The following is a 107,289-nucleotide window of genomic DNA, read 5'->3' as shown; positions in this document are numbered from 1 at the left end:
GCTTATTTATATTTATAGATAGGTTTAGTTCATTACCAAAGGTGAATAGGTTTGGCTTGATTCTATGTTTCGACGCGGTGACGTTTGATTAACCATGGATTTACCCAATTACAAATGGATTTAGGTCTTTGGATGGTTGGAATTGTTCGCCTACACAATCAATTTTCCATAATGTGTTACGTGACTAAATGGGTCCCACCTTCGCTGGAAAAAATTGATGATACATGGATATACATGCTTTTGTATAAGAGTCTTTGAACTTATCAAAATAAAGATATTTTGGTGTCGTGCATGTCCTGCATAGCTAGCTACATGTGTAGGTAGGAGTCCTTTATGTTTAGGAGTCTTTTGGAATTATCTATAATGGTTTGTGATATGAATAGTTGAGTAATTCTAAGAGTGAATCGTGCGTTACCTATTTGTACTTAAGGGGATTGCAATGAATACAGAGCAGGCAGAAATTTATTCCCAAAAGTGTGTCTTGCACACAATGGAGGACCGACTCTTGCCTCAAAGTCGGTCAAGAGGCTCTTCTTCCCTCTCAGAAGATCAAATATGTTGCAAACCGATTCGAGTTCGTAACAATTGGTATCATAGCGGCACGATCCCGCGGCATTCGGAGGAACAATGGATCATTGGGATCATTGGGAGGAGAATATAAGAGAGATCAAAAGGCTTCTAGTTTCATCAATTGCCAGTTACAATCAAATGGTTTCGGCATTCGTCCTAAAGCTAGAGGAACCTCCATGTCTGAAGAAGCTGAGCAAAGATTTTAATTCGTGCAGTAGGAGTAATGTCGAAAGGGTTAAAAAAGAAAAAGAGAAAAATGCGTAGAAGAAAGGCTTCGATGATTATCAGCGTCGTCGATTTCGACAAGGCTGTCGGCGAAAATTCTATCGTGAATGACTTTTGGAAAGAGTGCAAGATTTGATTTTTCACAAACTAGAAAAAAACATGCAGAAATTTATTCCCAAAAGTGTGTCTTGCGCACCAAGGAGGACCGAGCCTTCCCTTGAAGTGGGTCAAGAGGCTGATCTTCCATCTAATAAGATCAAATCAATTCGCGAACCAATTCGGTTGGTAACATAATGATAGATGATTAACCATGAATTGTCTCAAATGCAAATGACATTTACTATTCTTTAACCATTCTCAGCAGCCCCTTTACACTTTTTTTAGATGAAGAGAGAAAAAATGAATAATGGCGTTCAACAAGCCTACTTTCTCTGACTCGATTCTTCAAATTCCTAATCCAAAGGCTACATCCATTCTATTCTGCCCGCTTTACCTGCTCAGAAAAGTGTGAAAATGGGAAGCTTTGAAGAGCAGGCGAAACGATCGGAAAAAGGAGAATGAGAATCACCCAACTCAAATCCCATGGCTTCAAAATATCAGGCAAAAATCTATTCTCCCGCATCAGTTTTTGTCGAACAAGATATTCTTATTTCTTTTATCCGTTCTTATTCTCATGAGGGCAAAAAATGAAAGAAGTACTAAGGAGAATGATCGTGAACATGCCCTCATTGATCACTTTTGCTTAGGGCATGGGATTTACTAAAGTATACAACTTTCACCGTTAAACAATAATGGTAATGAATAATCAGTCTATTTGTCATTTGGCCTTACCACCCAACATATGCCACCTGATAGGGTCCGGACTCAGCACTGAGGGAATCCGGACTCAGAATCCGGACTCAGCAATCCGGACTCAGCACTGAGGGGTCCGAACTCAGCATCCAATTAGCTTCTGGCACGTGGCCCTCACAAGGACCGTTGGAAAGCCAACACCTGTCTCCACTAGGTGTGACACCTGGACCAATCAGGGACCTCCACCTGCCCTCCTTAGGTATGAAACCTGGTCCATACAGAGGCCACCACCTGGCTCAGAACTACCACCTGTCCTAGACAGGTGGCTCAGAATCACTATAAATAGCCTTCACTTGTGCTAAGGTGAGGGTCCTGAAAAACTGAGAACCAAAACTCTAAGCTTTTTGCTCTGACATTGCTCTACACTCCTGCTCATACTGACTTGAGTGTCGAAGCGCCCGTCCGGAGTATCACTCCGGGTTGGTCCTCTGACCCTTTTCCTTCTTGTCTGTACTCTGTGCAGCGCAGGACTCAACCAGCCATTCAGTCGCGGCTCATTAGCTCGGACCACCCAGCCCTACCATAACCTGTTACCAATTTTAGGCCTAACAGATTTGGCGCCATCCGTGGGACCACGCAACAAAAAGCTGTTCGAAATCTCACCCAGACAAAAATGGTAGGACAGACCGGCAAGCGAGCACCTCCGACTTCTCGGGCTACCCGGGCTACAGCCCCCCGGGAAGGACGAAGTGAGCGGCTGGCCTCGCAGGTGGAGGTCGGGGCGGCCGTGGAGCGGACTTCGCCCCACTCGGACCGTTCAGACCCCACCCCGACCCCAAGGGAGATGCGGGCCCTTTTTCAGGAAATGACTGCTGTAGTTGCGCAGTTCAGGAATGCGGCCCCCGCACTCCAGCAACACCCAGTCGAGGTTTCTCGACCCGTTCAGAGGGGAGAAAGCTCCCGCAGAGAACGCACGTCTCCACCCCGCGACCAAACTCGTCACTCCACAAGAAGAGACCACCGCTCGCGGGACAGGAACGTGCGCCCTGAGCCTCGTCAGCATCACCGGTCACGATCTCCCTCCGTGCAGAAACGGGGCAGCAAGAGAGACCCTATGCACGGAGAGGGATCGCGGCACCGGCGAAGGAGTCCCCTCAGCCAGTCCGGATCCGCAAGGAGCCCATCAGCCGTAAGGAGTAGACCTGCCCGTCTGGCTGAACTGAGGGATGACCCGATGTTACTAAGAATCCAGAAGATCGATAATAGAATCGAGGAGCTGGCTAGAGATCATGGCCGCCCTGCCTCAAGGATCTTCAGTAGCAATCCCCCTTTCACAGACAGGGTACTCGGTGCGGCAGTTCCCTTGGGCTTCACTGATGGCCCTGAGGCAGGAGGACGGTGAGGCCTTAAAAGCGTTCGTTGGCCGGTTCAACAGGGAGGCCCTTCAGGTACCCAACCTGGATCCCTCCGCGGCAACGAATGCTCTTCTGGCCGGAGCCCGGTCCACCGACTTCCGAAGAGCAGTCGCCCGGCGAAATCCGCAGTCCTTGGCAGATCTGATGACCGGGGCGGAGGAGTACATCTCCGTCGAGGAGACTCTCGCTGCCCTGGATTCCGTCAGCAAGAGAAGACCAGAGGAGAAGAACCCCGCCAAGCAGCGTAGGGATGACAGACCCCAGAGGAAGGAGAGCAGCCCGTCCCGGAAGGAAAGGAGCTCCCCCCGGCCTCGAAAGGAGAGGAGCCCCCCGACGAGGGAGCGCTACACGCCCCTCACCGCATCTAGGGCTCAAATTTTGGCAGCCATCCGGAAAGAAGACTTCATCCGGTGGCCAAAGAAGCAGACGCCAGAGGCGGGCACCCAAGATATGTCCAGGTATTGCCGGTTCCATAAGAGCCACGGCCACGACACCAATGCCTGCATTCATCTCAAGGAGGAGATCGAGCAGCTGATAAGCAGAGGGTACCTCGGGAGGTACTTAAAAAATAACGACAACAGAAGGGAGCGCCAGGACAACCCGAGGCCCAGAGACCGAAGTCCTCGAGACGCCCAACCCCTGGGCGACCGCATCTAGGCTCCTGCCCCGGCCGTTCTCCCTCCTCAGGTACCTCAACCTCAACTCCAACCTCATGGTGTTATTGGTACCATTTCAGGAGGGCCGACCGCGGGAGGGACCTCTTCATCGGCCCGCAGGACCTATGCCCGGCAGGTCAACGCCGTCCATACCTGCAGCAAGAGGGCCGAGCCAGAAAATGAGATATCCTTTTCGGAGGCAGATCTTGACGGTCTGATCCTCCCGCACGATGATGCCCTGGTCGTCACAATGCTAGTGGCGAACTGGGAAATGAAGAAGATCCTGGTCGACAACGGGAGCTCCGCCGACATCCTCTACTATCACGCCTTCGAACAGATGATGATCGGAGCTGACCGTCTGAAGCCGGCCAACTCAGATCTGTTCGGGTTCTCAGGAGAAGTTGTCAAGGTCGAAGGGCAGATTGAGCTTCCAGTTCTTATCGGGGAGCCGCCCCGCCAGTCCTTTGCCATGGTGACCTTCCTGGTGGTTAAGGCCAAGTCGGCCTATAATGCCATTCTAGGACGCCCTGGCCAGAACCTCCTCCGAGCCATTCCCTCCGCCTATCATCAGAAGATGAAGTTCATTACGCCAGGAGGCGTAGGTGAAGTCAGAGGGGATCAACCTCAATCAAGACAATGCTATGCGGCGGCGCTGAGAGGGAAGAATGCGTCTGAGTCTCTTCCAATCGAGCTGTACGATCTGAGAGACGAAGCGCAGGTCACAGTCAACGAGCCCGCAGAGGACCTCATCTCTATTCAATTGAACATCGATGACGAACAGAGGGTTGTCCAGATCGGCTCTGCCCTGCCAGAGGCCGCGCAGCAGGATCTCGCTCAGTTTCTCAGGGCCAATGCCTTTGCCTGGACTCCTTCAGACATGCCCGGCATTGACCCGTCGATTAGCACCCACGAGCTCGGTGTCGATCAGACCTGCAAGCCCGTGAAGCAGAAGCGTAGACACTTCGCACCGGAAAGGCGGAGAGCCATCAGAGAAGAGGTGGAGAGGCTTTTGAAGGCCGATTTCATCCGTGAGATCCAGTATCCGGACTGGCTCGCGAATGTAGTGATGGTGAAAAAGTCCAACGGGAAGTGGAGGACCTGTATAGACTTCACAGACCTGAACAAGGCCTGCCCAAAGGACAGCTACCCACTCCCAAAAATAGACCAGCTCATTGACGCTACAGCAGGTCACGAGCTGCTCAGTTTTATGGATGCTTTCTCAGGATACAATCAAATCAGAATGTACGAGTCAGACATCCCGAAGACATCATTCGTTACCGACCAGGGGACTTATTGCTATCGGGTGATGCCTTTCGGACTGAAGAATGCGGGAGCCACTTACCAGCGTCTCGTCAACAAGCTGTTCAGAAATCAGATCGGTCGGAACATGGAGGTCTACGTTGATGATATGCTAGTAAAGAGCAGAAGTGCTTCCAACCACGTCTCCGACCTCGAAGAGGCCTTCCAGGTCTTGAGGGAAAACAACATGAAGCTTAATCCGACCAAATGCACGTTTGGCGTCGGAGCAGGCAAATTCTTGGGCTTCATGGTAAGCCAGAGAGGAATAGAGGCGAATCCGGAGAAGATCAAAGCAGTAATGGAGCTGACTCCTCCCAACACTATCAGAGAAGTACAGCGGCTGACCGGACTGGTGGCAGCTCTGGGGCGGTTTATTTCTAAATCCGCCGAGAGATGCCTCCCGTTCTTCAATGCGATCAAAGGTATAAAAACCGCGCCCTGGACTCCGGAATGTCAAGCAGCGTTCGAGGAGCTGAAGCAGTACTTGTCCTCCCCTCCCTTGTTGTCCACGCCGGAGCCAGGAGAAGAGCTGATTCTGTACCTCTCAGCGGGACCCTTGGCAGTTGCAGCAGTACTGATCAAAGAAGAGTCTAACCAGCAAAAGCCGATCTATTATGTCAGCAAGGTCCTCCACGATGCAGAGACCAGATATCAGCGAGTAGAAAAGCTTGTGTGCGCCCTTATCATGGCGGCCCGGAAGCTAAGGCCGTACTTCCAGGCGCACACAATCAAGGTCTTGACAGGGCAGCCTCTCAGACAGATTCTCCACCGGCCAGACACTTCGGGCCGACTTGTCAAGTGGGCCGTGGAGCTCAGTGAGTTTGATATCAAGTATCTACCCAGGCCGGCGATCAAAGCTCAGATTCTCGCTGACTTCATAGCCGAGTGCACAGTTCCGGACCCAGACCCCGGGCTGGTAGCAGTTCCATCTCCAGAAGCAGAGCTGGCTGTACCGGAGCCTCGAGTCGTTTCCAGAGCATCACCGCCCCCCGGCACTGAGTCCGTCATCGAGCACCCAGTTTTTGATGAAGAGCCACTCTGGGAAGTTTATGTGGACGGGTCATCGAACAAGACAGGGTGTGGTGCAGGACTAGTTCTCACTGGACCACAGGACTTCGTCCTGAACTATGCCCTGCGGTTTGGTTTCCGTGCGTCCAACAACGAAGCAGAATATGAAGCGCTCATAGCCGGGATGAATCTCGCTGTGCAGACCCGTGCGCAGAGGCTAAAGGCGTACTGCGATTCACAGCTGGTCGTCTGTCAGATCCAGGGAGTATATGAAGCCCGTGAAGAGCGGATGATCAAGTACTTGGGAAGGGTTCGCAGTCTGGCCGTTCATTTCAAAAGCTTTGAGGTCGTCAGAATCCCCCGAGCAGAGAATGTAAAGGCAGATGTGTTATCAAAGCTTGCGGCATCGGGTTACACCGCCCTCAGAGAAATTCGCATGGAGTTTCTGAAGAGGTCCAGTATCGATGCCCAGTCCGTTGTGGTGATGCAGATTGACGACGAGCCGTGCTGGATGGATGAGATAATCAGGTATCTGCGCAGCGGAGAGCTCCCGGGAGAGAGGAAGGAGGCCCGTAAGGTCACGCAGAGGGCAGCGAGGTTTTCACTGGATGGCGAGACTCTATACAAGAGGTCGTATACCCTCCCGTATCTGAAGTGTCTTCGCCCCAGTGATGCCTTGTTAGCCCTGCAGGAAACCCATGAAGGAATCTGCGGAGAGCACCTCGGGGGCAAGGCCCTGGCCATTAAAATCCTCCTGAGAGGTCTGTACTGGCCTACACTGAGGAAGGACGCGCTGAGCCTTGTGAAAAAGTGTGAGAAGTGCCAGAAGTTCTCTCCAACCGTCCACCAGCCACCCGTTCCGATGGCCCCGATCATCAGTCCTCTTCCCTTCGCAGTATGGGGAATGGATATTCTGGGCCCCTTTCCGCCGGCCTCGGGAGGCCGTGAGTTCGTCGTTGTCACCATTGATTATTTCACCAAATGGGTAGAAGCAGAGCCTCTGGCCAAGATCACTGAGCAGAATGTACAGAACTTCTTCTGGAAATCAGTGGTGTGCAGGTTCGGAATCCCCCGGGTCCTCATAACGGACAATGGCAAGCAGTTCGACTCGAGGAACTTCCGAAAGTTTTGTTCTGACCTGCACATAGAGCAGAGATTCACATCTGTGGCACATCCTCAGACGAATGGGCAAACAGAGGTGACGAACAGGACCCTCTTGCAGGGGATAAAGAAGAGACTGGATGGCAAGGCCGGGCGTTGGGCAGACGAACTGTATCATGTGCTCTGGGCGTATCGGACTACTCCGCGTACGGCCACAGGCGAGTCACCCTTCAATCTCTCCTTCGGAACAGAAGCAGTGATCCCGGTTGACATCGGCGTCCCCTCCCCAAGGATCGTCCATTTCAGTGAGCAGCTCAACGGGGACGGACTCCGTGCCAACCTTGACTTGCTTGAGGAAGTCCGAGAGGAATCTTAGATCAGGGCGGCGGCCTATAAACAGAAAATATCCAGATATCATGACGTCAAGATCCGACCAAGAGAATTCCGTGCTGGCCACCTAGTCCTGAGGAAAGCCTCCGTTTCCCAGCCAAGAAGCGTGGGCAAGCTCTCTCCGACCTGGGAAGGACCGTACCGAATCAAAGAAGTCATCCGTCCAGGAAGCTATCGGTTAGAGTCCCTCGACGAACAGATGCTACCACACGCCTGGAATTCTAGAAATCTTCGGATCTACTATCAGTAATTTTGTTTGCCTTCATAGGCTTGTAAAGAACTGCTGTAATCATCCAAGTTCTGTAATGAATAAAATAAGTTTCCCGAACAATTGTCCCTCTTTGAGTAACTTATTTAGACATCAGCGTATAGCAGCATTGGTGCACTCCGGCTCATCCTAGTGGCTTGGAGATCAGTTCCAGCCAGGACGCCCGCAGTGGAAACCACCTTCAAATATTTCCTAAGTGTTTGAGTACCAAGCTTCCAGCTCGGTTCTCGCAGACTTAGGACGAGCAGCAGTGGTGCACTCCGGCTCATCCTAGTGGCTTGGAGATCAGTTCCAGCCAGGACGCCCGCAGTGGAAACCACCTTCAAATATTTCCTAAGTGTTTGAGTACCAAGCTTCCAGCTCGGTTCTCGCAGACTTAGGACGAGCAGCAGTGGTGCACTCCGGCTCATCCTAGTGGCTTGGAGATCAGTTCCAGCCAGGACGCCCGCAGTGGAAACCACCTTCAAATATTTCCTAAGTGTTTGAGTACCAAGCTTCCAGCTCGGTTCTCGCAGACTTAGGACGAGCAGCAGTGGTGCACTCCGGCTCATCCTAGTGGCTTGGAGATCAGTTCCAGCCAGGACGCCCGCAGTGGAGACCACCTTCAAATATTTCCTAAGTGTTTGAGTACCAAGCTTCCAGCTCGGTTCTCGCAGACTTAGGACGAGCAGCAGTGGTGCACTCCGGCTCATCCTAGTGGCTTGGAGATCAGTTCCAGCCAGGACGCCCGCAGTGGAGACCACCTTCAAATATTTCCTAAGTGTTTGAGTACCAAGCTTCCAGCTCGGTTCTCGCAGACTTAGGACGAGCAGCAGTGGTGCACTCCGGCTCATCCTAGTGGCTTGGAGATCAGTTCCAGCCAGGACGCCCGCAGTGGAAACCACCTTCAAATATTTCCTAAGTGTTTGAGTACCAAGCTTCCAGCTCGGTTCTCGCAGACTTAGGACGAGCAGCAGTGGTGCACTCCGGCTCATCCTAGTGGCTTGGAGATCAGTTCCAGCCAGGACGCCCGCAGTGGAGACCACCTTCAAATATTTCCTAAGTGTTTGAGTACCAAGCTTCCAGCTCGGTTCTCGCAGACTTAGGACGAGCAGCAGTGGTGCACTCCGGCTCATCCTAGTGGCTTAGAGATCAGTTCCAGCCAAGACGCCCGCAGTGGAAACCACCTTCAAATATTTCCTAAGTGTTTGAGTACCAAGCTTCCAGCTCGGTTCTCGCAGACTTAGGACGAGCAGCAGTGGTGCACTCCGGCTCATCCTAGTGGCTTGGAGATCAGTTCCAGCCAGGACGCCCGCAGTGGAGACCACCTTCAAATATTTCCTAAGTGTTTGAGTACTAAGCTTCCAGCTCGGTTCTCGCAGACTTAGGACGAGCAGCAGTGGTGCACTCCGGCTCATCCTAGTGGCTTGGAGATCAGTTCCAGCCAGGACGCCCGCAGTGGAAACCACCTTCAAATATTTCCTAAGTGTTTGAGTACCAAGCTTCCAGCTCGGTTCTCGCAGACTTAGGACGAGCAGCAGTGGTGCACTCCGGCTCATCCTAGTGGCTTGGAGATCAGTTCCAGCCAGGACGCCCGCAGTGGAAACCACCTTCAAATATTTCCTAAGTGTTTGAGTACCAAGCTTCCAGCTCGGTTCTCGCAGACTTAGGACGAGCAGCAGTGGTGCACTCCGGCTCATCCTAGTGGCTTGGAGATCAGTTCCAGCCAGGACGCCCGCAGTGGGAACCACCTTCAAATATTTCCTAAGTGTTTGAGTACCAAGCTTCCAGCTCGGTTCTCGCAGACTTAGGACGAGCAGTAGTGATGCACTCCGGCTCATCCTAGTGGCTTGGAGATCAGTTCCAGCCAAGACGCCCGCAGTGGAAACCACCTTCAAATATTTCCAGCTCGGTTCTCGATGCAGCACAGAAATAATACGTACAAAAAAAAATAAGAATGTTGTACAGACAGTTGAACAAAAATGTATTTGTATTCAGTATTCGTATTACAAAATTGCTCTCTTCGCCGAGCTGGCTTACAAAGAATAGGCGTTACAAACTGTGCAAACAAAAAACGTATCACCAAAAAAGAAAGAAGGCTGCTGCTCAGGCCTCCTCGTCTGCCACCACCTCGGTGACGACCTCTGCGGGAGTGAGGGCTGCAAGCTCGCCACCCTCCGCCGAGGAGACGGCGGCCACAGTCACCTCCGCATCTACTTCAATAGGCCGGGAGGAGTCCGGTTCGTCTTCCTCCTCATCTTCCTCATCCTCTGGAGGTGCATACGGGACGGTTAGCCCGTCCAAGGAGATGTCGGGGTGAAGCTTCTTCACCTGCTCGGAGCAGAGAAGGAAACCCGCCCTGTAGGCCTGGAGGCCTAAGTCGAAGTGCTGGGCCTCCTTCCTCTCCTCAGTTTCTTTCACGGCCTTCTCCACGGCCGCCTTCTCCTTCCTTCCGGCCCTCTCTGCCGAACTTAGGAGATCCTGCACGGCCTGGTTTTTGACCCTCTGCAGTTCGTCCTGTAAGCTGTTGAGTTCAGCTTCTTTGATCTGGACGGCTTCAGTAAGCTCGCCGTTCTCCTTCTGGAGCTGGGCCTTTTCGGACTCGATCCTTGTGATCGTCTCAGAGAAGAGATATCGCTTCTTGGCCATATCCCTTGAGTAGACCTGGAGTTGATAGAGGGCGGAGCTGATTGCCGCTTCGCAGGTCTCCGGCACCTCCTTTTCGACTTCTAACCGGTCGCGTGGGAGGACGCCCTTGTACATCAACTCTGTGGCCACCCGGGTATCCCCCAGGCCGGTGTCCGTTTTCTGCACGGCCCAGTTCGGGCGGAAGACGTTGTCGCCTCCAACCGACGCAGTAGCCGGCATACCCAGTACTGCCCCGCCGTGCTTTGACCCTGTCGCCGCTCCGGACTTGGAGCTCTGACCCGTGGTGTCTGCCCGGCTCGATAGGGCAAGCTTATGCGTCGCCCGGCTGCTTTTCAGAGGCTTAGCCAGCGCGACCATCGGCGGAGTCGACTCCGGCACCTTCCTCTTCTTGCCCTTTGTTTGGGGCTGCTCCTGCGCTGGGGACGCGCCAGAGGACTGCTTGATTCTGTCCAAGAGGGACATCTGCTTCACCATTTCTGCAAAAGAGAACGGAGCGCAGTCAGAAATATGAAAATTGAAGGACACTTCAGAAAAACAAAATGTTATCCTAAAAGATCTACGTACGTGCCGGCGTCGCACGACTGACCCCGAGTGCGACCAGCTCGGCCTCTTCCTCGAACTCTGAGCAATGTACTGGGCCTCGCTTGAGCTCTTCTTTGATCAGAGCGAAGGTCATATAGTCATAGTCCTCGAGGGCTGGTTTCTTACTAAGGCGGCGAGTGTCTGGCGTTCTCCATTGTAATGAGAACGGCCAGTGCGAGCCCGGCGCGGTGTCCTTTACATAGAAGAACCTGTTCTTCCATGTGTGAATGGAAGAAGGTATCCCAGTGATCATTTTCATTTCAGGTCTCTGGCTAATATAGATCCAGCCGCCGTCCTTATGCCTCTTCAGGTGCGCACACATCCTGAAGACGGGCACGGTGGGGTTCCTACGGAGCCGGACTTCAAGAAGGTACAAGAAGCCGATCAGCGTTCTCCAAGAGTTTGGGACGACCTGTGTAACTGCCAGCCCGTAATAATTCAGTGCATCCGCAAAAAAGGGGTGGAAGGGGAGCCTAAGCCCGGCCCGTAAGGCCTCTTCATATACGCAGAGGTCTGCGCTATCGTTGCTGGCCCGATCCCCTTCGACAGCCGCCCTCAGAATGTACCGGCTAGGAATACAGTATTTGTCCCTGACGATCTGAAGCCTGTTCGGCCACAGATGGTTCACCTCGTATAGGGCCCCGATGTTATACTGCGGGTTGGCTTCCATCTGTGCCTCCGCTATGACCTCGACTGGCATGCGCGACGATTGAGGAACTGCCGCCTCGACGTCCTCATCATCGTCGCTGGTTTCTACCCGGTCCGGTCCGTCCCCACAGGCCGGGATTGTGTCTAAGTCCACACTCATTTCCTCACCGCTCTCCTCGTCTATTATGATCACTAGCTCTTCGCCCTCAACACCGGCCTCCACTATAGGTGAGGCCGGAACCGCCCTCTCCGACGCCCCGGACCCCGATGCGGTACTTGTCGAACCGGACTCCTTTGAACTGGAGTCCGTCTCCGAACTAGTGCTAGACATAAAAAAGGAAGAAAAGAAAAGCTAAAAGCTAAAAAAAAGATTACCGAACTGAAGTGTTGGACGAGGACCTCCGGGCTCACTGATCCGAAGCGGGCAGAAAACTTGAGTAGCCGAACAGAAGAGGAGGAGAGTAAAAGATGAAAAGTAAGAAATGAAGAGTAAACTTCTGTATTTATAGAGAAGCTGGGAAGAGCGGGAAAAATCCCGCCCCTTTCCGCCAGCCGGAGTGCGCCACGTCGCCTTCCGCATTAAATGCGCCGCTCGCATTAAATGCGCCGTCCGCATTAAATACGCCGCCTGCATTAAATACAAGGCACAGGTCCCAAAGCGCTAGAGGACAAAAGACCTGTCCGGCTGTCCGGACAGGATAATTCAGAAGACAAAGACCTGTCCGGCTGTCCGGACAGGATATGGCGCGTTCGCTAGACGACAAAAGCGCTAGACGACAAAAGACCTGTCCGGCTGTCCGGACAGGATATGGCGCATTTAGAGGACAAAAGACCTGTCCGGCTGTCCGGACAGGATAATTCAGAAGACAAAGACCTGTCCGGCTGTCCGGACAGGATATGGCGCGTTCGCTAGACGACAAAAGCGCTAGACGACAAAAGACCTGTCCGGCTGTCCGGACAGGATATGGCGCATTTAGAGGACAAAAGACTTGTCCGGCTGTCCGGACAGGATAATTCAGAAGACAAAGACCTGTCCGGCTGTCCGGACAGGATATGGCGCGTTCGCTAGACGACAAAAGCGCTAGACGACAAAAGACCTGTCCGGCTGTCCGGACAGGATATGGCGCATTTAGAGGACAAAAGACCTGTCCGGCTGTCCGGACAGGATAATTCAGAAGACAAAGACCTGTCCGGCTGTCCGGACAGGATATGGCGCATTTAGAGGACAAAAGACCTGTCCGGCTGTCCGGACAGGATAATTCAAAAGACAAAGACCTGTCCGGCTGTCCGGACAGGATATGGCGCATTTAGAGGACAAAGACCTGTCCGGCTGTCCGGACAGGATATGGCGCGTTCGCTAGACGACAAAAGCGCTAGACGACAAAAGACCTGTCCGGCTGTCCGGACAGGATATGGCGCATTTAGAGGACAAAAGACCTGTCCGGCTGTCCGGACAAGATATGGCGCGTTCGCTAGACGACAAAAGCGCTAGAGGACAAAAGACCTGTCCGGCTGTCCGGACAGGATAATTCAAAAGACAAAGACCTGTCCGGCTGTCCGGACAGGATATGGCGCATTTAGACGACAAAAGACCTGTCCGGCTGTCCGGACAGGATATGGCGCGTTCGCTAGATGACAAAAGCGCTAGACGACAAAAGATCTGTCCGACTGTCCGGACAGGATAATTCAGACGACAAAAGACCTGTCCGGCTGTCCGGACAGGATATGGCGCGTTCGCTAGACGACAAAAGCGCTAGGTGACAAAAGACCTGTCCGGCTGTCCGGACAGGATATGGCGCGTTCGCTAGACGACAAAAGCGCTAAGCGACAAAAAGCTTTACCCGCAAAAAGCTGCCCGGCTGGCCGTCCACAGCCTTAGCCGAACAGGACCACGTAACCTCCTGAACCAAGGACGTCCAGGAAGCCTGGCCGCCCAGACCTCTGGTAAAAAATTTAGCCGTGCTGGATAGCCGAATGCCTTCTGCCCGGCCGTACTCCTGCAGGCCAAACGCCAAGGCCAGGCCAGGGCGCCAGGAGTCTCCTGTCCAGCCACTATTTCTCCTAGCTGAGTCTGAGCCCGGCCTCAGCTGCCTGGAGGTCTTAAGGCCGGCCCGACGCTGTCTTTACCTTCTCTTTGCTTCTTCTAGCCACTTTCATGGCTTGAAGAACCAGGGGGCAACTGATAGGGTCCGGACTCAGCACTGAGGGAATCCGGACTCAGAATCCGGACTCAGCAATCCGGACTCAGCACTGAGGGGTCCGAACTCAGCATCCAATTAGCTTCTGGCACGTGGCCCTCACAAGGACCGTTGGAAAGCCAACACCTGTCTCCACTAGGTGTGACACCTGGACCAATCAGGGACCTCCACCTGCCCTCCTTAGGTATGAAACCTGGTCCATACAGAGGCCACCACCTGGCTCAGAACTACCACCTGTCCTAGACAGGTGGCTCAGAATCACTATAAATAGCCTTCACTTGTGCTAAGGTGAGGGTCCTGAAAAACTGAGAACCAAAACTCTAAGCTTTTTGCTCTGACATTGCTCTACACTCCTGCTCATACTGACTTGAGTGTAGAAGCGCCCGTCCGGAGTATCACTCCGGGTTGGTCCTCTGGCCCTTTTCCTTCTTGTCTGTACTCTGTGCAGCGCAGGACTCAACCAGCCATTCAGTCGCGGCTCGTTAGCTCGGACCACCCAGCCCTACCATAACCTGTTACCAATTTTAGGCCTAACACCACCTATGATAGCATGGTCAAATTCGTGAATTCCAAGACATCCAAAGCAAAAACCACTTTTTTTGGGGGATTTGCCAGGGACCATCGCAAAAGGCATTTCTCGGATGCATGAGAGAGCAGCCACATCATGAATAAAGACAAAACCTGTTGAAAAGTGAGCCCAAGTGGCTGGTCTCTCATGCAACAGACCATCTGCAAAATGCCCTATGCGATGGTCCCCAGCAAATTCCTTTTTTTTGGGTAATTTTTTGCTTCGATTTTGCTGGGAGGAGAGATAACACATCAAGTAGGAGATAACAAGGAGACATTCCAGGAAATCTCTTGGGATTTCAATGTTATATTGTCAACCAAACAAGTGATTTTACTAGATGTGGCACCAAAAAGCCAAGCAAAACCCCTAAGCCATCCCGGCTTTTGTGCAGCCAAACATAGCCTTAAATGGTGGTAGTATGTTAATGCCAATCAAATACTTTGCACTTGGATGCGCACCTGCACTAGCACCTCCATCGTAACACTCAAATTGGTATTGCCACCCTCAATTTTTTTTTATTATGCTTCTCTGCCGTACTCAGCACCTACCTCTTCTGCTTTAGGAAACTTCATTAATTCGTACATTTCTTTGCAAGAAAGTAAGAACCAATGATAGAAATCCCACACAAAACGGAATGAATGGCATTGACAAAAACAATAGGTTACACACATCCGTTAGACCTTAGCTTAATAAGATAATAATTGTACAATTCAAACCATTGTATCAAAGACTTTTACGTACTGTATATGGAGCAAAATTGATATGGTTAGGATTCTCCATGTGATCTTATGCAATGCCCAACTACAAGTTTGATTGACATATTTCCATGGAATCCCAGGGGAAACCCACCTTATTTTCCATCAAAGGGCATTCAATGGGCACTTTGTTGTATTCTGAGTGCCAGCATGGAATCTTCACCATTTGTTTCCAACTTTTGAAAAATCCAGCTTCCATCGATATTCCTTCCTCCACGAGTGGATTTTGGCGAAAAAACATTACAGAAACTACGATCTCTCTCTCTCTCTCTCCACTGCCCCTCTACCGCTCCAACTGCCCCTCTGCTGTTCTTCCTTTTTTCAAGAAAACATAACGTATTTTTCTTTTTTGTCGATTTTTTTTCTATTTTTCTATTTTTTTTTTGCCATGTCAGTTCCTTGAGTTTTCTGATCCGCGGAACACAGCCAGATTGGGTTTTGTAAATTCCACTGGATAGAGAAAAACAATATTGGATCAATGAATGAAAATTTTCAATAATGCACAATCTAATTGATCTAGACCGTCCATTTGATAGTCCCACGTTGATCTTCAATGACCTAAGACTCGTTCAAATTGGACAATCCTAACATCTAATATTTGTAACTTTTTTGTTCCATTGGATGTAGACTGGTTCGCTATACTTTGTTTTTGTCAGTCCACATTCAAGAAACTAAAATAAATTTAATTGAATGCTAGGATTGTCAACTCGGTGTGATTTTTGGGCCACTAGAGATCGAACACAAGTCGACTTAGATGGAGTGTCTAGATCCATAGGTTAGACCCTTGCAATGGTGAACAGTTACTATTGGGATTAATGCTGACATGCAATTTTTGGGTCCCACAAAAGGACATGTATGTTGAATCGAGACCGTTGATCTTGTAGAACATTATGCTGAACAAATGCACAAAACCAAGAAAAATATTTTTAAAAGGGGAGGAATGCTAAACTCCCAGGCACCCTTGCAAAAAAGGGGCAAGATGGCGCCACGGACAATACCCATTTATGACAATTATGATCATAATTGTCATAAATGTGTTCCCGGATTACATCGAATCAATCAAATATTAGAAAAAAAACAAAAGAGAAAGAAAAGAAAATACAAGAGCAACATCTTGTATGTAAGATAAAAGGACCACAAAATATTTACGGAACAGAAAGCGAGACTTGATGGAACAAGGGTCTCAACAGCTTTTAGTTTGATATGTGGTCTCTAGCTTAATCAATGTATCTCGTCTTAACGACACAAGACACGAGCTTTTTAGCAACTTTCTAATGAGAAGGACTAGGCTTTACAATAATGTCGAAAATCAATGGTGGCAAACAATCCTAGGGTCCACACGGAGGCATATATGTGCAATCAAGACCATTGATATAGTAAAATATTATGATGCGACCCACTTGGTCTTAGTCCATGCCAATGCACACCCATTTCAAATATAAAAACATAGAGAAATCAATGATGTTGCTTTCGTTGGCCAAATCCTAAAAAAGGCTTGATGGATCAAGGACCTATAATAATTCGAACAAGATTTTCTCAACATGATTTGCCCGAAATTGTAGTTGCCACGCCAAACTAAAAGGTGTGAGTTTGTAACTAGGGGTGCAACTTGGGTCGATCTTTGAGAATTTTAATTGAGCATTTACAATAAAATCAGGTCATGTTCGGGGGTGCGGGGGGATTCCAATTTATTTTTTGGGAAAAGCTCAAATTGTATCCCTACTTGTAAGCGAGTTGAGGTGCATTAGCTCAACTTGACCCTACCCAAGTCCGATACAATTTTTACCTTAACATCGGGTCTGTTTGAGTTGATTCTGATACATTTTTTAGCAAAAGCTCAACTCAAACCTATGCAAGTTGCATCCCCACTAGGTGGGGTCCCGAGTCTTCTTTTCTAGCATAAACTATTAAACCTAACCCTAGTTTGCTTAAAAAAATGGAGTGGACTAATATCCCCACGACCATGTTTTGATAATGAGACAAACTTAGGTTTTCCAATTTTTAGCTGGGACTGGCAATTAAACTGCAAAAAATGGGGATCCATCCCACGACGCCCTGCGCAGGGTGGGGACTCCTCGATTCGCAGAAGGCATTTCACGGTTGGTCTGTCGCATGTCAGACTAGCCACCTCGTGATTGGAGGCAATAACTTGTCTCCAATCACGAGGTGGCTGTGATTGTCTCCATTTACGAGGTGGCTGGTCTGACATGCGATAGACCAACCGTGAAATGCCTTTTGTGAATCGACGCTAGCAATTCCCATCAAAGAATTATGACATAAAGTAAGTCGTCCCATTATCAAAACATGGTTTCACAATTATAGATGTGACGAGATCTTATGTAGCTGATAAGTCCGGTATTTTCAAAAGGTACCATAGGCCCACTTCATAGTTTCACTTATTGGTGGCATGATGTAAATAGGGTGTACCTTGCAAATCATCTACGTAGGATCATCTTAATCGTTAGATATTTTTGTATCCTGAAAAATTATTTCGATAGGATGATCCTAACCCTCCGATCTAGAGAGTTATAGAAACCTCTATTGATCCGAGGGTTAAGATCGTCATGTGGAGACAATTTATTGGGTACAACCTATCTACTTTTTGCCCCCAACAAATGAACGGTTTGGATCATCCTATGAAGTAGGCCCCGCCATATAAGAGATACTAGGAAGCGGCCTAACTACACAATTTTCTTATCATTTTCCGTTCCCTCCAAAAATTTCACTTTCCCCCCAACATTTTCCCCACCCCTCCTTTTCTTTTCCACGGAAACATCGCCCTAACGGCGCCGTCTCTTTTCATGCAAACGCCGTCACATCTCTATGGCGGCAAACGAAACGGTAACCGTCCCGCTCCTCCACGTTTCCGTGCATCCGGACTCCAAGTCCGATATTCCAATCCAATTTTACGAAACATTTGGCGTCCGTCACTCAAAAGGTAAAGCACCTTAGCTTTTGCTTTTTGTATCCCCTCTCTCACAGTTGCTTTCACTTGGCGGTTTTGGCCTTTGGTTTCGAACATTCGCTCTGAGATCTCGCTGACATCACGAGGTGAGATTTCTTCAAATCTTCTTCTTTTTCTTCATTTTTGCTTCAATTTTTTTCTTCTTATTTCGTTTTTCTTAAATTTCTGTACTGAATCTAAGACAAATCTGCTTCATTTTCTTTATGTTTTTACCATTTTTGTTCTTATTTCATTTTTAGCAATTTTCTCTACTTATTTTAAGACAAATCCTGTTCATTTTCTCCTTTTTTTTTTAAACCTTTTGTTGTTCTTCTTCTTCTTTTTTTTTCTACAAATTTTTCTACTTAATCCAAGACAAATCTCTTCATTTTCTTGATTTTTATCCATTTTTGTTCTTATTTCGTCTTTCTCAAATTTCTCTACTGAATCTAAAACAAATCTGCGTCATTTTCTCTATTTTTTTTTTTTACCATTTTTGTTCTTATTTTGTTTTTTTGCAAATTTCTGTACTTGATCTAAGCATTCTAGAGTTTTCTGCTTAGCTTGTTTTAGTTTTCTTAATCGATCAAGCTTCTCATTATGTGCATGTGATCCTTGAGCTCTCGTCCTTTGCAAGATCGGTGTTTTCTCTTCCGATTGATGATTGTTATTCGGATATTTTCTCATTTTTGGTATTTAATTTTTTTTGATTTTTAATTTTTTTTTTAAATTGATCTTCTTGTTTCTCTTTCTCAGATCAGCTTGATTGATCAATGCTGGATTTTCTCTTTTGTGTTGGAGTGTAGAATGAGACTGATTGCGGTTTATTGTTTCCAGTGTTTCCAGTGAATCACATCACTAAACTGCGGTTTATTTTCTCTTGTAACCATGGTTTAAAGTACCGTGAATATGATACATCCCAAGTTCCGATGCATATCATGCAGTTTAGTGATGTGATGACACAATCTTATTCATTATATTCAGTTGTTTTATAGGGGACACATGTTTTTTCTTTTATGTAGGGTTTTCTTTGAATTTTGTGACATTTATTAAGCCAAGAGATGTCCACATCAGCCTATTACCCACTAATATCCATTACCCATGGCCCATTTACCTAAGCCCAAGTACATCACTAATTCAAAATAGGTATTTAATGTTTATAGTGAGTATGAACTTACTATTTTTAGTGAGTATGTAGTATGAACCTTGGCAAAAGACCCCTCAGCCTCTAAATAAAATCTAAAGGAGGAAGCCCTACGAGTTTGATTAATTAGTGCCTAGTATATTGGCCAACAGATCTCCAAATTTGACTAGTTTATGACTTCGTAGATTGACAAACACCCAATCCTTGGGTTGATTACCCTTCCGATCAAGGATCAAAATAGACGCTTCTGCAGCTGTATCTTCCAAAGCAAGAACTGTCGAAAATGTTTATTTTTTGGCAGAATTTGTTTTATAAATATCTAATTTTTTATAATTTTAATGTGAATCATAATGTTTCTACTGTGCTGGCGAGCCTATTAGGCTTGCCCTTCTAATTGTTTGTTAATTTTTTTTTATTGTCCACTTGAACTAAAGTAGAAACAAGTGAAAATAAAAGAAGTGAACAATATAAGTATGCAATACACTAAGCAGATACATAAGTTGAGCAGCACAACGATGGAAAAGTCAAAAACTAAAAAAACGGAAATTGAGAAAACATGATAAATATTGCATATTTTATCCTACAATTAGTTAACCCCTAACAAAAAAGGGAAAAGTTGGATTGTTTACTTAAACAGTATAAAGCCTCACATTTGTGGACCACATTTGGCTCTTTGATTAACTCTTCACTTTGCATGTTTTAGGCTTGATTCAAGCAAATTTGTGTGGGATTGCTCATATGATGCTTAATCCCAGAGTAAATGGTGAAAAATAATCAATTACTCGTCTATCAAAAAAATGAGTTAGTTCGGCTAATCCTCTTATGCCCTTAGTTAAAGATGTTGCATAAAAAAGGTCTATGTGACAACGATTATATGACCAATTGTAGATCACATTTATTATTTGGTCCAAGAAAATTCTCTTAGGGCCCATTTTAACAAATGAATTGATTAATTCCAAATTCTGAAAAGATGAATACAAAAAAAAATTGTGATTAGAAATGGGTTCTGGTTGCATTTTTGTAAACCAAGAGATTTAAAAATAATAATCATGCCTTATCTTTAGTATGTGACCTTATGAGGCTGTTACACCCCAGACACTCCAAGACACCTCCGACCTTTCACACGTACCGAATACGGGGTTTAAATCATATCCGACCTTTCAAAATTAATATGTATCAGTTGATATAGTATGTATGCCTTCATTATCCATGGCGTGTTCACTTGTCAAATGATGAAAGGTGCTTCCTATTTGTTGGATCAGAGTCAGTTTCTAATGGTTTTTTAATTTGGTGGAGAAGCATGGGAGACAGAGTGAGGCAATTCCCTTCATTAACTAGGTCAAATGATGAAAGGTGCTTCCTATTTGTAGGATCAGTCAGTTTCTAATGGTTTTGAATTTTGTGGATGAGCATGGGTGACAGAGTGAGGCAATTCCCTTCATTAAGTAGAGCACTTATCTCATTTTGAACCATATGCATATCGAAGACCAATTAACAGAAATCACTTCAAAGAAAACATTTTATTGGGTTAATATCCAGTTAGAAGACTAAAATAATTTATCTACCCTTGTCATTCCCTATTATACATCCTACAGTTAATTCCCATGTAGGTGCGACATACATGGAACCAATTAAATTGTACATCTTACACTTGCTCTCACCTTTGTGTCTTTTCTATCAACAAGTCTTGTGAAAATTAACTCTTGCAGATATCTCGCAATGGCCAAAAGTTTGATCTGTGCCATTATCTTCCTTATCCAATGTGTCTGTCTTGGACATGAAACATGACCATTAGCAGGGCAACCATAGAATACTTGAACTTTTGATGAGTGACACATCGATGTAGTTACGTGAACATGATCTAAATGAGTTGATCCATATGAGTTGTAATAGATCAAAATCATATCTCTATCACATAGTTGATCGCTGGACCTCAATATTGAAGGAAACAAATATTTACTCCGTCTACATAGTTGTTGGCAAGTGTTTGTCATGCTTGTGAGGTGCAGAAATGCGTTCTGCAGGGCTTAAAATTGGATTCTTCTTTCTAGATAGGCTCGAAAATTTAAACAGTTCATGAATTGTTTGCCCATATTGTAATCATCTGTTTCTTGAATTTTGATGTTCTTTGGTAGTAACAATTAGTATTCTACGGAGGACTTATTATATTTACCATTCCAAAAAACTCGAGGACTAATTATACAATTTGTTTTTCTTTGGTGCTGGGCACTATCGATTGTCTTAATATTATGCTACGGTAAATTATCTGATTGTTTTATTTCATGCTTGTCTAAAATCCTTGTAGGCATGTAATACCCAAGGATTGCAATGTAGGCTGAATGTTTGAGATCTCAGATTTGCTTTTGTTCCCTCTGTCTCTGTTTTTTTTTTTTTTTGGCAAATGTTGTGGAGCAGATGACATTCTCTTTACTTGGTGGTTCATTTTGTAGTCATTAATGTGAATTGCATTTTCCATATCGTATGGAAATGTTGGAAAATGGGAAATACAATTCTAGGGCGATGATAGGTGCATCAGAAGACAATTGCACCATTCCAAGTGAGGGACTGGATCAATTGACATATAAACTTGTCCGGGTATGGAAATTTCCCTAAAGTTCATTTGGATTGCCTCAAACTCTTGCTAGAACCTTTCCATTATTTATTCTACGTGGTTTTGTGTAATGAGTTTTTCCTTTAGATGTTTAGTATGACTATTTGCAAGTCACATTTTCTTTTCTTGATGAATTATTTTAATTTTGTCAAAATATTTGTTCTTGATTTTTTGCTTATGCATTGTGGAAGTCATATTTATTATATAAGTCACAAGACTCATAACATTGTGCCTGTCATTATTTACGACCATAAAACATTTTCAAGCAATGTAACATTGCAAGAGGTTTTGCTAGTCTTTTGAGATTCTTACTATGGCCTTTGTGTGATGCTACTCTTACTAATACATCATTACATGCTTGTTTTATTGGTGAGTTCATACCCAATTCATTCCTATACAACACCAATGCAAGAGGGGCACAAGGTTTTAAATTTCGGTTTCGGTTTTAATCGGCATGGAAACAAGAAACATTTCAGTTTCGGTGGAAATCTTGTAAAATCACGAAAACACATGTAAACCTTTGTAATTGATGAAATTGTAAGATGAAACTATGGGAAATGCTAGAATAAGCACAAATACATACTTAAAAACCATCCATAATGGCTTAATCACATCGAACACGTAGTGATATGCATTTTTGCGCAATTCAATAAAGAAGTACAATATAATGAGCTACAAGAAAGTACAATGACCAGTCTCCCCTCTAATGACCCCAACTCTATGTACCACAACGTTACAAGGTATTGTTGGTTCCATGCCGATCTGACGTCCCGTACATAAGATACAGTTACTTTGTTGTGTAGTGCAATGATGTTGCTTACCAAATACCATTCTCTAAATTAATGAAATTAAAGGCAAATCCTAACATCTTTCCATTTTTTGTCATTTCGAGGATTTCAGTCGAATTTCAGGGATTTTGGTCAAATTTTGAGAATTTTGGTTAGAAATAATGACGTGGAAGGAATTCATTGAGATATCGTTTCGGTGGGGATGGAAACACAAACATTTCGGTTGTTTCCGGAAAATTTCGGGGAAATTTAAAACTATGGAGGGACATACGAAACCAGTAAGTGTGTTTGAGGCTTTGGTCAAAGGTGGTGTTCTAGGCATCCACCTTGCTATTGGCGTAGAGTTCCTTTCCTTTGAAGCTTGCATGGTCTAACATGGTTTGGTCCGATGAAAGACTGTGAAGTAGCCTCTCCCTTAAATATGAGGTTGTACTTATTTAATTGTGGGCTGTGTACCCATCGTTTTTAATTTCGATTTAGGTTTCAGTTGCGTTGAAAATGGAAACGTTCAGTTTTGGTTGGAAATTCTGTAAAATCACGAAAACATAAGCAAATGATATAATTTTAGATGACACTTCGGGAAATGCTAGAATAAGCACAAATACACACTCAGAAACCATCACATAAGCAAGACAACCATCCATAAATGTTTAAAAATGTCGAACACCTATGACGCTTCTGATAAATCAGTACATACCACATTTCACATGTAATTCATATCAATTTCTATACGCAATACATGCATCACAACCAAGGTTTTAAATTTTGGTTTCGGCTATAATTTCGGTCCTCAACTAAACCGAAATTTCAGCCGAAATCCCGAAATTTCGGTAGTAGATATCGAAATCCCATATTTTTCTCCCGAAATTTTGGCCAATTTCGGTTGAAATTCTGTAAAGGAATAAAAAATTAATATTTTGTCAAATATTTCGCCGAAATCGAAATTTCGGCAATTTCGGTTTCGAAACGTTTCGATTTCGGTCCTCACCGAAATCTGAAATTTCGGATTTCGGCTGAAATTTAAAACCTTGATCACAACCATTCAAAAGGAAAAAAAAAACATATATCATATTTCACGTACAGTTCATATAAATGTAATTATGCAGTACACACTGATTAGCTGACCTTAATGTGCACAATTTTGGTCTCGGTATGCGTTTTAGTTTCGTTATGTGTTTTGATGGGATGGAAATGAAAATATTTTGTTTGTTTCGTTTTGGTTTCAGTGGAAATTTAAAACCATGTTCCATAAACTATATTGAAATGCCTGCATCTTACATGTAAAACTGACACGAAACGGATGAAGTATTTTCCTGTGTACCATAAATGAGCACAACTTTATGCCTTTGAAGTCTTTATCTACCCACAAGCACTTGCATGTCTGGGGAGAAACTTGTACTCATCAAAATTAAGCTTTATAAAGGACAGCCAAAGGGAGTAATCAACTTATAAACAACTTAATTACACAAGTCGAGGATTGATCTCTATCGGGAAAACCTCACTAATTGAGGCTTTCATTTTCACTGTGGAGAAAACCCCAATGAGCTGTCCCACCCTAAAATGGGGTGGGGATACCCTATGTCATCAACGCAACTCAACTCAACTCATCTCGACTCAACAAAGCCTTTGTCCCAAACTAGTTGGGGTCGGCTGGATACCCTTTTTTTTTTTTGGATACCCTATGTCAACAAAAAAAAAAAAAAACCCAATAAGCTGTTCTATTTCTCTTTCTTCTTTCCTCCCTACTGTTCCAAAATCCCAGTGTCTTTCTTGTTTTGTCGTACAATCTTTGGAATTCTGCGGGTCGCCCGGGTCACCATTTTTGGTGATCGCGGGTCGGAGGGTGGGAGGGCGATCCTGGTAACTTTGTTTAGGCCTTCTCGGGCCCAATTGTTGATACGGATGCCTGCAAGGTAGAGGTTATGATACTTCTTAGTGGGATTTTTAGGCTTTCTCTGGCCCAATTGTTGATATGGATGCTTGCACAAGGTAGAGGTTATGATACATTTTGGTTGGGTTAGATACATTTCTAGGGATCAGATTCAGCACTTGAACATTGAGGACGACTCCCTCAAAGTGGTCAAATATGTTAGATGTGATTGGCTTTTGATGCAAACATAGCTCTGCTATCAAATTGGAATCTGGGGATCACAGATATGGTCGATAAGTACCAGTTTGGGCACTGGTCTATGTGATGCGTAGCTTGGATTTTAAAAAATTGAAATTTTTGTACTATATGTTTGTGCATTATGGTTAAGTTTGCTAGAGCTTTCTTTAGTACACTGTAACATGTACTTTCATATGTGGATTATCGTGAGTTTATCACATTATTCTTCTTAATGATGCTGCTCAGCTATTGTTGTGCATCATATTTACACTATTGTATCTGTATTTGTGCTCTTATTGCTCTCTTGCCTTGTAATATACTTTTTTCTCTTATGTGTTTGCAATATTGTTTTTTTCAATTCTGTTGCACATCTATTGTATTTCCACTTTGCTGATGCTAATTATGTTATTAGTAACACTAAATGCTTCTAGTAGAAATATTATTGCTATGTCTATACTGTAATTAAGTTGGCCATGACTTCCATGTTCTTTTTCTGTGCTTTGTTTCTGGCTAGGTTGAAGGTGATGGATCTTTTATTCCTGCCTCAGAAGATGATGTAATGGAGGTTGAACACTTGTTAGAACCAAAACATGAAGTTTTAGAGGACAAGTGCTTAGCAATTGAAGATTTCCCGTGCCCTGATGATTACAGTCAAATAAAAACTGATAATGGTAGCAGCTTTGTGAATATTCATCTTTATTCATTAATATATCAATCTTTTCATGCATTCATGATCTTTGATTTGCTGCCCGTTTCTTTCCACAACTTGTTTGATTTTTATTTATTTATTGGACGACTGTTTGATTTTTATTATGAAAGCATATCCTTCTGATCTGTATCCATTATGCCTCCTTGCTAACTTATGTTGAATGATATGTGTTCATTGGGTTGGTTCTTCTATCAGTTTCTATATGCTTCTAAGATTTGCAGTATGAGTGTTATTAAACTCATTGTTTGGAACTGACCATTCTTTCATGCAAGGGATGATTAATACATTACTGCATTGTTTGGAAAGTTGACACACTTGGGGATCGCTTTATTTCATTTGAACGTTGCCCTCTCTCTCTGCTGGTCTGAGATGCTGGTCTGAGACGCCGATACCTACCACAATTTCATAAGAAATGGAGTTTCTTTAATGACAATACGATTATTAGTTGGGATTGAGCCTCCAGCTCAATGGTCAAGGCATTGTTCTTCAACCTCGAGGTCGGACGTTCAATCCCAGCTTACCTACAAAAAAGGAAAAAAAAAGATTATTAGTCACTGTACCTACCATTGAAAAAAAATATTAGTCACTGTACCCATGGTACTTTTCTTGTGATCACCTTTCAGACGTATAATCCTGTCGTCAATTAACATCTTGGATTTTGTCTTTAAGAACAAAACAATTGGGCAAATTGTGGCTGAACAATCGATGGTATTTGTAGTACTTTGGTTGATTGATATTTTCAATGCCTTTTAGGATGCCTTTTAGGCTCTTTAGTTGGGGCAATTTTATCAAACCCTTTTCCAACAATGTACCAAACAAATCTTCTACTCGATCATTTGAAGAAGAATATATCTTCTCATCTTTCCTTGATAGAGTTAGGTCTTGGCCTACCTTTGTATTTTTCTTTTCCTACTTTCCTTTCTCTAGTGTTTTCTTTTCCTTTTATTTTCCAATCCCATCTGAGATCCACAAAGGCCACTTGTTAATTTTAGAAGTAGAAGTTTCATTCTTTTTCTTCTTGGGTAAAAGGGACTGTTTTGCATGCTTTCGCTTGACGGAAGCCTTTAGAGTATCGGCTCTTGTGCTAAATTCTCCAAAACTCTTGATTTCAACAGTGAATAAAGAATGCAAGATAGCAAAGTACATCACTTTCTGGCACAATTGAATGAGTTCATATTCCTTTAAATTGTTAGAGCTTCAGATTCCTTTAAGATTATCAGTATTTTACCTTTTCGTTTTTTGTCAAGGAGCTGGAATTGGTGGGGAGGCTTTTGCAAACATTGGAAAGGTGCTATATCAAGTTGGACGGGGTCGACAGAAGAATTTGGGTCTGGAACTCTAGTGGGACCTGGTCAGTTAAATCTTTCTACCATCATCTGCCAGCTTGCCCAGCCTCTGACAAAGTAGCCAGTGTGGGACATTCAAGCACTGCCCAGGGTTTGTCTTTCTGGATGGACGACAGCTCTACAAAGGATTCAAACTATTGACTTCCTTAGACATAAATATGTGAATCATTGATCATTGTGCCCTATGTCTGGGCTCTGAAGGCCGGTGAAACTGCGGATCATCTCCTCATTCATTGCAAGCTTGCCAATGGTGTATGGGGAAGACTCTTGTGTAGATTTGGCATCTCATGGGTATTTCCTACTAAAATCGTGGAAGTCTTGGAGGGTTGGGCGTTGCAATGAGAAGGTAAAATACTGTGGCATGTCTCCTTCCTAGCTACGATGTGGGTGCTTTGGAAAGAGCGAAACGCTAGAACTTTCAAGGGCTCTTCTAAAGGAATTCACTTCATCTTTATTAACGTGATTGCTTTGACTATTTCTTGGGTGAAATTATTACCAGACTTTAAACTTGTATTGGCTTATGACTTATGGCACGGATGGAGAAAATATGTATCATAGCTAGTAATCAGCCGAAAGTAACTGAAGCTTGAAATATGTATTAGAGCTAGTAATCAGCCTAAAGTAACTCAAGCTTGGTCGCCTCCTGCTCAAGGATTTCTAAAATTGAATTTTGATGGTTCTAGCTTGGGTAATAATGGGCCCTCTGGCATTGGTGGTCTCCTAAGGAATGATGAAGGGAAAGTCATTTGGGCTTTTAGTGGGCCGATAGGGGTGGCAGATGCTAACGAGGCTGAAGTTAGAGCCGTTCATTATGGTGTTAGAGCCATTCATTATGGTATTAAGTTGCTTATGAATGTGGACTTAAACAAGGTGATGGTGGAAGGGGACTCTCAATGTTTGTAGATGGCTTAGAGGGTCAAAAGCGGTTCCATGGGGGTTCGCCTCCTATTTTGATGAGATCCTGGACAGAATTGGCGAGGCTTCCATATCTTTTAGCCATGTTAGGTGTTCGGCTAATAGCGAGGCAAATAGGTTAGCTAGAGAGGGGGTTTCCACCGAGCGTTGGGCTCTTTGACTTCCTCCATCCCTAGCATTTATCATATGTACTCATTTAGACACCAATTCCATCGAATTCATCAAATTTTAGATATATCCTTGGGTAAAAGAGATATCATCCATATATTTGGTATATGGCTTTGGGTAATTATAAAAATGGTATATGTCTAGTTATATCAGGAAAGTGGCTAGAGAGGTACTAGGAGAATCTAGAAGAAGTGGGCCACCGTCTGAAGATACGTGGTGGTGCTGGAATGAGGAGGTCCAAAAGGCGATTAGGTCTAAAACGGAGTCTAATGTTTGCATAAGTGTAGAAATGAGAACATTGAGAAGTATAAATTGGCTAAAAATGAAGCTAGGAAAGCACTAAGGGAAGCTAGTGGGCAAGGCCTATGAGGATTTGTACCACATGTTAGGGATGAAAGAGGGTGAAAAAGATGTTTACAAGCTTGCTAAGATGAGAAAAAGGAAGAGCGAGGACTTGAATCTCAAGGATTGTTAGTAAAAGAAAATGAGGTTAAAGAGATGTGGAGAAGTTACTTCGGTAAGTTGTTTAATGGAGAACCCGTAGCGAATTTGGGATAACTTGATAACGCTTTTGATGATACAAGCTGGAGGAGGTTTGTCCGAATCCAAACATCAGAGGTAAGAGTAGCTATGAAAATATGAAATTAGGTAAGGCTATGGGCCTGATGGTATTTTTATTAAGACTTGGGGATGCTTGGGTGATGCGGGTTTGGTTTGGTTAAGTAAATTATTTAACAATATTTTGAAGACTAAGCAGATTCCTGATGAGTGGAAGAAGAGTACATTAGTACCTGTTTATAAGAATAAGGGGGGTATTCAGAGTTGCACCAATTACCGGGGAATTAAGCTAATGGGTCACACCATGAAGCTTTGGGAGATGGTAATTAAGCATAGACTAAGAAAAGAGACTAAGGTGTCAGAGAATCAGTTTGGCTTCATGCCCGGACGATCGACTATGAAAGCTATTTTCTTGATTAGGTGGTTAATGGAGAGATTTAGAGAAAATAAGAAGGACCTTCATATGGTTTTCATTGATTTGGATGAAGTGTATGATAGAGATCCCAAGAGTATTATGTGGTGGGTCCTTGAAAGGAAAAAAATGCCTACTAAATATGTTGATGTGATTATGGATATGTACAATGCAGCAGTAACCAGTGTTATAACCATAGTTAGCAAAATGCCGTTTAATAAGGCGTTTTTTTTTTTTTTTTTGGGTTGAAAAACCACGTTTTGAGCAACTGCGGTATTAAACGGTGTTTAAAATGACCGACTTTAAAAAAATCGCGATTAATGGCAGGAAACGTTTAAAACGCGTTTAAAACATCAAAACACGTTTTTTTACACAATTTTTTTCCAATTTTACCCCATCTTTTTTAAGAACAATTTTTTACTCCATCTCTCTCGTCTCCCTCCGACGAAAACAATAAACATCTCTCTCTCTCTCTCTAAAGTATATCTCTCCACGGATTTGGTAAATAAATCCTTCATGTTTCCTCTCTCTTTGCTCAAAAAACCTAGAATTGATATAGAGAAAACAAAGAAATAGAGGGGAAAGGATAAAAACCTTATTTCTCTTGATCTTTAGGGTTCCCTCAAAAGACTGAGATTTATGTGTTGAATGAAGACAAAATTCATGCTGTGGAGCTCTTCGTGCTTTTACCTGACAAAGAGGAGGATCTGAGCCCTAGAATTGAAGCAGAGAAGAAAAGGAACTCTAAAAGAGATTTTTATTACACGTGAGAGAGAGAGAGAGACTTTTGTTTAACGATTTCTAACACAAGCAGTAAAGGGGGCGAAAATGGAAAAGAAAGGGGGTGAATTCATCAGTCCCCTCTATCTGGGTTTTAATACACATTGATTGATATTTATGCAGATTTTGATGAATTTGGTTTTGATCCATTTGATTTTTCTCTCGTTGTTTGTATTTTTTTGTTAGATTTATGGTTACGTGACAGGGTTTGAATTTCCTCTGTTACATAAACCTAAGGGCAACCGTTCTTGGGATATCCGAATAATGAGATCCCACGAATACCAGGAGAATCATGCTATTTATTCCCCTTCCCCTTATTGTTTTTCAATTTTTTGGGCATCTTTATGCTAATAAAATCTTGTTTCTAAACCCATTTTTAACTGTTGATAAATTTCTTTCCTTTGCCCTAGTATGTTTTTAGGTCATCTTTTGGTTAATAAAAAGAATTGGGTGAAAGAAAATCGAACCTAATACTTGATTGCACTTGTTATTTGTCCTTCAGCTAAAAGGTCAAAGACAGGACTGCAACTATTTTTTGGAACCATTTAAACAAGTAATTTCCTCCAGCTTCAAAACCAATTAATGGCATCATTATTCACGTTGAATCCCTTTGCTTGCATTTTTTTAGCATTTGTTTTAGCTTGCCTTTGTTGAACCTGCATCATTTTTCATATTGAACCCATTTTTTAACTTGTTTTTAAAACAAAAATGTTTTAAACTGTTTTATTCGTTGAATGTGTTTTTTGCTTTTCCGTTTTTTGATTGTTTATTTGACTACGTTTTTTGAACCAATACCGTATTAAACCCGAATTTTTCTCGTCCCGGTTTTTTGCCATATCACGTTTTGCTAACTATGGTCATAACTACGGATGGCACATCTAGTTAGTTTCCAATTACAATAGGACTGCACCAAGGATCAGCTTAAGCCCTTATCTTTTTATGTTAGTTATGGATGAACTTACGGAGGGTATCCAGGATGAGGTGCCATGGCGTATGTTATTTGCAGATGACATAGTATTAATTGACGAAACCAAAGCTCAAATTAATGCTAAGTTAAGAGTTATGGAGAACTACTTTGGAATCCAAAGGTTTTAGACTAAGTAGGACTAAGACAGATAAAAACGGAGTGCAACTTTAGTAATGTAAGGAGGCGGGGCTAGGATGTAGTAAATATTTGTTTTTAAAAAAAAATTTAGGATGTAGTAAATATGACCAGACAAGAGGTACCTAAGAGGGATATCTTTCGCTATCTCGGTTCAATCCTACATAAGGAAGGAGAGATTGAAGAGGATGTTAACCATAGAATAAGAGCAGGTTGGTTGAAGTGGAGGCATGCTTCAGAAGCTCTGTGCGACCGTAAAATACCTACCAAGTTGAAGGGAAAGTTTTATAAGACAGCTGTGTGATGTAGGACCGTGAAGGGAAATTTGATGAAGGGGAGAAAAATAGACGAAATGAGAGAGAAATAGAAGAATAGGGGAAGGAGAGACGAAAATAACCCGAAGAAGAGACGAATTTAGGGAAGAAGAAAAGACGAATAGAAGAATAGAGGAGAAAGAGGATAAGAAGACTTGGGGAAGAAGAAGAGAGGAAATTAGAGGGGAGAATCAATCTTTATTCAATAATCATTCCAAGTTACAAAATAAATTGTAAAGATGCCTATATATAAACAACCTAAAAGATAGAAATCTACTAAAATAAGAATTCCTAAAAATAACATGGAAAATAAAATCCTAGAAACTAATAACAGGAAATAAAAATACTAGAAACTAAATAATGCGGAAATAAATCCTAATATCTGCATCATTCTCCCCTGCTTGAAAAAGAACTCGCCCTCGAGTTTTAGTCCACCTGGGTCAAAGATGTAAACAATCCGCTGAAGTAATAGAACACGTAATCCGGCGGAAGCAATCATCATGTCTAACGCTCGAGACAATCGAGAGAAGCATCTGCAAGGTCGGCGGAAGAAGAGAAAATAAAGGGCCCATGTAGATTCATGCGAACAGAATTTGCGCTGGAGAAGTAAACTAGCTGGGAAGATCGCAACGTACTCCTTCTGGATCGGTGGGATCGGCATAACAGCAATGGGCAGTACCAATCCATAACTAGCCTCAACAAGGTCATCATCTACTGGTATCACATCGGGCGTAATGGAATCAACAACAAAATCATCTGCTAGAATCGTATCGGGTATAGTGATATCAGACGGGCAATCCTCCTGATCAATCTGCATAACAAGTACCTCTATGTCAGCACAAATCTCGACAATCTGCTCAACTGGCTCAAAGATAGTGCAATCCTCCGTAACATATTCTCGATCATCCGTCTCAAGTAATGACTTGTCAAGCAAAGCACTCGCTTCTGATTCATGGTGGTGCTCGGTCGACTCTGTCAATGGATCAACCTCATGCGGCTCTGCCAAAATAGCTGTCTCGACTGTAGAAGTGGCAAAATCTCTCTCTAGATGCTCGACAATTGGTGCGGCAGAAATCTCAGAAGCATCATGTGCAACGATGTCGATATCAGCAATCAACTGAGTCTGTAACTCTGGATCGTCCATCTCAGAGCCTGAATCTGAATCTGATGGAATCAAAGGCTCAACGTCGATGATCTCATCAATACTAGCATCGTGCTCTGTAAGAATAACAGCAACGTTAGGTGGGACGGATGAAATAGTGAAGCGGCTCTGCAAATATGACTCGCGCATGCGACGCTCGAAATATTGGTTTTCAGCTGCAAATTCAGCGACGTGCTGTGGCTTGTTGTTCACGACGAGCTTCTTCTTCTCGTCGAGCGGCTTCTTCACGCATCAATCTTTGGTCATACGCTGCTCGCTCACGTTTCAATCTTTGTTGATTTTGATAGTGGTATGTAAACTCAAAACGAACATCCTCCCATCGACGAAATGGAGGCTTACAAAACTCACGACGCTTATTAATGAAGAAATTCCTATTCGACTTGGCTTCGTGGCACACTGTATCCTTGACTTTGCGAATTGTTATTTGATGATCATTACCACAGTATCTATGGTATGCATTAAGTGCATGGATCTAGTCTAAACATGCATTCTCGACATCTCCATAAGCATATAGGTGTAGTCATCAAAACCTTAGAAATATGGAACCTGTGGTGCAGAAGAATATCGAGGGTCATATCTATCATAATATGGAGCAGCTGGCGGAGCCATAGGGATCTGTGGCGGAAACTGAAATCAACGGTCTGATTTATCTGACATGTCGAAAGAAGCACAGCGCCTGTCTCGGATCTCAAATCGGATGACAGAACGGTGATGATCAGAAGAAAGGGCGCGATCAACGGCTGAGATGGCTCTTGAAACTATGCTGAAGACTGTTGTCCGCTGCAGAAAATAGGCCGGATGCGCTCTAAAAGTTGTCACTAACAACTTTCGCGTTGAGGTTGAAATCCAATTTTGAGTAGAAGTAGCCCAAACAAGGAGAGAGAGAAAAACTAATGGAGAGAGGAGAGAGGACAGAGGAGAGAGAAACAAAGAGCTGAATTTTTATTTTTATTTTGGGGTGGGGGTAGATAAGGTAAATACTATTTTATAAGGGGATTGTCCTAAGGGAAAATAAGGGGGTCGAAATCTAGTATTATTAATATGAGGGGGGTGCCCAAAGGAAGAAAGGAGGGTGTGAATATAGAAGTCTTTCTTTTTACCTGCAATTGGAGGTTACCAGGTCAACAAAACTTAAGTTACAAGTTGTAAGTGGTAACTTGCTGTCCAAGCAATAATCCACCGGATGACTACTCTTTCAATAGTTACCTGTTAGTCTTTTACTAACTATTTCGATAAGGTAACTTGCCTTTCCCTTTTTCTTGATGAATGACGTATTGGCAGAAAACAAATAAACCCTTATCTATGGTAACTTTCCTTTTTTCTCTTTCTCGCATATGGGTAAGATACGATTCTTAATATCTTCAAAACTGGAAATTCCTTGAGTTTCCTTGTGCCTCATGACATCTAGGTGTCCCTCCTCACGATTGCTGAAAAATTTCGCTGGAGAAGATGGGTACTGCCAGCGTCAAATTCCTGCTCCTGCTCCGGAATTGTTGGGTTGAAGGAAGGCAGATAGAAGTATTTTTCTGCGTGCTGGTCTGCTGCAACTGGGGTTGTTTGTATGATGGAAAGTGGTGATGGGTGGCTGTTTTTGTGTGGCAACAGGTGACTGGTTTTAGGGGGAATTGGGTGAAATCAATAGAAAAGTGCAGGGGGCTGATGTGGGGTTGGAATCCCAAGCCTAATCACTAGGGTGTCGGGTTAGGCTTTCAAGTGTTGGAGGTGGTGGTTAAAGGGGACTGGTTTCAGTTTTCAAGAAGGGAGTTAAGGGTTGATGGTGGTCGGTGGAAGGAAGTTTGCAAACAGCAAGGGTTCGGATATGAGAAAGGTGGAGCAGCAGGGGTTTAAACTGGTTTTTTTTTTTTTTTTTCTTTACGAAGATGGGGTTTTGTAGCGACTGATTGTTGGGGATTGTTCAAGTGGCTGAAAATCAGGTTTGTGAAGGGTGTTAGGTTGAGATGGGTTTGGATTATAGGTTTGAACAACAAGGATGGTGGCTGAGATGAAGGTTAGGGTTTCAAGAGGTTGAAGACAACCGAGTTGACTCGGGCGAGTCAACTCAGCAGCATGAAAACACCTTCTTCGCAGATTTTCTTTGCAGATTTTTGGCGAAACACGAGAATCTTCGGATTGAGAAGACTTGGAAAAAATCGCTAGAACTCTTGGATCTTTATCTTTGATACCAAATTGATGTAGGACCGTGAAGGGGAGAGAAATAGACGAAAGAAGAGAGAAATAGAAGACTAGGGGAAGGAGAGACGAAAATAACCCGAAGAAGAGACGAATTTAGGGAAGAAGAAAAGACGAATAGAGGAGAAAGAGGAGAAGAAGACTTGGGGAAGAAGAAGAGAGGAAATTAGAGGGGAGAATCAATCTTTATTTAATAATCATTCCAAGTTACAAAATAAATTGTAAAGATGCCTATATATAGGCAAATAAACAACCTAAAAGATAGAAACCTACTAAAATAAGAATTCCTAAAAATAACATGGAAAATAAAATCCTAGAAACTAATAACATGTAAATAAAAATGCTAGAAACTAAATAATGTGGAAATAAATCCTTATATCTGCATCATTGTGAGGTTAGGCATGCTATAGGGCTCAGAATGTTGGGCCACCAAGAAGTAGCATGTGCATAAGATGATTGTAGCGGAGATGCGAATGCTTAGATGGATGTGCGCCGCACAAGGTTAGATATAATTAAAAATGAAGACATCCGCAAAAAGGTGGGGGTGGCACCAATTGAGGATAAGATGCCAGATCACCGCTTAAGATTGTTTGGGCATATCCAACGTAGGCCTTTGGATGCTCCAATGAGAAGAAGTGACTCATGCCAAGTTGATGGAGTAAAAAGAGTTAGGGGCAGACCGAAAACAACTTGGGTGGAAACAGTGAGGAAAAACTTCATGGCTAGGAACATAACAAAGAACATGACGTTGGATAGGAGAGAATGGAAGAAAATGATCTATGTAGACAAACCCAAATAGTGTCAGGATTAGACTTAGTCAATTTGATTCGGGTAGATTCTTTCACCTTCATTAAAATTTTCTAAAGTATTCATTAGCCGACCCCAACTAGTTTGGGACAAAGGCTTAGTTGAGTTGAGATGATTTTTGGTAATTAAGTGGGGATCTACATGCTACCATGGTAACTTCGAGAACCATCTCTGTTACCATATTTATTAATGCTCCCATTTGAACGGTTAAACCAGATTTGTTGTAGTAGTATGAACGTTTTGAGTGTTAGAAATGGTCCTGGGGTTAGAGAGAGGAAGAAGAAGAGGAATGGAGAAGATGGTGAGTCTGCACTAAGGAGCTCTCTCATTGATAATGTATGTATAGGCCCTAAGTAGGCCAACATGATACAATGACTTCAATACCCCTCATTATACACATCTTACCTAAACTACCCTTACATACTCTCCAACACTCCCCTCAAGCTGGAGTGTATATACCATGGAACTCCAGCTTGGGACAAATAAAACTACAATACCCTTATAAACAACTATAAGACTCTTAAAACAAAAAAAGATAATCATTTCATACACACAACCAGCTTAGTACAACACTCCCCCTCAAGCTGGTGTGGTGAGTATATAGTGAAATACATAACAAAAAAACAGCCACGGCCACAGAGAATAGAACGGCATGATCAACAACCACCAAAGATAACAGCTCCCCTGAATGACAACCAGAGCAGTTAGTACATGGCCTCCCCCTGAATCAGAACACGACGAACGAAGCTGTGTGCCAGCAACAATCAAACTGATGCGCCTCAACAGGGACAACAACGAGCCTCGAACAAAATAAGCACGCCCATGGGGTGCACTACGAACAACGACGAAGTAGCACTTGCAGAGATATCGGCTGAGTAGCACAACGCCAATAGAGCTTGGGACAAATAAAAGTACAATACCCTTATAAACAACTATAAGACTCTTAAAACAAAAAAAGATAATCATTTCATACACACAACCAGCTTGGTACAACACTCCCCCTCTAGCTGGTGTGGTGAGTATATAGTGAAATACATAACAAAAAAAAGCCACGGCCACAGAGAATAGAACGGCATGATCAACAACCATCAAAGATAACAGCTCCCCTGAATGACAGCCAGAGCGATTAGTACATGGCCTCCCCCTGAATCAGAACACGACGAACGAAGCTGCGTGCCAGCAACAATCAAACTGATGCGCCTCAACAGGGACAACAAAGAGCCTCGAACAAAATAAGCACGCCCATGGGGTGCACTGCGAACAACGGCGAAGTAGCACTTGCAGAGATATCAGCTGAGTAGCACAACGCCAATAGGAGAAGAAGAACTCCCACTACCAGAAGGTTGAGAGGAACCAACCAATGACGGGGGCCACCGTCGTCTGGAGAAAGATAACCAACCAACGATGGAGTACACCATCACTTGGAGAGAGATAACCAACCAACGATGGGGGATACTGTCGCCTGGAGAGACAACCGACCAATGACGGGGGGCACACCGTCGTCCGGAGAGACAAGGTTGACGGGGGACACCGTCGCCTGGAGATATAACCGACCAACGATGGGAACACCGTTGTCTGGAGAGATAAGGTCAATGGGGGACACCGTCGCCTGGAGATATAACCAACCAATGATGGGAACACCCTCGTTTGGGGAGACAAGGTTGATGGTGGACACCGTCGCCTCGAGATATAACCCACCAACGACGGGGGACACAGTCGTCCAGAGAGATAAGGTGGACAGGGGACACCGTCGCCTGGAGATATGGCCGACCAAAGATGGGGACATTGTCGTTTGGAGTGACAAGGTCGACGAGGGACATCGTCATTTGGAGAGACAAGGTCGATGGGGGACACTGTCGCATGGAGATATAACCGACCAACGATGGGACGACGGTCGACGGGGGACCCCGTCGCTTGGAGATATGATCGACCAACACCGGGGGACACCGTCGTCCGGGGAGACAAGGTCGACGGCGGACAACACGTCGCTTGAAGAGACATGACCGACCAACGACTGGGGACACCGTCGTCTGGCGATAAGGTGGACGAAGAACATCACGTCGCCTGAAGAGATAAGGCCGAAAGCCATGCTAACGACCAGGCATATAGTCAGACAATGAGAGGTGAATTGCATCGCAAACCACGATGAGTGCGTAAAACTATGCAAGGAAACTACCTATACGTGTAGAAGCACCAACAAAAATGATACAGAAGAAGCTAACCAAGAAACGAATCACCAACAACACAAAGAACCAACCATCCAACCATGAATGGTGAAGAACATCATCTGGAAAAGACAACAAGACTGAATAGGAAGAACAACCACCACCACGAACCACCGAACAAAGACTAACAAGGTGGCGACACACATGATGCGGAAGGAGACGAAAACAAAAAGATAACAAGAAGACAAGTAAAGACAACACTGCACAACACTCCATCCATGGGACTACATGGAGTCTTCAACACTCCCCCTCAAGTTGAGGGCGAAGCAACGAAAGGAATACAATCAAGGCATGACATCTATCTTAGACATTTGATCAAACACTCGGTGTGCTCATTGAAGAACAACCCAACGGCCATGAAACACAACGAATAGAGAGATAGAAAGTAAAGAACATGATGGCGTGGATGGGAGGGTTTGGGAGAACTTGATAACACTTTTGATGATACAAACCAGAGGTTTGCTCGTAGAATCCAAACATCAGAGGTAAGAGTAGCTATGAAAAATATGAAATTAGGTAAGGCTATGGGGCATGACAGTATTCCTATTGGGACTTGGAGATGCTTGGGTGATGTGGGCTTGGTTTGGTTAACTAAATTATTTAACAATATTTTGAAGACTAAGAAGATGCCTGATGAGTGAAGGAAGAGGACATTAGTACCTATGTATAAGAATAAAGGGGATATTCAGAGTTGCACGAATTACCTAGGAATTAAGCTAATGGGAGAAGGTGATCGAGCATAGACTAAGAGACTAAGGCATAGAGAATCAGTTTGGCTTCATGCCCAAACGATCGACTATGAAAGCTGTCTTTTTGATCAGGTGGTTAATGGAGTGATTTAGACAAAATAAAAAGGAACTTCATATGGTTTTCATTGATTTGAAGAAAGCGTATGATAGGGTTCCTAGGAGTGTTATGTGATGGGTCATTGAAAGGAAAAAAGTGCTTACTAAATATGTTGATGTGATTAAGGATATGTACGATGGAGCAGTAACTAGTGTAAGAACTACGGATGGCATGCCTAACGAGTTTCCAATTACAATAGGGCTGCACCATGGATCAGCTCTAATCCCTTATCGTTTTACTCTAGTTATGGATGAACTTACGGAGGGTATGAAGGATGAAGTGCCGTGGTGTATGTTATCTTCATATGACATAATATTAATTGACGAAACCAAAGCAGGGGTAAATGCTAAGTTAGAGTTATGGAGAACTACTTTGGAATCCAAACGTTTTAGACTGAGTGTGACTAAGACAGAGTCTCTATATGGAGTGCAACTTTAGTAATGTATGGAGGCAGGGCGAGGTTGTAGTAAATATGACTGAACAAGAGGTATCTAAGAGGGATATCTTTCGCTATCTTGGTTCAATCCTACGTAAGGAAGGAAAGATTGAAGAGGATGTTAACCACAGAATAAGAGCAGGTTGGTTGAAGTGGAAGCATGCTTCAGGAGTTCTGTGCGACCGTAAAATACCTACCAAGTTGAAGGGAAAGTTTTATAAGACAGCAGTGAGGCCAGCCATGTTGTATGACTCAGAATGTTGGGCCACCAAGAAGCAGCATGTGCATAAGGTGAGTGTAGTGGAGATGCGAATGCACACACAAGGTTAGATAGAATTAAAAATGAAGACATCCGTAAAAAGGTGGGCGTGACACCAATTGAGGAGAAGGTGAGAGAGCACCTCTTAAGATGGTTTGGGCATATCCAACGTTTTGGATGCTCCAGTGAGAAGAAGTGACTCATGCTAAGTTGATGCAGTAAAAGAGGAAGGGGTAGACCGAAAACAACTTGGGTAGAAACAGTGAGGAAAGATTTGATGGCTAGGAACATAACGGAGGACATGACCTTGGATAGGAGAGATTGGAAGAAAATGAGCCATGCAGACAAACCCAACTAGTGTCATGGTTAGACCTAGTCAATTTGAGCCGGGTAGACTCTTTCACCTTCTCATTAAAATTTTCTATAGGATTCATTAGCCGAACCCAACTAGTTTGGGACAAAGGTTTAGTTGAGTTGATGGGGCTAATGGGAGGATAAGATTCAAAAGGGAAAGAAGGAAAGAACCCAACAAGGTTCTGGATTGACAAAAAGAAAAGAGATTTATGGATTTAGGACAATAATAATAGCAAGAAAGGACCAAGTAAGAAGAAAAAAGAATGGATGGAGAAAAGACAGAACAAGATTTATGGAGAAAGAAGCAAAAAAACAAGAAAAAAAGATTTGGATGGAGAAAAGAGGGAAAAGAATGTACAAGAATTGATCTTTTTTTGGGTTTCTTGTCGTTTCTTTTTTGTTTTGGAGGATGAATGGATCTACAAATGGTATTTACAAGAAAGATTTGGGATTTAGGGACCCAAATGAAAGGGCTTAGGGTTTGGATGGATGAGTTTGGGTTTTTGGATGGTGATTTTTGGTTTTGGGATGCCGAAAGGGATTTGGGAAGAAGATTTCTTCCCAAATAGGAATTAAAAGACAATGAAAGGGAAGAATACAAGATTTGAGGTTGTGATATGGGATTTGGGGATGGGAAAAGGAATTTGGGGTTTTCAGGTTTTGGAGGGAGGTTTAGGGGAATACAAGAAGGAATATAAGCCAACAAAAGGGTTGTGGATGGAGATTTCCTCCAATGGGATGTGGATGAAGGTGGAGGGAATAGGATTTGGGGATTTGCGGTTGGGATTGTGGTTTGGGTTGTAGATCTAAAAGGAATGGGTGGTTGTGGATCCCGTCCCGAGGGGGTGGTCCCACGAGGGTGTGTTTTTATGATAGCGTCTTTGTTCATTGATTTTGAATATGATTGCTTCTCTTATAAATTTGGGATGAAAATCCTAATTTACGAGAGAAGCTATGGCCAGAGTCGCCACCTAGATTAGGGATCTAGAACCCATGATTAACTCTGTATATTTGGTCTACGATTCCGAGTTGGGTAAGTTACCTGGTTACGAGATCGGAAGGTGTACCGCACGAAGTGTACAACATCGATCTTGCCTGACGAAAGTCAGACTTCCACTTTTAAAAGCTTCAATTGTTTAGGTTTAACTAGGGGGAATGCTTATTTTTATTGAAATACCTAAATATTATTAATGATTTGGCCATTCACAGTTTAGACTCATGCGGGCCAGAAGTGCATCCTGCATGCAACTACATGCCTATGTGCCTATGTGATTGTTTTGAGATTGATTAGATTTGACTTGAGTTGAATTGGATTGATTGATTTGAGGTGAAGTGACCTATGCTATATGAACCTAGATCTAATGCAATGGACCTAAGTTGCATTTTTAGTATTTTTGTGAAGTTTGGGCTCTAAAAGTTCTACTGTGAAACCTAGAGTGAAATTTCTAAGTTTTAGAACTTAAGTTATTTATGTTCTTGGAATTTAAAATTTTGGAATAGTGATTTTCCAATGAATGTGAGTTCTTAGGTTCTTTTAGATTTTCGAATTCTTTTGAGTTCCAAATTTAACAAACACCACTAATCATACAAAATAACTAATATGCAAAGTAACAAGGCAAAACAACTACAAGCATATGATACTGAAGAAATCTAAACATGTAATTAATCATGCAACTAGACTAAAAGAAACATCTATCATGCAAAAAAAAGGTTTAAGAAAAAGAAAAGGGTGGAAAAGGGAATGGAAGGGATGAAGAAGGGTGTAACTGAACTTGGGAGTGCCAAGTTGCCTATGTACCCTGTGGTGGGGATCAAGCCACACGTAGTTCCGTTGGGAGATTTGAGTTTGGGATTGAAGGTTCGAGATTGAAAATTGAGACTTGGATTGGAAGCTCGGATTTGGATCTTGGAATTAGGCTCGGCTCCAAAGAATTGGACAAGGAATCACCTACATTCAAAGAACTGTATTTGGTTATCCGAATGACGAACTTATGAAATCCCGCCAAGTGAGTTGGGTTCGGGTAGTGTTGAGGTGCAACTTGGATTGAGAATATAGGGGTGCAGCTCGGTTGGCTTGGCTTGGCTTGGGCTGATTCGGATTAACTCATGTTGGCTTGGGTTAACTCGGGTTGACTCGGGTTAGCTTGGCTTGGACCCGGATTGACTCGAATTGGGTCACGGCTGGACCATGTTGGTCGGGGTTGGGTGAGCCTGGTTTGAATGGTGTGATCCGATTGGACCAATTAGGTCTTGGTTTGAGTCCGAGTTGAGGGGTTCATAGCCATACGGTTTCACAGAATGCACGAGAACATGGTTCGCATCAATTATGCATTTCAAACCTCGAATCTCAACAGAATCCACGGGGTAAGGTCCAAGGCCATATCAGTTTAATATACTGAATAGTAATATAATTCACGACATACGGGTTTCACCTTTTGGAACTTCGGCAGAACATGACTAATGGCTGTGTGGCTAAAGGGGTTTGGTTTGTACAGTTGGGTCCAATTGGATTGAGTCCAGTTGAGTTGGTTAGGTGCGGTTGGGTTGAACCAAAATGGGTTTGGTTCGGTTGGGATTTTAGGATGATGGAATAAATGATGGTTGTTGCATGTAGGCTAGAGGTATAATGGTTGTGGTTTAACTAATGACCGAAAGTCAATAATTTGGTAGGTTTTGTAATGGGTTTGGGCACATGGATTGAACGAAGTTGGGATGGCCGAGTGGGCTATGGGCTGCACTGTTGGATGCTAAGCTGTTAGTTTTGGGTCGAAGCTAGTTGGTCGGATGGGTTTGGGCGAGTTGTGTGTGTTGGAGTGAACTGGGTTTGGGCGGGTTTAGTGTGGTGGATGGACTTTGGTTGAGGTTCTACGGGGTGTGGGGGTATGGTGTTTATGATGCATGAAGGAGGTGGTCTGTTGGGATCGGATTGGGTTAAATCGGGTCGGACCGGGTTTACTCGGATTAGGTCCGGGTTGGGGTTCGGGCGGACTAGGGTTGGGTCAAGTGGGAGTTCCGGTTGAATTGGACCGGGTAGGTCCGGTTTGGGTCGGAACGAACGGGTCCGATTGGGTCAAGTCGGGATGGCGCGGTTGGGTCAAGTCGGACCGGGTTGGTCCGGTTCGGGTTGGGTTGGTACGGTTCGGGTTGAACCGGGTTGACTCGGATTGGGTCCGGGTTGGACCAGGTCAGTGCGAACTGGGTCTAGGTTGGACAGGGCTGACTCGGATTGGGTCCGGATCGTTAGTTTAGGCAAGGTTAGGTTGCAGGTCCGAGTTGGGACGGGTTGCACCGGGTTAGAATTGTGGGCTTGGACTGACTCGGGTTGGGTTGAGTTTAATCCGTGTAGCATCAGGTTGGGTTCAAGTTGGGTTCGGATTGAACCGGGTAGTGGGCAAGGCAGGGCCAATTGGACTATAGGCAATGTGCTAGGTGGGGCTAATTGGATTGGGTAGTGGAATTTAAGCCGAATCATACAAGGAGAATATGTAGCCGAATAAGCCAAATGAGTTATGATGGGCAAAGGAGATGGGGACAGGCAATGAGTATGTGAATTGGGCTATGGGTGCCATGGGGATATAAGTAAGGCAATGTGTTATGGCTATGGAATATGGGATGGGAATGGAGTATATGGCTATGGAATAATGGGGCTATGATTTAATGGCCATGGCATGTGTGGCTATGGTCGGTTAAGATGGTGGAGGTTTAGGCTCATGGATGTAGGTGTTGACTGATGGGGTTCATTTTAACTTCGGTTGGGGCATGGGGGACATGAGAATGTGGGTTATTTGATATGGTGGCATGGTAATGGGTATGGGCTGGTGGGATTTAATAATGCACACAATGCATGGTTATATACTTATATGGAGGTGTACATGCTTATGGGATGGGATCAACAGTGCATATCCGTTTTGGGTTTCATGGATGCATGCGGCATATGTAATACACATGGTGCATTCAATGCCTTTTTTTTATTGCATGGATATGAATGTTACATGCACACAGTGCACTAATATATGTAATAGTGCACGGGGTTGGGTACAAATGGGTTTTGGGTGTGGCTTGGGGTGCGGCTTTAGGGTGAGGGTTAGGATGCGGGTCAAGGCCAAGTAGGCCGCAGGCTTGAGTGAGGTGAGCCGGGTTGGGTTGGGTTGGGTTCTACTGGGTAAGTTTCAAATGGGTTGAGTGGTGGTCTAATTAGGTTGGTGAGATTGGATTGTATGGCTGCTGTTACAATAGAATAATGGGGGTGGGCATGATATGTGAGGCATGGGCATTGGGGTTGGATAGATGATGGGCTATGAGTAATGAGGTATAGGATGGATGACCGAGTGAAATTAATGAGATAGAAGCATGTTGATGGTGTTCGGATGAGGGAATACAAGGGTCTTTCATGGAGTGGTGTATTGAAGCAGGTGCTCTGAGTTTGTCTTTGGCCGGGGTGGGTTGATTCCGGATCAGCTTAGGATTGCTAGGTTGGGTTGATTAGTTAGTTTTAGATTGACCTGTTTGGTTAGGGTCGGTCCGGATTGCTAGGAATGGGGATTGGACCGGTTGATATGGGTTATGGGTGAGGTCAGTCATCATGGGATGTGATGGGGATGCTCAAAGGTGGGGTCACAAGCGTAGGCCAAATTAGAAGGTGTAAAAGTTGGCAATGCAAGAATCTTCTAAAAATTATGGTCATGCAACATTTCTTTTGTTAGCAAACTACTAAAGTTGGATTATTTCCGAAAATTGGGATTAAACTTTATTTTCACTTTAGAAGCTTGCTAATTTCGATAAATCTTATTTGGAGACTTTCCAAATTCAGAAGTTAAGAACTTTTCAATTTAGAATTTTCCAACTTGGAAATTCTCCTACTTTGGAATTTCACAATTTAGAAACTTCCCTAGGAAATTTTGCATGACCTTTAATTCTTATGGAAAAATAAATTCTCGCCTACCTTTTCCGGAGTTTGATGTCGATCCTTGCCTTTTGATGTAATCCGACGGAGCCCGATCCTTTGATAAAATTTTGCCGAGAGTTTTTTTTTTTTTTTTTGAAATGATAATATATTAAAGAAGGCAGGCCGAGATGGACCACCAAAAATACAAAGATATTACAATCTAATCAATCACAGCAAAGACAGCATTGGAAACAACAACAGAACACCCCACTTCTCACGGAGGAAGGAAATCATAACACTCCAACCCCTTTTTGAACACACCAGATCTAGCGAGGGAATCCGCCTCCCCATTTGCTTTACGCCTAACATGCTTATAAACCATAGATGATTCTTCCATAAGATCATGAATTTCCTCAAAAAAACTTAGAATCTCCACGGAGGATCTACTCTTTCTGATAACCACCTGATTACATTTGAAGAGTCTCCTTCCACAATTGCCCTCTCATAAGAATCCACAGATAACAACTTTATCCCTTGATATGCAGCTCTTACTTCCGTTTCAGACGAATCGGCAATTCCAATTGGACCTGCGAAAGCCCACAAAACTCCCCCTCTGGCATCCCTACAAAGTCCTCCAATCCCTGCTGGACCCGGATTCCCAAGTGAGGACCCATCAAAATTAAGAGTAATAGACCCTTCAGGTGGGGCTTCCCAATTCTGACATCTTTTCTCTCTTCTCAACCCTTCATTGCACACAATACTCCAACCCTCCCAAAGATCGAAAGCTGAGACAAACTTAAACGCCGGGGAGTTTTTTGCCCAAAATATAACTAATACTATGATTTTATTATATAACCAATACACTGACTTTGATGATCCTTCGAATACTCTCGAGTTTCTTTCTTTCCAGATTACCCACCACACTGCTATCAAACATAACCTCCATAAGACTTTACCTTTTTGCTTCCAGGGCACAAATTCCCAACTTATAAACAAGTCCTCTATGGAATTGGGGAAGACCCAGCAGATGCCAAACCTGACCAATATCCGATCCCAAATCATCCTTGATACTTTGCAATGAATGAAAAGATGATCGATCGATTCCCCATCCTCCAGACAAAGCGAGCAATGCTCTACCAAGCACATACCCTTTTTTCTCAGAAACTCAATGGTCTGGATCTTTCCATTGCACACTGCCCAACTGAAAAAAGAGACCGAAGGAGGGCCCATGAATTTCCAGATGGCCGCAAAACTTGGAAACCCAATAGCAGGCAATAAATGGAAATAAAAGGATTTGGCAGAAAAAATACCAGATGTATTCTAAATCCAGATCCGTTTGTCCACCCCTCGTCTTTTTAAATAGCATCGCTCAAAAAAGTTCGCGATCAAAAAAGTTCCTTCTGAAACAGGGGGTCCAAACCACCTTATTATGAATTCTCTCGAAGCACTCAGAAACCTTCACTTCTTTGTCCAAAGCCACGGAATACAACCCTGGAAACAGCACAGCCAGAGGGTCTGCGGAACACCATGAATCCAACCAAAATTTGATACGGTCTCCTACGTATACTTTAAATCGAATTCCCGCCTCAAATTTTTGTTTGAGCTTCAGAATATTGCGCCATATGGTCCCTCCTTTCTTACTATACTTATCATCCGAACACCAATTACCATGTAAGAAACCATACTTGCTCCCTATAACTTTTACCCAAAGCGAAGATTGTTCCACACCAAACCGCCATAACCATTTACCCAAAAGAGCACAATTGAACTCTTTTAACCGCCGGATTCCCAACCCTCCATTTTTTATAGGGACACAAACCTTTTCCCACTTAACTAGAGGAATGCCACCTTTTAAATTTGCCCCTCCCCATAGAAATCTTCTTTGGATCTTTTCAATTTTTGAAGTTACACTATATAGATGATGATTGGCCAAGATGTGCGGAGTGGGGGAATGGAGGTTTTCTTATGGAAGGGGAGGGAGATGGAGAGCGAGGGGAGAGGGTGGGGCGAATTCTAAAGGGAGAGAAAGCTGAGGTTTTTTTCGTGTCGGCTCTCTTGTAGTATTGAGTTGTGTAGAGAGAAGAAGAGAGCATGGGTATTTATAGGTGAAGGGTGAGCTAGGTTGCCTTCTTAGGAGCCTAAAGGTGTAGGGTGGAGATTGAGTTATGGAAAAAAGGAAGGGAAAGGAATGGCCAAGATCGAATCCTTCTAGAATATTCTCTCCACTTTTTAACAGTTTCTCATTTGGATTTTGGACATGGCCATGTAAAAAAAATGGCAAGCATTTGTGCGGCCAGGATCTAGCACTAAAGATTCCGAATCAATTTAAGGTCCAGGATGATGCCATTTATCCTTGGAATCTTTTTGAATATGGAAGCAAATTTTGGGACAAAGAAAATGTCTAATTTGGTTGCCTTTGTAGAGAATGGCAACGATTTGGATGGCTGCAATTAACTGCAATCTCCATGTGATCGAAAGAACGGGCGAGATGGGGTCTCCAAATATCCTGGAATCTTTGCAAAGATTTTTCAAATATTACGTAATATAAAAATCACCAAAATCAGCTCTGAATTTGGTTTCACACGTTTTTCCCCAAGTGGGGAAATCGTGTGGGAGAGGAGAGAGAAAATGGGGAAAGAGCAACCCTGTGGAAACACAAAAACGCCGTTTCCGGGAGATTTTGGTGTCCGATTTCGATAATTCTTTCGCCATTGGAATCGTTGATTTTTTCTCTTTCATTTAAGCCCAATATTGCCATAGAAATACTGTTTTCAGAATTTTCGACCAATGCGAGCCTCGATCTCCGTCGGTAGATCGTTTTTTCAAAAATCGAGCAAATCGGTGGTCCAAACGAACCAACTGATTCGATCAACTTTAGGCCAATGGTTAAAACTATTAAACCAAGATATCAACATAGAATAAGACATTAAAAACTTTTGTTATCTATGATTTAATGAGATAATTCGACGGATCTCATTCATCCGGCCTTGATCCGCGACTTTTCACTAGGTTTTTGCTTAATTAAGTAACCCAATGTTTAATCCGGAGTTGAGATTAACCTTGATTGATACTATTTTTACTAAATGGTCATAAATTCTTGGTAAAGGAAGATACCCAGGTCAAGATCTGCCCTCGATCTGAGGATTTACGGAAATCGGGTCTCAGAATGGAATCAGGGTCCGGGTTGTGAAGTGACCCTAGCTTATTTTGTCCCGATTGATGATTCGTAAAGTCAGATCGAGATATTAATGCCCTAAAACATATAAATTCATGATAGAGGGACTCTTACATGGATTTAACACTCTAAAGTCACCAATCAGAGCATTTTTTCAATTTTTCGGATCAAATCATCTTACTAGGTACATCTCTTTACCATTTTGGATTCCAAGGAATGTGAGGATGCTTATTTTACCAGTGAAACTTCACGGATCAATATTAAGCTATTATCAGTTAAAGTGTAGCAAAATGAGGGTGTCTACAGTGGTATAGTGTATACAGCAAGAGTGGTGAGGGAGAGGAGGGTTTCCAACAAATATATGGTGAGAAAGGGGGTTATGACGTGGGGGGGGGGGGGGGGGAGGGCAACATGGGTGGAAGGCGAAGGATGGGATTGCTGTTACGAGAGGGGGAGGGGGGGTGTTACGGCGCTAGAGGGGAGGGGGTATTGCGAGGTAGCGTAGTGGAGTACGGGAGGTGCGCTGACGTGCAAATGGGTTTGGAAATATGAGAGGTGTGTATTACGGAATATGTAATACGAATGGACGTGGGGACGCGCGGATGTGGGGGAAGAGGTGGACCGCGGTATGAGGCACATAGAACTGGTGCGAATGGGTTTGGGGTGCTAGAGGGATTGGGAGAGATTGTATGGATAGAGTGAGAGAGATGAACTCTTTCTTCTTTCCTTCTCTTGTTTGTGGTTTAGGGTTAGGATCGGAAGCCCAAGGCTCTGATACCATGTTAGAAATGGTGATAGGGTTAGAGAGAGGAAGAAGAAGAGGAATGGAGTAGATGGTGACTCTCCACTAAGGAGCCCTCTGATGTATATGATGTATATATAGGCTGTAAGCAAGGTTTTAAATTTTGGTTTCGGAATGCGTTTCGGTTCTCACCGAAATCGAAATTTCGGCAACTATCCAGATAATGACTTCCGCCTCTTTTTTTGGGTTGGAGAATGAAATAAAATCGGAATCCCTAGAATGTAGTTCGGCTCATCCGGCCCACCAAGCCTGTTTCTAAATTTTGTCAACTTTTACACGTTTTACACCCTTAAAAATGGGAATGCACCCTAAATAATCAATAAATCCCATATTTTTTGGTGAAATCCCTGAAATTTCAGGAAAATGAAATTTCGATCGAAATAATGTAACGTTTCGGGTTATATCAATTTTGATTTCGTTATTGGGAAAATGAAATTTCGATCGAAATAATGTAACATTTCTGGTCATATCAATTTCGATTTCGTTATTGACTGGAATCCGAAATTTCGGTCCGAAGTAGGCAACATGATACAATGACTTCAATACCTCTCATCATACACATAATACCTAAATTCTATATTTTTGCCTCCTTTTCCTCCAATCTTTTCCATAATTCCGCAATTTTCATGGCCGCTACCGACCGCTCTTTCATACCGGGGAGTACATATTAATTAGAGAATCCTAGTGGAATTGACGGTGACTTCACTGGAGAGTGAATTAAAGCCAGGATCTGAGGGGTTGATGACCTCACCTATGACGGCAAGGTCGGGGCTCGAGGAGTTGACCAACTTGCTGATTCAAGAAAGTTGTTTTATGTAAAGATGGCTTCCATATCTCCATATAATGGATTTCCCCTCATCGTTGATGATATTTTGTGAGTTGGAATATTCAGCAATCTCACCATCTTACGGAGTCATCTTTTGATGAGGTGTCTAAAATGATTTTCTTAGCCATGCTATGAGTAAAGTGGGCCCCATGTTGGTTGATAACCTTCTCAATTTTCTTCTTGGCCTTATGCCTCCTGACTCTTTGCTTCCTTTACATCTTTGAAGCCTTTGAAGAAGTTGTCGTTAGAGCTGTTTCTATTGTAGCAGCATCTGAGACTGATGATTCCAATTCAACTGCTGTGGATGCTTTTCCTCTATGAATCCTGGTTGACAAGAATTCCATTGTAAAAATCGTTCCAAAAGTAATGTCTGAGGAAGATGAGGTTTCCACAGACTTTGGACGCATTACTTGGGGTGTCGCAAGAGTGCATGATCCCACCATTTGCGAAATGACAAAAGTTGGTTTTGATGATTTTTGTGTTGCGGAAGGTACATGCAGGTTTACTACTCTTTGCATACCAATAAGAAAATAGAAAAGCTTGGGAGCGTGTACCACTTTGGCTTCGAGATGAGAGAAGTGGGTCCCATTGTAAGCCTCAAAATTTTGAACGCAGCAAGTCTTACGTGTGAAATGAAAATCACACATAAAACACATTGAGATTAAATTGGCCTTGCTCGAGAAGAGGTCTTTATTAAATTGGTAAAGACATACACATTTGGCTTTAACGGCCGTTATTTACATTACTCAAATCAAGAAACTACATTTGATTATTCATCACGAAGTTCCCTATATGAATATAAATTTTGGCTATTTTCTTTGTAAGAATCCTCCCGGAAGAGGGGCTTGTTTCAAATTGTAGAGAATTCTTACAATTTGACTCTTTTGTAAAAGGGTCCTCTTAGGAGAGGAATTGCTTCGAGTCATAGAGAATCTTAGCAACTTTGCTTTTGATATTGCTTTTGTAAAAGAGTCATCCCGGAAGAGGAACTCTCTTGAATTGTATTTTTGACTCTCTTTTTTCATGTCAAGGGTCCTTCCGGAAGTTGAACTCCTTTTAGTAGTAGAGAATATTAACAACTTTAAACTTTCTTTCTGGATGAAAGAAATATCCATCTTGGATGTCTTGGAGGAGAGAAATATTCTTCTTCGAGGAAGTCTTCATTCTTCTCACAACGGAAAAAGGCTTTGAACATGTATCTTCTTCTTTCCAGATGAAGTCCTTTTCCTTTCTTAGATCTCCTGGCGGAGAAAGCTTTTAATATATCCCATCTCAGAGGAAGTCTCTTTTTTCTTATTCTCCAAGAAGAGAAGAGTCTCTACGTACGAGAACTGCCAAAGCAAAAAAAAGAAATTAGTTAAAATCTTTTTCACCTTTCTTTTCTTTTCTCTCATTCTCTTCCTCTTTCGTTCTCATCTTCTCCTTTAGCATAGCTTTTCTCCAAAAGATCTCCCCTAAAAGGATCCATCCCTTCCTATGTATAGAATCTTGTCTTGGAATTGTTAGCAACTGTTGCCACTCCCCTTCCTTTTGATTCCATGTCCCTCAGTTTTCTCCTTCACGGGAAGTTACACAACTCCCCATTTTTTGAAATGTAGATGACTCTTTCCTTCTTCACGAAAAAGTTTCTTTTAAACTTTTGTTTAGTTTTCCTTCAATTTGGGAATTTCCTTTCTTAGCTATGTTTTGCATTTACTTTTCTTTTTATTCAAGCTTTTTATTTTGCTTTCTACTTTTCCTTGAATTTAGGAATTTGTTTTAGCTTAGACATAATTGTTAAACTATTCTTTTTTTACTTAAGGTTTTCACTTTCTTCCCTATTTTGTAAAAGTTTTCTTGCTCAACAAAGGGATAATGATTTAAGTCAACGTCCCCACTTCTCAGGAATCACACTTTACGTTTAAAATTAAACCGACTAGGAATTATTATATTTTGTGCGCGGGGGGGGGTGGGGGGGTGGTTGGGGGTTGATAGCCACGACAATGATGATCTTGTTGTTCTCACCACAGAGGATTATGGCTGGAAACAAGTGGAAAAACCTGTTGCTGTTGCTGCTGCGGACGACAAAGATGAAGACATCGATGTTGATGTTCGTAGAGTTGTTTGTGGTGATGATGAGGGGTAATATTCAATTGAGTATGGTGATTTGGCTTATGGAAACTTCTATGGGATGGGAGATTTGAACAATTTAAAGTTAAGTTATTTGTAATATTTATAATAAGCATTTAGTGTGCTGAGTGGTTATCTTTATTAACATTTCATATTAATTAGGCCGATGATGAATCAATTTCATGCCTATGGTAACTGTTTTAAGTAGTAAAATATGTCTTTTTCTTAAATTTTATTAATATACCTGTTTCTTATTTTTTTCTCTAAATGTTTCTGATTTTTGAGTTCTAATTTTTTTTTACTTAATTTGAAAACATACCATTAAAAAAAAAGAGTTAATTTGAAAACATTTCTCTGGCCGTAGCGCGTTTTCAAAATAGAAGAAATACCAACATGTCCCGTCTTACTTAGCAAAATGAAACACGGAAACACACCGAGGCAGTTGGCTCTTCGGCATAAAGTCACGGGTATGCTCCCTGTTGACGAGTGTTCGAATCCCGCCTCCGACTTACCTGATACACGTAGTGTGTGTGTGTCGTTGCGTGTATCCGTAGGGACTAGTCCTACTCCCGAAGGGGGTGGAGACATCCTACGTCATCAAAAAATAAATAAAATAAAAATAAAAATAAAAATGAAACACGGAATGAAATAAAAAATAATATTCATAGCTGAGCTCACGGGTGCCTAGGCATGTATTATTATTTATTAGTATTATAATAGGTCATATAGTCTCTCGTGCCTCTCATATAGTGGTTGCATTGAGCTGAATTTTTTTTGTTGGGAGTACGTACAAAATCTTTTCCTAGTAGCCGTTATAGCATTTTCCTTGATGAACATGGGGGAGTGCTGTTAGTTTTTTTAGTATGCTTGGCGAATAATGTTCGATACTTGTGGAGGTTGAGGTGCTTAGACATGAACTTTGTTTTCTAGACTTTATCTTTGTAGATGCATATATTGGTTATTGAGGAAGGTCCTCCCAATATTAGTGGCCAGTTTATTAGGTAAACTAATTTGTGTTGGGGAAGGTGATATAACATTTTGAAAGGTTTAGTGTCTGGTATATCCTGTTTTTTCTACTCTAAAGGAAGCCATCATGGGCCAATGATTTAACAAATAGGGTAGTTTAGCCCTTACAAATGTGTTTTAGGAAATGAAAGTTTTTGGATGTTGTCATCTAAATGAGCGAATGCATATCTAAAAAGCACGTGCTTTATTATAAATTTGCCGTAAATAAATATATGGAAAATCTAGAATTTCCGTGGCATATGTTAAACAATGTGTTCAACGCTGTGGTGTCATTTCTTATGTTCTTGCTCTTTTCCTTTCTAGTGTACAGTCACATGGTTCATCACTCTCTTTAGTTTATTGTTTGACATTCAATATAATGCTCTTCTCGAAAAAGTGATTTTAGACTACTGACTGATTCATATCTTTATTATATGTCTATATGTTCTCTTGGAACGGTTTTATTCTCTCTTTTAAATGGTTAATAGTTCTAATGTAGAAGTATTTTGATGTGATTTTTGTGTAGGCATATTGGATTCTGATTCTACAAGAGAAGGGAAACAAGAATCAAAATTCGAAGTATGTTTCTTTATATTTGAGACATCTTAGCATCATTACAAATTTTGTATAATGTGATATTCAAGTTGTGGGATGTTGGAATTCCCTTTCCTTATAGACGAGGATTGATTGAACAGTATCAACTTTTTCCGAATAACTATTCTGTTGGAGGTTGATACCTTATTAAATGAAATTATTAATAATCTTTGAGAGATTGGGCTCTAATAAACATTGGGTGATAAGTAAATTATGAAGCCCGAATGTGTTATATTTGCAACTTCTTGTCAAACTCTGCCAACCATGACCACGAGACACTCGTCATCACTATTGGTCTGCATTCACCATGACCACGAGACACTCATCCTCACTATTAGACTATTAAAATGCACACATGACCATTCAAAAAAAAAAATGCACACATGAAACCTTGATACCTATATAAGCCCATCATTCGTGTCTGTCATAATACAACCAACATTGGCATGAAGTACATTGTGTACAATCTATCATATTTCTATTGTATCAGAATCTCATCGAAGTAACTATCATGCTCCTTGTTGGTTCGTGTTGCAATTTTTTTTTTTTTTTTTTGGTCTTCGCGATTTATAGATTCTATAATTAGTATATTATCATCTCCTTTTTTTTAGATAAAATTTCTTATTCAATGTTATGGGATTCCTGTTATCCATGTTGTGGATTTCAGCAATGTCTATTGTTTCTCTACTCCTGTTTTGCGCCCATCATGTTGATGCGTATGCATGCTATTTCATGGCTACTACTTAAAGCACCATGTATCTATAAAACCGCTCGATATCAATCCATCAATCTAATTGTTCTGGGGTATGCATTTCACCTTTGAGTTATAAGATGTTCGCTTCGATCTGAGTTTCATCCTCTTTCTTTCATTCTTTATCTCACACACACACACACACTCTCTCTCTCTCTCTCTCTCTCTCTAATTCATGGATCAATTGATATTAACTTTGGTGTTGTCCCCAAATGTTTGTTTCAGTGATCAGTTCCTTCTGAAACTGAACTAGATTTATGGTTGGTAATTAGGATAGTTCATTACGGAATTAGTTTCTACTATAGTCGGTTCTTTTTTGGACTTGAGATAGATTCAGTGGTTGAAAAATTGACGTGATGAGTTGTGGGTGGGAGGTTGGTTTTGACTTTTGAGGAGCACTTTGGTGCCATGTTCCTCGAGTCTCCTAACTTCACCAATGAAGTTTTCACTACTCTTTTCAGTTTTGACATTTCTCAAATCTTCCATTGCTTCTATGGTCACTAGTGGAACAATAATCAATGATTGTGAAGCAGCGGGCGACTTGGAAATTGTGCTTGATAGCCTGGAGGTCTACTCAATTTCAGGTTGAGATTGTATGTGTTTTTTTTTGAATGGTTTGTGTTCTTTTTGTTTGAAACGGTACTGTTTATTTTTCACCTTCAATGGTCGATCCACTTCAGTGACGCCCCCGAATTGTTTACCATATCATCCATGAAAGCTCACTAAAATTAACATGGTTTCCTATTCTTTAGTATCCATTCGATGTAGCCTCAATAAGGAAATGAGAAGCCTAATAGAAATAATTCAAAAGATTTAAAGTAAAATCAAGTCGAGTACGACCCATATTGTTCGTACAAAACAAAGGAAAATATTCAAAGTAAAGAGAAACCCAAACCTCAAGCATGATTTTACATTTCTGCCGAAACCAACGCGAAATGACTGAAATGTTTCCATTTCCTTCCCCACTGAAATGCATACTGAAACTGAAACGTATACCGAAACCGAAATGTATACCGAAGTCAAAACAATAAGTGTATTGCTGGTATACTACATCAATATGTGTTACACAATTATATTATATGAATTGCATGTGAAAGGTGGTGTATGTATTATGCATTAATAATTTTACGAATTACACGTGATATGTGGTATGTACTGAATTAACCGACATGTGCGAGTCGCGCATTACACTAGGTGTTTGATGCTAAACCATTATGGATGGTTGTCTTGCTTATGTGATTGTTTCCAAGTGTGTTTTTGTGCTTATTCTTGTGTTTCCTAAAGTTCCATCTTAAAATTCTATCATTTGCATATGTTTCCATACATTTTCGTGATTTTACTTGATTTCTGCTAAAATTTCCAATCAAAACTGAAATGCTTCTGTTTCCATGGCTAGCAAAACCGAAACTGAAATTTAAAACCTGGACCTCAAGTTAACGATAGCTAATAGCATAGAAATTGGAATGAAGTAACTAGAACTCTGTTGGTCCTGTTTGTTTATTAGAAGAAACAAAAATTCAATCATTAAAACCTCAAGGCTCAAATTTTTGTTTTCCAATGCCTCCCCAAATTTCATCCATCCATGTTATATGGAAATGCACCCAACCTAATTCCCTTCTAATTCCATGTTATCAATTCTATTCGAATTCCAGTTTCCAACATATGGACTTGTTGACTGAATTAAATTCAAACAAATCCCGTAAAAGTAACGAAGAATTGATGTAGGAATTACTACAAAGGTTGTTGAAACTATAATTATTGAAGTTGATACAAAACAAGGGTTTCAACTTTCAACCCATGAATTCAAAAAGGAGGAAAATTGGGGTTTGAGAAGAAATTAAAAGAAAAGGAAGATGATGGATATTAAAAAAAGGAATATGATCTTACTTAGGATAGAGATAGATGCTAGGGCATCACACCATCAGTTGCCAAGAAATTACTACAAGGTTGGATCTAGGGCTCAATCCCACGATCAAGAGGGGAGAAAATCACTTCCATTTACACAAGATTTCAATTCGGTTTTACTCATTCCATCGTTCATTCCCAAAATAGTATACAAAGAGAAGAGTAGAGATAAATGTAACGACTTGGGTGACTCATTCCAAGAGAAGAGGAGACATGTGTGTAACTACTCAGGTGCTCTCCTTAAATGAGAGATAGACACATGGAACCCTCTAGTTAATACATGCTTACAAAGACTTAATTAAATATACAATAGACATAAGAAGATGAAAAAGACCACTTTTAAAACTCGTTTGAATGATCGTTAAAGATCCGACTGTTGGATCCCTTTGAAATTTTAGTATACGGTTCAATCAAATCATAAAAACTCAAATCTGGGTGTTTTGTCTCTATCTGCAGAATTTTCTTTTTATGATCTGGAAGCCATCATTGATCATAATTCAACCATTGGGTTGGGTTAAAATTTGTTTATGTTTGGTCGATAATGGTGTAAGAAAATCCTAAAATTTAATTGAGATCTGACTTCTTTTTTATGATCTGAAAGCTATCATAGATCACAATTCTACCATTGGGTTGGGTTAAAATTTGTTTATATTTGGTCAATAATGGTGTAAGAAAATCCTAAAATTTAATTGAGATCTGACTTCTACATCACCGTCTATAATCAATTGAATAAAAAAATGGCATTAAATCAACAGTCCACTGGATTGAAATCACATTCTTGACTACTTGTGTGAAGTTTCACGTTTCCATTTTCCTCCATGCTGTGTATATCAATATCGTACAGCTGAACTGGCAATTGTTCTGCATTGTTCTTGTTGGAAAGTTTCATTATTGTTGAGAGAGGTAGAGAAAAGAGAGAAAGTAAAGAGTGAGAGAAAAGATTGAGATAGGGTTCTCCAAATAATAAATAGTGAAGTACAAAGACAAGTATGCCCTTGGGCATTACAATAAAGACCTAAAGACCTGTTTACACTCCCCCTCAAGCTGGAATGTAGATATCTAACATTCCTAGTTTGTTACAATTATCAACTAACTTCGCTCTACTTAGAGGCTTCGTGAACATGTCTGCTAATTGATCTGTAGATCTGGTAAACACGGGAGATATGTAGCCTCGCTGAATCAAATCTCTAATGAAATGACAATCCACTTCAATATGTTTGGTCCTCTCATGGAAGACTGGATTCGTGGCAATGTAAATGGCGGATTTGTTGTCACAGTATAACTGAGCTGGAGAAGAAGAAGGAGGAAATCCAATCTCTGAAAGGAAGGAACGTAGCCACATGAGTTCCCCACTCGTATGAGACATAGCTCTATATTCTGGCTCGGCACTGGATTTAGATACGACATCTTGTTTCTTACTTCTCCATGAAACAAGATTACCTCCAATAAAGGTGCAATATCCTGTAGTAGACCGCCTATCAGCCGGAGATCCTGCCCAGTCTGCATCAGTGTATCATTCAATTCTTTGGTGCCCATGCCTCTGAAATAACAACCCTTTACCTGGCGAACTCTTCAGATATCTCAATATCTGAAGTACAGCACCCCAGTGTGAAGTGCGAGGTGAGCTCATATGCTGGCTAACAGCGCTAACTGCAAAGGTAATATCTGGACGTGTAACAGTAAGATAAATGAGCTTACCAACTAACCGTCTGTATCGCCCTGGATCTTCTAACAGGACTCCCTCCTCAGGGAGTAATTTCATATTTTGGTCCATAGGAGTTGAGGCAGGCTTGACTCCCAAACAACCTGTCTCATCAAGAAGATCCAGAACATACTTCCTCTGTGAGAGGTAGATACCCCTAGTTGAATAGGCAGCCTCAATGCCCAGGAAATACCGAAGACGACCCAAATCCTTAGCAGAGAACTCTGTCTGAAGGAAGGATTTGAGCCTCTGAATGCCACCTGTATCGCTACCAGTGATAATGATATCATCGACATATACTATCAACAGAACACAACCAGCCTGAGACTGAAAACTGAAGACGGAGTGATCAACTGCGCACTGCTTCATGCCAAAGAGAATAAATGTAGCACTGAACTTCCCAAACCAGGCTCTCGGAGATTGTTTGAGACCATAAATGGATTTCCTCAAACGGCAAACAAGAGAAGATCTCTCCCCCTGAGCAACATATCCAGGAGGTTGCTCCATATAGACCTCTTCCTCCAAATCACCATGAAGAAAGGCATTCTTTACATCCAACTGATGAAGATGCCAGCCATGATTCACGGCAAGGGATAGCAGGACACGGACAGAAGGAATTTTCGCAACTGGTGAAAAGTCTCGCCATAATCAATCCCAAATGTCTGCGTGTACCTTTTGGCAACAAGTCGAGCCTTAAGGCGCTCAACTGTGCCATTAGGAAGGTGCTTGACTGCATAAACCCAGCGACAACCAACGGGGCGAGCATCATATGGTAGAGGGACCAAATCTCATGTCTGATTGGCCTGAAGGGCCTGCATCTCAAGATCCATAGCCGCCGGCCAGCCTTGATAATCAAGTGCCTCCTGTAGAGTCTTAGGTAGAGAAATAGAGGACAAAGACGAAACAAAACTACGAAATACAGGGGTGAGAAAGTCATAAGACACAAAAGAGGAAATGGGATGAGCAGTACTGCGATACCATGTTAACTAACCAACTTCCCCACTAGCTTAAGCTGTTGGAGAAAGGCGTTATTTATCTTTTATACTTTAACACTCCCCCGCACGTGTGGCCCACTTGGCAAACACGTGGCACATGTGGTCCCACTTTGGGCCGACCATTGCATGTGGATTTTTGCTATCCGGGAGGTTTGAACTCGAGACTTTTGGCTCTGATACCATGTTGAGAGAGGTAGAGAAAAGAGAGAAAGTAAAGAGTGAGAAAAGATTGAGTTAGGGTTCTCCCCCTCACTCATGTAATATAAATAATAAAGAGTGAAGTACAAAGACAAGTATGCCCTTGGGCATTACAATAAAGACCTAAAGACCTGTTAACAATTATATGTCAGTCTTTTTATGTTGATATGCTTGAGTTCTCATGAAAATGGATAAGCATTTCTTATTCATTTTGTTTTTGGTTTTACTTATTGCTTGCTTGGAATCTCCTTATCACTTGCTAAAGGATTGCTCATTACAATTATGTTTTCGCCTCATGTTTTGTTCAAGTGAGGGTACTGCTTACCCTACGATTACTTTATGGTATTCTTTGTAATAGTTGTGCTAAATATATATTTCTGTCTTCACTTTTCATTTTGATTATATTCTGATTCTTTTGTCCTTTTTTTGAATGGTAAATTCTGATTCTTTTGTCTTTCTAGTTCCTTGATGGCATGCTACCCAGGATTGATGATGAGGGTAATCTTAATGCAACAAATTGCATCTCTGGTGACTGTACTGATTATCTCTTAGGTTTGCTTTTTTGAATTGGATGATATTATTGAGTATATTTCAGTATGATCTACAATTCTGTATAATTCTGCATCTCTAACAATTCAGCTTTTGCTTTCAGATTCCGGATTTGCAGAAAAGAATTCTCATTTGGATTATGATGAAGGACCCTGTTTAGGAAATTTAGGTTCAGAAAATCTCTCTCCTGGCTTGAGTGAAAGGGATGATGGTGCTACTGAGATATCAGATTTTGCAAGTGCTATTATTCCATTGCATCAATCTACCTCTGATCAAAGTACATTTTTACTGGACAATATGACAATTCGTGAGCTTCATGAGGCCTTCCGGAGCACATTTGGACGTGAGACGTCTGTTAAGGACAAACAATGGCTTAAGCGCCGTATCTTGTTTGGTTTGCAGAACCTTATTGAGTTAGAGAATGGTTGTAGCCTCTTGGAAACTGGACCCTCTTCTATTGAGAATGAAGATGATCTCATTTACACATCAGGTTATGGTTCCACTGGACGGATGTATCGCTCTTTCACAAGCATACCTGGTAAAACAACTCAACTAATAAGTAAATCTGTTGGAAAGGAAGCAGATTTATGCAGTGATATTCTGGGTACTGGATTTACAGAGGCTAGGAAAATTGGATATGGGCACTTGAACTCGGTGGATAGAGAAAGTTCCCTTGTAACACGAAAGAGGTTGCGCAAACCCACAAGGAGGTACATTGAAGAATTATCGGATGTGACATCCAGACAATGTGTTGAAAGATTAGAAACTCCGTTTATGAATTCCACAGGTAAGTTACGGGTCAAATCTCAGAACCAGCATCACTGGAAGGGGGTTGGGACTATGCCTCTGGTTTGTAGGCAGGATGCTCCTGGGGGATCTGCTATTCAAGTGCCATTTGGTCATAGGGTGGTGCGGAGGGGTCGACCCAGAAAAAACTGCACCTCCTTTACAGTATGTAAATGTTTTCACTCAGTGACATTGAAAATCTGATTCCTCTGCCCTCATTTATTACTTTTTTTAGTGGCAAATTGAATTCATTAAAAAGAGACTGAGATGGTCAAAGAAAAAACAGCGAAAAATAGGATACGATGCGAAATGAAAAAAGAACAAACAACGAATCAAGGGGTAGAAAATCATAAAGCTCCATCTATTCCTTCTCAATCCTTCTCTTATGAGTTTATCAGCCACCCCATTTGCAGAACGACACACGTTGAAATACAATACTTGATGTCCCCACCCAATCTTGAATTAGATCAAAATATCTAATAAATCTTCAAGGATAATGGTGAAGAGTTTTAAGCCATCGAATCACATTCAAGGTCTTTATGAAGCAATTTTAAACATTGGTGCACCGCTTGAACCTCAGCTTCATTGGAATCTGTAACACCAATGGGACCGGCAAAAGCCCAAATCACCTCCCATAAATCATTTCTTAGTGTTGGAATATGTAACTTGCCTAAGGGCATTTAGGACTTTGTACATTCCTTTATGTTTTAGTATAAAGATACAAGTCAGGGGGAGATTAGCCTAACTCATTCAATTCTCTCTCTAAACTCTCGGTTAACATGGTATCAGAGCCTTAGGGTTTTCTGATCCCTAGGGTTCTCTTTCAGCCTTCTCCGCCACCCTTACACAGCCAAACCTCCTTCCCTCTCGTCGCGAAACCCTAACCCCAACTTTGGGCAAACTTTCATCAAAGGCACAAAGGTACGCTGTCTTTTTCCTGTCGTGAAGGAGTCGTCTCCATCGACCCGACGGTATCAGCCCTCCCTCGCCACCATCTTCTCCTTCCCCGCCGGTTCTCCCGTTGCAGCCACCCGCATCGGAAAAGTTTTTCCAGGAACGAGGATTTGCCCCCCCACCCCACAAATTTCCAGGAAAATATCTTCCGCCCAGACTGGAAATTTTTCCAGGAACGAGGATTTGCACCCCCCACAAATTCACTTTCCCAGAAAATAGTTTCCCCTGCTGCAATCCGCCCCGCCCCTGAATTTTTTTTTTCCAGCCCCCAATTCTTAGGTTTGCAGGTAAGCCCCCCACCCCAAGTTTTTCCACCCACATCATTTTTCGTCCTCTTCCTCTCATCCCTCAATAAAGCCTAAAACTCTTTTCTCCCTCTTACTATGTGTTAGATCTTCATCTCCTATCCTACTTTGATTCTTGTTTGTCTTTGCGGCTCCTCTGTGTGCCCCATGTCTTCCCTTTTGTCAAGCTTCGTCGATGACCATCATTCTTGGAGCCACGTCTAGCTTTCTTGGCGTGTCCTAGTTTGCCCACCTTTTCAGTTATCTACTGTTATTCGTCTTGATTTGTGTTTCTTTCTTGCTTGTTGGTATGGAGGAGGTGCTTGGCAATCCTTCCACAGGAGTAGCTCCTACTGTTCGTCCGACACCCTATTTGGCGTCTTCTTCGTCATCATCTCTCTCTGTGGATGGATCATTCCCACATATTACTACTGTTAAGTTGGATGGGGCAAACTACTTTACTTGGAAAGCAGCCGTCGAGAAGTATCTTATTGCCCGTGGGAAAGCTCACATCATTCGTCGTGATCCTCCTCCTACGATGGATCCCACCTTTGATCGATGGGAACAGGAGGCTGCTCTTGTTTGTACCCTTCTGTGGCAGAGTATGGGCCATTGATGCTTCTGCCTACTGCGAAACGGATCTGGGATCAGGTTACTCTTCTTTACTCTGGCATGGCAAACATTAGTCGGATCTGCTCTACCTATTCTGAGTGGGTGCGTTTCCGCCGTGGTGATCTCCCCCTTGCCGCCCATTACAGCCACTTCGTTGGCCTATGTCAGCAACTTGATGTTTACATGCCGCTTACCACGGATCTCACAGAGGCTGCCCGTCAGAGGGATCAGATCCGTGTTGTGCAGTACCTTGAGAGTTTGGGTCCAGAGTACATGCATCTTCGTCAGCAGATTATCGGTTCTGGCGCTATTCCTTCCCTTACTGAGGTTTACTCCTGCGTCCAGCAGTGCTCTCCTGGTGATTCAGTGATATTTGTTCCTATTGATGGTTCTGCTCTAGCGACCTATAATGGCAGTGCTCGCCGGCCTCGTAGTGGAGCCTCCTCTGGTCGTGGTCGTACCGACCGTGGTGGTGGTCGTTCTAGTGGTGGCCGTGGCCGTTCTTTTTGCACTCACTGTCAGCGCGAGGGATATTATATTGACCATTGCTATACCCTGCATCCCGAGCTTCGTCAGGTATGCTCGGCTCACATGGGTGCTACTACTGCTTCAGATTCCGCTCCCTCTGCTTCTGTTTCTGCACCAGCGGATTCCGCCTGTACATTATCCCGTGCCGATTATGAGGAGTTCCAGCGTCTGAGGCTCAGTTCTCGTCCTCCTTCTGCAGGTTTCGCCCAGCCAGGTAGTTCACCCACTACCCTTCTATCTAGCTCAGGGTCATGGATCATTGACTCTGGCGCATCCAACCACCTGATTGGTAACTCTTCTCAGCTTCATTCTTTTCGCTCTTTCTCGTCTCCCTCTCAGTCTATCACCCTTGCTGATGGGTCCACTACACCTATCACTGGTGTTGGTCATATCTCCCCTCATCCGGCTCTTACCTTATCTTCTGGAGTGATGCCCTTCTCACGGCGTGTTTCTTAGCAAATCGCCTTTCTTCCTCCGTCTTAGAGGGTGCTTCTTCTTTCGAGATTTTATCTCCTGGTAAGGAACAATTTCCTCTGACACCTCGTGTATTTGGATGCATTTGTTTTGTTCTTCACCTTGCACCCGGCCATGACAAACTCGATACCCGGTGTGAGCGTTGTGTCTTTCTGGGGTATTCCCGTACGCAGAAAGGCTATCGTTGCTGTAGCCCTCGTCTGCGTCGCTGGTTTGTCTCAGTCGATGTTACGTTCCAACATGGCGCGCCATCTTTCACCCTTCTCTCGAGTCCGAGGTCTTGCTTCTCTTACCAGATCTATCTGCTTCTCTTCCGTCATCTCCTATTTTCGTGCAGCCAGCTTTTGCAGATTCTACTTCTTCTGCCACGTTGGAGAAGCCAGCTCCACCTAAAATTAAACACCAGTATCAACGGCGCAAAGTTACAGATAAGTCTCGTCTACCTCCTCTCGCACAATCATCTTCTGAGCCGATGATCCCTCTCTCCCGCTCTCATGTATCTTCTCTTCCGCCTTCCTCTGTTGTTTCTGATTCTCCTATTGCATCTCGTACGAGATTCCGTTCCATTGCACATCCTATTTCGAATTTTGTTTCTTATGATAAGCTCACCAGTACCTTCCAGAGCTTTGTTTATTCCTTGTCTTCTATGTCTTTATCACAGTCAGTGGCTGAGGCTCCTATGCACCTCGAAATGGGCGCTCTTCATAGTAATGATACATGGGATCTGGTTTCCCTACCCCCTGGTGCCTGTCCTGTTGGTTGTCGGTGGGTTTTCTCCATCAAATACCTCCCTGATAGTACTGTCGAGCGCTTAAAAGCACGGTTAGTCGCGAAAGGATACACTCAGACTTTTGGTGTTGACTACACAGAGACCTTCAGTCCAGTTGCGAAAATTCCCTCTGTACGTGCGCTCCTGTCTCTTGCTGTTAATCATGGCTGGCCCCTTCATCAACTGGATGTGAAGAATGCCTTCCTCCATGGCGATCTGACTGAGGAGGTGTATATGGAGCAACCACCAGGGTTTGTTGCTCAGGGGGAGACTTCCTCCTACGTGTGTCGCCTACGCAAGTCAATCTATGGCCTCAAACAATCTCTGCGTGCGTGGTTTGGGAGATTCAGTGAGGCAGTCATGCGCTTTGGCCTGAAACAATGCGCAATAGATCACTCAGTCTTCAGTTATCACTCTTCAGCTGGGTGTATTTTGTTGATAGTTTATGTGGATGACATAATCATCACATGGAGCAATTCACACGGTATACAGCGTTTGAAAACCTTTTTGCAAAAGGAATTCTCTACTAAGGATTTGGGTCAGCTCAGGTATTTCTTGGGGACAGAGGTTGCTCGTTCTTCTAGAGGCTTGTTCCTATCACAGGGAAAGTATGTCTTGGACTTGCTAAATGAAACAGGCAATCTTGGAGTTAAACCAGCTTCTGCACCCATGGATCCTAATGTGAAACTCGTTCCAGAAGGAGAGTTGTTGGAGGATCCTGGCAGGTATCGCAGGCTTGTCGGTAAACTTATATATCTCACGGTTACTCGGTCAGATATTTCATATGCTGTTGGAGTTTTCAGTCAGTATATGAGCTCTCCACGTACTTCTCACTGGGCTGCGGTGATACAGATTCTCAAGTATTTGAAAGGGGCTCCAGGGAAGGGATTGATGTTCAAAAGACATGGCCATATGAAAGTTGAAGGCTTCTCTGATACAGATTGGGCTGGATCCCCAACAGATAGACGGTCCACCACTGGGTATTGTACATTTGTAGGTGGCATTCTTGTTTCATGGAAGAGTAAGAAGTAGGATGTTATAGCTAAGTCCAGTGCACAGGCTGAATACAGGGCAATGGCACAGACAAACACGAAACTTATTTGGCGACGTTCACTTCTCTCTGAAATTGGCTTCATTTCATCTTCTCCTTCGCAGCTTTATTGTGACAATAAAGCTGCAATATACATTGCCAACAATCCAGTCTTCCATGAGCGCACCAAACATATTGAAGTGGATTGTCATTTTATCCGTTAAAGAATTCAGAAAAGAGAGATTTGTACTGTGTTTACTCGGTCAGGGGACCAATTAGCTGATATGTTTACAAAGTCCTTAAATAAGTCAAAATTGAATGATATATGTAACAAGCTAGGAATGTATGATATCTACATTCCAGCTTGAGGGGGAGTGTTGGAATATGTAACTTGCCTAAGGGCATTTAGAACTTTGTACATTCCTTTATGTTTTAGTATAAAGATATGAGTCAGGGGAGATTACCCTAACGCATTCAATTCTCTCTCTAAACTCTCAGTTAACAGTTAGAACTCCCCCACCCCAGCGGGCCAAGGGTTTTCCCAGCTAGATCCATCAAAATTGAGTTTCCAAAGGCCCAACAACGGGGGTTCCCACTCTTGTACATGTTTCGTTTGCATCTCCCCATTGCAACACATCTTCCTCCAACCATTCTAAAGGTCATACACAGATACAAATCCAAAGCTAGGGAGGGTTTTAACCCAAGAGACAACCAAAGCAATCACTTTCAAGTACAAGAAAAGTGACCCCTTGGAAAAGTTTTTAAAAATTCTAGTGTTCCGCTCTTTCCATAGTATCCAAATATTAGGATAAATTCCATAGAATCCCTCCTTTTTTCTTCCAAGGACCCAAAGACCAGCTGAGAAAGAGATCCATTGGATTAGCGGGAAATATACCAGGCAATGCCTAATCTAGATAAAATTTTGCTCCAAATTTCCCTCACAACTTTGCTATGGATGAAAATATGGTTAACAGATTCTCCGGCTTCCACACATAAAGCGCAATGATCTATTGTCAGAATCTTCAACTTCCTCAAAAAATCAATTGTATGAATCCGCTCTAGAAGGGCCGCCCACCCAATGGTCACCACCCTGGGAGGAGTCTGGATAGTCCAAACTCTATCTACTCTATAAGAGGAATCAAGACTAGAAGCAAGATGAGTGTAAAATGATTTTACCTAGAAGTCCCCAGATTAGTTCCTTATGCATGTACTCCTTCACAAACGCCTCTTTAGAAGTGGCTATAGCAAACAGATCTGGAAATTTTTTTTCGAGGGGAAGATGAGAGAACCATTTATCAAGCCAAAATCTGATTCGATCTCCTGAATGTACTCTAAACTTTATTCCTTCATCGGACAAATGCTAGAACCTCATAATATCTCTCCAAGCAGTTAAACCTTCATGACTGAATTTTTCAGCTGTTTCTCAATTACCCGGAGTCCAACCATATTTGCTTTTGATGACTGACTTGATGATTACCCCCGCCGACTCACCGCACACCCAAATAAAAAATTACACACCACTTCCCATTTCACTAGTGGGATTCCACTCTTCTCGTCAGCTTCTCTCCACAGAAATCTTCTCTGTATTTGCTCCATCCTACTCTTTGCAATGCTAACTTGAACTTTAAAAATCGACATTTTGTAAATTGGAATATGTAGAGGCAAACCCAGGTATGTCGAAGGCAAATAATCAATTTTGCACCCCATAATGCCAGCCATACCCTTAGTTATTACTTTTATTATTATTTTCACCATTTCGATGAACAATTAGGCTTGCTACTTTGGATAAATTCTGGTTTTTGATTATGTAAAATGATAATCCCTACACCAAGTTCTTAGTGTTTTGCTGCATTTAATTTTGGCCACACTTTTATTTTGTCATTACTAATGTCTAAAGGATTTTCTCATTGAAATTTATTCATTGTTTCTTGTGAACTTTGCAGTCTTCAGCCCTATGAGTTTGTCATACTACTTAGGCACAGAGAGTTGAACTTCATATTTTAGTAAGCTAACTGTCATGTGTACAATCCTGCTTTCCATGTGAACACTATTGAGCTCACTGCAGAGCCACTTCCTTGAATGTGATGCTTGTCTTTTCTTCATAGTACCTCAAATAGGAGGCATATCAACATTTAGCTGAACACACATCGTTGGTGTGAAGTGAAATACCCCCCACTCTCTAACTTGGTGACCTTCAAGTCTGGATACTTGGAGTCTTGGACCCATCCGTGCAATAGATAAGTAATGTCTACAAAATATTCAATGCGGGTTGAAGTTATGGAGAAAACAAAGATTTCAATACAAAAATAATGGAATACCTTTATTTTATTTAGACAGGCCCAAGGATCACCACATTTTCATAGGGACACCGTTCATATTTTACTTGCCATCTCTTTTTGATAAGTTTTTTACTGTCCAAGGTTACCATGACTGCAGAAAGCAAAATTCCCTTCTAACACTTTCTACTAGCTTTGGCTTTTGGAGCCTCCCACGGTGCAGCTTCTTGTTCTCTGAAGCCCCGTTTGGATTGCAAGAAAAACATTTTTGACGGATAAGCTTTTCTTGGGAATTTTTTTTGTTTCCATGATTTAGAGGGAAATCATATGATTATGGTTAATTTAGAGGGATATTATCATAAATTGAAGCCCTCCCTAAATGAAATTTGAATAAGGCTGGTTCCAAGTTATCTTTTTCTTGTGTATAAAAAGTAAGAAATTTTTGAAATATTTTTCCTTTCCAAACTCTTTCAAAAACTTCCTGCAGTCCAAACAGGACCTTAATGTGTACTTATTTTCTTATAAGATGTTTAAAATTTTACGTGCTGCACATTGACTCATTCCCTTAGGTTCACTGTTTTAAAACTCCCGGAGTTGATCATCGTCTTGCTCTAGAAATTCCCCTTTAGCTTGCCTTAGTTCTCGACTTTTTGTCTACCAATTCAATTAGAACAACTTCCTCTCTCCCAATTTAATGAAAAATTCACAGCGTCAATTTTTTATTCGCCTGAGTCGACCCACCAATTCAATCAGAACTCACTTTGACTCGCCCGATATAATGAAGAATTCCGCGTGTCTATCAGCGACTCAGCCGAGTCAATTGCCTTCTACCTTTGCAGAGTTCTCGTGCAAGTTCTAGTTTTGAAACACTGGTGAGGATATGTTTGAGTGTCAGAAGGGTCCAGATTGGCTTAAATGGCAAAACATGAAATTTCCTCATAATATTGTGAGCCAGCTTTGGCTTCTAGAAGTTACGGAAGCTTACTTTATTTACTGCATGGCATGCAGCTCCGTTGTTTCCTCATTGTGCTTCTTGATTCTAAAAACATGCTTGCAATTATACTCACTTCCAAGCTACCCATTCCTCCTGAGGTGAGGCTGTTGTGTTGTTGGCCTCAGGTTATTTAACCAGAGGACACCAGGTCTTGTTGTCAAATGAAATATGATGTGAAAGGTTGCTTAAAAATGTTTCTTTATTTTGCAGTTAGTATTATTTGGAAATAAAACACTGTTTCTTTATTTAAGTTACAAGAGTTGTTCATGTGGGATTGTTTCTTGCAGAAATTGATTTATTTTAAGCGTCAAAAGTGGTCATTTGTATCATATTTTATGCCTATACTTTGGAATAGTTGCTAGAAAATGTTTAATCATCAAATTTCTATGCAGGGACACGCTTCTAAGGATAACAAGGAACACAGGCTACTCTCAGTTGCACCTAAAAAAAATTGTGGTTTAGGATCTCCTCAGTCTGAGTCACAAGATGACATGTCAGATGACAATGTTGCAACAATTAGGTCCGAAAAAGGCATTCGAAGGAAGCATCATCGCCTGTGGAACCTTTCTGAGGTGATGAAACTAATAGAAGGCGTTTCTCGTTACGGTGTCGGAAGATGGACTGACATAAAGAGGCTTTTATTCTCGTCTTCTGTTCACCGCACTTCTGTAGATCTCAAGGTTAGTATCTGACACTTTATTTAATGTGCTTGAGTCGATCGAGCTTGAAGGTTTCGTTGGGCAATTTGTAGGATAAATGGCGGAATCTGCTGAGGGCTAGCTGTGTGCAGTTGCCAGGCAAGAAGGAGGTATGATTTGTAATTGTTTTTTCTTTGTTTTATTATCATTATTATTATGTTAAAATCATTATGGTTCTTTTCATCTGGGTTTAGAATCTTATGCAGAATTTGGGCTGATTTTCTTTTGTTTTAGCTCCATATTGGAATATTTCTCAATTAGCTCAAGCTGGAATTTTATGTATGGATCAATCATGCAAGGTTTATCAACACTCGAGAATTTTCACCAACTTGCCGTAATGAACATCCACCTACTTTCACGCAACACTTTTTTTTTTGGAAGTGAGTAACCATCCATTAAAAATAATGAATTTTGATATTCTTAACTTGTTAATATGATGATCAGAGTTAAGATAGTGTGTGGATTGAAGCCAACTTTGATTGTAACACATACTGAATAAAATATATCAGAATCGATCCAACGCCTTGTCTTCATTTAGTGACAAAATTCATGGTGATCATCAAAACTAAATGAAGTTAAATAAAAAATATTAAGAACCTAAGAAACTATACTAAAAATGTCTAAATACAATCTGAAAAAAAAAAAAAAACAAATAATGGAACTAGGGCCCAACTAACCACCTGTAAGATTCTTGCAGTCTCATAGGTGAAATAGGTGCAAGATGGGTTCTTGCTAGGAGAATAATGATGAAGCAAACAAGGATAAATAGGGCTTGAAACAACAACGGTCAAATCTCACTGGTAAGACGCGTGTCGCCCTTGGATCTCGATCTTAGGAGGCTCAAGATGTATGGTGGAGAAGCCTGGAAGTTCAATCCACCTAAGATAGCCACAATCACTCCAATAGGTCAAGGCCTAGGGGAGATATGATGGGAATATGTTCGTGCGCAGCCTCGGACAACAAGGTCACAGCCACAGTTAGCAAAATGTGATTCGGCACAAAAAACGGGACGACAAAAATTCGAGTTTAATACGGCATTGGCATAGTTGTCAAACTCTTACGAGTCAACTCTCGAGTCGAGTCGCCTCTGTTGAAAACTCTTACGAGTCATCTGCTGACTCTTATGAGTCGCTCCGAGTTGAGTAAAAAAACTATGACTCTTACGAGTCGAATTGAGTCATTGGGCCTGGGCTTTCTTGCTTTGATGGTTGAAAACTTGGAATAAGAACTTAAAACTTAATTATTTTTGTTCATGCAAGTTACAAGCATGTAGTTATTTACTAGTAAATGGTGGGCCCCACGCCATCAAAACATGAGATGTAAAATGGCGGGCTCCAGTCAAATGCATAGGTTTGGGTAAGGACGGTGGACCCCACCTTGTCAATAACATTAGGGGTAAAATGGTGGGCCCCACTTTCTGCATTGGTTTGGGTAGAGACAGTGGCCCCCACCAATCCTAGGCATGGTCATTAAATATTGGGCTCCACCCCATCATAGCATGAGGTGTAAAATAATTAGTTGAAACCATTAAAAAAAAGTTGGTCCCACGGTGTATGCATGGGCTTGGATAGAGTTGGTGGGCTCATCAGATCAAGGGTAAAATAGTGGACCCTACCCATGCTATTCTTGGGTATAGAATATGGGCCCCACCCCACCCAATCAAAAGATCAAAACATGATGTAGGGAAAAATATTTTCCAGGAAATTTTTTTTCTGGAAAAGGTGAATGACATTTGGAGAGTTACGTGCTTAGTATATATTATGGATGGATGGATAGATGGATAATTTTGGCTTAGTGCTTTATCTATGTGCAATTGGGTTATATTGTTTTTACATGCTTCATCTTTGGAGATATAATGATATTTTGTTCAACTACATTTCTACTCTTTTCAAAAACTGTTTCGAGTTACGAGTCGAGTCGAGTCACGGGTTGACAACTATGGGCATTGGTTCAAAAAAAAAAAAACATAGTAAAAAAAATGGAAACACAAGAAAATGAGTATAGAATTTTGTCATTTACAAAATTTAAATACTCATTTTAAACGTTTGCCTAAAAAAATGGAGAACGACACCAATAAAACACGTTTTTTTTTTATAAAAAAAAACACAGTTTAAAACGAAGTTTTGCTAACTATGGTCACAACAAGTGGTGTGAGGGGAAGTATCAAAGGGGAGATAAAGACCGTTAGCTGCAAGTTTAACATTCATATGAAAAGTAGGAAAGAAAGAACAGCAAAGGGGGGCTGTTGGTGGACTACAAGTGAAAGGATGGGGGCCAACGGCCTAGGATGAAGGTGAGAGCGTATAAGGAACCAAGGAGGAAGAAAGGGTTGCCGGTTATGGCCTAGGGCTTACGATGGTGGCCAACAGTCCTTGGACTTTAAAATCCCGTAGGGAGACAACATGGATGGAGGAAAGAGTAAGGAGGAGGAGAAGTGAGAGAAAAATAGGGGGATAGAGAAGAAAGAAGGAAAGAAAGGGGCTTCAGACTGGTTGTTGCAATCTTGGATTGCAACACAGCCAGTCGGTTTGCATAGGAGGGAAAGTCAAAGGCTGGAAAAGGGGAAAAGAAAAGAAAGAAAAGAAAGGAGGGGAAGAGAAGGAAAAGAATTAATTTGATCAAAAAGAAGAGAAGGAAAAGAATAGAAAGACAGGGGAGAAAGGAAGGAGAGAAAGAGAATAAATAAGGAAAGGGGAAGGGGAAGAGGGGAAGGAACCCTAACCTCGACGTCCAAGGCTGCTCAAGATTTCTCAAAAAACTTCATATTTTGTTCTCTTTAGGCCATTTTAAATGAATTTTAAGTGAGAATGTGGATCCTCCAAAAACCAATAGGATATTTTATAAGTTGAGTGACTTATGTTATAACCAAAGACTTAAATTACCCCACTGGAAAGCAAAACAGCTCTAAAATAAAAACCAAGACTTAAATTACCCCAATGGAAAGCAAAACAACTCTGAAATAAAAACCCCGTCATAAACCTATACTACTCTCGTAAATTGTCCATAACTTGCTCAAATTACATGCGACTTGCATGATATTGTGCTCGTCAAATAGGTAATCGAAAAACCTTTCTAATAACACCAACATCACGACAAATGGACAAGATTTGATACCCTACAAGTAGACTAAAGGTCAAAATGAAAATCATGGTCATGGCAAAGGGGTAGTGGTGACTGGTGAGGTGGTGATGGGCCCTAGGTGATGTGGACAACCCTCCACATCTAGGATCTATAATAACAATATAATGAACTATGAAGTCATAGATATATATTTTTTTAAAATGACGATTTCATTAATGATTAAAATAAGGACAAGATGGTCCATGCCCAGTACACCGAGAGGGAATGAGTACAATTACAAAAACTAGAAACTTTAACAGTAGATAGTTTAAGAAGCAACAACCGGGCATACGATCCCTGAGTACTTCTTTTGCTAAGATATCCGCTGCCTCATTAGTCGATCTCCTTCGATGTTCAATCATGGGCTCCAATTTTCGTATTAAATCCAAAATTTCTGCAATTAACCCCTGAATCCTCCACGGACCCCTTGAGGCATTTGATGCCCAACTAATTGCATTCACAGAGTCCCCGTCCACAATAAGGTGCCTTATGTCATGTTTACAGGCCCATCGAAGTTCAAACAGAAGCACTCTTACTTCTGCCTCGTTTGCATCACATTCTCCTGTCGGCCCTTAATAGGACATACTAATTGCTTCCCTTTCATCCCTTATTAGACCCCCAATCCCAGCATTACCTGAATTTCCTATGGAGCTCCCATCAAAGTTCAGTTTCACCCAACGCGATGGAGGTGACACCCACTTTGGCGTTGGTTTAGTCCGTATGGTTCTGTCCCATATGATAGCTCACTAGTTGCGCATAATATCAATTAAACAATACATGATCCTCTTTTTTGCTTTAGCCCAGGAGATGATTTCCACTCTTATAGCCGCAGCTACTCGGTTGGCACATCTTTGCGATTCCTCAAATATCCGTCTATTACGTTCTTTCCAAATGTTCCAGATAATAGTGTATGGGATGGTTTTCCATAGCATCATACCTAAATCACCAAAAGGACATGTACTCCAATTTAGCAGTACTCTCCTGATAGATTTTGGACAGACACATGCCATTCCAAAGATTCGAAACGCCTTAGTCCATAATTCAAATGAAAAGGGACAATGCAACATCGGATGGTCTAAGGTCTCTTCCGCTTCCAAGCACAAGACACATTTACTGGCTAGTTGGATCTTTCTTTTTTTAAGCTGATCACAAGTGTTAATGTGCTTATGAACCACTCTCCATGCAAAAGCTATCGCTCTTGGTGGCGCCAAGGATTTCTAGACTTTGCTACTTGAAGAGGCAAGGCCTCTGTTAATAGAGGCAAAGAATGACCTACCAGTTCCGGGGTCCATATCCTCTCATCATCTTTGAAATTCGAGCAGTACATGGAGTTTAATTGTGTGAGAAGCAATTGAAGATCTGAGATTTCTTCATTCTTTAGATCCTTCTCAGTCTTAAATCCCAAAAGCCCCGATCCATATCATTGTCTCTTACTAAGTAATCCGCCACCGACGCCTCAGGATTCAATGCTACCTTGAAAAGTCTCGGGTAGGATTCACATAGTAATTTGTCGCCACTCCATAAGTCTCGCTAAAACCTAACTTCGTGACCATTCCCAACCTTATAACAAATATGAGCTTCAAAATCTTCCTTCACTGTGCAAATGGATCTCCAGGCCCCTGATCCCATACCTGGGCCTGGGGTTTTAACGTTCCACTCTCCCCACTCCATTCCATATTTCCTCAATGCCAAAGTATAGATTTTTCATTCCCATATCGCCACAACCATATGCCCAATCCCCTTCCCATAAGAAATCCCTCTGGAGCTTTTCAATTCTCAGAGATACTTATTGGGAGTTTGTAGAGCAACATGAAGTATACTGGCATGTTTGTTAAGGAAGCTTTTATCAATGTTATCCTTCCAACGAGATATATCTCCTCTTCCAAGTTGCTAACTTCCGTTCAATTCTCTCTATGACCGGGTCCCACTGAGCTGCTGGCGGGATTCCAAATCCCAAAGGTAAGCCAAGATAGGTAATAGGTAGGGTACCTGCTTCACAACCTATTGCCATGCCATAACTCCTTACCAGATCCTGGTCCACATTAATTCCTGTCATCATGCTTTTGCAGAAGTTGATTTTCACCCCTGATACCATTTCGAACTACCTAAAGATGCGTCTCACATTAGCAACTGAGGATTCCTCATTTTCAGTGAAAACCAATGTATCATCCACAAATTGTAGGTGGGTGATTGCTTCGCCATTCACACCGGCTTTCTGACTTTGAATCAACCCCAAACTCTTTGCCTTTATTAGCATTAAGCTCAAGGCTTCTACCACCAATATAAATAGATAGGGAGCCAGGGGATCACCTTGGCTCAAACCCCTAAAGCTTTTGGAATATCCTTCCGCCGAGCCATTTATTAGAATCGAGAAGCTATTGGAAGATACCACATCATTTCCATTTCCTCCATCTTTACCCAAAACCCATGCATTGCTGTATATCTTCTAGCACCTCCCAGTCAATATGATCATAGGTCTTCTCAATGTCAACTTGAAGCACTAGCCCAGCCTTACCATCTCTTTTTACAGAATCCACTACGTCATTTGCAATTAACACCCCCTCTAACATTTGTCTCGAATCAACAAATGCTCCTTGGAATTCTCAGTGATGACAAAAGAAGCAAATGCTCCTTGGAATTGCGATATTATACCACGCATTACACCCTTTAATCGTGTTGCAAGGACCTTTGATACACCGTGGATTAGGCTGATCGGACTAAAGTCTTTTATTCTAATGATCCATTCCTTCTTTGGGATAAGAGCTATAAAAGTCCCCTTTGCCGCTTAACTGATAATGCCCCTTTCCTGGAATTCGAAGATAAAATCCATCACTGCTTCCTTGACAATACTCCAATAGTTCTGGAAAAAAGCCATGGGAAAACCATCTGGCCCTGGCGCTTTGTCTCTTTTCATCGAGAAGATGGCATTTGCCACCTCCTCTTTCGGGAAGACTCAATCCAAGGAACTTCTCTGAGCCATACTGATAGTCCGGAATTGTAAACCATCAATTTTTGGGCGCCAATCCACGATTTTAGTGTACAAAGAGGAATAGTACCGTATAATTCTATCCTTAATTTCATTCGCATTCTCCACTAGTTCATCTCCTTTAATACAGTTTATAGCATCAATCCTTCTCATATTCACCATTCGATGGAAGAACTTTGTATTTTTTTCACCTTCCTTTAACCAAACAGCCCTAGACTTATGTCGCCATCAGATTTCTTCCCTCATGAGAATCTCCTCATGTTCTTCCAACAGGCCCAGCCTCTCTATCTTTTCTTGGTTCGAAAGGTACCCATTTGCTTCCTTCCCTTCAAGGGATTCCAGAGTAGCGAGGACTTCCTCCTTTCGAGTCTGAGGTTCCCCATCAACTACTTTTTTCCTTTCCTTGATCTTCAATTTCACCCCCTTCAACTTTTAACATAGAATAAAACCTTTCCAACACTCCTGAATCTCGTTCCACCAAAGTGTTAGTTTATTTCAAAATCCGGTAATTCACATAAATCAAGACCAAACTTGAAAGGTCGAGGCCCTCCAGTGTAATCCAAAATTTCAAGTAAGATTGGATTGTGATTAGAGACAAGTTTGGGAAGGGCCCGTTGAACAATCACCGGAAATTGATCCTCCCAATCGTGTGAGATCAATATACGATCCAACCTACTCATAACTAGGCAGTGTTTAAAAATGCGGATGCGACGCGGAACGCGGCCAGAGAAAATCCTTGTCTACTCGACGCGGAACACGGTTGAAGCGGCCGAGAACGCGGTTGATGCGGCTAAGTCGGATGAGTTGTAATTTTTATAAATAATAAATGAAAAAGAAAAGGATTTATGTAACTTCTTTTAGTTGATTTTAATGAATTGACTACTTTAGTGAATGTTAGTCAGATTGATTATTTTACAGAATATAGATTTTTTTAGTAAAAGATTTATCTAACTTTAAAAAAAAACAATTGGTATAAGTTAGGAGACCGGATACACACAACATAGGATGATCCAATGATCTAAACCGTCCTTTTGATGGGCCACAACATAAACAAGTTGTGCCTAATAAAACATTTCAATAGGATGATTCTAGCCCTTGTGTGACCCATCAAATGGACGGTTTGGATCATCCTATGGTATGGGCAATATAACTCTTTTTTAAGAAACTTTTAGCCAAATGATATCAGCACATGACTATAACTAATTTACAATACTTGATGCACTATCAAATTCAAATTCGAATGTGAAGACAAACTTTGGGGTGGCATTATCAAAATAGGGCACTGCAGTATTGACAAATGGAAAAAGTGTTAAATTTGGCAGGAGAGAGAGAGAGAGATGCCAGCTTTAAAGACAAGACAACATACTAGCTGTCATATAGCTAGCTTTATCACTCTATCTATTTCTCTAGCTGTGTCTGCCATAATAAAGGACAATAGAAGTGATATATTCTACCCTTAAGGACAGCCTCCTCTACTGTATTTCTTACTACTCTTTTATAATACATGGGGCTGTCTCACGTAACAAAGGGGCGAATATAACATATCATATCTATACCTTCTAAATTTCATTTTCCACCCACAGAAATTTTGGGTTTTGCATATGTTAATCCAACGGCTAAGATTTCAAACACCTTTTAACCATTATTTGTTTTTTAAACAAATAAAGGTATAACTTTTTGGTCTTAGGTCATCGTCTTCTTCTTACCTTGAGAAACAAAAACCAACCCTTTGTGAAACAAGAAACAGTAGAACATAAACCAAGTAGCAACACCATAAATGAGACATCAACACCAATCTTTCAGATAATCAGTAACCTACTAGCAAAAATGGTTTGATGATAAAACAAAGGTTGTCGAGCTTTTGCACAGATTGAATGAGAATCAACATTGACCCAAATTTATAGGTATGATTTTTTTTTTACAGAGATCTTTTTTTCTTTTGAATAACAAGCAGTATTTGGAAAGATTAAAGGTTCGAGGAGTCATGGTCCATGGATGGGCAAAAATGGTTGCCAAAGTCGATCACATCCAGTAAAAGGATGGATTCTTGTTTGACTAGGTATGAACTCGACCGAGATGGCGCGGACTCGCCCGAGTCTGTAACTCCATGACGCGGTCACCACCATTCCACGTTGACTCGGCCGAGGTCCGAGCCGAGTCAACGAGTTTTTAAACACTGTAACTAGGCGATCCCTGTTGTTAGACCAGGTGAAATTCAATCCTTCCAATGGAAAAGCAATCAATTCATTGTCCAAAATAAAATTTGAGAGATTACTCCTGCTCGTCGTGATCCCTGTTGTTAGTCCAGTTTTTTTCGCCTCCCACTATCCACGCTCCATGCCATTGGCTACGAATAGAGTTTAGTTCCGACCACAACTTTCTCCTTTCCCTGGCCCTCACTGGACCATACGCCACTGTCAGAGTTCACATATCATGCCAATTCACCGAATTGAATCTGATCGAGACACAGAATTTACCAATCAATAGTTCCTTCATTACAAATAAACCCTCCATCCATATAACAACAATTCCTCCCGTTGTCCCCAAAGCCTCTTTTGCCACTCAATCTCTATGATTTCTCTCCCACAATTTATTGATAAGATTATCAGTTACCCCCATGATCTTACTCTATGATTGTAATAAGGTCCAATCTACAATGATGAATAAGATCTTTAACTGCCTGAATTTTCCGGTCCTCCCCCAGACCCCTTATATTCCAGAAAACCATCTTCATTTTAAACAATTTTTAGACCACCATCAACTCCCTCTATCGGCCTCCGACCGATCAGAGCCCCCCAGCTGAGTTCTGATTCACTGACATACTTAGTGGATCCACCATCTTTCCTTTCCCTATGCAATCCTTCATTTGCCACAGACCATTTTTGTGTTGAAATCCCTCATCCCGTTCTTCGATAATCTTGTGCTCTGTAAGATTCTACTTTTAATCGAGACGTTCGATTTGGCGAATAGGCTCGGAGTTTACTATTTACTCCGATGCTTAAAGGGTGTTGAAAGCTGAGCCTTCCATTTTATTCCACATCCACCCTTGGATTGAGGGGCCAAAATGGCCGGCCCATCGTTGAAGAAGCCCAATAAGTTACCAAATTTTGCTCCAAGGCCAATACGCATTAATTTCCGAATGTGGGGCTTACCCAAAGCCTTCCTTTTTATTTGGTCCAGGCTAGTTTGGTTCATTTTAATTTTCTTTTCTTCCTGCATGACTGCAATAGTCTGACTCCTTACAATCCTTTGCGTTTTTTCCAAAAAACCAGGCTCATGAACAGAGCCACGTGTATCGTTCACAGTGAGCGCCACCTTGGGCTTATGATATTCGACCTCTTAGAAATTTGAAATTTGAATTCAAATTGGGTCGGGGGCCCACAACGGGCATGGAAAGAACGGTCTTATTCAGCTGACCTGCTCCATCATCATGATCAACGGTTGAGATCTTCTTGATAGGAGGCGACAGATCTAACGATTTAGAACCGATCCCAGAATCATCGAATTTCACATTGGCCATTTGACGACCGGAGAGTTCCGGATTCCGGCTCTGATACATCCATCCCCTGATCATTCTCATGCCGGTCAGATTTTTGAAGCGCATCTCCCTCCTGAGAAGTAGGGAGTGATTTAGCAACAACCCCTGCGATCTCCACTCCAACCGTGAACCGAACATTATCAATATTTATTCGAACAAAATTTCTCTTTAATCTCTACTCAGTCGTGAAGATCTTTGGAGTTGCGAAGCTCATATCCAGGCCATGATCACCCTCCATTTTAACTTCCAAAACCGGCCCAAAAATCTTGGCCAGCGCTTCGACCGTCAAGGTTGCCCACGCATGAAGGGGGATCCCATGGAAAGTCACCCATATTGCTTTTGCCTCCTACTGGAAACCCGGATTCCACGCAGCAAGAGAAAGGAGATATTGACCCAATGCTTGACCACCTAAATTTAGGATCCTCAAAGCCATTTGAGGCGAGTCAAACATGAATAAGACTTCTTTATTACTCAGGACACAGGGTCGGGGTAAAGAAGGGATATCCCAGAACCATTTTGCCCAATCTTCAAGCTCCCATATCTCCAACTTCAATCTATCGATAAGACAGGCTTTAAGGAGTTGCTTCCTAGCGTCCACCTCCTTACCAGAAATAATGAGTGCCGAGGTGTCTCCATTATTGATAGTTTCAATTATCTCGGCGCCAGGTCACTGGCCATCATATTTTTTGTTTGACTCCGTCTTGGGCAGGGTTGCCGGATTTAGGCCTTGACACTGTCTACAACTTGTTCTCCTTCTAAAGTTGAGGTAGGAGCATCTTCTACAGGCCTAGTCTCCTGGTAGAGTCTTTAGATGAAGGGGCACTTGTTCCTTCCCTTGTAACTCAGATACACTCCTATGAGCACCCCGAGACTGCAGCCTTTGACCTCTTCGAAAGTCCATCGCCATTACTCCAGAGAGAACAATACGGGCCTCGCCGATGGCACCGAAAGTAGTAGAGCAATAAGGACATGTGAAGGGCTTGGGCCCCAAGAACCACCAAGGGGCAAGAGAGCTGGAAATCAAGGAACCAAGAAGGGCTTGGGCCCCTGAAACAGAAGATGAGCAAGGAGACAAAGAGGGCTTGCTCCCCCCAAGTCAGAAACACGGCGAGGAAGAACGAGAAGGGTTTGGGCCTCAAAGTCGCCGGCCGCTCACCCAGCAAAGAGCAACTAGGGGTGCGGGATTCAATGATCTGGTAAAGTGTCTAAAGAAAAGCTGCAATCATGCAATAGAAGGCATTTTGCAAGTCATTTGAGCAAACTGAGTCTTATGTGTGTAGGTTGCTATCAAACTATGTTGGCTAGAGGAGCAGAGACAACAAGTTGAGAAGATAAAAAAAGGTCATTGAATCAGAACGAAAAATGAAGCTCTTTGAAAGGACTATATACTTGTCAATTTCTCATAGACTTCTATAGATTGGTAAACATGAAACCCTTCAAAGCAGGAAGAATATCTTCTTGTTTCAGATCAAAGTCAAAGATAAATAAAAAACTACATGAATGGAAAGTCCCTAAAGATGGTCAGAAGGCAAGGTCAGATCACATCAATTTACAAGGAAAAGAGGTTGCATTGGATGAATCTAAAGGTGGTTTAAGGTTGTGAATTCATTGGTTTAACCAGCAGAAACTACAAGGTATAAAATCGTGTCTTGGAGTTAGTAGTCGAAGGATTTATGCTGATTTTGGGTTGTGGTTTGGACAGTTAACAGGACTCTAAGTTCTGTCCTTTCGGGGCATTTTAATGAGCTGAGATGGTTTCGGTTGTGTTGATGTTACAATCAACAACAGGGTGCAGGTTGGCATAGGTTTTGCGATCAGACAAGAGTGGGGAAGGTGTTTTAGGATCATCTAAGTTTTAGGAGTATGGCTGGGTTTTGGGTGGCTAATGGAAGGGGTATTCGAAGGTGATTTCGGGGACTAGCTTGGGCGTCAAAGCAATCAAGAAAGGGACTGTCTGCAGGTGGAGAGAAAAGAGACTTGCCTGTGCAGCGGCTCGAAACCGTGGCAACTTTCTGAGCAACAATTCTGACCGAGGGACAATTCCAAAAAGCAACTTTATTCATCAATAAAAAAAAATTAAAATAATGTTTCCAATGCTTGTGTTTAAAGACTTTGCTTTGAACGATTCGTACTCTATCTAAGACTCCTAATCCTTCTAAAAGAAGGCCAAGAAAATGACTATTGTACCCTAAAAGCCGATACACTCCAATAAACTCAAACTTCACTAAAATTTAGTAAACATGGATGAGCAACTCAACAAAAATTCGTCCAACATAAAAAATCCTGATAAAATAAATTTTTAAATAAAAATAAAAATAAACATTATTAACTCTTTGGTCAACGTGGGCCGTTGATCTGGTCACCGTTCTGATGTACGGGCGATCTCTGACGATTGGTGTACGGAAGGTAGTCCTTCGCCATAGCTCGTAATTGATCAACGATCTTGATCACCTGATTTTTTATCAAAGGGTCTTGAGTAGTCCAATCAAGGATCTGACAATATTGGGCATCGATCTGTGTGATCCAGAGGGATGTACGTGCATCAAAAAGCCCCAACGTTTTGCCGTTACCCGAAATTAAGAATCCATGGATGTGTTTTCATCCCAACAGATGAAACACCATTAAGCACCAGTAATGGTGATGGATGTTTGCAAAGGCTCTACATTGCACTCCCTGCCTCCTTTCATCACATACACCGCTGGTTCCATGGAGAAATCTTATAGTTGCCTCAGGGCTTCCACTGCGAATGAAACCAGAATCGACTCCATCCAACTTTGGTTTAAATCTGCCACCTGCCTAAAAAAAGAGTTCATGTTACATAAAACACCATTCAAATCCTGCATGTTTCTTGGATTCGACTGGTGTCTTCCCCGAGATGTAACATTATAATCAAGACAGATCAAGAAAGTCCACTTACATCAGTTGGCATTTGTGCCATTGGACTTGGCATTAGAAAGGTCATTATCATGCTAGGAGGCTGTAACTGACATATACACCTGCCACCTGAAGGGCGCCCTTCCAAAAATCAGATGAAGGGGCGCCCCCATTGGTTACTCATCACCAAAGTGCATTTATAACAGCACCGGAAATTTGTAAAAATAAATGCACTTTGGTGATGTGTAACCAATGAGGGAGCCCTTTCATCTGATTTTTGGAAGGACACCCTTCAGTTTAGACGTCCTCATGAATTTGCCAGCTTATGGTTGGTTCATTGTTCTCTCTTCTTGTATTGACCATCTCAGATTTTCTTCCTTTTGCTCTTTAATATGATTCTCTATCATTCAAAAAAAAAAGAAGAAGATGGGTGCAGGTAGTATTTTAGAGAAGTGAATGAGCTCTGTGAATGCAGGCGGAGCAAAGGAAGAAGCATACGTCTCTTCCCATACCACAATCTGTTCTGCGCCGTGTAAGAGAATTGGCGGTCATTTACCCTTACCCGCGGGAGCGCAAGTCTCGACTCAAAAATGCTGCTGCCTCTGCTGCCACACCCATCAGCGCCACTGGCACCAACACATCCATCAGCCGCAGTGGAAGGGTTGTACACAAGAAAAATCTTGTGTAATTTTGGGAAAAACATATCCCTGATTCTCAAACTTAGTTTTCTGTTTACTCCTTGACATGTACAGAACTAGTTTTTTTTAACTGTTCTAATCTGCCAAGAACTGTGATTGCATGATGCAGTTGTTGTACAAATAAAGTCCAACTTTTAGGAAGAAAAAAACTTTGAAAATGACTAATTTCTCACTGGATCAGCTATTATATTTTGAATGCTTGGTAGGGCTCATTGTAATCTAGTAAGGGCATGTTCAGCAACGATTCTTCTACTGCTGCTTACGATGCTGACGAAACAGGTGGAAACGGGAAAATGAGAATCAAACATTGGAAAAACATGAAATTTTGGAGAATTTTTCTTTTCCAAACATTTCTAAAAAAATCTTGGAATCCAAACAGGGCCTTGGGGGAGGGAAGAAGAAAACTGTGATTGTAAGTGAAGTCATCGAAATTAAGAAGTGTCTTGTTTTAATAGACATAAATAATAAAAAATTAAACTGGTATTTTCGTACATCGGTTCCTCCGGTCGATTTCGGTCTCTTAATCAAACTTTGTGGCTGTATTGGTCAGGATCACAAATAATTTCGGACCTTAGGATATGGATCCACCGGACGCATTCGGTTCCAACTTCTATTACCAAATCCTGTCCATTCTGATAATTTGGATCCATCGGACCCTCTGGTTGGGTCCATCGAGACCCTTTTTGTAAGGTCAAAAGAGTTCAAAACACCTTGAAGTCACTGTCAACTATAACGAAATGAAATAAAATCTAAAGATCACTTTAATCATTCTATTAGGAAGATTTTAATAATTTTAAAGACTAGTAGTGAACTAGAGAGGGAAAAGGGTGTGATGGTTTTGAAGCATTCAAACTTGTTTTCTCCTAGCATGTGGACAATTTTTAGTAAGAGGAATACTAGCTGCACAAGCAAGATTTGCTTTGCAACAGGGGTGAAATGTCATTGTCCGGTTTATATTCAGTTTCTTCTTGGTTCCATATCGTTTTCCTTGGAATTAATATTACTTTATTTACGTTCAAGGAACCAAAAGTACAAATATGGTATAAGTTGGTTCTAGCTTAACTATTTAACCATTCCATCAACATACTGAGAAGGATGACACAAACAAGAGATTGATCACTATTTGCAAACAAAGAGACTTAGGCACTTTGTTTTGGATTTCGAGAATTGATTTTGAGTCCAAAGCTGATTATTGGACTCAAAAATTAATTTTACTCCAAAAATCAGCTTTGGACTAAAAAATCAATTCTCTAAATCGAAAACAAGCACAGCCTTCCAAATACAAATATTTATTATTTGCTACTGATTAATATCTTTCCTTCTTTTTAAATTGTAATAGTCAACTTGGCATTTTTCTACTACAAACTTTCTGGATATGATCAAGTCTATCCACACGAAACTGTCCGTTATCTTTTTTCTTTCATATCTTTTAAATATGGATTCAGAAGCTATACAATGAAAAGCTGTAAAGGGGTTGAAATTTTAGTCCAAAAATGCTTCCAATAACCTTCTCTCTCTCTCTCTCTCTCAATTCCGTATGAAGAGAGCATTTCAAGTCTCATAAGAAGACTGGCTTGAAGATGTAGGCATAAAGTTCTTTCCAACCCATCCTTTTCCTCTTCTTCATATATTTTAGTAAAGAATCTCCCTTCGATTTTGATAGGCTGTCCAACTAGACGAGGGTGGTCTTTGCTTGACTCTAAGCTTAATTGTCAATGTTGGTTATAAAGCTTAAGTTGTAACCGAGCTTTTTTTACTTAGACTTGATATTCTTACCATTTTCATATGGCTTTTGGGATTCGTACAAGAATGTCTCTTCACACTAAGTGCGTGTTTGGCGTACCGTTTAAAACACCGTTTGGCGTTTGAAACACCGTTTTGGGGCCAAATGGCCGTTTGAGAGTGTTTGGGTGCGCAGCCACCGTTTGAAACGCCGTTTGAAACACCGTTTGAAACACCATTTTGAACCCTCAAAACGGCGTTTTGCAAACGGAGGGGGGGAGTTCCGTTTGCAAAACGCCGTTTTGAATGGCGTTTTGGGCTGTGGGTTTTTACGTGTTTGCCCTCACCAAAACCCATTTTTACATATATGCTTGCGATTTTATGCGTTACGTCAAATACCAAAAAAGTGGGGATGTTAATATCATTCTTGAGGATACAAATTTGTTAAATAGTTAATATTTAATTTAAAACAAGGGGCTGCTGATATCATTATATGGTCACTTAATTTTGATTTTTTAAAGACAAAAGAATTAAAAGAAACCCTAGTTTCTTACTTTCTTCATTTACTTTGCAAAGTTGCAAATCCTCTCACGCCTCAGCGCCTCCACTCGTCCGGCAAATCTGGCAAATCCAGCCGTTAAGAAGAAGAAGGAGAAGAACCCCAAAGGTATAGCCATTTTTTTTGTTTTGGCAATGATGTTTAATTTTAGTAGTGTTTGAATGAGATCCTAATGACTTTTTAATATTGGGCCTAATGAGAGAGTAGTTGAGTTACATTGAGGCCAACCAAACAATGCCCTTTTTGGTCATTTTACCACTAAAACTCTGTTTTGGGTCATTTGCAACCAAACACACAATACCTCCGTTTGCCGTTTAATATGCCGTTTTGATCTGGCCAACCAAACATGAAAACGCTGTTTGGCAAAACACCGTTTTGAACCAAAACAGCGTTTTAAACGCTATTTCAAACGGTACGCCAAACACACCCTAAGTCTTCTTACACTTTCCACTTTATCAAACACTACTTTGATTGACTTTTTGTATCTTTCGAATTCCTTATTTTTTTCTAGCTGTGTATTTCTGTTCTCAATCAGCGTTAAGTAGAAGAAGATTGCCATTATTAAAAGTGGAGTGATAAATCGACCCCCTATATCTTGAATCGACTCCCTATGTGTCTCTCTCTCTCCTCTGGGTTAGAGAGAGAAAGAGGAGAGAGAAAGACACATAGGGGTCGATTTATCACTGCCCTATTAAAAGAAGGTAACGTAGATATTGTTTGTGAGAAGTGGCAGTATTTAACTAGTGCTTGAGAGAGTGCTATTATTTAAAATTAATGAGTGTAGATGTCATTTTCCTATTTGATAGTTTCCCTTTAAACAAAGATTATCAATTTCTCTTAGGCTATGTTCACTTGTTTTCTCGGGAAAGGAAAAGAAAAGGTTTCCCGGGAATCTGACGTGGTATTAGGAAAAGAAATCCAGGGAAACTGCGTAGGAAAAGGTTTCCCGCGCCTGTTCACGTGCGCAGGAACTGTGCAGGAAAAGGTTTCCCGAGAAACTGCTTGCCCTCCTTTTTTCACTAGTTTTCCCGGGAAAGCAAATCCGACCAAAATAGTGGAATTTGGTTTCCCACACTTGTGAGAAAAGAGACATTTCCACATCATTTTTGGCAATTTCCATGTCATTATTTGACATTTTCCACCTAGGCTTGTTGCTTTCTCAGGAAAGCAAGTGAACACCAGAATTCTGTCTTGTCAAGGAAAAAAGAGGCTGTTTTCCAGGGATTTGCTTTCCCGGGAACGCAAGTGAACAGAGCCTTAGTCTTTTCCTATTCATTCTTCTTACTTACAAAAAGCTAACACAATCAGGTGGCATACTTGCTGTACTACAAGAATAAATTGGAGGGTCTAGGGAATCACTTGCTGGGGATTGAGCTTTAGCTTAATTGTTTTTTTTTGTTACATACATCGGTGTACTATCCTTCTTCATGAAATTTTGCTAAAGGATTCATTTAGCCGACCCCAACTAGTTTGGGACAAAGGCTTTGTTGAGTTGAGTTGATACATTGGTGTACGAAAACCTAATAATTTTGACTCACATGTGAAATCCCCTCCTTCACTATAAGAAAATGTGAGTGTTCTTGTTGGGATGTTGCCTTGTTTCCCAAGCAACAAAAGGAGTTGCCGATTTTGGTGAAGCTAGGAACAGAAAGTGGCTTTTACGGTTTTAGAAAACTGTGGATTGAGAATTGGAAAATCTCTCTCTCACACAACTTAACAAAAGAGGAAAACCTAGGGTTTTGTGGACTCTTTGGAAAAGGGAGAAAAGTGAAGACTCACAACTTTGAAGAGAAGAAAAAATTCATAGTTCTGTGCCTCTTGCAATGGGAGAGTGGAAAGGATTTGTGAAAGAGATCCTCTTGGTCTCTTCAAGCAAGGAAGAGAGGAAGGACGGCTTCGAGAAAGCTTTATATTCGCTTGTGTTTTCTACAAGAGAGGAAGTTGAGAAGGGGTTCTTTGTAAAGGGTTATAAGGGAAGGGTTTGGGAATCGATTAAGTGTTGGATCGATTGAGGAGTCTATTGTAATCTTTTTATCTTTCTTGGTTAGTGGAATATTTCTCTTGGATCGCCTGTAGACGTAGGCTTTGCCAAACCATGTAAAAATTGTGTGTTCTTTTGTGGTTGCCATTGTGGTTTGTTTTATCTTGCTTTGAATTGTGGGTTTTAATAGGACTATTGTCCATTCGATTTTCTACAAATTAGTATATGAGATGTTGGATCGATCTTGCCGGGCAAGAACCGCGTAGCGTTCGGCGTTTGCGGTGTATTCTTGTCGAGGTGGAGTTTTTCTGACGAGTTTGTAGATTTGATCCAAGATGGATGCGACAGGCTCCAACACGAAGTTTGAGGTGGAGCGAGTTGATGTCAAGAGTAATTTTAGTCTATGGCAACAAAGTGTTCAAGACTTGTTTGTTCAACAAGGGTTATATAACACATTGTCGAGGAAAATCAAGAAACCGGAAACAATGAAAGATGAAGAGTGCGAGGAGCTCCAAATGAAAGCGGTCAGCGCTATTCGGCTATGCCTCTCTGAATGTACAATGTCCTTGGAATTAAAACTGCACTTGAATTATGGAAGTAATTAGAGAGTCTGTACATGGCTAATGTTAGAGTACATACCTGTGGACCCCGATCCCGAGGAAGGCGGCGTGGATACGAGATCCACCTCAATCATCTGAGATCTCCACACGTGAATGAGAGCTCTACCAAGGAACTCTCGAAAGAGTGCCCTCATAGCATGAGTGACGATGTAAAATGAAATACCTCTTGATTCGGGGAGTAGCCCAGATTCAGGACGTACCTTAAACAAAGAAGACTCACCATCCAAGGAAGAAGGCCATGGATCCCATACTATACTCTGTCGCAACGGATAACCAGAGATTCAAAAGTCCGTGCCTGATGACGAATGGGGAAGGTGTTAGGCACCCCCAATTCGCCCGAGTGTAAACACCCGATCTCTTATGCTATTTATTTATTAACTTTGAAGAAGTTTTGGCGAAAATCAAGTGAAATGGGAACGAATATCCCCGAAAAAATGTCTACCTAAACATGCATGACTATGGGATGAAAATAATAAGCACACACAAAAGATAAATGAAAGAAGTGTCACCTAAACATAGCTAGGTTATGAGTGTCATACCTAATTGGTGTCTAAGTTCTAATGGACAAACACATGCATCCTACAGCTAAAGGTATAAGGTCAGTACATGAAAGTAAGAAAACACAACAAAACACACAACACCACTCGACTCCACATACGACTCGACACGACAAACCCTAGACTCTAATGTGATACTTGACTCGGAACAGGATGGCCATCTCGGCTGATCTACGTATCCCGGCCTTGGGAAGAATCAGAGTCAACGTAGTTCGGTGGCCTATTCTAAGCTACGATGTCTAAATGTGCCTAGACCACACTAGACTCGACATGACACGACTCGACTCATGTGTAAGTTGTTTAAGTATTTTAGACACACCTATATGGTCCTAGCCTAATACAAGTCAACCTAGTCTAATGCAGGTGGGTCCTATATCCTATGTGTAACCAGGCTGCATGTCTTAAGAAAAACAATGGGCTAACTAAGTGCATCATAATCTAGTCATCAGCTAAATTAAGTGTCTAACCGACCATGACTCGAGGCCTCCTAACTCTAGGCACACTCACACGACAAGACACACAAAGCATCAATATAACCAGGACAGACTCCTAACTCTAAGACACCCCAAGTATCTAGGACAAATTCCTAACTCTAGGGGAAGATCTTTTCGAAAACCGGTGTAAAAGATTTATTTGAAGAATTTTTGTGGTTTTGAATGATTTGAAAATATTTATTTTGAAAGGTTTGACTGGACTTGGGATATGGATCCCAAGCTGCCTACGTACCTCGTGGAAGAGGATCAAGCCAATGTAGTTCAGAAACAGACTCTCCTAACTACACTCCTAATGACTCATAACTTTTCAGATGATTTGAATTTTTCAGATGTTTTGATGTTTTGAAATTTCTGAATATTTTTGAGTTTTCATATTTTCAAGTGTTTTTGTTGTTTTTGACTCAAGAGGACAGATCCCTATTATCATAAGGGTAAGACAGAATCAATCCTATACTTTGCGGGGGGGGGGGGGGGGGTTGGATAGAATCTTGACACTACAAGGGTTGGACAGAATCCTATGCATTGCAAGGATTGGACAGAATCACATGACTCGATGAAATGTTGGATAAAATCTTAGCTCCCTATGATGATAGGACAGACTCCTGAAACTGAAGGACTGACTCCTAACACTAAAGGACAGACTCCTATTTAGAGGAAAGGCTTTCTGGTTAAGGACAGACTCCTATGCTAGTGATTCAAAGAGGGGCGCTGTCTCCTATGGAAGAAACAACTAACTCTAGTGAGACATTGAATGACTCCTATGGAGGGCTTCAAGTATCCTTATCATTACCCTTGCAATGATAAATAATAATAGGGCAATTAACAGACCAAGTTGGTCTTCAACTACAAAGGGGCGCAACTTGAAGGGAATCCTATAAATGAGGCAAGGCATGCCTCCTATGGGCTTACTCTATACATGACCAAGATAAACTCCCTAAGGGATAGACTCTAAACGATAAGGCTTGTCTCCAAAGGAGAAACTCCTTAATGAGACATAGTATGTCTCCTAACGAGGCTCTAGATGACTCTGTCATTGCCCTTGCAATAAGAAGGGGGAAAAGTTACTAATGGCTAGAAAAATTTCTAAAAGACTATAAAAGTCTCCTAAATGAAAGGAAAAAAAGAGGGGAAATGCCACTAGGACTAAGCAAGTCCCCTAAGGATGAGCTTTGGTTAACGTCTTCATTGCCCTTGCAATGAAGAAGAGCAAGGGTTCAAAGGGTGTCTAAAAGGCTAGAAAACCACTTAAGAAAGAAAAAGAAAGACAGAGGGTTTTACCATAACTCGAAAAATCCCTCTAAGGATGGGCTTGGGCTAACACCTTCATCGCCCTTGCAATGAAGGAAGAATTACTGTCTAAGAGGTGTTTAAAGGCTAAGAAGGCTCTCTATGAAGAAACAGAAAGAAATAGCGTATTACCATGACCATGTAAATTCCTCTAAAGGATGGGCTTGGGCTAACACCTTCATCGCCCTTTCACAATGAGAAAGGGGGTTTAATGTCTAAACAAGTCTAAAAGACTTAGCAAGTCTTCTAAATGAGAGAAGGGCTCACTACTAGGACTGGGCAAGTCCCCTATAAGATGGGCTTGGGCTAACGCCTTTATCGCCATTTGCAATGAAGGAAGGATTCTATGGTTTAAGCACGTCTAAAAGATTTAACAAGTCTTCTAAATGAGAGAGGGGAGAGCTACTCGGACTAAGCAAGTCCCCTAAGGATGGACTTGGGCTAATGCCTTCATCGCCATTTGCAATGAAGGAAGGATTCTACGGTTTAAACAAGTCTAAAAGACTTAACAAGTTTTCTAAATGAGAGAGGGGAGAGCTATTTGGACTAAACAAGTCCCCTAAGGGTGGGCTTGGGCAAACACCTTCATCGCCCACTAGGCTACGCATGAATCAAGCATCAAAAGCACGCATTTGCATTCTACATGGAAGCTGAGAATTTGTATTTACAATTACACTCTCCAAATGGCAAGACTAGCAAAAGTGATACACATAAACGTTGTAGGAGATACATCAGGGAACATTTGATTAGTTATACACTTCGGCTGGTTCTCGCCGGAGTGGCTAGAAAATGGTCATCTTTGGGCTGATTTCATATTTCATTTATGCAGCTTTATTTTTCAAACTTTTTGATTTGGTTTTGCAAAATAGAGGATGAAAAATACATTTTTAAGAAAAGTTTCAACTACAAAGTTTTAGAAAATTGATCAAATAAACTTTTCTCCGTTGACAATTTCGACTGGATCTTGCCAGAAGTGGCCAAAAAATGACCATCTTCGGGAAAATTCAAATATGGAAATGTAGTATTTTTTGGCTGACATCTTAAAAGTTGCATAACTTTTGCATAACTTTTTCATTTTTCATCGTTATGAGCCCTGTAAGATTCCAAATCGAAGATCTCAGAAAGATCTACAACTTCCGTGTGTATCACTTTTGCTAGAACTAATCGGAATTTATGGAAAAATTGAAAATAAAATCTGGACAGCATGTAATTCAATACAATTTCATGACATTTCACATCAAAACTTCATTCAAACACAAAATCTATGAGAATTTGGGCTAAATATATGATGATAATACATGCTGATTAGGCTTAGGTCTAACAATGTTAGTTTCACTTTTCAAGATCTTTAAGGAATTCTCACAAAAATGCATATATTCACCATTTTAACCTAAAATTTCAGCTGAAATCTTGAAATTGGCATAACTTCTTCATTTCTTGGCCAATTTTGGGCCATTATATGCCAAATCGAAGATCTCAACAAGATCTACAACTCTTATGTGAAGTACAACACTCAGTTCTAACCGAATTTTAATGAAAAACTTAAAAAATAAATCTGGACAACATATATTTTTGAAGTTTTTCAACATCTTACAAGAGCATTTCACATCAAAACCCTAGATCTATCATGGATTTAACTAGATATTCACATCACATACATATTAGCACATAGATTTTTAAATTTCAAAGCCTAATACATCAGATCTAAAGATTTTCACAAAAATTATCTAAGAACTCACAATTTTAACCCTAATTTTCAGCTGAAATCTTAAAATTGGTATAACTTCTTCGTTTTTGAGCCAATTTTGAGCCTTTATATGCCAAATTGAAGATCTCAACGAGCTCTACACCTTCTCCTAACAAATTCTCATGTATTCTAACTGAAAATTGATGAAAATAGCAAAAACAAACATGGACAGCACTTTATTTTGTCATTTTCACATCGAAATTCAACTAGAACTGAAAATCTAAGGTGCATTGCTTTAGATCTTTATATGAGACATATTTTTAAACATATTTTGGTAGATTTTAGCCTTAGGTTACTAGGTCTAACAATTTTTAAGCATTTTTCACATAGATTTTTCATGTTAGGTTAGATTTTCAAAGAAAACTCAAAATCTAGTAACCTTGTGCTCTTCTGTTGGATCTCTCATTGAAATCTTCTTCTCATTCTTTCTCTCTCTAGAAAGCTCTCTTTCTCTAGAATCATCTCTCTCTCTAGAATCTTTTCTTTCTTCTTCTCTCTAAAATTAGATTAAGAACTCTAATTTTTTCAAATGAGAGCCCAAATGCTCTATTTATAGAGTTTTTCCTTAATTTTTGTCCCCCATTAGTTTATAGGACAATCCCTTTTTCAGAAATTTTGCTTTAATTTTGGTTGAAAAAATGTGGTCTAAAGAGAAAAATTTAAGTAAAAAATTAACTTAATTTTATCCCCTTCTATTACCTTAAGACACTCCACATATGTGTTTTATATTTGATTTTGCTGAAAATGGGTGGTATCGAGAAGAAATTAGGTCAAAAATTAGAGTGGGATAATTCACCCCCTTTTGTTTTTGCGCATCACGTACTCGGCTCGTTTGCTAGTTAAACCTGCTCGGATTTTGACGAGCTTTTGTAGGGACCCTGATGGGACCCTAACCTAGCTTAGGGTGAAATCTGGGACCCTTGATCACAACTTTGAAGGGTGTTTATTTAAACACAAGGGTTTAGGGTTCGGTCAAAGGGGGTGTCTACAGATGCCCCTCTTTGGTAGAGCGTGCTTGTCGCGCGAATGCCAAAGCTAAATAGACAGCACATTTTGACTGGCCCAAGATTGATTAAAGAAGAAAAGAATAAAGAAAATGATTTTGTGAGAATTGAGCTCTTGAAAGGATCAAATGCCTAAGGGGTCTTTATACGGAAGGGATGGCTTAGGGGTCTTCAAATGGAATGGATGCCTCAGAAGTCTTTAGATGGAAGGATTGCTTTAGGGGTCTTCAACGAAAATGGTTGCCTTAGGGGTCTTCAGATGGGATGGGTGCCTCAGGGGTCTTTAGATGGAATAAGTACCTCAGGGGTCTTCAAATGGGATGGGTTCCTCAGGGGTCTTTAGATGGAATGGGTGCCTCAGGGATTTTAAATGAAAGGGATGCCTCAGGAGTCTTTAAATGGAATGGATGCCTCCGGGGTCTTGAAATGGAATGGGTTTTGTTGTTTGCTCGGGGCAGGCGCTCTCAGGTAGAATTTAGTTCTTTGCTTGGGGCGGATGCTCTCAGTGAGAATTTGGTTCTTCGCTCAGAAGCAGGTGCTCTCAGGGAGAATTTGGTTCTTCGCTCGGGATGGATGCTCCCAGGGAGAATTTGGTTCTTCTCTCGGGGTGGATGCTCTCAGGTGGAATTTGGTTCTTCACTCGAGGCGGATACTCTCAGGGAGAATTTGGTTCTTCACTCGGGGCGGATACTCTCAGAGAGAATTTGGTTCTTCACTCGGGGCGGATACTCTCAGGGAGAATTTGGTTCTTCACTCGGGGCACATCCCCATCAGGGAGAATTTGGTTCTTCACTCGAGACGGATGCTCTCAGGGAGAATTTGGTATTCCCTCGGGGCGGATGCTCTCAGGGAGAATTTGGTTCTTCGCTCGGGGTGGATGCTTTCAGGGAGAATTTAGTTGGGTGCTCTCAGGGAGACTTTGGTTGGGTGCTCTCAGGGAGAATTTAGTTCTTCACTCGGGGTGGATGCTCTCAGGAAGAATTTGGTTCTTGCTCAGAGGTAGGTGCTCTCAGTCAGACTTTGGTTGGGTGCTCTCAGGGAGACTTTGGTTGGGTGCTCTCAGGAAAAATTTAGTTCTTCACTCGGGGTGGATGCTCTCAGGGAGAGTTTGGTTCTTGCTCAGAGGCAGGTGCTCTCAGGGAGACTTTGGTTGGGTGCTCTCAGGGAGACTTTGGATAGAATGATGAGACAGACTCTTAATGAAATGGTGAGATAGACTCTCAATGGGATGATGAGACAGACTCTCGATAGGATGGCGAGACAGACTCTCGATGGAATAGCTATCTCTTGCCGATAATAATTGGGAGTGCATAATATGTGTTGAGAACAAAATTCAGGTAACTTGACGGGTTTTCAGGTATGGACTCTTTTCAAAAGGTGAACAGCATTCTGCTTAAGTTTTGGAGACTGCGGGAGCTAATTTTAGACTCCATTGGGGGACTTGATTTTCTAGACATTGACTTTGTTGGAGAATGATTTCATTTGAGGAACTTGGCTCAAAGTAATGTACTCAAGCATCTTTTGTCTTTATCTGCTGAGAATAGCTATCCCAGTTATCATTGTGTAATTGGTATCTTTTATGACCTGATAGGTCATAAAAGATGCCCCTAATGTGATGTACTTCCATGACAAAAGTCTTAAGAAAGCACATGGGTTCTTTCTCTGGTATTTGAATAAGGTAATCTTCATAATGGCTGAGTCTCAGAATTCCCTCTTTTATGCTCACTGCTCGAGGCTCTGATGTCTTTGGCAACTCTGAACAAAATGTCTCTTACCGTCTTTAATTCCTAAACTAGGATCTACTTTGGGTTTTCTTTTCATTTCGGAATGTGACACCCGTTCTTTCCAGTGCCATACAACTTTGGACTTTGAAGACGAATATGAATGAGGAACGGACTTCCAAGGACTTGATCAAGGAGGATTCGAATTTTTCAACAAACTTGACTCACATTGAAGAGTTTCAACATTTATTTCAAGAACTCAACTAACTTTTGATTCACTCTCAGATTTGATGTTTTATTATTTTTTTATGGTAAGGCTAGCCACTCTCAGAGTAATTGCGAAGACTATGTCAAGAGCCCATAATTTCCTCCCTCGGAATTTTCGTCATGGTTATTATCCCCTTTGGATTGCTCAGTTTTAATGCCCCTAGTTTAGTAAGTCATCAAAGTAGGTCTTGTCGACACTACTTGGATTCCGGGATCCTGCCCTGTGTGAAGATTGCTTCTCCATCTCATTGATTTCTCTCTTTGCAAGAAGTCACAACTGATGTCTTCTAGGGTTTCGGTCTTGAAGACCGCTTCTCTTGCCATTTGCCTGGATCACTTGTATTACTCAAGCTTTGGAATTCTTCATGACTAAGGAACTCCTTCTGTATCCCATCAACTTTCTGTCTGTAGGATCCTACCTTGCTAAGAGATTGCTTTTCATTTCATCAGTTCACTCCTTACAAGTACTCATGACTCTTGCTTTCCAGGTTTTTGATCTAGTAAACCACTTATCTCAGCTTCTGCTTGGATTGTCCGTACCACTTGTACTTTGGAATTCTTCCTGGCTGAGGAACTCCTTATGCATCTCATAAACTCCATCTTTATTAGAAGTCCTTGCCCCTGACTGGATTGCCTTTTTCAGATTTTCGATCCGGCAACCGCTACCCTAACTCCTACATAAGCCAACTTTTATTTATTTATTGTCGACTTAGCAAGTAAATGATCATCACTTTTGCCGAGGCCGCCCTTTCGAGTTTTCAACCTAGTGGGTCTTCAGACTCTCGTTTTTCTTTTCTTTTCTATTTTTGTTTTTGTTTGCCTTGAACTTCTGCTTGTTTTACTAGAAGGACTATCTAGGTGGGCTTAGGTTCAAAAGGGTTGGATGTTTCGTTGGTTCAAACGATTTGGACTGTATCTGGTCTGGCCAGATTGCCTACGTACCCAAAAAATGGAGGATCAGGTCCGCATAATTCACTTTGGAGTTTAACAAAGAATGGTTTAGCTTTTAGCTTCAAATGTTGAAAGGGAATAATTTGACTTTTTCCCAAAGGTTGACCGAACCTGAGTTGATCAGGTTGCCTATGTACCCCTGAGGAGCTGAGGATCAGGTCCGACGTAGTTCGGGTGCAAAACTGCCCCTGGTTTATAATGTGTTTAAAGAATTGTTTGTTTAACTTTCAGCTCAAAGGTTTACAAATTGATTTTTAGAAGTTAGGATTTTGGCTATAAAGGCTCAATGTCCAAGGATGGCCTCCTAGTGTGTTGACATACAAACTTCTGAGGAATAAGGTTCAACCACTTTGATATTTTGTCGAGGAGTCTGGCAGTATTCTTGGGCAAGACTTCAACCATAATGCTCAACTTCTTATCTTGAAGATCTTGACTTTATGCTCAAGATTCTGTAACTCTTATTAGTCTTCCAAATACTGAACATGGTTCCCATGTTCAATCTATCTCATCGACTCCATCATCTTGGTCTTTGATATTTCTAAGGAGTTGTCTTAGGGACACATTCCCTTCTCCTCTTTGGTTTTCTTTCACGCTTTCTTTTCTTTTGGATGCACTCTTTCCTTTGGACATGAGAACTGTCCTTATTCTCTGGATACAATGACTTGAAATCCCATCAAGATGTACAACCGAAATGCTCTTCTTGGGGATCAAGTCTATGATTTCATTTTCTGAAAGTTCTCTCTCAATATTTTCATCAGCTTCACTTGATGTTTGATGCTTCACTCTCTTGAATTTTGCTTTTCGACTGATGTCTAAAGCTGATGGAGTCTTGCTTTGCACAACAACAGGATCAAGCAAGACTACCTCAAACCCCTCTAAATAGGTTTATCAATTCTTCGTGCTCCTCGGGAGAGAAAGTTTTGCCAATCCATCTTTCCCGAGTTTCGGATTTCGATACCACTATCAATAGCTTCAATTTCCTCTTTGAGTGGCTATGTTCGACACTCTTCCTCTTGCTTGACCTTCTTTCAGATCTCATGGGAAATTTTGTCTGCATTCTTATCTGAGAAGGGTGTTTTTATTTATTTAGACATTAGATCTAATAGTGAATCATAGAACACTGATAAAGCTGGAATCAAATGTTTATTTCAATGAAAATTTCAAGTACATTGATGATTTTTGGACGCGCCTCAATAGGCACTACAAGGACTTGATGAAGAGCTGGACTTTGACTCAACGAGAAAAACTGACAGCAACATCATGCTAAAGCTGACATTGACACAACTAAACTTTACCAACTTTGATAGTAGAGGATTGGTGTATACCCAATGAAAGACAAGTTTCTAACATAGGACACTTCTTCGAAGGTAATGAACTAGCACTGAAGGTTCACAGATAGCATGCCTTCCTCCATGATAATGATGACTACAGAGTTCGATCCCTAAGTAGGAATCTTAGAAAAAGTATCCCTACAAGGCCTGGGTTAAATGAGGCAATAAAAGGTTATGTTGGCAATGTAGGGGGAGCAATAGTCTTCCTGGATCAAATGTGTTCGGAAATGGTTAGTCTTTTGGAAGAATGGTTATTTGGTGAACTCAGTCTTTTGAATTGGAAGCACACACACACACACACGACAAATAGTCGTGGGATAAATATTCTGTACAGATCAAGATAAAAGCAGCCTTGAGCATATCCATTGGCATTATGAGTTGGAGTATCAGAAAGAGACTGTCTATGAAGGTCAAAATAAAATTGGCAACGACGGCATGACCTACATCCACAGGGTGTCAAGGAATTCTCAATCTTCGCCTTTAAGTCTTATTTGGATATGACTGTTCTCTTTTGAGTATGAAAGAGTAGGAATAATAAACACCCCTAGTCTAAATAGGTTTTGATCTCAGCAAAAATATGCACTCATATGATAGATAGGCAAGATTTAACTAATCCACTAGTGGTCACGATATATAAAAAAATGAATCCGTGATAGAGAATACAGATCAATTCAATGTACAACAAATTAAGGGATTATGGATAAAGAACCAATAATCTAATGATAATCCATAGAATATATAGATAGAAACAAACAAAAGAATCATGGTAAGGTGAACTCATGGTTCATCACTGACTTTAAAAGATAGAGGCTATGCTCAAAATATTTTCGGTAAAAATTCGGCTGTATGACGGCCTCACAAAGGAATCTCCACAAGTCAACATAAGGGTATATGAATGTAAACTCAGTAATATGGGACTCTTAGCAAAGATACTTGCACTCAAATAATGGTGGGAAGATAGACTCAGAGTCGGTAAACGGAATATGGTCACTGAAGAAAAGTAATCAGATGAAGAACTGACTATAGATGATGACATGTGACAATGGGTCGGCTCCGACGATCAAAAGATGACTTGAATAATGAATGGATTGATTGATTGAACTAGATAAAGAACCCTAACTAAGAAGAGGGTCCTAATCTAATAATCAATATATATATATATATATATATATATATATATCCTAACCAGGGGCACCAGCCCCAATATAATCTAGCGGAGTCAAGGAGGTCTTGACTCACGATAGACTGATGAGTGTGCTAGGACCGCGTTGTAGCCACATAAGGTGAGCTACCCTATTCTATAGATAGGACAAGGCTCTTAACTCTAAGCTCCACATGTGTAAGCAACACATGTTCATCCCTATATGCAAACAAAAGGACAATGCAATATATAGAGAGGGTAAGGCTGCGAGGTCCACCTGGCCGGGTGCATAGTTACTTGTACACTGTGACATAGACTCCAGTGCACGAACTATGTCCGTTTTACATACGAAGTGTCCAGGTGCTGAGTATACTACTGGTGCGGTGGCACTAGAAGGCCAGTATAGCCCTCACGACTCCTACTCATAGTATCCCACCGAAATAGGTAATTTGATAGCACATCCACAACAAACCACAGTAGAAAAGTAACCACAAAACAGGAATATATGCAAGGGATGAGAGTGAGTGTGTGAGCCCTTGTTTTATTTACGCACCCATCTGGTGCCCCTGGCTTCTAACGAAAGGGTTCCCATTTATAATGATTTTGGCCCAAATTTCTTCAAAATTAATTTAAATGGTATTTTTAGCAGAGTTAGGCAATGTTCCAAGAATTACCCTAGTGGAGTCGCCAGCCTGTGGACCCCGATCCCGAGGAAGGCGGCGTGGATACGAGATCCACGTCAATCTTCTGAGATCTCCACACATGAATGAGAGCTCTACCAAGGAACTCTCGAAAGAGTGCCCTCATAGCATGAGTGGCGATGTAAAATGAGATACCTATTGATTCGGGGACTAGCCCAGATTCATGACGTACCTAAAACAAAGAAGAGTTGTCATCCAAGGAAGTAGGCCCTGAATCCCATACTATACTCTGTCACAACGGATAACCAGGGATACAAAAGTCTGTGCTTGATGACAAATGGGGAAGGTGTTAGGCGCCCCCAATTCGCCCGAGTGTAAACATCCGGTCTCTTATGCCATTTATTTATTAACTTTGAAGATTTTTTGGTGAAAATCATGTGAAATGGGAACGGATATCCCCGAGAAAATGTCAACCTAAACATGCATGACTCGGGGATGAAAATAATAAGCACACACAAAAGATAAATGAAAGAAGTGTCACCTAAACATAGCTAGGATATGGGTGTCATACCTAATTGGTGTCTAAGTTCTGATGGATAAACACATGCATCCTACAGCTAAAGGTATAAGGTCTGTACAGGAAAGTAAGAAAACACAACAAAACACACAACACCACTTGACTAGACACACCACTCGACACAACAAACCCTAGACTCTAATGTGATACTTGACTCGGACCAGGATGGCCATCCCGACTGCTCTACGTATCCCGGCCTCAGGAACAATCAGAGTCAACGTAGTTCGGTGGGCTATTCTAAGCTATGATGCCTAAATGTGCCTAGACCACACTAGACTCGACACGACACGACTCGACTCATGTGTAAGTTGTTTAACTATTTTAGACACACCTATATGGTCCTAAGATAATACAAGTCAACCTAGTCTAATGCAGGTGGGCCCTATATCGTATGTGTAATCAGGTTGTATGTCCTAAGAAAAACAATGGGCTAACTAAGTGCATCCTAATCTAGTCATCAGCTTGACTAAGTGTCTAACCGACCATGACTCGAGGCCTCATAACTCTACGGATACTCACACGACAAGACACACAAAGCATCAACATAACCAGGACATACTCCTAACTCTAAGACACTCCAAGTATCTAGAACAAATTCCTAACTCTAGGGGAAGATCTTTTCGAAAACCGGTGTAAAAGATTTGTTTGAAGAATTTTTGTGTTTTTGAATGATTTGAAAATGTTTATTTTGAAAGGTTTGACTGGACTTGGGATATGGATCCCAAGGTGCCTACGTACCTCTTGGAAGAGGATGAAGCCAACGTAGTTTTGAAACAGACTCTCCTAACTACACTCCTAATGACTCATAACCTTTCAGATGATTTGGATTTTTCAGATGTTTTGATGTTTTGAAATTTCTGAATGTTTTTGAGTTCTCATGTTTTCAAGTGTTTTTGTTATTTTTGACTCAAGAGGACTGATCCCTATCATCATAAGGGTAGGACAGACTTCTAATATTCCGCAAAGGTTGGACATAATCCTATACTTTGCGCCGGGGGAGGGGCTGGATAGAATCACGACTCTACAAGGGTTGGACAGAATCCTATGTCTTGCAAGGATTGGACATAATCACATAACTTGACGAAAGGTTGGACATAATCCTAGCTCCCTATGATGATAGGACAGACTCCTGAAACAGAAGGACTGACTCATACCACTAAAGGACAGAATCCTATCTAGAGGAAAGACTTTCTAGCTAAGGACAGATTCCTATGCTAGTGTCTCTAAGAGGGGCGCTAATGAGACATGACATGTCTCCTAAAACAAGAGGATAAATAGAACCAATGAGACAAAGCCTGTCTCCTATGGGAGAAACAACTAACTCTGGTGAGACATTGAATGTCTCTTATGGAGGGCTCTAAGTATCCTTATCATTGCCCTTGCAATGATAAATAAGAATAGGGCAACTAACAGACCAAGTTGGTCTTCAACTACAAAGGGGTGCAACTTGAAGTGAATCCTATAAATAAGGTAAGGCATGCCTCCTATGGGCTTACTCTATACATGACCAAGATAAACTCCCTAAGGGATAGGCTCTAAAAGATAAGGCTTGTCTCCAAAGGAGAAACACCTTAATGAGACATAGTATGTCTCCTAACGGGGCTCTAGATGACTCTATCATTGCCCTTGCAATAAGAAGGGAAAAAAGTGACTAATGCCTAGGAAAATTTCTAAAAGACTATACAAGTCTCCTAAATGAAAGGAAAAAAAGAGGGAAAATGCCACTAGGACTAAGCAAGTCATCTAAGGATGGGCTTGGGCTAACGCCTTCATCGCCCTTACAAAGAAGAAGAGCAAGAGTTCAAAGGGTGTCTAAAAGGCTAGAAAACCTCAAAAAAAAGAAAAAGAAAGACAGAGGGGGTTACCATAACTCGAAAAGTCCCTCTAAGGATGGGCTTGGGTTAACGCCTTCATCGCCCTTGCAATGAAGGAAGAATTAGTGTCTAAGAGGTGTTTAAAGGCTAAGAAGGCTCTCTATGAAGAAAAAGGAAGAAAGAGGGTATTACCGTGACCATGTAAATCCCTCTAAAGGATGAGCTTGGGCTAACGCATTCATCGCCCTTTCACAATGAGAAAGGGAGTTTAATGTCTAAACAAGTCTAAAAGACTTAGCAAGTCTTCTAAATGAGAGAGGGGATCACTACTAGGACTGGGCAAGTCCCCTATAAGATGGGCTTGAGCTAACACCTTAATAGCCATTTGTAATGAAGGAAGGATTCTATGGTTTAAACACGTCTAAAAGACTTAACAAGTCTTCTAAATGAGAGAGTGGAGAGCTACTCGGACTAAGCAAGTCCCCTAAGGATGGGCTTGGGCTAACGCCTTCATCGCCATTTGCAATGAAGGAAGGATTCTACGGTTTAAACAAGTCTAAAAGACTTAACAAGTCTAAAAGACTTAACAAGTCTTCTAAATGAGAGATGGGAGAGCTACTCGGACTAAACAAGTCCCCTAAGGCCGGGCTTGGGCAAACACCTTCATCGCCCACTAGGCTAAGCATGAATCAAGCATCAAGAGCACGCATTTGCATTCTACATAGAAGCTGAGAATTTGTCTTTACAATTACACTCTTCAAATAGCAAGACTAGCAAAAGTGATACACATAAACGTTGTAGGGGATACATCAGGAAACATTTGATTAGTTATGCACTTCGGCTGGTTCTCACCGGAAGTGGCCAGAAAATGGTCATCTTAGGGCTGATTTCAGATTTCATTTATGCAGTTTTGTTTTTCAAACGTTTTGATTTGGTTTTGCAAAACAGAGGATGAAAATACATTTTCAAGAAAAATTTTCAACTACAAAATTAGGTCTATCATGTTTATTCCCGATCATTTCAGAGGTTTTCCCTTACTTTGTCCGCGTCAACAAACAATTCGAAATACCTCGACTTTTTCAGAACAGGTCCGAGACACGATTTAAATAATGGAAGATCCAATATTTCAAAATTGTATCTAGAATGACTGGAAAGGTAGAAACAAGACCAGATATAATTTGATCGTTATGGGAAAATCAAGTTTTAGGAAATTGATCAAATAAACTTTTCTCCATTGACAATTTTGGTTGGATCTTGCCGGAAGTGGCCAGAAAATGACCATCTCCGGGAAAATTCAAATATGAAAATGTAGTGTTTTTTGGCCGACATCTTAAAAGTAACAGAACTTTTTCATTTTTCATCCTTATGAGCCCTGTAGATGCCAAATTGAAGATCTCAGAAAGATCTACAACTTCCGTGTGTATCACTTTTGCTAGAACTAATCAGACTTTAGTGAAAAATTGAAAATAAAATCTGGACAGCATGTAATTCAATACAATTTCATGACATTTCATATCAAAACTTCATTCAAACACAAAATCTATGAGAATTTGGGCCAAATATATGATAATACGTGCTGATTAGGCTTAGATCTAACAATGTTAGTTTCACTTTTCAAGATCTTTAAGGAAATCTCACAAAAATGCATAGATTCATCATTTTAACCTAAAATTTTAGCTGAAATCTTGAAATTGACATAACTTCTTTATTTCTTGGCCAATTTTGGGCCATTATATGCTAAATCGAAAATCTCAACAAGCTCTACAACTCTTATGTGAAATACAACACTCAGTTCTAACCGAATTTTAGTGACAACTTAAAAAATAAATCTGGACAACATTTATTTTTGAAGTTTTTCAACATCTTACAAGAGCATTTCACATCAAAACCCTAGATCTATCATGGATTTCACTAGATATTCACATCACACACATATTAACACATAAATGTTTGAATTCTATAGCCTAATACATCAGATCTAAAGATTTTTACAAAAATCATCAAAGAATTCACTATTTTAACACTAATTTTCAGTTGAAATCTTAAAATTGGCATAACTTCTTCGTTTCTAGGCCAATTTTGGGCTATTATACGCCAAATCGAAGATCTTAACGAGCTCTACACCTCCACGTGCGAAATTCTCATGATTTCCAACCGAAAATTGATGAAAATGGTAAAAAGAACCTGGACAACACTTTATTTTGCCATTTTCACATCGAAATTCAACTAGAACTCAAAATCTAAGGTGAATTGCTTTAGATCTTTATATGAGACATGCTTTTAAACATATTTTGGTAGATTTTAGCCCTATGTTACTAGATCTAACCATTTTTAACCATTTTCCACTTAGATTTCACATTTTATGTTAGATTTTCAAAGAAAACTCAAAATCTACTAACCTTGTGCTCTTCTCTTGGATCTCTCCTTGAAATCTTCTTCTCCTCCTTCTTTCTCTTTCTAGATCTCCTTCTTTCTCTCTCTAGATCTTCTTCTTTCTCTTTCTATATCTCATTCTTTCTCTAGAATTCTCTCTCTCTAGAATATTCTCTCTCTCTAGAAAGCTCTCTCTCTTTTTCTTTTTAAAATTAGATTAAGAATCTTAATTTTTTCAAATGAGAGCCCAAATGCTCTATTTATAGAGTTTTTCCTTAAGTTTTCTCTTTGTTAAGTAAGTAACAAGAGACAGTAAGAGATTTTTTCGAAGACAAATTGGAGTCGAAATAACTCCCATTGGATGTGAGTTATTAATTAATTAAATTTTTAATTAATTATTTAATTATTATACATTATTATGTATTATTAATTTGATTAATAATAAGCATAATAATGTGTAATCCAAATGAGGATAGTCATTCCCAACCGGTTTTGCAGAGATTGAAGAATTGAAATGGAATTGGGAACTCGGATAGGACTTCATTTGGATAAGGTTTGTGGGGCCCACCACACTCCCAAATCAGTTGGAGAGCTGGGAAAAAGAGTCCCAATTACTTTAGGACCTTAAGTTGTACTCAAACTCCTTATTGGATAAAAATTGCTAAATTGTAGGATCTACAAAGCAAGCAATTTGTTTCCAACACCAATTCTTATGAGATAAGGCTACAAGGGCTGGAGAGAGACTTCATACACGTTCTTCCATGTATCTTAGGTGTCCCCACATAGCCTTGGATGTTTGGGAGAGTCCCAATGGCTCGAGGAGTCTCAATTCAAGTTGGTTTCTCAATTGGATAGGAATTGGGAGAGACAAACAAGGATTTATGAAACCAAAACTCTATTTTCTATAAATGAGAGAGTGCTGAACGAATTTTGATGTGCGGAATACTCCAAAATTCATTCTCCCTTGCTTTCCCCCTTGGAAAATTGTTTTTCATATCTCTCTCTTTATCTCTCTTCCAATTGAAATAGTTTCAAAGTGAAAGGCTTCCAATCAATTTCTCTATTCTCTACAACAAAGGTACTGATTAGATCGAATCTTAAAGAGGTAAATAAGAGTTATTCACATCTACAATAGTCCGAGCAAAGAAAAAGAATCCATCGGTTCAACTTGTGGGGTTCACAGCGTTCAGAACGATTGCAACCGTTCGAGGAGTAGATCAAGCGGCGTGGTTCCTTGATTTCTTCTTCAAAGAGGTATTTCTTTATGTTTGATTAACATAATTGACTAATCTAGACTCTAAGATCTTGGGCAATTGCAAGATCGAAAAGAAAAATTTAAAGTTCTATGTGTTTTTTATTTCGCTGCGCATAACGATCTTGCCAGAAGGGGATAACCTTCCTTCAGCTAAATCATTGTCAAATAAATTATTTCTCAAGAAATTATTGTATGGACCCCAAATGGAAGAAGTGACTCCTCTTATGTCCCACCTTAACATCTTTAACAAGATTATAACTCAATTGTTGAGTGTTGACGTGAAGATTGAAGAAGATAAGTCTTTACTTCTTCTTGGTTCCCTTCCTCCATCGTATGATAATCTGGTTACTACTTTGTTATTTGGGAAAGACACTTTGGTTTTTGTTGATATCACTGTAATATTATTAGAAAATGATATACGTAAGAAACCAAGTGGGGAAGAGTCCCAAGGTTGGCTTGATAGTAAGAAGGAAAAGTAATGACCAGGGGAGAGAGGTTAAAAGATAGAAATCCTTTAAAAAAGGGATCATGATCTAAGTCGAAATAAAAATGTGGTTAATTCATATGTTTCCATTGCAAAAAGGAAGGCCATATAAAGAGGAACTGGAAAAAGTATAAGTAAAAAATTTAGGAAAAGAAGAAGGATAAAACTTCTGATCAGGCTAGTATTGCAGCTGAGAGTTCAGACGGTGATGGAGATGTTTTATCAGTCTCTATGCAAGTAAATCACTTAAGTGAGACCTGGATTTTAGATTCAGGGTGTTCTTATCATATGCGTCCATATAGGGATTGGTTTGACACCTACCAACCCTCTAATGGAGGAATCGTTCGAATGAGGAATGACGCAGTATGTAACACAGTCGGCATAGGCACCATTAAAATCAAGATATTTGATGGGATGGTGAGAACTCTCTCTGATGTGAGGCATGTCTTAGATCTGAAGAAAAATCATATTTCCTTGGGGCCTTAGATACAAGTGGGTGCAGTTTCATGGCAACAGGAGGAAACCTTAAAGTGACTAAGGGGTTGTCATGAAGGGAAAGAAAGAAGGAAACTTGTATAGGTTACTAGGGAATACAGTGACAGATGGAGCAACTGTTACTACTCTAGTTGACTTAGGTACATATGAGATGACACGGCTCTATGGCACATGCGCAGAAGCCATTGTAGATTGCATACTTTTCCCAGGCGGTAGGTATAATTTAACCAAGCAAAGGGTATTGACGCCCAAAGGATATACATACTGAGATGCTTGGAGTCCGAACATAAATCAGATCTCATATGATTAGATGAATCCACTTATTCAAAGTTGTTGAATAAGTTTCCGATGCCTATTGGAGAAATTATACGTTTCTCTTGATTCATGAGGTTGAGGGGCCCGTGAATGATACATGCAATGGGCGGTCCCATCGTAGATCAGAATCCCAGGTCTGATGGATATGTCATGAAATTAACTAAAATGGTAGCTTTTGCTAATTATGCCTCTTTCCTTTACGCGTAGATACCATGACTTCATTTAACCCATTAGCTATGATCCTAGAGGAAAATAAGAAAAGTGCCTTCCTAGCAGAGGGTAATGGACCCTCAGCACCTAAGCCGAAAGGTAAAGTAAAGGGAAGAGCAAAAGGCCAAGGTTCTAAGAAGAACATGCTAGTGGTAAAGAACAAGAAGAACTTTAAAATGAAGTCAACTAAGGGCAACGATGGTTGCTTCCATTGTGAAAAGACTCGGCATTGGAAGCGGAATTGCAGGAGCTATCTAGCTACCAAGCAGGGCAACAAGCCTTCCTCAGGCATGTTGCAAGTGTTTGTTGCTGAAACCATTATGATTGGTCTTGCATTTTGCTGGGGTGTTGACACAGGTGCGACCTCACACATCTGCAATATTTTGCAGGAGTTCAGGAAAATAAAAGGTTGACTGAGGGCGAGCTCACCCTACATGTTGGAACGGAAGCAACAGTTGCGGTCCAAGCTGTAGGAGATTACATTTTGACTTTTTTAGGCGATTATCTAATATTAAAGGATTATTCTATATACATTCAATAAGAAGGAATTTAATTTCAGTTTCAAAGTTATTCGATGATGGATATTTTACTAGTTTTAATAAAAGTTCTATTTTCATTAAGAAGAGAAATTCCTTGATTGTGGAAGGTACAATGAGTCATGGCCTGTATTTAATTAACGCCTTAGAAAACGTAAGTAATGTTAAGAATATTCCAAGCACTGATGTTCCAAACCTCAAAAGGGCAAGGGACACAGTAATTCCAACACACCTTTGACATCTTTGATTAGGTTACATTGGCCTATAGCGGATCACAAGGTTAGTGAAAGATGGTCCATTGGATTCAATCCAAGTGGAACATTTTCCAACTTGTGAGCCATGTCTCCAAGGCGAAATGACTAAAATTTCCTTCAAGGGCAAGAGTGGAAGAAGCGAAAGTGTATTGTAATTGATACATACAGATGTATGTGGACCTCTTTTTCATCCTGCGAGAGGAGGGCTTGTCTACTTCATGATTTTCACGGATGGCCATTCAAGGTACGGTTACCTGTACCTAATGCGACGTAAGTCTGAGACATTTGAAAAGTTCAAAGAATTCAAGAGTGAAATAGAAAACCAGTTGAACAAGAGGATTAAGACACTTCGCTCCGACAAGGGTCGAGAGTACCTCTCGGATGAGTTTAATGACTACTTAAAAGAAAACAGAATAGTTTCACAATGGACTCCACCTGCAACACCAGAGTTAAACGGTGTGTCCGAGAGGAGAAATCGAATACTACTAAACATGGTTCAATCTATGATGAGCTTGCACGAGCACCTCTGTTTCTATGGGGATTCGCCCTAGAAACAACGCTCTATATCCTTAATCGAGTCCCAACTAAATAAGTACCAATGACTCCATATGAGATATGAACAGGCAGAAAACCCACATTGAATCATATGAGAATATGGGGTTGTCCTGTCCATGTAAAAAAGATAGGTGTCGAAAAGTTAGAGGCATGAATCAATAGGTGTCTCTTTATTGGATATCCTAAGGAAACAAGGGTTATATGTTTTATAATCCTGGTGAACAAAATTGTTTTGTAAGCTGGAATGCCGCATTTTTGGAAGAAGAGTTTATTCAAAATGCGAGCGGAAAGGATAAAATTGCTTTAAAAGAGCAACCCGAAAATCCAATAGAGAGATATGAGGAAATTGAGCAAGTACCCACTAAACCCATTCCAACACTCCGATGTAGTAGTAGGGAGGTTAGACAACCCGATAGACTTGGCTACTTGGGTGAAGCAAGCACAAAAGATAAAGATCCCCTTAACTACAAAGAGGCGATGTTAGACATCGATGCAGGAAAATGAATGGACGCTATGAAATCCGAAATGGACTATATATTCCATTAAGGTCTGGACTCTCGTTGATCCACCAGAGGGTATTAAACCCATTGGATGCAAATGGATATTCATGAGGAAGAAATGTCCTGATTTAAAGGTGGAGACCTATAAGGTTAGGCTAGTGGCAAAGTGTTATATTCAAAAGACTGGTATTGACTATGAAGAAACCTTCTCACCAGTAGCCATGCTAAAGTCCATTAAGATTTTACTAGCTATCTCTGCACATTATGATTACGAAATTTGGCAGATGGACGTCAAAACTGCCTTCTTGAATGGAAACATTCAAGAAGATATTTACATGGTCCAGCCAAAGGGTTTTGAGGCTGCTGGAGAGGGTAATCAAAAGGTATGCAAGTTGCAGAGATCTATTTATGAATTGAAGAAGGTTTCTCGTAGTTGGAACCTTCATTTTGATCAAACAGTCAACGAGTTTGGCTTTTGTCAAAACGTAGGCGAGGCTTGTG

General features: G+C 41.6%; 2 protein-coding genes across 4 annotated transcripts; both read left to right on the top strand.

The window, feature by feature from the left end:
• The first annotated feature begins 18,014 nt into the window (after positions 1–18,014).
• Positions 18,015–81,609, top strand: LOC143855498 (uncharacterized). Of its 3 annotated transcripts, none has more exons than XR_013237893.1 (10): positions 18,015–18,154; positions 21,642–21,786; positions 25,212–25,368; positions 52,609–52,661; positions 58,689–58,779; positions 58,880–59,727; positions 67,876–68,163; positions 68,235–68,291; positions 68,416–68,561; positions 81,175–81,299. XR_013237893.1 is itself a non-coding variant. In XM_077365627.1 (10 exons), the coding sequence occupies exons 3-10, from the start codon at positions 21,673–21,675 to the stop codon at positions 81,385–81,387; spliced, it is 1,821 nt and encodes a 606-aa protein (XP_077221742.1). In that variant the 5' UTR covers positions 18,082–18,154; positions 21,497–21,521; positions 21,642–21,672; the 3' UTR covers positions 81,388–81,609. The 3 variants fall into 3 exon arrangements, 2 of the variants coding, with proteins under 2 accessions (XP_077221740.1, XP_077221742.1); XM_077365627.1 differs by lacking the exon at positions 68,416–68,561 and adding an exon at positions 21,497–21,521 and having other exon boundaries at positions 18,082–18,154; positions 81,175–81,609; XM_077365625.1 differs by lacking the exon at positions 68,416–68,561 and having other exon boundaries at positions 81,175–81,609.
• On the top strand, positions 61,359–67,860 carry LOC143855510 (uncharacterized). The gene is made up of 2 exons (XM_077365653.1): positions 61,359–62,154; positions 62,711–67,860. Exons 1-2 carry the CDS (start codon positions 61,359–61,361, stop codon positions 64,213–64,215), a joined length of 2,301 nt encoding a protein of 766 aa, XP_077221768.1. The 3' UTR covers positions 64,216–67,860.
• Positions 81,610–107,289: the final 25,680 nt, after the last annotated feature.

This window comes from Tasmannia lanceolata, unplaced genomic scaffold (assembly GCF_043159265.1).
Source record: "Tasmannia lanceolata isolate RefF3 unplaced genomic scaffold, GAP_Taslan_0.1 ptg000021l, whole genome shotgun sequence".
Lineage (NCBI taxonomy): Eukaryota > Viridiplantae > Streptophyta > Magnoliopsida > Canellales > Winteraceae > Tasmannia > Tasmannia lanceolata.
The sequence above is the reverse complement of the archived record's forward strand: the minus strand, read 5'-3'. Positions and strand labels throughout refer to the sequence as shown.

Bases quoted from the DNA above. Each gene is read 5' to 3' on its own strand.
- LOC143855510 (XM_077365653.1), top strand. From the start codon at position 61,359: ATGGGAACAGGAGGCTGCTCTTGTTTGTACCCTTCTGTGGCAGAGTAT. The intron at 62,155-62,710 runs GTAGTTCACCCA...TTCTCTTACCAG, and splicing joins TGCAGGTTTCGCCCAGCCAG to ATCTATCTGCTTCTCTTCCG.
- LOC143855498 (XM_077365625.1), top strand. From the start codon at position 21,673: ATGGAAATGTTGGAAAATGGGAAATACAATTCTAGGGCGATGATAGGT. The intron at 25,369-52,608 runs GTAGCAGCTTTG...ATTTTTGTGTAG, and splicing joins TCAAATAAAAACTGATAATG to GCATATTGGATTCTGATTCT. The intron at 68,292-81,174 runs GTATGATTTGTA...CTGTGAATGCAG, and splicing joins AGTTGCCAGGCAAGAAGGAG to GCGGAGCAAAGGAAGAAGCA.